This window comes from Thamnophis elegans, chromosome 2, assembly GCF_009769535.1.
Source record: "Thamnophis elegans isolate rThaEle1 chromosome 2, rThaEle1.pri, whole genome shotgun sequence".
Classification (NCBI taxonomy): domain Eukaryota; kingdom Metazoa; phylum Chordata; class Lepidosauria; order Squamata; family Colubridae; genus Thamnophis; species Thamnophis elegans.
This window is the reverse complement of record NC_045542.1, coordinates 55,169,471-55,313,649: the sequence shown is the minus strand read 5'-3', so window position 1 is coordinate 55,313,649 and position 144,179 is coordinate 55,169,471. Positions and strand designations below refer to the sequence as shown.

The following is a 144,179-nucleotide window of genomic DNA, read 5'->3' as shown; positions in this document are numbered from 1 at the left end:
GGACAGCTGAGTCAACCTTGAGCTGGTGAGAATCGAACTGCTGGCAGTCAGCAGAATTAGCCTGCAATACTCCATTCATCACTGCGCCACCACGACCACTTTCAGTCTTGCAAGATTCTGTTAATCTAACCTTAAACTAAAGTTAGTGCTAGTACTTTTGGGTGTGCTTTTTGTCTAGATTATTTTGTAGGCCTAAGGGAAGCAGTAGTAATGCAAATGAAATCAACCATATAACCAATGCTTGGGTTGAACAAACAATGAAGGAACACTCCTTCATTACTTTAAACAAAAGTTTAAAAATCAGTTTCCTCAGATCGTGTTTATTCAAAGCAACAATAAATTACCTTGGGATAAAACTGCCCAGAGCTATTGGATATGAGATGGGCAGCTGTCAGCCTCTGCTTTGCTGCTGCTTCGGCTGCCATGAAACGGGGAGGGAGGGTATGGTATTTGGGAGGGGTTACTAATTGTGCTGGAGGAAGATTCTGGAGCTCAGCTGCCTGTCGGACTACGCATGCGTAGGAGGTTCCCGCCAGGACTAACGGCACCAACATTCCATCTTAGTGATGCCTTTTGAAGTTATCTCACACCTGACACTTGGGAGAATTATGATTGGACTGTAACTGTGATGCCAAGGGGTGGGGAATGGGTTATTCTATATATCAATCGCTTTTGCGCCTAAATACTCAGTCTTCGCTTCGCTATGCCTTTAATCATTTATAATTAGTAAAAGTACACTTGATTTCTATCTATGGAGTCTCGTGGTCTTCTTTCCTAATTACCCAATGAAGAGGTATTGACAGTAAGTGAAGACTCACTCACACCCCACCAGGAGTTTTCAACCTACCGTGGAGGATGTACTTACAAGAAGGAACGAGAAAAATGTCTTTGCGAGCGAGCGATGAAGAGGAGACTGAAAGAGAAACTGCAGACCCCTCTTTACCTGGAAGGATGGCTGGCCTAGGAATAGAGGACCCCGCGGTTCGCCCTCGATGGACCCTAGGTGTGGGGCAAAAAGAGGATAGCGAGAGTTTGGATGCTGGAGTTACCAGGAGAAAACAAAGGAGAAAACCAGCCGACTGGGAAGAAACCTTGACTGAACGGAGGCCCCGGGAAAGAGAACAAACGGAAGAGTTTGAACAAAGGTACTCTATGCAAAAATTTAGGGAGGGTGAAGAGGCCAAGGGGGGATGGGAGCAAACAAACCCAGAAACAGCTCCCCCCCCCAGCCAGGGCTGCTGCCAGAGTAGGGGGTCCCCCCAGGAGACGCAAAATGGCAAAAGTCCCTCCCTTGCCAGTAAAATATGACGGGAATTCCAAGAAGCTGGGTCTCTTTGTCATACAAATTTGGAACTATATGGAAATTTATGGGCCCGATTTAGAAACAGATGAAATGAAGGTGCGAATGGTTTTACTTTCTTTGGAGGAAGAAGCGGCCGAATGGATGGTCAGCTTACACCAAAGCAATTCCCCCCTCCTGAGGAATTTTGATGCTTTTATGACTGCGTTCAAAAGGAGATTTGATGACCCACTAATTGAGAAACGGGGGAAAGTGAAATTTATGGCCCTCAAACAGGGAGATAGACCGGTGGCTGAATATAGCTTTCTTGTTATATGGGTACTTGAGAGACCGCCTGCTGCCAATTACCTCCAATAGACCGATCAGATCCCACAGATTAGGCCTCCTCCGAATTCCATCTGCTGGCCATTGCCGACTGGCGACTACCCGGAGGAGAGCCTTCTCTGTGGCTGCTCCGACCCTCTGGAACGAGCTCCCCATGGAGATTCGAACCCTCACCACCCTCCAGGCCTTTCGCAAAGCCCTTAAAACCTGGCTGTTTCGACAGGCCTGGGGCTAAAGAGTTTTTGCCCCCCTTCTCGAATGGTATGGTTGTGTGTTTTTAAATTTTGTATTGTTATGTCTCGTCTTTTTTATCCCCCTGTCTGTACCCCCTTCCCTGATTGAATTGTGAGCCGCCCTGAGTCCCCTTCGGGGAAAAGGGCGGCATATAAATGTAATAAATAAATAAATAAATAAATAAATAAATAAATAAATAAATAAATAAATAAATAAATAAATAAATAAATAAATATGAGAGGCTGGTCTGAAGATGCACTTCTTGATCAATTTGCGTTAGGATTAAATGAGGACATTTACCAACAATGCATTAACAGACACCTTCCCAAGCGAGTTACAGCTTGGTATGAAAATGCAGCAGACGTTGAGCTCAATTTGATTAGACTTCAATGTGCGAGAGAGGAGAAAACAGTGAGATCACCCCCCCCCAGCTCAAAAGGCCCCATTCCGCATCAGGGGTGAAGGAAAGGGAAGCTCCACCGGCAAGGCCAAGCCATTCACGTGCTTCCGTTGTGGAAGGGGGGGCCACTGCGCCACAGATTGCCGCGTTAAACTTCCTGCAACCGCCCCGCCCCCTGCCAAGAGGGAAGGGAAGACGAGCAAGGCCCCGGGGAGGAAGAAAGAGGCTGCTTTCGCTGCTGAAAACACCCCCCAGCGCTTCAGGCAGGAGGCGGAGGAAGAAGCAGACGTCACTCCCAGCTCCTCTGATGACTCCGATGACGACGCCTCGCCTCGTTGGGTGAGTTCAAATAAAGGCCCCATGTTGATTCCAATAGAATTAAGAGTACCACCCGATGGGGAGACAGAACAGCTTCCTGCCCTCCTTGATTCGGGCTGTTCGAGATGTATGATTAATCCTGCAATGGTTGAAAAACTGGGCCTGAAATTAAGGACTTTGAAAACCCCTATTGTGTTTTGCCAAATCGATGGATCCATTGCAGGGGGTGGCCCAGCCCATTTCTACACTGAACCTCTAGAGATGAAAATGGGCACCCATGTAGAATTGATTTCTTTTATTGTGGCTCCTGGAATGGACAGACCCCTTATTTTGGGACTCCCCTGGCTTCGTAAATGGAACCCTTGCATTAATTGGAGGGAGGGGTGGCTGCGCATTCGGACCAGCACAGCTCCAAACGGGGAGGGCGATGCCCCAGAGCCTGCTGGCTCCAGCCCCGCATGGCCGCCAGGGGCCAGGAGAGAATTGAGGGGGAAGAAAAGATTCCAAAAGAGTATTGGGACCTGAAAGGGGTTTTTAGTGAAAAATCTTCAGATAAGCTTCCGCCCCACAGACCTACTGATTGCTCCATTGATATTTTGCCGGGGAAAAAGCTTCCAAAGCCCCAAATATATTCAATGTCTCCTAGGGAAATGGAGGAAATGAGGAAATTCATTGATAAAAATTTGGAAAGGGGTTTCATTGAGCCAGCACGACCCAAGGTAGCTGCACCCGTGTTGTTCAGAGAGAAGAAAGATGGCTCCCTGAGATTATGTGTTAATTTCAAAAACCTGAACTGTATCTCGGCTCAAAATCTATACCCCTTACCACTAATGAAGGACATGCTGGCCCAACTGGGAAAGGGCCGCATTTTCACTAAATTGGACCTCAGAGAAGCATACTATAGGGTCCGCATAAAGGAGGGGGATGAGTGGAAGACGGCTTTCAACTGCCCCCTTGGTTGTTTCCAGTTCCGGGTGATGCCCTTTGGTCTGCAGGGGGCGCCTGCAGTCTTCATGCAATTAATTAATGAAATTTTGCATGACCACCTTTACAAAGGCGTTATCGTATATTTAGATGATATCCTTATTTACACTCAAACTTATGACGAACACGTCACATTAGTCCACACTGTCCTGAAGAAGCTCCGGGCCACTGAACTTTATGCCAAGTTGTCCAAGTGTGAATTTCACCAGGAGAAGATTGACTACCTTGGGTATCGTATCTCCCCCGCTGGTATTGAGATGGACCCCCCTAAGGTAAAGGCGGTCACTGAGTGGGAAGCGCCCCGCACACGTAAACAATTGCAGAAATTTTTGGGTTTTGCCAATTTCTATCGTCAGTTCATTCCTTCTTTTGCCAAAATTGCGCTTCCCATCACTAATTTGTTGAAGTCCAAAGGTGGGCTTAAACCCAAGCCTAGCAAGCCGCTGGATTGGACCATGGAGTGTCAGGCTGCTTTTGAGAAGTTGAAACGACTCTTTGCAGCGGAACCGGTTCTGAAGCATCCGGACATGGACAAGCCTTTTGTCGTTCAAGCTGATGCCAGCGACATGGCGGTTGGGGCCGTCTTGCTTCAGACTAACAACCAAGGTAATTTACAACCGTGTGCATAAACCTCCCGGAAGCTCACGGACACGGAAAGGCGTTGGGCAATCTGGGAGAAGGAAGCATTTGCTGTACGTTGGGCTTTGGCCACGTGGCGCCACTTTCTGGAGGGCGCTAAGCACCCCTTTGAGGTGTGGACTGACCATAAGAACCTAGAAGCTTTGCGAACTCCGAGGCGCCTCTCTCCTAACCAGATGTGCTGGGCTCAGCATTTCGATCGGTTCAATTTCACACTCAAGTACATCCCGGGAGGGAAGAATTTTATGGTTGATGCTTTGTCCAGACTTCCTCAATACAACTGCTCTAAACTCAGTGTTATCCAGCCTGTGGTTCCCACATCCAGCCTCGCTGCTCTGGTTGTTACTAGGCAGCAGGCGCAATCGAAAGTAGAAGCGTCTCAAGATTTCCTCTCTGACCTCAAAAAGGCCCTTCCCCAGGATGACTGGTTTCAACAGCATCAAGGTGAATGCACGATGAGGGACGAATTACCGTGGATTGGGGCGAAACTTTACGTCCCTGCCTCTCTTCGTCTCATTGTCCTCCAACGAGCTCATGATTCCAAGTTGGCGGGTCACTTTGGATTTGTGAAAACGCTGCATTTGGTGAAGAGGCAGTTTTGGTGGCCCTCTTTGAAAAAGGACATTGAACTTTATGTTGCCAGTTGTCCGGTCTGTGCAGCCGCTAAATGACCACCAGGGAAGCCGCAAGGTCTACTCCAATCTGTAGCCTGCCCGGTCGCCCCCTGGAAGGAGATTTCTATGGACTTTATTGTTGAACTTCCTGAGAGCCAGGGGCACACCGTCATATGGGTGGTTACTGACTTATTTTCCAAACAAGTGCATTTTATTCTGTGCCACAAGATTCCTTCTGCAAAGGCACTTGCTAAGCTCTTCATTACTCACATTTACCATTTGCATGGGGTGCCTGATCGCATCGTTTCCGATAGAGGTGTCCAATTCACTTCTGTTTTCTGGAAGGAGTTTCATAAGCCCATTGGCTCCGCCCAGGGCCTAAGCTCCGCCCACCACCCTCAGACTAATGGGGCTTGCGAGAGGACTAATTCTGTTCTGGAACAATATTTACGTTGTTTCATCAGTTACCAACAAGATGATTGGGTGGACTTGTTGCCGCACGCAGAGGTGGCTTATAATAATTCTGTGCATAGCAGCACTGGATTCACTCCTTTTCGTGTTGTGTCTGGCCAGGACTTTGTTCCTATTCCTGAAGTTCCCCTTGAGCAGCCACAAATTTCCTCCGTTTCCGAATGGAGTGAGCGATTGAGCCATATTTGGCCTTTGGCACTTAGTACTTTGGATGCTGCACATCGCGCTCATAAGAAACAGGCTGATAAGAAACATGCGCAACCTTATCAGTACAAAGTGGGTGACCAGGTTTATTTATCCACAAAGTTCCTTCAAACTACACAGAAGTCTAAGAAGTTGGGGCCTAAGTACGTGGGCCCGTTTCCCATAATCAAGGTCATCAATCCTGTTTCAGTTCGCTTGCAGCTACCCAAGCATCTCAGCTGTGTTTATCCAGTTTTCCACGTTAATCTCATTAAACCTGTTCATTTCTCGTCTTTACGTCCACCTGTGGACCCACCGCCTGCCCCCCTGTTGATTGATGGTGAACAACATTTTGAGGTCCGGGAAATATTGGACTCTAGGCGACGGAGGAATCGGATCCAGTACTTAGTGGCTTGGAAGCATTTTCCTCCATCTCATGCCGAGTGGGTGGACAAGTCCCATGTCTGTGCTTCCCAACTACTCCGACAGTTTTATTCTGCTTATCCTGACAAACCCTGACTTTCTCACCCCCCTTTTTTTTCTTTCCTGTTTTTTGTTGTTCGTCTGTTTGTTTGTGTTTTGTCGTTTTCCAGGCCTGAACGCCTTTTTCTGGAGGACGGCCGGATGTCAGCCTCTGCTTTGCTGCTGCTTCGGCTGCCATGAAACGGGGAGGGAGGGTATGGTATTTGGGAGGGGTTACTAATTGTGCTGGAGGAAGATTCTGGAGCTCAGCTGCCTGTCGGACTACGCATGTGTAGGAGGTTCCCGTCAGGACTAACGGCACCGACATTCCATCTTAGTGATGCCTTTTGAAGTTATCTCACACCTGACACTTGGGAGAATTATGATTGGACTGTAACTGTGATGCCAAGGGGTGGGGAATGGGTTATTCTATATATCAATCGCTTTCGCGCCTAAATACTCAGTCTTCGCTTCGCTATGCCTTTAATCATTTATAATTAGTAAAAGTACACTTGATTTCTATCTATGGAGTCTCGTGGTCTTCTTTCCTAATTACCCAATGAAGAGGTATTGACAGGCAGCAAATACATTTTCTAAATAAATAAATAAAGATATACCATTAAGGGACTGGGAATGCACAACATCTTGAAGAACAAGATGTAATACTGACCAGAATAGTTGTTGTTTTAATGTTGATACTTCATTATGATTGATGTGAACACAATTTTAAGACACTTCAAACAAAATAAATTTTAAAAATTGAATGATAAATAGTCTCAAAATCAGTGGACTAATTGACTCACTAAAAGTATTAACAAAATTACCAAGGATTAAAAACAAGAGTTGTAAAATTCAATAGTTTGACTAAAATTTTAGGCTTCTCAATTGATCGTTCTAGAAAGATAGACATGAACAAATAAACATGCAACAAGGTATTTTGGAACAGACACAGACATGCTGTAGTATCTCTTTACCTTAATAACATATTTTCTTGGGATCACACAGCTATTATTGCAAGTTTTGGAAAAAGATACTTTTCTTTATGGAGACATTTGTGACTGGCATGGGTATTCACATGCAAGACATTTCTAGTAAGATCCTTCCTTTAAAGGGTACTTTAGACCAAATGTGGCTATGGCTTTAAAATAGCAAGTAGAAATTTGAAAAAGTTTCACCATATTCATTCAATAAAATGCAAGATAAAAGGTCACTGTATTTTTGTACCAATCCACTGGGAATCCAAACTTGCCAAATAGTTCCCTTAGTTTGCTTATTATAAAGACTTCTATAATGCCACTCTATCCCAAGAACCTATATAATTTTCTCAGAATAGATAATGAAAACTATGAAAACCATCTTTGTTTATTAATAGCAATAGCACTTAGCAATAGCACTTAGACTTATATACTGCTTCACGGTGCTTTTACAGCCCTTTCTAAGCGGTTTACAGAATCAGCATATTGCCCCCAACAATCTGGGTCCTCATTTTGCCCACCTTGGAAGGAAGGTAAGTCAACCTTGAGCATGGTAAGAATCGAACTGCTGAATTGCTGGCAGCTGGGGATCAGCAGAAGTAGCCTGCAGTACTGCATTCTAACCATTGCGCCACGGTGGCTCTTTAATTAACATATAACGTAAAATAAAATATAAAACAAATATATTCCAAATAGTTTCATAATTTAAGCATAGTAATAATTTCTTGAAGTGAAAGACATAAGCGGTGGTAGGATTTGGTCCTATAATAAAAACTGTATAGCAATCTTATATTCTTAAAAATGCCCTCCATCTTAGCATTTTTAATTTTTTTTTAAAAAAACCTCTATAATTTAGAATAAAACTGAAATTTGTTGATGCATCCAGAATTCGCATATACCTGTCCTTTTTTGTACCCAAAAGAGATAATATTATGCTCTAGCACTGTAGTGTTTTTTAGCTTTGAAAGGAGAAATGTGAACTGGGTAAGCTTGGGGCCTCCAAAATAGATTTTTTATTACATTGTTGAAATAATGACACAAGGAAAGAAACAGAAGTTTTCTATGATGTTGACCTTTATAGTCAAAGACATTAAACATAATAGAGCTGTGCAACACTTCCTTGAAAGAGGAAAAGGTGCTTGGAACTTTTGGGACACACACAGTAAATTGAACATACTGCCAAGACATTGGAGATAACAAACTTGGCAATTTTTTTTAAAAAAAGGTGAGTTGAGTGGTTTTTTTGGGGGTGGGGCTCTCCAGACAAGGTGCAGACAGGAGATCACCCACATATACTTTGGATGGCTGCTCTTTGTGAAAAGACTGTAGGACAATAATCATGCAGGTAGTGCCAGGAGTGGAAGGGATTTGGCATTACGTACACAAACACAGCAGAATCTCCAAAGGCCACTAGGTTTGCTAACTTTGCTTTACAATCACTTTTTGCAATTGCTTAACTTAAAGCTATTGGAGATGTTTAAAACAATGTTTGAAAAGCCACCTGGTGAATCTTATCTTCATTCATGGAAAAAAAAGAAAAGAAAAAATAACGTTAAATTTAGGAAGTTAAAGAATTGAAAATAAATGGCAAAAAGTTAAATAAGATTTTGATCTACAAAGTTATAAATGAATTAAGGCTCCACACAAATTTGGAATATTGCCACATTTACTATATAATTTTGGAGACAATTGTGTAAAATGAACAAGATGATTCTTTATGGTTGGTCTATAGATAAGACATGGGATATAGGATGAAGAGATTATTGGTTGTAAATTAAGAGGGGATGAAGAATTAAAAATATACTTCCTGTAATGAAGGTTCAAAGTCACTACTTTATTTCCCCCCCTCTTTTCCCCCTACATTCTCACTTTTTTCTTTTTTCCTTCTATTTTTCCTTCTCTTTTGCACCTTTGTTTTTTCTATTTTTCTTTCTTTCATTGTATTAGATTGTTTTTATAGTTAAAAAAAGATTTCAAAATAAAACAGGCTGAGTATAGTGACTCAGCAGCCTAAGATAAAGGTGAAGTCTTCAAGTTTAGTTCTTGGTAAATTCAGACAGTACAGAAATGGTTCTGCCTGCCAAGGAATGGGCATGAGTGCATCCATTTGCCCCTTTTGGGATGTTTTGTATTTCCCAATTTAGCCTACAGTTCTGCATGCGCAAAAGCAAAAAACAAGATGGCAACACTGGGAGAACCAGTTTGGGGGTGTGGCAGGTCTGGGTTGCTGCCGGTTCCAGTGACCCAGGCTGCCAAATCACTACCGGTTCGGCTGAACAAGTCCGAACCGGTAGGAGCTCACCACTGCTACAGTTTTAGGATTCCCTGGTAGTTTCCTATCCTTATGTTTAGCAGGTTGAACTTGCTTAGTTTCTAAGTCCAGACAAACTCTATCAGGTGTTGCCTTTTACTGAGGCTATCAGTTTAAGCAGAAAGAAAAAAAAAACAGCAAACAATCCCAGATCCAAGCATGTTAGTTGAATGCCTCAGTTGACTCAGGAAATCGCCAGAAATCACAACTGAAAAATGTCTTCCTAACAATGCTTTAAGGATGTCTCCACATAACACAGTTTTCCTTATTCTCAAATTTCTGCAAAACAAACTGCTTGACAGACCTCTATAAAAACGGGGTGCCCTACAGAGTGAGCAGATAGCTATCACATTTTGATAGCTCAAGCATTGAGTTTAGCCCATTGGTCGGTTCTGGATCCACCACATGAACGTGCGTCCTTACCTCTTGCACTGCCTCCACGATGCTCCAGCTGCTCGGTGGAGTGTTGCACAGGCGCTGTGTGCTCCCTGCATAGAAGTGCCGAAGAGTTCAAATATAGGGGGGGGGGGCTCCAGAGCACCATACCAGAACGGTACCCGGTGCTCCAGGCAGGGACCGGTACACCTGTACCGGGGCATACCGCTTGCAACCCGCCACTGGTTTAGCCAATCAGTGGGAATCTTTTTGTCACCAGCAGGGAAATTCACCAAACCCTACACTCTACTTTGCCCTGAGGGAAGTGTCACTTGACCACCTCATTAACAAGGCTAACCCTAACCCTTAGCATTGGCATATTTTGTGCCTCCTTGTGGACTAGAGGGAAGCAAACTAAATGGGCAAGGGGTCAAAGGACTTAGTAACGTAAGCAAAAAGAAAGGGTAACCACAAATGAGAAAGAGAAGAAGTCCTTTACCAAGATTAGTTGAAAAATCATACCTTATTATGTAGCTGGGTTTGTATAAGGTGCTTATCCATGGTTGGTAGTTTTATTATAAAGATCTGTGTGCTCTCTGATTTAGCAAGCCCTAGGTTGGGCACAATATTAAAAACAATAAAACAATAATAACATTTCTAGCATAATCCCACATGTTCTATAGTACACAATTAAAAATCTTACTGCCCAGGAAAGGATAGTAAGATGTCAAGTTCAGATGGCCCTCCAGAAGGCTAAAAGGTTGGAGGCCTACCGTATTGCCTTAGGAAAGGATGCTCCATAGATCAGGGATCCTTACAAATAAGCCTCCATTTTGAAGGTAGAAGAGACTTAAGCTATATATAGCCATATTATTAATGAATGATTGGACTGTGAACTGCTTAGAGAGGGAGGTAAACAGGGGCAATATTCAGCCAGTTCTGACAGGTTCTGGAGAACCGGTAGTGGAAATTTTGAGTAGTTCAGAGAACCAGCAAATAGGCTGGCCCCGCCCCCTCTGCCTCCCAGCTGATCTTCTTTTGTTGCCCTGAACAGGAGAACGGATATGGAAAGCAGGTTAGTGGGGTGGGGAGGGAATGGGGATTTTGCAGCATCCTTCCCCTGCTACGCCCACAAAGTCATACCCACAAAGCCACACTACACCCACAAAGCCATGCCCACAGAACAAGTAGTAAAAAATTTTGAATCCCACTACTGGATGTAAAGCACTGTGATATGGTATATAAGTCTGAGGTATTGCTATATGGCAACCAGTGTACCTTCCACAAAATGGGAGTTCTGCTTTTCCTCAGCTGAGCCAGTTATTGTATAGTTTATTGTACTGAATGATCTAGATTTGTATATGCTATAAACTAACCAATCATAATAGAATCATAATCTTAAACCCAAATTAACTATGTGTCATGCCTGCAAGCCATCTTTTCTTTTTGGACTTCAGGCCTGCCACACTTTCTACTGGGGGAAAATGGGAGGGGGGATTATATGGAGTTGGGTGATATGTAGCCCTAATATCATTCTTTTTAGAAAGCCAAGGTCACCCTTTGTCTCTACACCTGGCGGGACCTGGATGGGCGAAATCTGTCTTCATGACAGTGGAATATTGGAGCATGTGATGAACTTGTGGGTGCTGGGGCAAGATCTTGAACTTTCAACTGGGTGGGAAAACCTGGAAGTTTTCAGATTCAGGTTTTCCCAGATGTGCCAACATGGCTCTTTTAATAAATTGGAACTTTGAGGAATCTCTTGCCTCAGACTCTGATTTTATATTGGATGCTATTTGGAACCCTGACATTATGAAGACTGGGGTTCCACAACACACTAAGCTAAAAAGTAATTAACCAGTTCATTTGCATGAGCAAGTCTTCTAAGAATTCTGCTTCTAAGAAAAAAAGCAGTGTGAAACTACACAGACAACTGAAAGCTTCCCTAAATAGTCTCTTTATTCTGATTACTTCCAGCTGTGGACTATACTATTATCAGACAATTTCAAATTTTATAGCAAGTGATAAGAATTATAGCATTTTATAAGGCTAACACATTTTATTATAAGGCATCAGCTTTTGTGAAGAATATTAAGATCAAATGCTTCCTAGAAGAAAAAAGAATATTGGGACAAAGCTATACTGAACATTGTAGTTAGATTAGTTAATGGTTAATTAAAAGTGCACAAATGAACAAATAGATATCATTTAGATACAAAATATACAGTTTTCCTCAATCTAATTTCCCAGACAGTAAAGCCGACGTTTATCTCATGCTATGCCATTAGGCAAATCTAATCCTGCCAAGGATTAGGCTGATGAATTTAGTTATCAGATGCATCTGTTTTTGTTTTTGTTTCTTGGGGGGGGGGGTCCTTATATTGATTCTTTGTGTGTGATATCTTGAATTGGAAAAATAGCAAAACAGTGTATTACATAATACATTTTGTTTGGGGTAAAGAGACAAATAATGTAATGGCACATATGCTTCCCTTAAAGGTCCCAGGCACCATCTCTGGCATCTTCAGACACTGCCTGAAATTCCAGAGAAGCAGTTGGTGTAGATACTAATGAGTGAGAGGGCCCTAGTAAAATCAGCAATCATCTAGATTTGAACATAAATATATAATCTCTTTCTAAAAACAGCATGGTATTGCAATTGCCATTTTCTGAGGGAAGAGGTGGACTAAAGCTTGTAAATCTCACTCACTGAGTTGGTCACGTGATAATAAAACACTCATTTCAGTGAGGGAGGCAGTTTTCATTGGTGACTCAGTGAAAGATGGAATTGTTTGAGCAAGCTGAACTGGAAATTATGGATAGGGGATTGGTACTTACTTGATACGCCTCTTCTAATAGAGTGAGATAGCATCCACTTATGGGTTAACCCTGTCTGTTCTTCTATTGAACTGAGTCTGATTATTAATTAATTAGCCACCTATATAACCTGTCTCTGTGAGTGACTCCACCCAGCTTTGCGACGAAGAACAAAGACACAGACTCCACGTGTTATCCAACTTTCAACTCTAGTAAATTGTTCTGTCCCCCCTTCTCCACTCGTTAAACAGTTGACAGGCAAGCAACTTAAAAGGAACTCTCTTTATCAGTTCTCGGCTCAAACTGGCTGTGAGCCCAAAAATAACATAATTACAGTCTCTGCCTGAAGATAACGGAATGAAAAACAAATCTTTCTTACGGCAACACAAGTTGAACAAAACAAAAGCAAAGCAGTTCTTCCAAAGTCTCTACGAATCAGGGTTACAGAAAAACAAAGCACTTATCCAAGTGTATCTTACATAAACCACGACCGATGATCAAACCATGTTGAACGAACCAAGGAATGTTGACTCCTGCAACCAGGGCGTGGCACCTTCCATCCTTTTATCCCCATAATATCCCCTAACAAGCCCCAGCTGCATAATTAATCTTGCATCCTGAAAAGACTCACAGAAGACGTCTGCTGAGTCACAACACTATCCCCCATCGCAGGGCACTTTCCCCGGGTTCTGATGGTCTGGATGCGGTGGGAATGAGGTGTCCCACAAGATGACCTGCACCGATTTCCCGTGAGGCCTTTTTCATGAGTCCCAAACCTCTGGAGGCATAGCCCCCTTGAATCGGAACTCCTTAGGTATCCGGTGGCCGCCATGTTTTCTTCTGCCCTTCACCGTCGACACCCCGTCCAGGGTCCTCCACCCTCTGCAAGGCCGACCCACCAACCCCCCTACCATCGGAGGTTGACGGCAGCTCTACCGACTCCTGCCAAGCCACCACGCAATCCCCTCCCGCAGAGCCCTTCCCCCGGTTTCGATGATCGGGGTGCAGCCCAGAAGGGTTGGTGACGGCCTCCCCGGAACATGGTCCAAGACACTGGCACCCCACTGGGAACCTAGAGACAAAGTCCAGTGCTGCGGGGACTGGAGTCGACCAAGGCTGGAATCTCGGCAGAGTTTTCCTTGTAGACCTGGCCCAATGACACTGGGCACATGACTTCACGCACCTCCGAACGTCATTTTTCAGATGGGGCCACCAAAATTGACGGGAGGCCAGGCGCAACATCCAAACAAACCCCCAATGTTTTGATGCAAACGCACAATGAATCTGCGCGAGCACCCGTCGACGGATGTGCCCTGCGGGAACATAGAGCCAGCCCCGACACTTCAAAAGATCCCCTTCCAAAGTCCATGGGGACGCCGGCCCCACTTCCGCCTTTTGTCGCTCCACCCAGTCGTCACCCCACTGTGCATCCTGTATCAGAGACTGCATGCTCACGGGATGACAAACAGCAGCGCAGGCTGCAATGGGTAGAACAGTCTGAGGTGGAAGCGAGTTCGCAGGGTCAGAGTTCTCTACTTTACTCAGCAGGGCATCCGCCCTGGGACTCCACACCCCCCGAACGCACGCTATCTTGTGCGAACGGGGTATCACGGCTGCACCAACATGCTGGTTGTCCGACATGATAGTGCGTTGCTGAGGGACGGCTGCAGTCCGCGCAACCCTTCTGTTCTTCTTGGGGCAGCTCCCTGCCAGGTGTCCAAGATCCCCACAGTAGAAGTACAATCCCTCAGCACGTCGTCTGTCCATCTCTGTCCGTGACACTCGAGGTCTGACAGCACCCAACTCCATGAGCTCCTCCCAGTCCACTGCAGTCCCTTGCTGAACCGGCATGCTGGTGGTTTCCTGGAATGCATGGCAAGGCCTTCGCCTCTGCAGCCGGGCGTCTATCCGGAGGCACAAGTGGACCAACGGGTCGAACGTCAGTGGCCTGTCCACCATCGCCAGTTCATCCTGCAAGGCCTCAGACAATCCATCCTGGAACGTGTCCATTACAGCTGGTTCATTCCACGTGAAATCCTGGCTACACAGCTTGAATTCAGTCACATAGTCCTGCAATGAACCACTTCCCTGCTGCAGTGACTTAAGACTTCTAGCAGATGTTTCCCCCTTGATCGGATCTTCAAACATCCGTTTGAAGTACTGGCAAAAGCCCTGGAAGTCATCCAATAAAGGGCTCTGCTGAACTAACAAGGGGGTAGCCCAACGGGTAGCTGTGCCTGAGAGCAAACTGATAATGAATCCCACCTTCATCCGGTCAGTGGGAAAGTCCTCTGCTCTCAAACTCAGGAACAGCTGGCATTGTCCCAGAAACGTGGCAAACATGGCCAGACTTCCATCATATTTATCTGGCATGGCTACTGGGCGCTTCCTCCTTGGCTGGGGGGGGGGGGTTGCAGCTCTCTGCAGCTGTTTAATTTGGTCGGACAACATTGCGATTTGTTGTGCCATTTGTCTATTTTCAGCCATCAACTGCTCCATAATTACAGAAATGAAGGCTTGTCAGGCAGGAGTTAATCTGTTCTGTCCCCCCTTCTCCGCTTGTTAAACAGACGACAGGCAAACAACTTAAAAGGAACTCTCTTTATCAGTTCTCGGCTCAAACTGGCTGTGAGCCCAAAAATAACATAATTACAGTCTCTGCCTGAAGATAATGGAATGGAAAACAAATCTTTCTTACGGCAACACAAGTTGAACAAAACAAAAGCAAAGCAGTTCTTCCAAAGTCTCTACGAATCAGGGTTACAGAAAAACAAAGCACTTATCCAAGTGTCTCTTACATAAACCATGACCGATGATCAAACCATGTTGAACGAACCAAGGAACGTTGACTTCTGCAACCTGGGCGTGGCACTTTCCATCCTTTTATCCCTAGAATATCCCCTAATGAGCCCCACTGCATAATTAATCTTGCATACTGAAAAGACTCACAGAAGACGTCTGCTGAGTCACAACAGTAAATTATGTAGTGCAAACCAACAAGAAAGTCCACAAGTGTAAACAATGCAACGAGTAACAACATCAGCCCCCTTTTCCCAGGTAAGCATGGAAAAACAGTCTCCATACAGAGTGGGGCTGGATGCTATCTCCACTCTATTAGAAGAGGCGTATCAGGTAAGTACCAACACCCTTTAAGATGGAGATAGCATCCACTTATGGGACATACCCAAGCCAGTCCCCGTAGGGAGGAAAGAGACTGTTGGACTACCTGTCCGTATGGACTGCTTGCAGAACCCTGCAGCCAAGTGCAGCATCTGCCAAATCGAATTTGTCCAGTTTATAATTCTGAACAAAGGGCGAGGGGGTCGCCCACGCCGCCACCCTGCAGATCTCCCCCAGGGAAGCCTGGGTATTCCATGCCGCTGAAGTGGCAGAGCTTTTGGTGGAATGGGCCATAATTTCATTAGAGAAATAGGCCGTGGCGATACATATTCTAACCCATCTGCCTATGGTAGTGACCAAAACCCTCTGCCCCAGGGAGGAAGGCTGGAAAGAAACAAAGAGACATTCCGTCTGCCTCAAATCCGATGTCCTCCGGATATAGGTTTGAAGGGCCCACCAGACATCTAGCATGTGCCACTGCTCCTCTAAGGGTCTCAAAGGCAAGGGACAAAAGTCCGGTAATATAATTTCCTGCGATCGATGGAACCATGAATTGACCTTAGGGTGGAAGGAGGGGTCCAGTCTGAGGACCACCCTATCCTCATAGAAGGTGCACAGACCCTCTCATGATATCCTCTGAGCAGATGTGATGGCAACTAAGAATGCAACCTTCAGGGAAAGAAATTGTAGAGGAATAGTATCTAGGGGTGCAAATGGGGATTTTGTGAGGGAGGTGAGGACCTTCGACAAGAGGCCAAAGGGCAAGGCCTTGTATTGATAATGACAGTTATCATAGCAAAAATGGAGGAAACAATGGTGGTCCTGATGGATAGGTATATGCAAATATGCCACTGTCAAGTCGATAGAGGTGAGGTAGTCCCCCTGCCGCACTCCTTCTAAAATTGACTGCAAGGAGTGCATTTTAAACCATCAGTATTTCAACTATTTATTAAGATGCTTCAAATCCAAAATAGCCCTCCAACCCACCGAGGACTTGGGGATAATGAATAACACAGAATAGAAACCCTGAAAAAGCTGGTCGACCGGCACCGGTTGGATGGCTTCAATGTCTAAAAGATGAAGTATGGCTGAGCTCATTAAGAGCTGCCATTGCCTATTCCCAGAGACTGGAGACCTAATGAAAAAATGTGGAGGGAACGAAAGGAACTCAAGGGCCAAACCCATCTTAACTGTAGTGATGACCCAACTGTCAGAAGTGGTGGCTTCCCATATTTCTGTGAAATGTATTAACTGGCCGCCAATGGGGAACCGATTGCCAGGCGGCTCAAGGCCTACGATAGAATTGGTTCCCCCGCCCCGAAAGGGCCGCTTGGATTGACTGCCTTGCTGCTGGCGGTACAGTTGCTGCCTCTGGCGTTGCCCAAAGCTACCCTGCTGCCTAAAGGTGGATGGGCCATAATCCTGATCAGGTCATTGTGTGTCCAAACCTGGGTAGCTGGTGGCGGTGGCGGCGCACGTTGCTGCAACCCAGCCGCAATCCTCTGTTTAATGGCCTCCGCAATGAAGGACTGGTAATCCAGAGGCATGGCTGGGGTCGGGTACTTATGGTGGAGGCCTGCAGCCGTGGGCATAAACATGGCTTCCCCATGCCTGCTAGGTGGGCGAGGTTCCATAGGGGGTGGTAGCACAGATTGCCCCCAGATCCCTGAGGTATTAATAGACAGCATTGGGCTAAACGGGCCAGGCCCAGAGTCCAACTGCGAGGGAGGACTGCGGCCTAAGTTAGTATTGGAGGAATGGTAATGAGGCCCGGTCTTGGCTTGGGGGTTAGCCTCTTTGTCCACCGATTTGGAAGTCTTCTTAGACTTGGAGCCCTTGCTGGAGGATTTAGAGTCTTTAGAGCTCTTATCATGTGACTTAGCTGCACTGCGGCTTTGGAATGAGGCAGGCAAGGCTGGGGGATTGGGGCCTCCGGCCACTGACAGCAAGCCTCCCTGATTGTTTCCTTCCACATGACGCTGTGCTGTCTGCCATCGAAAGGCCGTTAGATTTCAAAATGGCGATCGCACCAAATTCCTCCCTCTCCAAATGGCCGCCAGCGTGATTTCTGGGCTTCTGAGGGCCCCTGCAGGCCAATGTGGGCACTGACGCCCTGAATTACAGCCTGCAGGCCTTGCAGGGCGAGCCAGCAGTTTACGAGGGCCATTTACTCTCTGCAGCTGTTCCGTCCGTGATCTAGCCTGGAGAGGTTGGGCAAACTTCAACAAGGTGCCCCGTAGCCACGCTGCATTAGTCGGCCCCTCACAGCAGGGGGGACGCTGTCTCGGGGATTGCAGCGCGCAGTGCAGGTTTAGGGCTGGCTTGTCAGCCTGCAATTCCCCCCCACCCTTGGCACCTGTGGCTCGAGGTAGAATCACCCCAGTGAGCCTCTCTCTGATAGCCCCAAGGCTCCCTTGGCCATTGAGGACGGCTGTCTCCAGCCCACGCTTCGCACCGCTATTACTCACTTTTAAAACAATTTCAAGAAAGAGGGATTCTATTGAATACTGGATAACACGACTGTCCAGAGTGAACTGAGTTGAAAACTGGGTGGAGTCACTCACAGAGACGGTTATATAGGTGGCTAATTAATTAGTAATCAGACTCAGTCCAATAGGAGAATGGACAGGGTTAACCCATAAGTGGATGCTATCTCCATCTCTATTGAGAATACTCAGTTTACCCTATTTTTTAAAAAAATTCACATGGCATCCTGAATTATAAACCAACCAACCATAAAGGTTGGGATTGCATTCATGTTAGCCTAAAGTAAATTTGCTTAAGGGTCAGTATATGATGTGAACCCAACATCAAACATGACAAGTTTTTTTAAAAAAAAAACTAGATAAGAAGGAACCACTAGATAAATGGGATGTAGATGGACTCTTCTTTTCAATAGAAAAGAAGTCAGTAGCCGAGCTGGCAATTGAGTTCCCCAGGCTTATGGTTCTGGGGGACTTTAATTTGCCTTCGCTCGGTGAACACTCTGACGGAGCGCAGGAGTTCATGGCCTCCATGACAGCCATGGGCTTGACCCAGGTAATTCAGGGCCCAACCCACTCAGCGGGTCACATGCTTGACCTCGTATTCCTCTCGGAGCAGTGGATTTGTGATCTTGGTCTGAGGGGTAATGAGATCATACCCCTGTCGTGGTCAGACCACTGCCTACTGAGGCTTGACTTCCGGAGGCCAAACCCCCACCGTAGGGAGGAGGAACCGACCAGGTGGTTCCGCCCCAGGCGACTTATGGTCCCCTTGAGGTTCCAGACGGAGCTTGGGGTTATTCCTGATACTCTCGCCCACAGTTCGGTGGAGACTCTGGTTGCTGCCTGGTACTCGGCGGCATCGGAGTCTCTCGACCGGATTGCGCCACTACGGCCCCTCCGGGTCGGCGGATCCCGGAGGCCTCCTTGGTTCACCGAGGAGCTCCGGGAGAAGAAGCGCCGGAGGAGACGCCTAGAGCACTTGTGGAGGTCCGATAAGTCCGAATCGAACCGAGCACTTCTGACAACATGCACCAAGGAATACATCAGGGCATTGAGGGCAGCTAAAAGAACACATATTGCCACCTTGGTTGCGTCCGCTGAGTCCCGCCCAGCCGCCCTGTTTAGGATTACCCGCTCCCTCCTAAATAGGAGGGATGTGGGGAACCCCTTACAGGGTAAGGCTGAGGAGTATGCCCAGTTCTTAGCGGACAAAGTTGCTCGGTTTCGGTCGGACTTGGACTCCACCTCTGCAGATCCAGCCGAGTCACAAGGGAATTACTTGGCAAACCATCTCTGGGATGAGTTTCAGGATGTTGCCTCTGGGGATGTGGACAAGGCCATACGAGCTGTGAGTGCCTCCACCTGTATACTGGACCCGTGTCCCTCCTGGCTGGTTGCCAACAGCAGTGAGGTGACACGCGGCTGGATCCAGGCGGTCATGACCGCCTCCCTTCGGGAGGGGCACTTCCCCGCCGCGCTTAAAACGGCGGTGGTGAGACCCCTCCTGAAGAAACCATTCTTGGATCCAGCCGTTTTTAACAATTACCGTCCAGTCTCCAACCTCCCCTTTGTTGGGAAGGTTGTCGAGAAGGTGGTGGCCTTCCAGCTTCAACGGTCCTTGGAGGAAGCTAGTTACCTTGACCCCTTCCAGTCCGGCTTCAGACCTGGTTACAGCACAGAAACCGCTTTGGTCGCATTGACCGATGATCTCTGGAGAGCCAGAGATGGAGGCCATGCGTCCATCCTGGTTCTCCTTGACCTCTCGGCGGCTTTCGATACCATCGACCATGGTATCCTTCTGCGACGACTGCGGGAGGTGGGGGTGGGAGGCACTGTTTTGCAGTGGTTCTCCTCCTACCTCTCGGACAGGTCGCAGTCGGTGTTGGTCAGGGGGCAGAGATCGTCCCTGAGGCCCCTAACATATGGGGTGCCGCAGGGTTCGGTCTTATCCCCCCTACTATTTAACATATACATGAAACCGCTGGGCGAGATCATTCGGAGGCACGGGATAAAATACCATCAATACGCGGACGATACTCAATTGTATCTGTCCTCCCCGTGCCAACTCAATGAAGCGGTGGACGGGATGAACCGGGGCCTTGAGGCCGTTAAGAACTGGATGAGTGCTAACAAACTGGTACTCAACCCAGACAAGACCGAGTGGCTGTTGTGTTTCCCTCCCAACAATTTGGCCAGTGTTCCATCGCTCAGGCTGGGGGGTCAAATTTTACACCCCTCAGATAGGGTTCGCAACTTGGGAGTCCTCCTGGACCCACAGCTGACTTTCGACCATCATTTGTCGGCTGTGACCAGGGGGGCATTTGCCCAGGTTCGCCTGGTCCGCCAGTTGCGACCCTACCTGAACCGGGAGGCCCTCGCAACAGTCACTCGAGCCCTTGTGATCTCTAGGCTGGAATACTGCAATGTGCTCTACATGGGGCTGCCCTTGAAGTGCATTCGGCGACTGCAGTTAGTCCAGAATGCAGCCGCGCGAGTGATAGTGGGCGCACCGCGGTTCGCCCACATAACACCTATCCTCCGCGAGCTGCACTGGCTACCTGTTGATCTCCGGGTGCACTTCAGGGTATTACTTACCACCTATAAAGCCCTCCATGGTAGTGGATCTGAGTACTTGAGAGACCGCCTCCTGCCGATTACCTCCCTCCGACCAATTAGATCGCACAGATTGGGCCTCCTCCGAATCCCATCTGCCAGTCAATGCCGACTGGCGACTACGCGGAGGAGAGCCTTTTCAGTAGCAGCTCCGACCCTGTGGAACGACCTCCCCGTCGAGATTCGCACCCTCACCACCGTCCAGACCTTCCGCACAGCCCTTAAGACCTGGCTATCCCGTCAGGCCTGGGGATAAGTTTCTAATTCGCCCCACCCGAGTGTTGAGTGTTGAATGAAAGTTGTGTTTTTACTGTTTATTTTATTCACATATTGTTTATGTCTCTGTATTGCACCCCCCTTCTCCTATGAATGTAAGCTGCCCTGAGTCCCCTCAGGGAAAAGGGCGGCCTATAAATCCCAAATAAATGAAAAAATGAAATGAAATATACTAACCACCTCCAAAATGGGACGCCCCACCCAGGGCAATTGGCAGAGCCAGGTTTTCAGGCCCTTTTGGAAGGCCAAGAGGATGACAGCAGATCTCTCAAGCAGCATGATGTTCTAGGGGCCAGGAATCACAGGAGAAAATGCTTGTCTCCTGGATCCCGCTGGCTGAAATTCCTTGGCTGATGGGATCTGCAGCATGTCCCATTTTCCATAGTGAGTGGGGCAAGCCAATCCCATTGGGGTGAGATGGCTTCCTAGTTTGAACCTATTCCATAAAGGACTTTTAAAGGTAATAACCAGAACCTTGAATTGGACTGAGTAATAAAACTGGCAACCAGTGCAGCTTGTACAACAATGGTGTTACATAGGCCACTCTAAGGGACTTTAGAGATGTCTGCATTGCTGCCTTCTGTGCCAGCTGCATCGTCTGAATACTCTTAAAGGGCAGCCCAAGATAGTGTGATATTGCCACATTAGATGGCAATCCCAAGGTGGCTGTTTCACTGAACTAAATAGTACATATTTTCAAGAAAACATGTTCAGCTCAGATAGATTTTAAATCTACTGTAAAGGCTGGTTTTCAATACACTGCTCCATATAATTACATCTAAAAGATATGGGGGACCTAATGGGGCACTACCACACTGGAGGTAGCCACCTGACTGGTAGCAAACCTCACCTCCCCCCTGTGCTCTTTGCTTCCCCACTGTCCATTTTGAATCTAATATTACTACATTATTTATTCCATTGTTTATCATTTCATTACTTTGATACTGTGATATTTACTTTTCTTTTCATTTCTTCATGTTTACTGTTGTAAGCTGTCCAGAGTAGCCCCTTAGCAAGATGGACAGTAAATATATTTAACCAATAAATAAATATTGCCATTAATCATGGGTTCATGCTTTATTTCTTTTTCATATTTCCTTGAAGGTAGTGTCATATCTTCAGAGTTTTTAATCCACATTTCTTGTGCTTTCCCCCCTGCCCCTGCTTTTGTTTTCAGGGGGGTTGGCCTTTACACCAGCACAGCCCCCTTGGTTCACCTTCAGAATACCCAAGCCTCAAAGAGAACTGTAGGTAATTTACTTTTGCACCAGAATTCCAAAATATAACTTTACCAAAATGCTACTTTGAAACTACATCTCATCTTTGCCTAGTTTATACTTTACCAAGTTGGGGTGTATATCATGCATAGGAGGGAGTTCAGCAACTATGTATTCTGCATTTTAAAAAAAATCAGGGTTTTGGACAATGGAAAGAGAGATGGGAAAGATTTAGGGGATAATTTCTGAACTATTCCTTTTTTAAAAGACAGCTCCTTTATGCAATTTTAGATAAACTTATGAATCCCAGTAGGTTTAAGGACAAAAAACAAAATCCTTTATTGTTATAAAGGTAGATTACTGATATTACAATGGGATTATTCTAGTGTTACAAAATTCAGGAATAGAACATGATAGGAGGATTGAACAATGAATGCCAGTCACTCACTCACATTGTGACTCACAATGTCATGACCCACTTCAGAATATGTTCCCCTCAATTTACAGGGACTAAATAAACCTTGCATTATTTTTTTTAACGATTTCTATGATATTTTGGGAGAGTGTAAGATTTAGAGGGGAGAAAAATTGAGATATGGTGTGTGTGTGTGTGTGTGTGTGTGTAGGGGGGGGGGGAAATCAAGCGATGTAGATGTCAAATGATATCCCAACTATGATGATTGATCTGCCCACTTGGGCATACCGTTAGTATTCTGGATGTCCTCGCAAGAAAATACCTAGTAAAAAGGAGAGGTTAGTGCAGCAACTCTATAACTATTAAGAAACCGGGGGAGGGGGGGGGAACAACAGCATTCTGTTCAAAAAGGCTCCTTCCTGTCTTGGCACAGCCCGACTAGCTGGGCCTCTCTTCCCGTCTTGCGGCTGGCACATTTTTATTTTTTAATGAGGCGACCGAAGGTAATTCCAGGCAGGCGGCCGAGACGCGATGACGGGAAGCTTCCGGCGTTAAAACAGTCTCTCCCTCCAAACTTTTCCTGTGCTTTAAAATGATAAGCTGTCCCTCCAAACATTTCTCCATCGTCTTTCCAACAGGGCTTTTGCTTTTTTTTTTTAATCGTTCCAAGGTGAACTTGGGATGATCGCTGGAAGAAACGGAGGGGGCAAGGAACGGGGGGTGGGTGGGTGGGAGGGAGGGAGGGAAGGTGGAGGGGACGCGAAACCAGCGCCGCCGGGCTGGCTGCTGAGCAGGCAGCCTCCTTTCGTGGCTGCCCCCATTGGCTGGAGGACGGAGCCGCCACCGCCAACGTCAAGGCGGCGCCCAGCTCCTTTTGCAAAGCTACTGCAGTGAGCGGAGATGCTGCTGCTGCTGCTGCCGCCGCTGCTCCTGGGGTTGCCTCTTGCACTTGTAGCAGCGACGACCGCCGCTCGACCTGAGCTAGTTACTGCGCGGGTGAGCCCGCGCGCGCCTGTTCTCCCCCCGGCTCGGCGGCTGCAGTGCTCCGCGAAGGACTAGCGCGGCGGCTCCCCCCCCCCTTCAGTCTTGATGCTCCTGTGGAAAAGTGGTGGACGTGGGGAAGGAGTGGAGGGGGTGCCCGAAATGGCTGCATCCCTCCTCGGCTGGGGAGCAGCAATAGACACCGCCACCCCCCTGGGGACAGCAGCAGGAGGCAAGTCAATGCGGCAGCCTGCTCAGTGAGGGAGCAGCGCCACGGCGGGAGGAGCGAGCGAGCCACCGACCGACACCACGCGTCCCGTCGCCGACTCTAGCTCGGCGGGCGAACTGGGAAGCTGACGCACCCCCCCCCCTCCTCTCTACCCCCCCCCCGCAACCCCGGATGCCCGCTGCCGCCGCGCCTGAAGCATGGGAGCGCTCACCAGCCGGCAGAACGCCGGAGTGGAAGAGGTGGATGTCCCCTCCAATTCCCTCTACAGATACCCCCCGAAATCTGGTAAGGCGGAGCGAGCGGGGTGGTGGTGGGGGGAATATGCGAGAGATTTGCGGGGAGTCCCGCATGGCAGGGTTTTGCGCGCGCTGCGTACTCCGAGTTGAAGGAATGGCGAGCGGGGGCTGCAACCCCGGAGCTCGGCTAGGCGGGGGCTTTAAGGCGACCGGTGGGACGGACCCTTGCTGTCAATTCCCACCCCCCCTTGCGCCTTTTCGCAGCCGTCCCGTCGTTTTCCCGCCAGAGGGGCTGCTCCCGTGATGGGTCCCCCACCCCCCGTGGCTGCGAAGGAGTTTCCCGAGAGTTTTGGAGGGTTAGGAGAACGACCCCCCCCCTTCCAACGTCGCCCTTTGTAAGCTCCGGCTGCTTGGGAGGGTGGCTATTTATTTATTTTTTCTTCCCGCCTCCTCTTTCTCGCCCGCGTGCAAGGATTGCGGTGGCGGCTCGGATGGAAATAGTGACATTCGTGGCATCGCCCTTGGGGTTAAAAGCTACTTTTCGTACGCGGCAGCAACTGCTCTTTGAGAATTCTTGCTTGAAAGAACAGGACTCCCTCGTGCGGTCCTGAATTGAGATCCACCTCCCTCCACCCCTAATTAAAAAGCTCCTGGTAAATTCTTGCCTGTCCTGTGCCACTTGGCATGCCTGCCTGTTTAGTTGTATACTCTTGTTAGTGCGCTTATTGCATTCTAAAATACCCCATCAATCTTCCGATGTAACATATAACCATCCCCGCTTCTAATGAGATGAGCTCTGGTATTGATGGGAGGGGGAATTTAATTTCTAAAACAACAAATGCTATGTATTGGATGCAGACAAGACCGTCATATTGATGCTCTTGTCTGCATCCAATACTCAATTTTACAAGGGAAAAGAGCCTCATACAACAAGATCAGTGTATGTGTATTTGTATTTTGTATTTTATTAATATTTATAGGCCGCCCTTTTCCCTGCGGGGACTCAGGGCAGCTTACACACACACATACACATACATTCACACACACACACACATATATATATATATATATACATATATATATATATATATATATATATATATATATATATATATGTACATACATACATATACATACATACATACATACATACATACATACATACACACACACATACACACATAGGAGCCGAGGTGGCGCAGTAGTTACAGGGCTGTACTGCAGGCTACTTCAGCTGACTGCTAGTTCGACAGTTCGGCTGTTCAAACCTCACCGGCTCATGGTTGACTCAGCCTTCCATCCTTCCAAGGTGGGTAAAATGAGGACCCAGACTGTGGGGGCAATATGCTGACTCTGTAAACTGCTTAGAGAGGGCTGAAAGCTCTATGAAGCGGTATATAAGTCTAACTGCTATTGCTATTGCTATACTCATACATACATACATACTACATACATACATACATACATACATACATACATACATACATACATACATATATATATATATATATGTTTTATTTGTGCTGATAAATAAATAAAGGGAGACTAGTATAGATCTATTTCAAGCTATTTAGCTCTCATCAGCTAGCCATACCCTTACTGGGAATCGAACCTGTGCTGTATTGCCTCTTAGGCAGATGTGTTAACCACTGAGCTACAGAGCTCGACTCCTTATCAGCATATGTATATGTATTAAGTGTTACAACCCCTGGTATGCCCAAATATGCCCAAATTATTTATCAGCACAAATACAACATTATACACACACACACACACACACACACACACACACACACACACACGGATATGTTTTCCAAAGGTGGAGCTTGTCTTCTTTTACTATTAATAGTAGTAATAGTACTAATAGCAGTTTAAGGAAGCAAACCTTAATAAAGGCAGTTGACAAGGGAATAAAGATCTTGCATATCTATTGTGCAATATCTAACAGCATACTTTTGTGCTTGCAACAATTAGCTGGGTTAAGTAAGGCAGAAGGATCTTTTCTGATCACTTACTGGTTAAGCTTGGAAAAGCACTTTTTGTTAAATTATCAGGCTCCTGAAAAAAATACTGGGGAGCAGATGCAAAGAGATATTGAGATATGGATTAGCAGCTGATATTATGTATATATTCTGCAGTGATGTATGACATCCCTGTTTTCTTTAGCCTCTGGTCATCCTGGAAATGCATAGCAGAAGCGCCTGTGGAAGCAAACGGAAGAAAGAGTCCATAGTATGCTAGCCTTGTAACATTCACATGGCTGACAGGAATAGCTCTGTATGCCACAATATAGAATATGAATTCTGTACTCTGTATTCCAAATTCATGAGTTTTGTTAGTAGGACTAATCTTCTGCTCACTTAGTTAAAACAATTCCCATTGAGTCCATTGAGGTTTATTTTTCTTTATTAGAATATCATACATTTCTGCCTTGCTTGATTAGTTGGGGATCATTTCAATTTCAAAAAATATGAAATAAAGTTTTTAACAAACTTGTTATGAAACTACAGCTACCAGTACCTTAGTGTTGATAAACAGTTTATAAAGAGATTTTTAGGAGCAATATATTTTTCTATCTTTAGAACAGTATCTAAAATCCTATTTCAGTTCATTATATTTAATTACATGTTTTGAAGACTATTTCCCATCAGGATAGCATAATTCAAAACAAAAGGGAACTGGCAGAACATTCAAACCTTTTGCGACTAATCCCAAGAGGTTATCTTTTAGACTCAAGGTACTTTTCTCCTCTTGAAAATGCTTGTTTAATTGCTTTTTGCTCTTATCTATAGATAGCTATGATAAGTCAATGGATATTATTTATTTATTAATTAAATCTATATGCCACTCATCTTACTATCCAAAGTGATACTGAGAAGCATACAATACAATAAAACAGCAATATAAAATCATTAAAATTAACAGGAACTTAGATAAAATTAGGAACCCAGTATATGAATGACAGTAGGTGGGAATTTCATTTTTACAATGCTATATGTATATGATATACTGTGTATGTATGTATGTATACACATACACACACACACACACACACACGATTGTAAATCAATTTGAATTCAATATGTAATTGTATCCACCTAATTTCGTTATATTAACATGAAGTAGGGTTGTGGGGAGTCAGAATAGTCAAGATGCTGGTTCCAGCCTATAATTGAAAACTGTTTAGAACAGTACAGGTAGTCCTTGACTCACAACAGTTCATTTAATGACTAATCAATTTACAATAGCACTAAAAAAGTGACTTAGGACCAGTGGTGAATCCTACAAGTTCACAAATGTGAGCATGCACACACACTCACTTTGCTCATATGCGCTGTGTCTGTGAATGCGCAGTGCTCACGCATTATGTCGGGGTGGGTAGGTGGAGCCTACTGCAGCCTCCACTACCTGTTTGCCCGAAGCAGAGAGAACCGACTGAATACTACCTCTGTTTATGACTGTTTTTCACAGTTAAGACTTCTGCAGCATCCACATAATCATGTGATCAATATTTGGAAACTTGGCAACTGGCTCATATTTATGACCGCTGCTGTGTCCCAAGGACATGTGACCTTTGGACAAGCAAAATCAATTTGGAAGCCAGATCCACTTTATAACCGGGTAACTAACTTAATCAACTGCAGTGATTCACTTAACAACTGAGGCAAGAAAGGTCGTAAAATTGAGCAAAACTCACTTAACAAATGTCTCACTGAACCACAGAAATCTTGGGCTCAATTGTGGTCGTAAGTCAAGAACTAACTGTAGTAACTTTTAGTTCAGCCTAAACTATAGACTGACTCTATTTCAATGAATTTGAAAAATACCAAATAAGATGCTCTTATTACTAAAACATTCTGAAGCTTTTTTGGCTAATGTTCATCAGAAATGTATTTATCTCACAGAATAACTTGGAAGTCCCATGTACATGGAAGTAAAATCCTGTATTTCCCAACTATTTATATAACTTCTTTTATTTATAATTTTATTTATTTTATAATTTGAAATTGTATAGTCACCTACTCATGCATAGCTTTGGGTGACTAATGGGTTAAAAGCAAAACAACATTTAAAACAAGGCCCCCACAGCCATGGCAGGGTGAAAAACAACAACACTTGAATGTGATCACTCTTATTGGTGTCTACCCCTAACACAGGAATGTCCAACTTTGGCAACCCATGGTGCCTGGGGAATTCTGGGAGTTGAGAGATCAAGCAATCATAAAGTTGCCAAGGTTGGACACCACTATATTGACATGTTCAGCTGGTGCCTATGGAAATAGCCAGGTCTTGCAGGCAGCCAAGAATGGGCTGTGTGAATCTGAGGGGATCATGTTGTTTCAGGGCGAAGCAGAACAGTAGAGAACCTAGGCCCCATAAGATGTTGCTGCTTAATACATAGGACCTAAGTATATCAACTTAGTCTGATCTTACTGGATGGGCAAATACAATGGGAGATAGCAGTCCTGCAAATATCTAGGCCAGTGATAGCAAACCTTTATGGCACCGAATGCTCAAACCAGAATGCATGGGCGCGCTGGAGCGCCGGAAAACCAAAGACTAGCTGGCTGGTGCATGTATGCCAGGTTTTTTTTGCCATTTTCAGGCCTTTTTCCACCACTCTGGCAGAAGAGCAGCTGGCGATGGCATGTATGCGCACAGAGAGGACTCTGCGTGCCACCTCTGGCATGTGTGCCACAGGTTCACCATCATTGATCTACGCTCTGTATCATTTATAAACAATAACCAGGACCTCAAATTGCACTGATAACTAATATAACTCATGTAGTAGCACAAGGACAGACTTGGCATGTTTTAACTTTGCATACTGTTGTATTCTGGACCAGTTGTGCCTTTTGAGTGTCCTCAAGGGCAGCTCCATGTAGAGTGTGCATTGTGGTACTGTAGTTGATATAAGGAATGACTGATTGTGAATAGGGCCTCTCAATATAGGAAATTTAATTGGGTGAATCTCTGCAAAGACCTTTTGGCCACAGTTACCATCAAGCAGATGCTCTGAGTGCAAAACTCCCTCCACACCATAATTGCACACTGGAACTGTCTAGGGAAATGTGACCTCATTCAAAGCTTATAAGTAGGTCTCCAGAACAGGTTGGTCCATGTACCTATAGCCACTTTGTCTTCCATATACATACATACATACATACATACATACATACATACATACATACATACATACATACATACATACATATGATTTTACAACCCCTGGTATGCCCAAATATGGGAGGAAGATCACTACTTCCATTCTCTGTCCTTCGGCTCTTCACAAGAGTCCATCCAGGCAGAAACCCAATATTTTTACTGTTGCCTTTTTGTTACATTTGTTGTATTTGTGCTGATAAATAAATAAAGGGAGACTAGTATAGATCTATTTCAAGCTATTTAGCTCTCATCAGCTAGCCATACCTTTCAAATCCCAGTAATAAATATATGTATGTATGTATGTATGTATGTATGTATGTATATATACTGGTCACTGAAGATGGGGTGAGGCTCTTGTTAAATACTGTATATACTCGAGTATAAGCCTAGTTTTTCAGCCCACTTTTTGGGCTGAAAAAAGCCGCCTCGGCTTATACTCGAGTCAGTGAAAAATTTGCCCGAAATGGAGGAGAAAAAGGGGCGGGGCCATGCCGCTGGGTGACACTCATGAATGGCCCAGTGCCCCTGTGAGTTTCCCCTCCCTCTGTGTCAGTTTGCCGCGCAGCGCGCACCGCACCATCCCCCCTCCTCACGTTCTAATGTAATGCAGGGCTGTCTTACGATTCCCCTTCCTCCCCCTCCTGCCGCTCTGCAACGATGTCCCACCTCCTCCTTGTTATGGCAAGCAGCCACATAGCGATGTCCCACCTCCTCTGGTACAGTGATCCAATGATAGGAATCACTGTGCCGTGTGTCATAGGAGGCGGGACATCGCTCCCGCGGCTGCACGGGACATCATCATCACAGCGGGACATCAGCATCATGAGGTGAGTGAAGTATTTCATTGAATACACCGCTAGTTTACTGTTTTTCTTTGAAATAAATATTCAAAAACATTATTGGTATCTATTTTTATTTTTGAAATTTACCGGTAGCTGCTGCATTTCCCACCCTAGGCTTATACTCGAGTCAATAACTTTTCCAGTTTTTTTGTGGTAAAATTAGGTGCCTCGGCTTATATTCGGGTCGGCCTATACTCGAGTATATACGGTAAGTTGGAAACTAAAAGAAAAAGGGAAAAAAGCCTGTAATGATGCCTCTGTTCTCCCAAATTATTTACTAATTGCTCCCAAAGTATATTGCAAAGTCAATGCTAACATGAATTCAATCTCTGTACTGAAAATATGTGCCTGACTTTTCAGCAGGCAGAACAGCTGGAATCAGTTTGTAGTATCTGCCTGGCTGTTAGCATTTAGCAACTTCTCTTCCTCCAACTGGGATAGAAGGTGCTTTCTGAGGGATTATAATCTTAAACAGATGATGCCTCTATTTCTTAAAGAAAAAAAAATACTTCAGTAACCTACTCAAAAGAAAGCCTTTCCATGCTGAAGTAACATAGCAAACAAGTGCTCTTGGATGGGGTTAGTAGTAGGAGTAGCATTTTGAATTTCTCTACTGCTGCATTTTTTCCTATGATTTTTTATAATAAAAATATTAGTTATCAGGAGTCACAGCCTGAAAGTTGAAGGACAGTTTCATTCATGGATTGTGTATTTAATTAATTAAATAATTTAATTAACTTTGCTTTTAATTATCTCTCTCTTTATATGGATGTATAGCTTTTATTTGTAAGCTACCCAGTCACTCATGAATTGGTCTTATAATTTTTTAAAAAAATGTTTGTCTTTATATGTACTTTTTAATTTTTTAAAATGTTTTTTTAACTTTCTGTGTTTTATACTTTTTAGCTTTTTAACTAATTGTATTTCACCCTTCTTATGCTATGACCCATAATAGATATTTGATTTAATTAATAAACCCCTGTACACCTTTATAGTCACACAGGAGTGCCTTTATCACACAAGAATGTCCGTGTGTCTGTGTGAGAGAAAGGGGGGAGTGAAAGGGAGAAGGGAGGGTGAGTAGCAAGGAAATACTGCAGTGTATTTAATAAGTATTTAAGTATTTAATAAATTTATAGGCCGCCCAATCCTGAAGGTGGCTTACAGAAATACATTTGTTTAAAAAAAATAAAGAATTAAAAATAGAGAAAAAAACAGATTAAAACAGATTAAAAGATCACTTCATGCACTCAATCTAGGCGGGGCTGGACCTCATTCATGAGGTCAACAGCCCCAGGCCTGCCGGAATAGCCAGGTTTTGATAGCCTTTCGGAAGGCCGTGAGAGTGGGAAGGATCCAGATCTCTGGGGTAGATCATTCCATAGGGTCGGAGCGGCTACAGAGAAGGCCCTCCCCCGGAGAGCCGCCGGATGGCATTGTCTGGTCGACGGCACCTGGAGAAGGCCCACCCTGTGTGATCTTATCGGCCGTTGGGAAGTATGCGGCAGAAGATGATCTCGCAGATATCCGGGTCCTAGGCCATGTAGGGCTTTAAAGGTAATAACCAGCACCTTGAAAAGCATTCAGAGACCAATAGGAACCCAGTGCAGCTCGCGGAGGATAGGTGTAACATGGGTGTATCTTGGTACACCCAATATCGCTCGCGTGGCTGCATTCTGGACCAATTGTAGTCTCCGAACGCTTTTCAGGGGCAGCCCTGAAAAGCCCTGGGCAAAGGCCCCCCTGGTCACAGCTGACAAGTGATGTTCTAATGTCAGTTGCGGGCCCAGGAGGACACCCAAGTTGCGGACCCTCTCTGAGGGGTGTAAAGTTTCACACACCCCCAGGCTTAGGGATGGAATAGCTGGACTGTCCTTGGGGGGCAACATCCATAGCCACTCGGTCTTGTCAGGATTGAGTGCAAGTTTGTTCACTCCCATCCAGACCCTGACAGCTTCCAGGCACTGGCACATCACTTCCACCACTACACTGAGTTGGCACGGGGCGGAGAGATACAACTGAGTATCATCCGCATATTGATGGTATTTAATCCCGTGCCGGCGAATGATCTCACCCAGTGGCTTCATGTAGATATTGAATAGGAGGGGGGACAAGACCGAGCCCTGTGGCACACCATATTTAAGGGGCCTAGGGGTCGACCTTTGTCCTCCAACCAACACCGACTGCGACCTGCTGGAGAGGTAAGAGGAGAACCACCATAAAATGGTTCCTCACACTCCCACCTCTTCCAGCCGTCACAGAAGGATACCATGGTCGATGGTATCGAAGGCTGCTGAGAGGTCAAGGAGCACCAGGATAGAGGAATGTCCTCTATCCCTGGCCCGCCAGAGATCATCAGTCAGCACGACCAAGGCGGTTTCGGTGCAGTATCCAGGCCTGAAACCAGACTGAAAGGGGTCTAGATAATCTGCTTCATCCAAGGTCCATCGGAGTTGAAGGGCCACCACCTTCTCAACAAACTTCCCCAAAAAAGGGAGGTTGGAGACTGGACGATAGTTTTTAAGGATAGCTGGGTCCAGAGAAGGCTTCTTAAGGAGGGGTCTTACCACCGCTTCCTTCAAAGGTTGTGGGAAAGATGTCTCCTGCAGAGACTTGTTCGTGATTCTCTGGAGCCAGCCTTGTGTTACCTCCCTGCTGGTCGAGACCAACCAGGAGGGGCACGGGTCCAGTAAACAGGTGGAGGCACTCATCGCTCCCATGGCCTTGTCCACTTCCTCAGGGGTGACAAGCTGCAACTCATTCCAAGAAGTCTGATCAAGGCCCTCCCTCGGCATCTCCGCTGGTACTATCCAAGTGGAGTCAAGGTCCGTCCGAATCTGAGTGATTTTGTCCGACAGAAACTGAGCAAATTCCTCAGCCCTTCCCTGTAAGGACTCCCCCGCGTCCTCCCCTTTCAGGAGGGAGCGGGTTATCCTAAACAGGGCGGCCGGGCGAGATTCTGCGGACGCAATAAGAGCGGAAAAATGTGTACATTTTGCCGCCCGTATCACCACTAAATAAGTCCTAATAAAGGCTCTTAGTTGTGTTTGGTCAGATTCGGAGTTGTTAGCCCTCCAACGTCGCTCTAGGCGTCTCTTTTGGCGCTTCATCTCTGGAGTTCCTCGGTAAACCAAGGGGCCCTCCTGGATCCACTGCCGCGGAGAGGCCGCAAAGGCGCAATCCGATCTAGTGCCTCAGTTGCCGCTGTATTCCAGGCGGCGACCAAGGACTGTTGGATTGTGGGCAAGGGAGTCAGGTATCTCTCCAAGCTCCTTCTGAAATCCCAATGGGTCCATCAGGTGCCTCCGGCGGAACCATTTAATCGGTTCCACCTCCCTGCAGTGAGGGAGTAGCTTCCAGAAGTCAAGTGTCAGCAGGAAGTGATCTGACCATGACAAGGGCGAGATCTCTATTCCCCTTAGTTCAAGATCACGTCTCCACTGCCCCGAGAGAAATACGAGATCGAGCGTGGGTCCCGCTGTATGAGTCAGACCCTGAATTACCTGGGTCAAGTCCATGGTTGTCATGGAAGCCATGAACTCCTGAACCCCATCAGAGCGTTCGCCTAGAGATGGCAGGTTGAAGTCCCCCAGTACTGTCAGTCTGGGGAACTCAACCGCCAGTCCGGCTACTGACTCTAGGAGCGGAGGCAGGGCTGTTGTGACGCAGCTGGGAGGTAGGTACGTCAAAAACAAGCCCACTTGACCCCCTAGGTCCAACTTTACGAGAAGAGACTCACACCCGACAGTCTCTGAAGCAGGGATCCTGCGAGGAACTAATGACTCTCAGATAATAGCTGCCACTCCCCCACCCCTTCCCCTGGTGTCGTGGTTGGTGGAGCACCTGAAACCCTTCTGGGCACATTTCTGAGAGGGGGACTCCTCCCTCGTGGCCCAGCCAGGTTTCAGTAATACATGCCAGGTCTGCCCCCTCGTCTAATATTAAGTCCCTGACGAGGGGAGCTTGATGAATCACAGACCTGGCATTTAGCAGCAACAACCTGAGACCAGGGCCCTGACTTCTCTTGTCACCATGTCCTTTAGTTGAGCTTACAGGGCCGGAACAAGGGGTCGCTGTGATGTAGCGGACCCTCCTTCCCCGGTAATGGCTAGCCCTGTAGCTCCCATCATACCTGCCCCTCCCGGTCATAACCAAGATGCTCCGGCCCGCCCCCATCCCCGTAGACCCCTCCTTACCTCCCACGGCCCCCGTTCTTCTCGGCAGGCCATTTGTACCATTCACTCTAGGACGAGAGGCAGGTCTGGGCCCCCATCCACTTCTGCTTCTGCACTCAGTGGAGGGGGCTCCAGGCCGCACTCTCAGTCCTCTCATGTATACCGCACAGCCATTCTCCTCACACATACCCCACTGTAACCGTTAAGAACATATAATAGTACAATAATACAAAAATATAAAATTAAATTAATTTAAAACGTGGGATCATTCATCTTCATACATACAAACACACATTCCGCATACAAATAAAATTTGCACAGGTGTTAATTTCGTGCAAGCGGTTCATGCAGTGTGCGTAACATTTAAAACAAAGAAATGATAATATTCCTGCCCAGAGATTGCTGTTGGAGCTAATAGTGTATCAGGCAAAAACAGATAATTTAGCTCCAATGTTACCTCTTTAAATTAAAAACAATACAGTACTTCAAAGAGGAGGGAAGTGGTAACAAAAGAAAGAGTACTAAATGCAAAAATTTACATTACTTTCAGCCAGTTGTTTTCTATTGGTCCAAGGGAGGAGGCAAACCATTTCTGCTAAGAATATGTCAATACAGTCACCAGAGGTCAAGAATGGCTTGAAGACAAAACAAATAAACCCTCAAGTGCATCACAAAAATTAGGTTAATTAAACTATGGATGTGTGGTGTGAACATATTTTATGTCTTTACCTTCCCACTATTTCTGTGTTCGGGATTCTTCTCCTTATCCCACTCCAAGGCCAGGTGGTGTGAGTAATCAGGACCCTGGCCTTAGGCTGCTGTCGCTAAATGCCAGGTCTGTTGTTCATAAAGCTCCTCTCGTTCGGGACTTAATTTTAGACGAGAGGGCAGACCTGGCATGTATTACTGAGACCTGGCTGGGCCCGGAGGGAGGAGTCCCCCTCGTAGAGATGTGCCCAGAGGGTTTTCAGGTGCTCCATCAGCCGAGGGCTAAGAGAAGGGGTGGGGGTGTGGCTATTGTTATCCGAGAGTCTCTAGCACCTCGTTGGATCCCTGCTCCGGAGCTTGTTGGGTGTGAGTCCCTGCTGGTGAAGTTGGACCTCAAGGGTCAAGTGGGTCTGCTGCTAACGTACCTGCCTCCTAACTGCATTGCAACAGCCCTCCCCTCGCTCCTCGAGTCGATAGCCGAGCTGGCAGTTGAGTTCCCCAGACTTATGGTTCTGGGGGATTTCAATCCGCCTTCGCTCGGTGAACACTCTGATGGAGCACAGGAGTTCATGGCTTCCATGACAACCATGGGCTTGATCCAAGTAATCCGAGGACCAACCCACTCAGCGGGTCACACGCTTGACCTCGTATTCCTCTCAGAGCAGTGGAATTGTGATCTTGGTCTGAGGGGTAGCGAGACCTTGCCCCTGTCATGGTCAGACCACTACCTATTGAGGCTTGACTTTCGGAGACCAAACCCCCACTGTAGGAAGGAGGAACCGACCAGGTGGTTCTGCCCCAGGCGACTTATGGACCCTTTGGGGTTCCAGACGGAGCTTGGGGTTATTCCTGATACTCTCGCCCGCAGTCTGGCGGAGACCCTGGTTGCTGCCTGGGATTTGGCAGCGACGAAGTCTCTTAACTGGATTGCGCCTCTACGGCCGCTCCGAGGCAGTGGATCCTGGAAGGCTCCTTGGTTCACTGAGGAGCTCCGGGAGATGAAGCGCCAAAGGAGACGCCTAGAGCACCTATGGAGGTCCAGCAAATCCGAATCGAGCCGAGCATTTTTGACAACCTACACCAGAGATTACGTTCGGGCAATTAGGACGGCTAAGAGAACACACATTGCTTCTCTGGTTGCGTCTTCTGAGTCGCACCCAGCCGCCCTGTTTAGAATAACCCGTTCCCTCCTAAATAGGAGGGATATGGGCGATCCGCTGCAGGGCAGCGCTGAGGACTACGTCCAATTTCTCACAGACAAGGTTGCTCGGCTCCGGGCGGACCTGGACTCCAATTCTGCAGAACCAGCTGAGGCACTAAGGGATGATCTGGTAAGCCATCACTGGATTGAGTTTCAAGCTGTTACCCCTGAGGATGTGGACAAGGCCATGAGAGCTGTAGGTGCCTCCACATGTGTGCTGGACCCGTGCCCCTCCTGGCTGGTTGTAAACAGCAGGGAGGTGACACGAGGCTGGATCCAGGCGGTTGTTACCGCCTCTCTTCGGGAGGGGGTCTTTCCCCCCGCTTTAAAGGCGGCGGTGGTGAGACCCCTCCTGAAGAAACCATCCTTGGATCCAGCTGTTTTAAATAACTATCGTCCAGTCTCCAACCTCCCCTTTGTGGGGAAGGTTGTTGAGAAGGTGGTGGCCTTTCAGCTCCAGCGGTCCTTGGAGGAAGCCAGTTATCTCGATCCATTCCAGTCTGGCTTCAGACCTGGCTGCAGCACAGAAACCGCTTTGGTCGCGTTGACCGATGATCTCTGGAGAGCCAGGGATGGAGGACACGCCTCCATCCTGGTGCTCCTTGACCTCTCAGCGGCTTTCGATACCATCGACCATGGTATCCTTCTGCGACGACTGCGGGAGGTGGGGGTGGGAGGCGCTGTTTTACAGTGGTTCTCCTCTTACCTCTCGGACAGGTCGCAGTCGGTGTTAGTTGGGGAGCAGAGATCGACCCCTAGGCCCCTAACGTGTGGGGTGCCCCAGGGTTCGGTCCTGTCCCCCCTTCTTTTCAACATCTACATGAAACCGCTGGGTGAGATCATTCGACGGCATGGGATAAAGTACCATCAATATGCGGACGATACTCAGTTGTATCTGTCCGCCCCGTGCCAACTCAACGAAGCGATGGATGTGATGAGCCAGGGGCTGGATGCTGTTAAAGACTGGATGGGGGTCAACAAGCTTGTGCTCAATCCAGAAAAGACCGAGTGGCTGCTGTGTTTCCCTCCCACGAATTGGCCAGTACTCCATCTCTCAGGCTGGGGGGTCAAATTATACGCCCCTCAGACAGGGTTTGCAACTTGGGAGTCCTCCTGGACCCACAGCTGACCTTCGAACATCATTTGTCAGCTGTGACCAGGGGGGCATTTGCCCAGGTTCGCCTGGTACACCAGTTGCGTCCCTACCTGAACCGGGAGGCCCTCACAACAGTCACTCATGCCCTTGTGACCTCCAGGCTGGAATATTGCAATGTGCTCTACATGGGGCTGCCCTTGAAGAGCATTCGGCGACTCCAGCTAGTCCAGAATGCTGCCGCGCGAGCGATTGTGGGTGCACCTCGTTTCACCCACGTAACACCTATCCTCCGCGAGCTGCACTGGCTACCTGTTGATCTCCGGGTGTGCTTCAAGGTGCTACTTATCACCTATAAAGCCCTTCATGGTAGTGGGCCTGGGTACTTGAGAGACCGCCTACTGCCAATTACCTCCACTAGACCGATATGATCACATCAATTAGGCCTCCTCCGAATTCCATCTTCTAGCCAGTGCAAACTGGCAACTACCTGGAGGAGAGCCTTCTCGGTGGCTGCTCCGTCCCTTTGGAACGAACTCCCCGTGGAGATTCGGACCCTCACCACCCTCCAGTCCTTCCGCGCCGCTTTAAAGATCTGGCTGTCCCGGCTGGCCTGGGGTTATGATTGTAGCCCCACTCGAATTGTGCGACTGTTGTGTTTTCTTTTTAACATGCTGTATTGTCTATTGTTTGTCTTCTCCCCCCCCCCCCTTTGGATTGTGAGCCGCCCTGAGTCCCCCCAGGGAAAAGGGCGGCATACAAATAAAGGCAAAACATAAACATAAAACAAAACATTTTAAAAGTGCATCCTTGAGCTAAGAGATTGGCAAGAAGAAGGACAGATGGCTTGGGAATTGATTGTGTAGAAATGAGCATCATAGCTAATCAGAGAATAAGGGATCTTCTGCTGATCCCTAAATCTAAATGAAGCCTTTCCCCTTTTGTCCAGATATTTCTCCTCACAAATGCTAAGCAGAAGCATAGTATACAGTATTTCTTATTTCAAAAGGCAAAAACACTGGAAGCTAAATACAAGATGCAGCAAGGAGGGAGTAGATACACAACAAAAAAAATTATTCAGTCTGGAAAGAAATATTTGGGCTTTTTAAAAAAACCTTTAAACCTTTGTTTTAATTCTAACTTTGCTTTTAACTACTGTGTGTGTCTTTGTATGTGTGGCTTCTTTTTATTAATTTCCTAGAATCACACGGTAAGATGGGCAGCATATCAATTTGATGAATAAATAAAACAAATAAAAAACCTGTCTACTACATCTTTATAAGTGGTGCTGTGTGTGACATTCAAAACATAAACTTGATAATGTTCCTGCCCAAAGACCATTTTCTTGGATAAAAGTTGTATGCCTTTATTTAATTACCCTTTCAAATACTACAACAGCTGCTAGTTATGCAAAACATTTAACACAGTGGCAAAGTAAAAAGTCAAGCCTCAAATCATAGCTTGGGAAAAACCCGAAACAAAGATATCAATACACATGCAAGGAGAAATATCTTTGAAGTATGTGGGCTTGGAAAATAGAGCTGATCCTTCTTGCTTTGCAGAATCAGGCAACGTCAGCTGTATCCTATCATGTGAGCCATGTCACATATTATGCCTAAGCATGTATAGGGAAAATGAAAAGGAGCAGAGAAGGGGAGGTGGAGTTCCTTACCCTTTTCTTGCTAGCAATGTCCTTGTTCCAAATCAACTGGTGATGTTTCTTTGTCAAAAAATCTTTGTTTCAGACCAGCATCCTCTCTTCCTCTTGGAAATGGGGTTTAATCAGTTAAAGCGACAATGTTCTACTGTTACAGTCTTGTAGATTCTGAATGTGTTGATTCTGTTATGAACAGACAATATGAATGATCGTGCCCATATGAGATATTCTAAACAACCATTGACAGTTGTGCTGAAGTCACTGGTCTTATAAGGGGGGGGGATAAGAAATGGAGGAGGCACAATTAATTGAAAATACAGTACTTGGAAGTTAGGGAAATCTGCAGCTTCTTTCAGTCACTTTCGGAGCTGTGAGCATCTTGGGCCAATCAGTGGCCTGCTGTTGTATGTGGTCTTCACAGATGTCATGCTTTTCAATGTGGCGCCCTCAAGAGTATTTTCTTATGGATTGTTAGCAATGCTATTTCAGCTGTTCTGTTGATCTTGGAGTCCTATTAAAACCAGTGACGTGCGGTCAGCTTTACCCCCGGTGAGGCTGTTTTTAGACTTGTGGACTTCAACTCCCAGAATTCCACAGCCAGGCATGCTCAGTTCCGATTTAAAGCGACAGCATTTTTCCCCCTTGCAAAATAAGTTTTCCCGTTCTTTTTCTTCTCCCTCCCCCTCCTTCCTCCCTCTCTCCCTCCCTCCCCCTCTCTCAAACAGACACACGCACACAGAGAACTTCGATCCTTCTCTCATTCACTCACTCTCAAACACAAACACAGAAGTTGGATTGGATATATTTTCCAAAGGCTTGAAAGCAGCTCCTCTGCCATACCCCCCCTTTCCCTGTTGCCTTCCAATCAAACTTTTTGAATTCCTCCCCCCTCCCCACACACGCAGCTTTTCCAGCTGTTTCAGAGACAATTTCAACTCTACTTTTCCCTGCCCCACCCTTTCCTCTTGAAAAGCCAGAGCTCTGAAGTCAGACTGAGCTAGTCGCTCCCAGAAAATTCTAAAAAGCCTCTAAAAATGCTCTCTACATGAGGCGAGAGAATACGTGCCTCATTTGCATAAGTAATTCTTCGCTTGTTAATCCTTGCTTAACTTTTAAAAGGTGAAAAATTCCTTATGCAAAAGAGGCCCCTAGTTCTCTGGCCTCCTCCTAGTTAATACTGAGAGCAGACACCAAGCCACTGTGACTTGAAATCTGGTAGCAACTACTCTGGCTTTAATTATTTTAAGAAAATTTATTTAAAATCCTTTCCTTTCCCTGAGGAGACTGGTGAGGCCCCGCCTCCCTTGCCTCTAGTGACTGCACGTCCCTGATTAAAACCATCATCTTTGAGATGCAGGTTGTAGTCTTCCCAAAATAGGCACCTGTTCATTGTAAAGGTGTGTGGAATTGTGGACTTTAGGTAAGTCAGTTCATCAGGCAGGTTGCTGCCACACGGCCCACCAATATAGTGTCAATAGTCAAATGTAAAATAGAAGTCTCAATGGAGTTCCTAAAATACAGATAAATAGTTTATATAGGAAGATTATGCAAAGCACAATCTGGCTCTAAGCTGTTTAGATCTTCATAGATGGGAATCCACGTTTAGCTTTTACTCTACTGTATATGATGGGTCAACATTTTATTTAGATGGTTGTGTAGTTGATTGTTATGATCCAAAATGCTACCACCTCACAGGGATTGCTGCTTTTGGAGCATCTAAAATGTCTGTAAGTGGATTGGACATGGACGTCTAACAGTATTAGCTTAATCCTGACGTGTTAGAGACTTAACTGACAGGATGTGACAGATTTGCCATGTTAGAGGGCATAAGGGAGTCAGAGGAGGTAGGAGAGCTAAAATAGGATGGATGGCCACCCTAATAAGACAGTTGTGTTATTCTTGGCATTGCTATGGGGGCATTATGACTCATTCCTTTTTACTGCACTGATTTATAGGGCTCTGAGTTAAACTGGAGAAATCTAAATGACTTAGATAAATCTTACTGTTTTTGCTGACCCTTGCATTTGCTAACTGCTCTGAGCATCCCAAATGGAGCTAACTATAAATCCAAATCAGTATGATGCTGGAATTATTAAGGCATAAAAGGCATTACTTTGTTCGCTCGTTTGATCTTTAGTCCACTTTTTTTTAGTTCCTTGTTTCAAACTTCTGTTGTTGATGAAAGAATAAAAAAAACCTGCCTGTTATAACTTGTTTTCATGCATAGATGTAATGTCATTTATATTTGGTTCAGTGTTGGGTGCAAACATTCATTGTGTCAACTATAGCTAGATATTATGAATGAAGCTAGCTATTGTTGTTTTTTTCCAGAAAATTATGGTTTAGGGCTGTCAAACTCAAGGCTCATGGGCCTGATCTGGCCTGTGGGGCTGCCAAATATCCATTCCTTTTAAAAAATATTATCAGGCCAAAATCCACATATGGATTTTCCAAAATTATATATTCTAATTTTTAGTTCCATAATTCAGGCATATAACTGTATGCAGTATATATAACTATTATTTTTTTTAAAAAAAATCCTTATAGAATTGAATTGTTGGCTTCTGTTGAGTGCTGCATCTCTTAAGGAGCCTAAAATTGCAAATGCTTTGGTAGCTGTTGGTAGCTATATATTGTTAACATTGTGGCTAACTAATGTTCAACAGAGTCAAAATCTTTAAAACAACCATTGAGAATCAACTGATTTAAAATATTGATCCCTATATAGCAGAAGTATTCCAGTATGTTTTCCCTGCTGTTTTTAAACTTAATTTATTCCACAAAATCAATTTCTTATGTGATTCAAGATCAAAATGTATCTCCTTACTTAGTAATAACCAAATGTGTCCGGTGGTTTTAAAATGGGAAATGAAGATTCTTCTTTAATATATATGACCCCTAAAACCTCACAAGATTACAGAGATGTTTACACATGTACTTTCCAAATAGGCAATACTCAAAATTTGTCTCATTCCAAAAGAAAATGCTGTGTATATGAAATAACACCCAATTATATAATCGAAAATCTGGTAGGTTGAAACCACGTCATTGTAAAGTAACCTTATTTTGGCCAAGAATACTCAAAGGATTTTACCCTGCTGTATTTTTTTTTCTCATTTTCTATGTGTTAAATTATCTAACATTAGAATCCTTCTGTAAAAAAATATTTATTTATTTAAGAGATTTATATGGCTGCCCAACTCACACAAATGAAGCTTTTGGCAGGCTACATCAGTATAAAATAAACATTCAAGCAGAATGAAATTATGGTAGCAAAAATTAATAGACATTTTGGGACTTTCAACATCTACTACCTCTCGTAAAATAGGATCTCCCTTCATATGGGCCCCAATGCCTGCAGAAGAACCAAGTTCTTAATGGTTTCCAAAGGTCACTTTTGTTGGGGCCAACTGTATGTCAGGACATTCCAGAGGAATTAATGGGAGTTAGCTGCATTGAGCAGCTAGATTTTTCTCATGAAGGGGAATGGATAGAGTCTTGTTAATGAAGTACATAGAATACTCAGTAGTATAGTATTTTTATGAGAAGAATGCTAAAACTGTCTCCGGTAATGGGGCTGTTAAAAATCTACTGAAGTAGAATATGAAAGTCAGGGTCAACAAGTCAGTCAAGCACAACTCTGCAGCTCTAACGAATTTTGCTGATGCAGATTTGCAGATCTAATTAGATTTGCAGATTGTATCATTTTAAATAATACCATTAAACAAGATAGGATTGCATTTTATTAGAGGAGGAGAGCTGGCTAAAATACATTTTGGAAAGAAGATTGTTTAGTATCTATGCAAAAAGAAATAGGTTTGATGCTATAATTAAATACCAGTCTTAAGACAGATGATAAATTCCCAGTCTGCTCAATAACCATATTGAACTATTTGGCATCCTAAGATGGAGAAAAATATATCTTCTTTAGTCCATTTTAAAACACTGTCTCTGAGAAGTAGTGACTTCTTTTAAGCCTGTATGCTCATTGTATCAAAGCAGATATAGAAAGAATGAATTATGGTAAAGATTGGCCATTATGCAGCTACCTACTACTAAGAAAGAATGTTCATATTCAGCTGCCTTTAATTCCAATTTTAATGGAAATGCCCAGTGTCGGAAATAGTCTAGTTACTATTCCTACAACATGTTGGTTATTCCTTGACAAAATACAAAGATATTCTTTTTTCCAATTTGCAAGAAGATTACTAAAAGTGGAAGACAAGACTTGTCATGTTGCAACTCAAGAGGAACTCATACCAGAGGGCCTCATGTAAAAATGGTTTTGAAGAAATACTTTGGAATTTATGGTAGCATACCACCTTTGAATTATTATTGCTGGCAGATTATCAGCTAGAGGTGGCAAAGTTGATGCCAAAGAAAATCCTGCCTACTTCCTAAGAACTCCCAGGTTCAAATCTTTCCAAAACAGGTCTCTGTCACTTCATCATGATGTGGCTAACTGGCATTCAGCTGCAAATGACTCAACAGTTTTCTCCTCCAGATGACTAGAGAGTTTCTCCTATTATCCCTACAAAATATCCCTACAAATGTTCTTCTGACTCATCCCTTTGTCATAGGCTCTGGGCCATTTAAAAAGGCTGCAAGGTAGCATTCTGTGGATGCAGTAAGAAGAGCAGGTAAATATTGATGTTGTCCTGTCCTTATTACCACAATGTAGGCTTGAATGTGAGTCCTTGTTTGTGTTCTCTTGGATTCCTTCTTTGTCTTCCAGCAATGCTTTAGTCTAGGCATTTCCTCTTTCACTTCTCCCAGAGCTTCTAGGTTAAAATAAGGAACTCTCTGGATTGGTGGGTAGAGCCACCCAACAGAGCCTGAGGAAATTCCTCAAGTGCCTATTTAAATCAATTGTTGCATGAGATTCTTTGTGGGACTGATCAAATAGGTCTATTCTCCCTGTTGAGGATGGTGGTGTGGAGGTAGCACCAAACAACTCCATAGCAGTCGGAGAGTGCTCGTGATAGGGACCAGATTGTAATAGTCCCTCACCCTCAGATCACATTGCTTCTGCCTGAAAGAAAATTACACCTAAATAGCTGTGAAAGACTGTAGACCAGGCCTTGGGAAGGGAGAAGGCATGATTGAACAATTACATGAGAGATTAGTCAGTCTTGAGCAAGAAGATAGCTTGAACTCAGAATGACCCCAGTTTGATTTGTTTGCTTCACATTGCAGTCAGTTTCTTGCAATAGTTAAGGCATGATGTTAGAAACTGGAGATGTTAAGTTGTGGTCTCTTAGGCACAAAGCCAGTTGATGACTTTGGACTAACCCTCTTTCTCAGCTGCTTAGGAAGGAAGCAATGGCAACCCAAAATCTTGACATGAAAACTGCAGGATTAGCCCAGGCAGTCACCAGAAGCCGATAAACCTTGAAGGAACAACAACAGAAGGTTGGAGTAGGGAGACACTCAGAGAGACTTTCTAGATCATGTTATTTTGTCCTTGTTGTGGACTACAGTGAAGTTGTAGTTTCCAGGGAAGACGAGCACATTTCAAGGAGGGAGGGTGTGTGTGAGACAAGAGACAATACAGGTCAGAGCTGGATAGGAGTCAGAGGAAGAACTCAGATAGCTTCTCCTAGATTCTCCCAATGTATGTTTGCTGGGGTGAGAATAATAAAGGTTTAATCAAGCAAGATTCTGTCTATTGGTTGTAATCAAATAACAAATTGAAGTTTGGCTGGATTGTTTTATGTTGTTCTTGGGCTGGGCCTGGCAATCCTACAGCAATAAGGAACATTCCTAGAATCCCTGCTGTGCTTGTTACTTGACTTGTCCTACCTCAAAGAGCTAACAGTGGGCTTCATAGATGTCTTGACTGTATCCAAACGTTCCCACCAGAAAGCTAATTGAAATCTGCCAGCACCATTTTAATGCACAATATAATACCATACCATATTGTGTGTTGAGGTATAGCTCCTATTGTTTTGAGAAATCATAATGATTGCCAGGGTGATCTGGAAATTATGTGGGTTGTAACATAATAAAGGGTGCTATATGGTATTGAATATCTATCCCCAAATAGTGTATAATAGCTCTACAATTCAGTACAGTAAGATATAGCCACTACTATTTTAGATGTAGTGGCTATATCTTACTGTACTGAATTGGTCTTTAAAAGAGATTCACTTCTCCTGTGCGCTGCTCAGGGAATCCAATCATGGGTTAACTTAGCCCTCTAGCCTTGAGACTGAGTATGTAAATTTTCAAACCATGCCTCCTCTGGCTGGACTTCTCCAGTTTTCTTTACTCAGTCCAAGCCTACGAGACGTCTTTCAATTCTCTCTCTGACTAATTGACAAACTTCTCATGGATTATTGGTTTCTACAATAGGAATTCACTCCGTTGTGGATTTCTATCTATTTTAAGGTGAAGGCGGCAGTTTCTGCCAGCCCGATTCCTCATAGTCACTGTTTTTCCCTCGTTAGGGATTGTACTTCAACAGCTTGGGCATCGGACGATCTTGCCGGCTCTGGAAGCGGCTTTACTGTCTGCCCTCTATTTCTCTTCGGCGCGTTGGCTTTGTGAGCCTCCCAGCACCGTTTTCGTGCCGGATAGCACCCGCCTGCGGCCACGGTCGAATCCTAGGCTACTGCCTGAACGGGCTACCCCCCCTCCTTCCTTCGTTCTTTTGTTGGAGCGGCTGCCGGGCAGGCTGAGTGGATCGGCAGTTTGGTTTCTCCCTGCCGTTTGCGATTTAAATTTCGTGCCTTTGCTGCCGGTCGCCATTTGGGGGGGGCGATTTCACGCATGCGTGGGAATGCCCGAGAGTGACGAGGCGTTTTGTTTCGCGCGCTGGAGTCTGCGCAGTTCTGGTGACCCTCCCCTTTCCCTCACTCGAGGCTGCTGACTCAGAGAGGAGGTCACTTTGTCTCTGCCTCTGCTTCCACGTGGCGCCTTGGCGGTGGTGCGCAGTTTGGATTCCTTTGTTCAGTGATTGAGCTATTTCAAATATGATATCATGGCTGATCAATCAGTAGTTAAAGGTACTGTAGAGCCAGTTTCAGAGCCCCGTTCCCCTGGCGAGGGGGGGGGGGGGCTAGCCCTAGGCCCGGCAGGGCCGCTACCAGGGCCTCCAGTAGTAGGCCTCGAGCCTCATCCACTGCCCGGGACAAGTCGCATAAGTGCAAGGACAAGGCCAAAGTTCCACCAAAGGCTTCTGGAGCTCTCGTTTGTCCACCCCCAGTTCTAATTCCACAAAATGTCTCTCCGGTGCATGTGAATGAGCAGGGTTGGTCTCCTGATATTCAGCTTCCCCAGGCTCCACTCCCTGAGGTGGGGGGTTTTGGACCTCGTTCTCCCCCGATTATTTCTGAAGCTAGTGGGGCCTCTCTTCGCTCACCCCCACGGGCTGGGCCTTCTGCCACTTTCATGCCCACAGCTGCAGGCCTCAGGCCTCTGGAGGGCCAGGATCTGGGCCTTCCTGCTGATTTATACCTTATGATATCTGACCAGCCTACTGCCCCTGGGCTATTCCGGCATGCTCTTTTCAAATCTCTACTGTATAAAGCCAAGACCACCATCCACATGGGGGAGGCGGCTTCTAAAGAGAGCACAGCTGTGGGGCTGGATGCCACTGAGCGTCTCTTTGCTGAGCAGGTGGCCTTGCAGGATGTTATACTATCTCCCAAGCTCTTTCTTGATCTGATTCAGAAGCAGTGGGATCAGCCGACTGCGGTCAATCCTCCCGGAACAGGTGATAGGAAGCTATACACGTCTACTCCAGAGTTGGAGGGCCTCCTTCAGTTTCCCACTGTAGATGCCCCTATTGCTGCTCTAGCTTCACCGGCATTAATTCCTTCTGAAATTTCAGAAGGGTTGAAGGCTGAGGATCGCAAGGCCGAGACGGTCATTCTCAAAACTCATCAGGCTGCAGCTTGGGCCTTACGCTCTGCTACTGCAGCGTCCTTTTTTAATAGGACTTCTTTGGTTTGGCTTAAGCAATTACAAGGTAGACTTGCCCCGGAGGAAATGCGCCTCCATCAGGATATCACCAAGCTGATGGCTGCATTGGAGTTTTCTGCGGATGCCACCCTTAGTGCAGCAAAGTTTGTATCCTGGGCTGTAGTCTCTAATGTGGCATCTCGACGTTTGCTATGGCTTCGCCATTGGCAGGCTGATGTCAAATCCAAGTGGCGCCTAGCGTCCATACCCTTCAAGGGCGGCGCCTTGTTTGGTTCAGTCCTGGATCCCATCCTCATTGAGACATGGGATAAGCGCAAGGTCCTTCCTTCTACCAGTGGTCGTGCTAACAGAAGGCAGCAGCCTTACAATAGGCGGCAGCCCTTTCGGACTGGGGACTCGGGATTCGCCCCTGTTCCCTATGTTCCCAACTACACCAGGCGCAGGACCGCGGCCAGGACCGCGCCGGATGTAGGGATAGAGGTCGCCAGCAGAATCAGGCGCAGTCCCAGAATAGAAGGTCCTTCCGGGGAGCAGGTAACCAGTCCTTTCGAAGGTACCGGTGACTCGCAGGAGGTAGGACCCATAGGGGGGCGTCTCCTGGCCTTCGCCCATCAGTGGGCGGAGCTCACGTCAGACACCTGGGCCCTTCAGGTCGTGAGACTGGGCCTCACTCTAGAATTTCTATCCATCCCCCCGAGAAGGTTCATCAGGTGCCCCGTGCCCAGGTGCCCATCGAAGCGGCGCCTCATGGACACCGAGATACACCATCTTCTCACTATCAGGGCCATAGAACAAGTACCCAAGGGGCAGGAGTGTTTGATTGCTGAACGAAAGTTGTGTTTTTACTATTTTTTCTTTGTTCACATTCTGTTTTTTTTTTTTTTTTTTTTGACGCTGCACCCCCTTCCCTTGTGGTTGTAAGCCGCCCTGAGTCCCCTCAGGGAAAAGGGCGGCCTATAAATCCCAATAAAACTCTAAAAAAACTCTAAAAAACTCTATTCCATCTTGTTCCTAGTATCAAAGAACTCCGGGGGATGGAGGGCTATCCTAGATTTGAAACGGCTCAATCATTATATCAAATACCAAAAATTCAAAATGCAGTCTCTCAAGAGCATATTGGCCTCCATCCGCCAAGGCAACATGATGACTTCAATAGACATCAAAGAAGAGTACCTCCATGTGCCCATTCATCCGGCGCATCGGAAGTTCCTGCGGTTTCACTTCAACGGCCGCCATTTTCAATATCGGGCCTTGCCCTTTGGCCTGTCCTCGGCTCCGCGCACGTTCACCAAGCTCCTGGCCGTGGTGGCAGCCTCCCTTCGCTCGATTCCAATTCGTGTCAACTGTTATTTAGACGACATATTGGTGCTGTCGCCTTCTCGAAGCCAGGCCCTGCGAGATCTGCAGGTCACGATGGACTCACTGCGCAGTCATGGGTTTGTCCTCAACCTGCCCAAAAGCCACTTACACCCAACCACGTCCCTACTTCACCTAGGGACCATCATCAACTCCGTGATGTGCGAGGTTTCCCTGTCTCCAGAGAGGCGGCAGAGCTTACAACGCCTGGCTCATCAAGTGCTGTCCCAGAGGCTGCTACCGCTGGCGACATTGTCCAAACTACTGGGGAAGATGATCTCCTGTATCAACGTGGTTCCCTGGGCCAGGTTTCATGCGCGTCCGCTCCAGTGGTTTCTTCTACCCTTCCAGAGAGCGCATACCAATCATTCCCAGATCAAAGTGCGACTTCCGAGCAAACCCCAGCGGTCCCTGCGTTGGTGGATGTCCTCCAGACTTCTCCAGGGATGCCCATTCAAGGAACCGGAACGCATCCAGGTCACGACGGACGCCAGCCTGTTTGGATGGGGAGCCCACGCCTTGGACAGGGTGGCTCAGGGATGCTGGTCGGATCAGGAGTTGGCGAACAGCATAAATTGGTTAGAGCTACGGGCCATCCGCCTAGCCCTTCTGGAGTTTCGGGACATTGTATCACACAATCATGTGTTGGTCTTGACCGACAATGTGGCCTTCAAAGCCCACATCAACCGTCAAGGGAGCACCCATTCCAGGGCTCTGATGCTGGAGGCGGAAAGGTTACACCATTGGGCGGAGTCCAGACTTTTGTCGATCCAGGCGGAACACATCTCGGGCATGGCCAACACGCAGGCGGATTGGCTGAGCAGGGCCACTGTGGATCAAGGGGAGTGGCAACTCCACCCCGTTCTCTTCCAGGAGCTCTCTCGGCGGTTCGGCCAACCCGAGGTGGATCTATTTGCACACCCGCACAACGCTCAACTCCCTCGCTTTTACACGAGGTACCAGACCCCCGGAGCGGAGAGGGTAGATGCTCTGCGCAGCCCATGGCCGGCTGGCCTTCTCTATGCCTTTCCTCCTCTTCCGATCCTTCCGTCGGTCATTCAGAAGATTTTGACAGAGCAGGCAGAAGTGCTGCTGGTCGCTCTGATGTGGTCCAGACGGCCCTGGTACGCAGACCTCGTCCATCTGTCCGTTTCGCGTCCTTGGAGGATTCCGGACGATCAGATTCAGCTCAACCAGGGAGCTCTCATACACCCGAACCCCCAGTTGCTACAGTTAGCCGTGTGGCACGTGAGCGGGCTATTCTAGCGGCCCTTCACTATTCCGACGATGTCATTGACACTATTCAAGCGGCCCGTCGTCCATCGACTACCCGTATTTACGAGGCCACTTGGCAGGCCTTCTGTCGGTGGTGCCACCGCACCGGGGTCGATCCCATCAAGGCTTTGGTGCCTCAAGTTTTGGACTTCTTACAATCCGGTCTCAACAAAGGTCTGGCACCGAACACACTTCATCGGCAGGTCACAGCCTTGTCTACGGTGATTGGAGGAGGTCAAGGTCGCTCCTTGTCTCAGCGCTTGCGGGTCCGAACCTTCTTGAAAGGTGCTTCCAACTTATGCCCACCGACGGTGCACCGCTATCCCACATGGGACTTGACCTTGGTTCTCAGGGCTCTCACATCTGCTCCCTTTGAACCCATCCACTCCATCAGTCTCCGGTTGTTGACACTCAAGAGTGTGTTTCTAGTGGCCATTACATTGGCCAGGAGAGTGTCGGAGTTGGCAGCGCTCTCTGTTCGCGCGGATCTTTGCATCTTCCATCCAAACAGAGTGGTGCTTCGTTTGGACCCGACCTTCCTTCCTAAGATCAACTCCTTGTTTCACAGGACGCAGGAACTCGTCTTGCCGGACTTTTGTCCACATCCCTCCCATCCTCAGGAACGCCAGTGGCACCATCTGGATGTTCGTAGGATTCTCCGCCGCTATGTGAAGCGCACGGCTTCGTTCAGGAAGTCAGAGGCACTGTTCGTTTCTTTCCAGCCTTCGTCGATGGGACAGAAGGTGTCTTCCCACACCATCGGCCGATGGTTGAAGGCGTGTATTGCGTTGGCGTACGACAGTCATTCGCGACCGGTTCCCAGGCAAATCACCCCTCATTCTACCAGGAGTGTGGCCACCACAGCGGCCTGGGCTACGCAAGCGTCAGTGGAAGAAATATGTAGGGCGGCCACTTGGGCGTCACCCTCACCCTTTATTCGACACTACAAGATTGATGTCTATGCCTCGGTTGAGGCTTCCTTCGGGCGGAGAGTGTTGCAAAGGGTCCTTCCTTCTGCGGAGGAACCTGACCAGCCTAGCTCCCGCCCTGGGAATTAATTGCTTTGGCATATCCCATGATTGGATTCCCTGAGCAGCACACAGGAGAATGACCGTTGTCTTACCTGAACGGTCCTTCTATGGGTGCTGCGAAGGGAATCCAAACCCGCCCGCAGTTTCGGCTGGCCAGGGCTCCACCTTGATTGTGACTCTGTAACTGACTTACCTTCTGATTGGACTTCTGTCTGTGACTTATTACCGGATTGCCTACGGCTCAATTGACATTGACATACTTATTCTTCGACGGACTTCGTGCGAAAACTGGAGAAGTCCAGCCAGAGGAGGCATGGTTTGAAAATTTACATACTTAGTCTCAAGGCTAGAGGGCTAAGTTAACCCATGATTGGATTCCCTTCACAGCACCCATAGAAGGAGCGTTCAGATAAGACAACGGTCAATTCATGATAAATATTTAATAATCTCCAAAAAATAGTGTATCTTTGAATACCATATGACAGATGATGGCCTTGGGGCCCAGCCACTATTAAAAATAAAAAACTAAAACCAAACTAGGGTAATTTGATTCAGCAGGATTGCTCTTAGATTGAGCACACAACTTCATACAGTACATATCTAAAAAAACAATGAAAATACAAGCTATGCAATTAGACTTTGCCTCATCCTGGATTTCCTGGATTTGCTAAAGAGAGGCAGGTCTGTAGATCTCTTGGAAAAGATGATTCCTCATTTCAGTGGATTATCTGAAGTACTAGCAACACATGGACCATATTTTCCTTGTTGATCAGGAATGTCAAACTCAAGGCCCGGGGCCTGGATCCGGCCCACAGGGTGCTTAGATCTGTCGCACGGGCCACCCTGGAAACAGCGAAGGACCAGCCCACGGTGCTCTGCCTGCTTGGGAGTTTTCACTGGGGCTGAGGGTTGCAGGAGGCCATCCTAGCCAAAAACAGAGCTCACGAGGGCCACATGCAGGCTCCCTCAAGCACAGTTTTTGCTGGCAGAGGATTGCAGGAAGCCGTCCCAGCTGAAAACGGAGCTTGGGAGCCCAGTTTCACTAGCAGAGCACTTGGGCCACCACAGGTCCCCCCGACATAAGTGGTGTTGAGCTGGCCATGCCCACCCTGGCCATCCCCAAGGTCAAATACAACCCTGATGCGGCCCTCAATGAAATCAAGTTTGACACCCCTGCAATGAATAAACAGTGTTTGGATAGTGCTGCTTGTCAGTTTGTCAACCCTCCACTTCCTTTGTATTTTTGTCCTAATCCTATCTTTAAAGTCAGGTAAACACTGGTAGGTCACTAGGCTGCTTCCCTCTATGGGACTCAACCCAGATTCTTCTGCAAACTCTGCATCTTGTTAGAATTGGGCAGAATGCTAACATCCACAAAAATATCTCTGCAATTATATCCAGAAGGACTCTGCAAATTTCCCTATTTCCTACTTTCTGGCTTCTCACACTTATTCTCATTGTAGGCATACAAGATTTGTTCTTTTCATTCTATTTTTTAAATTGTTTCTAGTCATATTTTCCTGGTACCAATCTCTGAACTCAGAACTTATAAACGTCTTCAGGGATTACATTGAGTGCAATAATTTCACTGTCTTTAATTAGGCGTTGCTTCTCTTAAGGCAGCTCTTTGTCAGACTTTCCCAGTCCCCCAGCTTTTATGGGAGGCTCTTCTACAAGCCTCTCTTTCTAATAATATATGGACAATAATATTATCCAGGACAGAGACTTTTAGAAGTAAAAAAAAATATGCTGCTGCTTCTCTCTCATCAATGCCATTGGTGCACTAATAATACCACTAATTAGCAAGTAGAGTCTGTTTCTTTGGGAATCCAGAGCACTTTGCATCCCTTACCTTAGAGATAGTTGCAACTATCTATTACATTATCCAGGGTTGACCCATTTGCAAAGAAATATAGAGAGGAAGAGGCAATGGTGCTCCAAACCAATTAACTTCAGCTTCCAGAGTCCTCAGCAATGGCTATGTTGGTTCCATGCATCTGTCTGGAGCATGCTCGGCTTAGAAACACTGGCTTGAAGCAATTTACTATATGCTATTCACTTTTCTGAGACTTAAATCCATTTTTAACTACAGTCATATGCGATTCTGATTTTTTCAAACCATCCATATTTATCTTCCTGTTTTCTCCCTGAGCCTCAGAGAGGTTATATCCAATATTTCTAGGATATTTTGTTTTGTTTTGTTTTGGTCGCATTAAAGCAAATACATATACTGTATGTTTAGTACGGAAGTAACACTCATATTTTACTTTTTTACAGCCTGTAAGTATAGATTTATTCTAAAGGAACAAATAAGGATTTCCTTATATTTTATTAAACCCAGCCACTATGCAGTTATTAAAGACAACTTGTCCTCTAACTTCACCTTTGTTTTTAAACAAATTAAAAAAGGAAAGGAAGCCTCTATTCTAACATCAAGATATTTAGTCTAGTTCAGATGTTGTGACAATCTAGAATTTGGATCAAGCAAACATTTGATTGTTCCCATGTGTGTCTTGTTTGCAAAGGGAATGGGTGTACAAATTGGAAAAAAAATATGTTACTATCTTTATGTTATATACAAACAGGATTCGTGGTTTTTTCATTTCCTAATAAATTGCAATTTCAAGCTAAAGATTTTTTGTCTGGTTCCAATTCCTGGTTCCTGTTCTGGAGTGACAACCTAGGAATCCTTGGTCTGCAATGGACTGATGTTCTAACCAGGAATTGCTTACTTGGGTTCTCTATAACAGCAGTCCCATTTTCAGGTCTCATAGGCAGACTGGATGGTGAGATGAAACTTGGGTGGGAAGAATATTTAGAAAATAAAAACCAGGACAAAGGAACAGCTGGAAAAGGGACTGAAAAGAACCACGAGCAATAGGTATAATGTTAAGAGCAAGAATTATTTTTTAAAGAATCTGGGAGCCACTAGAAATATTCTTATAAAATTGCTTCTGGATTGGAAGCTGTGTATAGAGGTAATCCTTGCTTAGAAACTGCCTTGTTTAGCAACCATTTGCACTTATGAGAGTGATGAAAAAATAATTTCATGACCAATCCTTGCATTTTTGACTCCAAAGATCTGTAAAGCAAAGGAAAGGTGAAATGAGATTATAAGCAGTGTTGTGATTTCACATAGTTATCACTTTGTTTAATGACTGAGTTGTTGGTACTAACTATAGTCACTAAACAAGAATTACCTTACCTTGTAGCATCTGCATACAGACTTCTCTCTCTCTCTCTCTCTCTCTCTCTCTCCAAACAAACAAACAAACAAACAAACAAACAAACAAACAAACAAAATAGTCAAGATTTCTTCAGGAATGCAGCACGTTTGCAGAACTGTTACACCTGATACAAAAAGTCTGTGTGATTTCCTACCAGGAAATTATATTTTATGTATTTTTAAATTGTGTACAGTATTTCATTTTGGATGATGGAGGGAAAAGAGAGAAGGGTAGCCATATCAAACACACGGGTAAAGTTTTGGGATGAATTGAGGGTTTTGTTTATTAACTCTGATATGCCTACCGTAAGTGTAGCGCTTACTCTTTTTGGAGCGTGATCTTTGACTCCTCGTGACTGCCTAGATAAGTCCCCGAAGTTTTTTTGGCAAGGTTTTTTCAGAAGTGGTTTGCCTTTGTTTATTTCTTAGAGCTAAGTGACTATCCCAGGTCACCCAATTGTTTTTTTTTTTGTTTTTTTTTTTGCGTAAGGTGGGTCTAGGTCTCCCAGTTTTTACTTTAATGCCTGAACCTCTACACTATTTGGCTCTCTCTTATTCTATAGCCATCATCTGTTGTCACTCTTACCAGATAGACCAGACAAGAAACAAGTCCAAATAAGCTAATTCTACTTTATTGTAAAGGTACATTAACAAAACCTTGTAAGTCCAAATTTCCCACCATCTCCTTTGAAGGCCAAGAAACTAGGAAGGGCCACTTCTGAGCCTCTTGTTCTGCCCACTGTCCAGCTGTAGGCTACATCCTCTCTTATCTGATCATTCCTTAGGCAGGATCTCTTCACTCCATCTCTCAAGGTCTTTCCCTCATACCATTACTGTATATATCTATTCCTAATATATCTATTCCCTATTTTAAAGGACAATTTCCATCAGTTTTCAATTCTTACTGCTGGGGGGGGGGCTTTGGAGGTTACAAAATGGAGAATGTCCTGGGCCTTCATTGGTCTCCCGCACTGCTGCCCTCAGGAGAAAGTTTCTCTGTCCCATGCTGAAAGATGAAACCCTCCAGTGCGGTATTTCTGTGTTTAGATGGGGAACATTAGCTTGTCATTTGCCACAAACAAATGCTTCAAGCTGACTCTACCCATGTTGCCAATGCCATCGGAAAATGTGGATTGATTTTGTTGTTATTTGCTTGTTTTTAGTGAAGCAGCATTGGGTTCTGGTTGCTATAAAATTAAATAATGCAAAGCAAATACTGCAATATGCTATTATTGAGAATGTTTTGCAAATATTTGAGGATGACAGGATCAGCAGTAATGCATAAGAGTAATGCTTTGAGAAATTTATCTAAAATGCATGGCTTTAATCTAGAGTTTGACAGATACAGTTTTATGATATTTATGCTTCCAGCTGTGCCATCATGGCCTTTAAGCTGAGTCAATGGCATCTTGAGAGGTGGGGCAACAATTCCCTTAAGTCCTAATCCTTTTCATATTGTCTTTTTTCATCTGACACCTGCATGCATAAGATGCATTCTAATTGTGCCCATTCAGTTTGTATTAGATTCCAAGTGTCCAGCTGAATTCTACTCTGCTTCAATGCATTTAATCTCCTACAAAACATACTTTGGTAGCACCCACAGCCTGTTTAGGTTTCCTTTCTCCTGCCCATTTTTCTCTAAGGTTGTGATGATCAATAAAATCTGCTGTAGCAAAGCAACTTTTCTTAGAAAAACCATTTGATGTTTTTGCTTTTGCACCAGTTTGAAACTGGCAGATTGAAAAAGGTCCTGTATTGAGAGTTTTAAACAGTTATGATGTTTATTCCATTTTTATCGCATATGTTTACCCAGGTGTGATTAAATATGGCTAATAGTAAAAAATAAAGAATTAAGAATGAACCAACTATTGAAAACCTGGCTATAAACATTGTTTTCCTATAAGCAGAAAGAATGGGGGCTGAACACATCTCCCAAGGAAGCATAACCATTCCATAGCTTGGGAACAACGTAGGAAAAGACACTCTATTCCTGGCAAATGGGACCTTGGAAAGGGAGGGCAGTCTTAATGTCTAAATATTCAGGTCAAGATGGTGGCCTTTCAGGTAATCAGAAGATGCTTAAGGCTGTAAAGGTAGAAGTCTATATCTTAATCTGTGCTTGGGAAACAATTGGCAACCAGCACTGGTCTTCCCACAAGAAGTTCTCTCGATACTTTGCGCCAATTGGCAACTGGGCTGCCACGTTTTGATTGGATGAAGCTTCTGAATATTCTTAAGATGGTCTCTTTTTTAAACAAGTTCTGCTGTGATCAAGAGAATCCTCTTTAAAAAAGCCTTTCTTCCCAACCTCAGAACCTCCCAAACGTTTACACAGACCTAAGCTGGGAAAAACTAACAAAGAATTTATTTATTTCTTTTACAGCATGTGCTTGTCTTATCTCTTCCCCACAGCATTGTCTTGGAACAAAGAGTTTCAGGCTACACTTAATAGCAGTTAGACTTATATACCGCTTCATAGGGCTTTCAGCCCTCTCTAAGCGGTTTACAGAGTCAGCATATTGCCCCCACAGTCTGGGTCCTCATTTCACCCACCTCGGAAGGATGGAAGGCTGAGTCAACCCTGAGCCGGTGAGATTTGAACCGCCGAACTGCAGATAACAGTCAGCTGAAGTGGCCTGCAGTACTGCACCCTAACCACTGCGCCACCTCGGCTCTTAAGCCTGATCTAATTTTTTGGAGTAAGTAATATTTGATTTATTATACCTTCTAATAAAAGGGCTTGGTCTGGAACTAGTACACCGAAACAAAGTATGTTTGGGTGCAACTGTACTCGCCAACTGTCGGTGAGAGAACACACAACATTCCAGTGCACTTTGATTTCCATGATTCTAAGAAAGACACAGTATACAGCTGCGTGAAAAAGTCCTGCACGCTTTCAGTTTTAAACTGTATTTACATGTTTAATCAACTTTTCACTCACAGAAACCACGCAAAATTAGTACTTTGATGAAAATTTCTGTAGTTGGATTGAGATGCATAATTTTTATTAATATAACCAAAGTCTTTTAAAGGTTTTGAGTGAGTTTATGTGCTAAAACAAACACAATTTGAATTTTCAAGAATGTTAGGATCAAAAGTAGCCAATCAGCAGCGAGCTTTGGCTGACCAATCAAAATGCACAGAGGCTAAATCTATGAGCCAATCAATGTAGTCATACTCTGACTATAAATAGGCATGAAAAGCATAGAGAAATTTAATTTAGCTCTGGCTGCGGGCGAGGATGAAGGCCTTTGCTTTCATCAGTACTAAGCAGCGGCATCACATCATTGTGCTTCGTAAAGAGGGTTACTCCTGTACAGAAATAGCCAAGAGAGTGAAATGCCATCGCACCACAGTGAGCAGAGTGATTGAAAAATACCAAATAACTGGTTCAGTTGATGACAGGCTCCGCTCTGGAAGACCAAGAAAGTTGATAAAACGGCAAGATCGGGCTCTGCCATGCATTTCGATGGCTGACAGGAAGCTCACCTCACCTCAGATTACAAGAATTTGGGGTGAAACATGTTTCAAAGTTTCCAAAGTTTAATAGCATTTGTATGCCGCCCAATCCCGAAGGACTCCGGGAGGCTAACAATACAATAAATCATAAAGAATAGAAGAAAGAAAAGATAGCTTTAAAAACACACCATGCACTCCATTCCAAGTGGGACTGGACCATATTTTGGGGTCAACAGCCCCAGACCTGCTGGAACAGCCAGGTTTTAGTGGCCTTACGGAAGGCCGAGAGAGTGGGAAGGGTCCGGATCTCTGTGGGGACATCATTCCACAGGGCCAGAGCAGCTACAGAGAAAGACCCCCCTCGAGTAGTCGCCAACCGGCATTGCCCGGTCGATGGTACCCGGAGGAGGCCCAATCTGTGTGATCTTATAGGTTGTTGGGAGGTATGTGTCAGGAGGCGGTCTCGTAGGTATCCAGGTCCTAAGCCATGTAGGGCTTTAAAGGTAACGACCAGCACCTTGAAGCGCATTCGGAGACCGATGGGAAGCCAGTGCAGCTCGCGAAGGATAGGTGTAACATGGGTGTACCTAGGTACACCCGATATTGCTCACGCTGCTGCATTCTGGACCAATTGTAGTCTCTGAACACTCTTCAGGGGCAGCCCCAAGTAAAGCGCATTACAGTAATCAAGCCTAGAGGTGAAGAGAGCATGAGTGACCATTTGAAGTGCCTCCCGGTCCAGGTAGGGCCGCAACTAGTGCACCAGGCGAACCTGGGCAAAAGCCCCCCTGGTCACAGCTGACAGATGGTATTCTAATGTCAGCTGAGGATCCAGGAGGACACCCAAGTTGCGGACCCTCTCTGAGGGGCGAAGGGTTTCGTCCCCAGGCTAAGAGATGGAATATCTGGTCCGTTCTTGGGGGGCAACATCAACAGCCACTCAGTCTTGTCGGGATTGAGTGCCAGCTTGTTTACTCCCATCCAAACCCTAACAGCCTCCAGGCATTGGGACATCACTTCTACCGCTTCGCTGAGTTGGCACGGGGCAGATAGATACAACTAAGTATCGTCCGCATATTGATGATATTTGATCCCATGCCGACGAATGATCTCAACCAGTGTCTTCATGTAGATGTTAAATAGGATGGGGGACAGGACCGAGCCCTGAGGCACCCCATATTTTAGGGGCCTAGGGGTCGACCTCTGTCCTCCAACCAACACCGACTGCGACCTATCTGAGAGGTAAGAGGAGAACCACCGTAACACGGTGGCTCCCACTCCCACCTCTCCCAGTCGTCGCAGAAGGATACCATGGTCGATGGTATCGAAGGCCGCTGAGAGGTCAAGAAGCACCAGGATAGAGGAATGTCCTCTATCCCTGGCCCGCCAGAGATCATCGGTCAGCGTGACCAAAGCAGTTTCAGTGGCCTGAAGCCCAACTGAAAGGAAGCTAAATAATCAGCTTCATCCAAGGTCCGTCAGAGCTGAAAGGCCACCACCTTCTCAACAACCTTCCCTACAAAAGGGAGGTTGGTCACTGGACGGTAGTTGTTAAGAATAGCTGGATCCAGAGAAGGCTTCTTAAGGAGGGGTCTTACCACCGTGTCCTTTAGGGGCAGCGGGAAAGATCCCTCCTGTAGAGAGGTATTAACAATCCTCTGGAGCCAGCCTCGTGTGACCTCCCTGCTGGTCGAAACCAGCCTGGAGGGACACGGATCCAGTAAACAGGTGGAGGTACTTACAGCTCCCATGGCCTTGTCCACTTCCTCAGGAGTAGCGAGCTGGAACTCGCTCCAAGAAATCCGATCAAGGCCCACTCTCGGCATCTCAGCAGGTACTGTCCAGGTCCGTCCGAATCTGAGCGACTTTGTCCGACAGAAACTGAACAAATTCCTTGGCTCTTCCCTGCAAGGGTTCGCTCGCATCCCTCCCTTTCAGGAGGGAGTGGGTTGTCCTAAACAGGGCGGCCGGGCGTGATTCTGAGGATGCAATGAGAGTGGAGAAATGCGAACATTTAGCCGCCCGAATCGCCACTAGATAAGTCCTAATAAAGACTCTTAATTGTGTTCGGTCAGATTCAGATTTACTGGCCCTCCAGCATCGCTCTAGGCATCTCTTTTGGCGCTTCATCTCCCGGAGTTCCTCGGTAAACCAAGGGGCCCTCCTGGATCCACTGCCGCGGAGAGGCCACAAAGGCGCAATCCGATCAAGAGCCCCAGCCGCCGCTTTGTTCCAAGCAGCGACCAAGGACTTCGTCGGACTGTGGGCAAGGGAGTTAGGTATTTCCCTAAGCTCCATCTGAAATCTCAAAGGATCCATCAGGCACCTGGGGCAGGACCATTTAATCGGTTCCCCCTCCCTGCAGTGGGGGAGTAGTTTCAGAAAATCAAGCCTCAGTAGGAAGTGATCTGACCATGACAAGGGCAAGGTCTTTATGCCCTTCAATTCCACATCACCTCTCCACTGCCCCGAGAGAAACACAAGGTGAAGAGTGTGTCCCGCTGTATGAGTCGGACCCTGAATTACCTGGGTCAAGTCCATGGCTGTCATGGAAGCCGTGAACTCCTGCGCCCCATCAGAGCGTTCACCGAGAGATGGCAGGTTAAAGTCCCCCAGTACTATAAGTCTGGGGAACTCAACCGCCAAACCGGCTACTGACTCCAGGAGCGAAGGCAGGGCTGTTGCAACGCAGCTGGGAGGTAGGTACGTTAACAACAAGGCCACTTGACCCCCAAGGTCCAGCTTCACCAGCAGGGACTCATACCCAACAGTCTCTGGAGCAGGGATCCTACGAGGTGCTAATGATTTTCGGATGACAACAGCCACTCCCCCACCCCTTCCCCTGGTGTCGTGGTTGGTGCAGCATCTGAAACCCTTCTGGGCACATTTCAGAGAGGGGGACTCCTCCCTCATGGCCCAGCCAGGTCTCAGTAATATATGCCAGGTCTGTCCCCTCATCTAATATTAAGTGCCGGACGAGGGGAGCTTTCTGAATCACAGACCTGGCATTTAGCAGCAGCAACCTGAGGCCAGGGCCCTGACATCTCTTGCCACCTGGTCCTAGGGTTGAGTTTTCAGGTCCGGAACGAGGGATCGCTGTAACATAGCGAGCCCTCCTTCCCCGATAATGGCCCGCCCTGAAACTCCTGTCATACCTGCCTCTCCCAACCATGACCGGGATGCTCTGGCCCGTCCCCGCCACCGTAGACCCCCCTCCCACGGCCCCTGTTCTCCCCAGCAGGCCATTCGTATCATACACTCTGGGATGAGAGGCGGAACTGGGTCCCCATCCACTTCTGCTTCTGCACTTAGTGGAGGGGGCTCCGGGTCGCACTCTCGATCCCCTCATGCATACCGACCAGATATTCTCCGCACACATACCCCACTAATAATAAAATATTAAAATATACAGTGATACAGAATAGAAAATGTAAAAATTTAAGTTTAAAAACACGTGGGAACATTCTCTCAACCATCCATACCTACAATCACTCCTTTACTTAGCAAAAAGATGGGCGCCGCTCTGGGACCGCCAAGCAGTTGAGCTCAGTTTTTAAATAAATAAAGTTAGTAGTAATATAAGAGAGGAATGTCTTTGCGCTCAGAAGGTTCTCCTCTGCGGGATCCAGTAGGAAATACAAAGCTCTAAAGTTTAAAGTGGATAGGGGGTTGACGCCAGTCAGAGGGGAGGGGGACAAGCTCCCTACCCACATCCCCTTCGTCGTCCTCTTTCCCTTTCTGTGAAGATTGTAAACACAGGGTGGCATGTAGAACTCTCGGCAAAGACGCAGGTCTGAGGACTCCATGGCCGAACCGCAGCAGCCAAAATGGTGGGGGGGCCCCCATGTCCGCGTTGTTAAATTAGGATCGGTGAGAAAGCAGAGGGAAGGGGGCGAGGGGGGAGGGGTCGTGCCAGAACCCAATTTATGGCGATGGAAAGGCGACAAACGGTTGATCTCACGCGTCCAGTTCTTTCCAAAATGATGGTCTTAGGGGCGAAGGCGAGAGTGGGAACGGTCAAGATGGAAGACAGTCAGGGGGCAGCGCCGTCTGGAAAGGCACGTCTGAAAAAATAATCACGGATGGCAGCAGCAATAACAGCGGGAGTCGGGAGGGCTAGCTACAGAGGCCGGAATCCCAAAAGTCAGTCTGCAGCAATGGTGGTCAGAGTCCGAGTCAGAAAGGCCGTGATGGAAAGGGGGGTGCGCTTGGGTTAGCACTTGACTCACCAACCCCCCAAGGCGGCAGCAGGGCTCAACGGTGTCTCGCCAAGGAGAAAGCAGGCCGTAGCAATCCAAGTTCAATCCGAGTTCAAGCTGAGAATGCCGCCAGTTGGAAAATTGCCGTCTGCAGGGAAAAAAGAGGGGGGCGTCGCTCAAAGGCCGCACGCCACTGCCCGACACCGCCAGAAACAGTCTAAGCCTCCAGAACAATGCCCCTCCAGGCAAAACGCCAACCCTCGAGACAAAATGCCGCTCCGCGTTGAAAGACCGCCATTTGCGAGAAGGGGGGGCGCCGCCTAAAAAGCTGTCCGCCGCCGCCGAAGATCGCCCAAAGCCGCCTGGGAAGCGTCTCTCCAGATAACAAACAAACCTCCGAGAGCGTCTTAGATTTTCCTCACCCCGGTTCCGCTTATCCATAAAGCTGGCAGTCGGCAGAGGCTTAAAACTAAGCGAAATTATCTCTCTTCTAGCCTGAGCAGCAAGCTTAGGCAGCCATCTTCCCCTGCGCAGGCAATCTAGGCTCAAATGAGGTATAAAAGTATGCACAACCACAGTGCATCGCAGACTGCTTGCCAGAGGGCTCAAAGTAAACTTTTGATTACAGATGCTCACCGCTCTTGTCGATGTGCGTGGGCCAAGAAGTATGCTAAGTGGACCAACGAACAGTGGGCCAAGGTCATCTTCAGTGACGAGAGCAATTTCTACTTGACTGGGAATCAGTGCAATACGTATGCCAGAAGATTTCCAGCTGAAGAATTTAGGTCGTACTGCCTGAATCTAACTGTGAAGCATCCATTGCATGTGATGATCTGGGGCTGTATCACTGCTTCTGGTATTGGTCGATACAAATCGTGCAGGGAATCATGAATTCCAAGCAGTATGTTGAAGTCCTGGAAAAGACCATGCTTCCTTCAGCTCAGCAACTTGTAGGGAAGGATTTTTACTTCCAGGATGACAACGCTCCTTGTCATCGAGCCAAGTCTGTCCAGCAGTGGATGAAGAAGCATGGTGTTCGACTCCTGGATTGGCCAGCTCAGAGCCCGGATTTGAACCCAATTGAGAACTTGTGGGCCAAGATTGGTTATGAAATAAGCAAGAAGCATCTGAAGACCAAGCAGGAGCTGATTGAATCCATTATTGCAGCCTGGCACCACATTGTCACCAAAGATCACGTGCAAAGGCTTATACAGTCTATGCCGAAGCGATGCCGCCTGGTGATAAGCAATAAGGGCTGGCCAATTTCATATCAGTAACCATATTTGGTTTGGTTTGGTTACCTAAACGGTCATTTTCAGGGCCGCAAACAATAAAAATGTTAACAAACACTAGCATCTGCCTTAGTAATTGCAACACGTATGTCACTGGATATGCATCAGTAATCTGTTTTCATAGTCATTGTAAACATGCATTGTAAGCATGCAAGAAAATTCACAATCCCCAACCAAACAGCACCAAATTGCAAAAAGCTTATACTTTTCACTTAAAAACCACCAGTATTTATTTAAATATAACAATATTTGCATAGCAGTTAGCATAAAATATCATAAAATCAATGGCCTATCCAAAAAATGTCATAAACCGTAAACGTAAAGCATGCAGGACTTTTTCACACAGCTGTAGATAACAGTTACCAAGGATCTATGTATGATCGCAGTGGGGCATGAGAGAGAGAGGGGGGAGAGGGGGGGAGTATACTTTGCTTTCCAGTAGAATGGATATTATATTCTAATGGTATGAAAACACATACCTATTTTTGGTACATACTTTTTTATTTTAATCTTAAGAAAATCTTGTAACTTTCTCTTGTAGGAAGTTGAAACCCACCCCTCTCCTAGAAAAATGAACTATCCTGGGAAATATTGAAAAGGCAGAATATTATATTTCCCTGGATAAGAAATAGAGAAACATGTTTTTAGGCAGGAAACAGACTCACTCTTAATAGGCCCCACCTTTGTCAATGGGCCATTAAAGGCCTGGACCAGTCTTCTACATAACAAAGGAAGGATTAGCCTACTACAGAAACTCACCACAAGGCACCTGGGAAAATTACATCAGCCAACAAGGCAACCAAACTTAGACTTAAAGCACAGCCTACAGAGTGTCCCCTGCATGGCCCCATGGGAATCTGACAACCAATCAGAATACAAGATCAAAATCAAAGGCCAGAGAGGCCATTAAAACCAAAGACTTTCAACATCTTGGCCCTTTTTCTTCTTCACCCAACATCTTGAAGCATGTGATCACCTTTTTCCCCAGGACCTCAAACCATGTGGCCCTGTTCACCATCTTAAACCATCTTTCCAAGCAGCCTTCACGTTTCCAGTGTCTTTTCCCCCACTTGGAACTGAACCCAGATGGACATTTCTTCCAACACTCTAAAAGGGGAATGTTTTTTTTTCTGCAAACAAATGATACCCAGGTATCACATCATGCTGTCCTTCATGCTGCACCTTTATCCTTTTTTTTCTATGAACCCCTCTTATCATACTGTTTTGGATGCCAAGTGGTAATTCTCTGTCCCTGGATGATTTAATCTGCTAACAATTACATTTTAGGTTTTCTTCCTCTGTCCATAAGTTATGGCCCATCTGTTCCAAGGCTGGCATTTCAGAAGGAAGTCCAGCTTATAAATGGAAATGTTATGCTGTTGCAAATGCTAAATGTCTCTCACCAGGCAGATCAAAATCTTATTAAACGAAAAGTCCTGTTTTTAATCAGCAATTAAAATATTAACACTTCCAGCAGCCATTACCCCCCCCCCCCGGCCCCCACAGGTGGTGGGTGAGCAGTTTGAATATAACTTGTCTTTTTAGTTTTTATGTAACTCTGAAGGGAAATCTCTCTTACAAATCCAAGGAAGTAGAAATCTATCAAGTCCCTGATACTTAAATGATTCATGCTGTACTGGAAGATGCTTTCAGCAAATATCAATGTTATAGATCGTTGACTGGCTCCAGTGAAGAAAGAATCGGGCTTGTTCTTAACACTGAAGCTAGTTCAGGTTTCCCAGCAGTTTTTGCAATAGAAACCTGCTTATTGAAAGCATTTATGTGGTGGATCAAACCCAGTTGTTGCTTCATTTACTCATTCCCACTGTCTCTTCTTTTGCTCTTGGCTATTTTCCCATCAGGCAACAATACAGCAAATATTTTACACTGGAACAAAACTTTTTAGCTTTTTCCCCTCCCTTTCTGTTTTATGGTATGATATTCCCTTGAAATCAATACATATCCCTTTTCTATTTTAAAGCAACATCTAGTTATATAAATGAATTATAAAAATATAAAAAGATACAATTATTTTTATAAAGAAAATATATAAGACCAGTTTGTCTAATGGTTAAGGCTAGAAACAAGAAACTGTGAGTCATGAAAGTCATCTGGGTAATTTTGGACTAATCACACTCTCTCAGCACAACTCACAGAGTTCCTTTTGGGGAAAATAGGAAGAGGAAGATTGTTGGGTATGTTCACTACATTGAGTTATTTATAACAATAATGATAGCAGGCTATGAATAAAGAATTAAGTTGTTTGTGTCATGTATGAACTCATTTGATATTGCTTAAGGAATAATAAAAAATATTTCATAGTTGAATGTCTATGGAGATTCTCAGTCATCCAAGTCATGATTGTCCCAAAGGTGCTTTTTCAAGAGGGAACTGGAGTTTCCTGTTTTTTTTTGGAAGATGTTTCGTTTCTCATCCAAGAGGTTTCAAGAGGGAACTGATGTTGTGTTAATGTGCACATTACTAAGTAAGTATTTTCATGGAATTTCAGTTATTCAATTCCAGACTAGTTTAGCTTGTATTTATAGCATTATTCACCCCACTTTTCTTCTACAAGGACTGAATGCTGGAGGTCCAATCCAGTGGCACTGACTCTTGAGTACCAAATGACTGTTCACCACATGAGGGCAGTAAGATGTAGAGTGATTGCATCCTCTCTTTTGTCACTGACCTGTTCTTCGTTTTACAAGATTGTCAATTGGAGGTCACTTCCTTCTGCCTTTTTTCTCCAGGCGCAAACAGATAGAGCAGGCACGTAGAAAGATTTAACTAACTAGATCCGTGATGGTGAACCTATGGCATGCGTGCCACAGGTGGTATGTGGAGCCCTTTCTGCGGGCACGAGAGTCGTCATCCCAGCTCAGCTCCACCATGCATGCACGCATGCCTCCTGCCGGCCAGCTGATTTTTGGGTCTCTGCTGCGCATGTGCGAGGAGCAAGGCACATGCTTGAGACGTGCACATGCACGGGGGTGAGAGGCATGCATGCAGGGGAAGGGGAAAGCACAGGGGTGGAGTGCACTCCCCGGCCCATTTTTTTTGTCCCATGAGGCTTTAGGGAGGCCTGCTAGGCCCAAAGCGGGGTGGGGGTGGGGGGAGGGCGGGGGTGGGGTTGTATGCTTTCGGCACCTGAAGACAAAAAGGTTAGCTATCATTGAACTAGGTGCTAGGTTTTGCCTATACCTATAATGTATTTTCTAAATCTCATTTCTATTATGTTATAAAATCTGCTTTATTCATTGATCTCAGGAATGCGTCAACCACAAAATGTTCCAACTTCCAGTAGGAACATCATATGTTGAATTCCATAAAATTGATTGCATATTAAGAAAATTTACCAATATTTGTTGGTAATGTAAAACAACGTACTTATTGGTAGATTTGAGCCATGATGCTGCAGTGGTTAGAGTGCAGTACTGCAGGCTACTTCTGCTGACTTCTGGCTGTCTCAATTTGGCAGTTAAACCCTGTGACCATGGTTGGTAAAGGGTACTGTTGGAAAGAATTGCAGAAACCATGATCTGTAGGCTTTTTGTACCTTATGGTGGTGGCACAATGGTTAGAGTGCAGTGCTAAAGGCTACTTCTGCTGCCTGCAGGCTGCCTGCAATTTGGCAATTCAAATCTCATCAGGCTCAAAGTTGACTCAGCCTTCCAGTCTTCTGATGAGGACCCATATTGTTGGGGGCAATATGCTGACTCTGTAAACCACTTAGAGAGAGCTATAAAGCACTGTAAAGCGGTATACAAGTGTAAGTGCTATTGCTATTACTATTAAGGAGTTTTCAAATGTCTGAAACTTAATTTTTCTAAACTTGTTGGGTTTTGCAGAAAGAGGTCCTTGTGGGTTGAAATTAGTTTATTGACATAATTGTTTTATTAGCCTTCTTTTAGCAGTTCATTCTACATGCTGGCATTCTAGATGATGGTGTGCATTATTGTTTCAGGGACCGTATAACTTTTTTAGGCCAATATGCTCCCAAGGCAGCTTAATAGATATCAGTAGTGAGACAGTCTGTTAACGTAGACTTTAGTAAAACATGACATGCATGCAAGAAAGGATTATTGAGAAGAGGAAGAAAAAACCAAGCTCTAGTGTAGCGATTCTTGGAGTGCTTATCACAAATTGGAATGAAAAAAGTGCAGATTGCAGAATGACTGTAATCTAGGTGGCACTTGAACAACAATCAGCTCTAGGATAAAAGCAGTCCCTGAAGGCCTTTGTCTCAACCCAATCAGATTTTTTACTGCACAACGTTAATTTTGGACGGTGGCCAGAGGAGAAACAAGCTGCATGAGATCCAAAATATAAAAGCCAGTGCTGCGTTGTGAAACAGGTGGCTAGGTCCCCTAGTCTGGCATCATCTCATTTAACTGCCCAATAATGCTCCAAGCATTCAGGCAAATGCCTTTCCCCAAACCATGACTCTCTAAGTGGAATTTTGTTAGGGGCTAAAAGAGAGAGAGTTTTCACTTTGCTGGCCATGGCTGAGTGTAGCTCGTTTCTGAGAGGATAGCTGCCTCCCAAGATTGGCAAGTGGAGATAAATATTGTGAGCAGAAGAAGGTCATAGATCTTCCTTATATTTCCATTTAATGTTGCTTTATAATATCAGAAGTCTTATTTTCCTCTGCTTCCAACTGTACCTTCCACTCATCACTCCTGCTGTTGCTTGGAAGGTGTAAATTCTGAGGATTACACCTTGCTAATCACCACCTGCTGTACAGTGGTCCAAATGAGATCCAGACTCTTAAGAGGCAACAATTAAAGCATTATTTTCTTTTGAAAAGGCATAAATATAAAGTTCTGTCTCATTATACATATTTATAAAATATAAGCTTTGGATGTTGGCTCATTAGTTGCTTTTTTTTCAAAAATGTATTTTTACCTTCCCAAGTGTGTTTGATCTTGGGCTTTTAGGAATATAATTAGTAGCTTGTTAAAATGCTAGGTCACCAGTGAACATATTAATTTCTTCTATGCATTGTTAATATTATTCCACTTAGCAATTTTGTTTTGTTGCCACAAATCCTTATTCACGGTGCTCCAATCAAGGTAAAACCAAATGGGAGTTGAGAACGAACATTGGTCCTTACTTGAACATTGCTTTTCAGTGTGGTATGGGAGGGGCTATGCATGGGATATTCTCAAAGCCTGATTGGTCCAAAGACTCTCCCAGTTTCCTTGAGGTCACAAATGCTGAACACTGCAACGACATAAAGACAACCAGGCCACCCTAGCCCTCCGCCTGACTGACTACATCTAACTAGGGAGGGATGTAGCTCTTCCCACACCACACTGAAAAGCATCATTCAGGAACGGACCAATGTTTGTTTTCCAGTGTGTGGTGCGGGAGGGGCCACACATAACAAAGTTATAGTCCCTAGGGCAGGAAGGCTAAAATGTAGGAAGTGGGGTGGCCACCACCTGTTGAAGGTCTCTGTGTCCAAAGGACGCTTAGTGGCGAATGAAGGGTGTTGGGCTTGTCCACGTAGCTGCCCTGCAGATGTCTTCGAACGGGGCCCTGGTGACCCACGCCACCATGGTTGCTATGCTCCGTGTGGAGTGGGCTGTGATCCCAGGAGTCTGAACTGAAGCTCCATATGCTGTGACGATGGATTGTCTCAGTCACCTACCACTAGTCGAAGAGGAGACCCTAGCCCCTATGGTAGTAGGTTGGAAAGAAACAAATATTGCCTCAGATTTACGGAATGCCACTGTGTGTCGGAAATAGATGCGTAGGGCCCGGCAGACATCTAGTTGGTGCCAGAGGTGCTTCCTCTCGTGGGATGGCACCAGGCAAAAGTTTGGGAGTATGATTTCCTGCGCCCTATGGAAGGGACAGTTAATCTTTGGGAGGAACGTTGGATCCAACCGCAGGACCACCGTATCCTGGTAGAATACATATAGGTCTCCCTTTGATGACAGGGCCCCCAATTCTGAAATGCGCCTGGAAGAACAGTGACCAGGAACGCAACCTTCAGGGTTAGAAGCCTGAGATCAACTGTCCTTAAGGGCCCGAAGGGGGAGCCTGTCAGGGCTTTAAGAACCAGGGGAAGGTTCCACATGGGGAACCTATGGACCGTGGGCAGGTGCAGGTTCACTGCTTCCCGCAGGAATGTCCTGACATGTGGGAGTTGTACAGAGGAGTAGTACCTTTCCCGGCAAGCACCAAGGCCAGTGCCGCCACCTGTCATTGAAGGATATTATGGGACAGACCCTTGTCCAGGCCATCCTGTAGGAAGCTAAGGGCTTGGGAAACAGAGGCCATAGTTGGTGATATGTTGGAGGAGGAACACCATCTGACGAATGCCAACCATGTGGAATTATAAATCCTCATGGTCAACGGATGCCTAAACGCCTCGATTGTCGCAATGACCCTCGGGAAGAGATTTGCGTTCCCCAAGAGATTCCACTCAAGTTCCAGGTGGTCAAGTTGAGTCACCGACGATCCAGGTGGATTAGGACACCCTGGCACAAGGAGATGTCTTGAGGAATCCTTCATGGGTTGGAGATGGACATTTGGACTTAGTCTGCAAACCATGGTCGTCTGGGCCAGTGCAGTGCTAGCAAGATTATGTCTGCTCTCTCTGCCTCTACCTTTCTCAGGGTCCCCAGAATCAGAGGGAGGGGTGGAAAAGCGTAGAGTAGACCTTTTGGCCATCTGCTTCTCAGAGCATCTGTCCCCTCTGCGGTTTGTGTTGGAAACCTCGAGAAGAAACACGTTCGCCAGGGTTGTAAAAAGGTCCACCACTGGTGTGATGAACTGGAGACAAATTTTGTGAAAGAGTGCTGGGTGGAGTTGCCACACCTCATGGTCTATGGTTGCTCAGCTTAGCCAATCGGCCTGGTGATTGGCTATCCCCGAGATGTGCTCCACCACTACTGAAGACAAATGTCTCTTCGCCCAGTTTCTGAGGGGGATCATTCGGAGAGCCTCACAAGAAGAAGGAAGCGAGGAAGGCATCGCAGTGGCTGCGTTCACACAACTGGGAAAACCAGGACGCTTGAGCACTAACCTTGCCTGTTTCTGGACAATGTCTCCCTTGGACCCCTCCCTCCTTCCAGGGATCCCAGAGGACTCCAAGGAAGCAGCGCCATTTTCTCTCTTCTTCGTGGACCCAGACAGGGTGGAGAATTTTGGCAGAGTTGGATTTCTTTATAGATCCGGATGGGAGCTGAACTGGGGCAGTGCCTAAATGACTTCTCCTTAGGGAATGGCAGGCGTCTTCTGTTGGTAGCGCATGGTTGGAGGGCAATGCAGCTCTACCGGGCACCCCTCTTGCTCTGGGGAGTTGTGCTGGGGTCCTTCTTGCCACGCGGCCTTTGCAGTAAGTTTCTGGAAGGATTTGCGGGGGGAGGATGGGGAGGAAGAAATAGAAAGGGAAGGGTGCAGTGCATCATTCCTGTGCATACTAGAGACGTGTGTGTGTGTTTGTGTGTGTTTTTTAAACTTTTAACTTTTAAAATGTGTGGACTTCAATTCCCAGACAACAGTGGGTGACATCTGTGAAAAATATTCAGGTGCTCAGGCATGAAAATGTGCCGCTCAAACACTATACTTTTCCGCACACTACTGAAAAAAAATTAGAGGGGACATTGACCCCCAACCCCTGTTCTGCCGCTGGAACCAGTTCTATCACCTGGATCTCCAGCAAGTGACAAATGGCGAGATCCATTAGGCAGCGCCTTTCTGGGTTCTTTGATGGGGTTAATGTCCTGACGATATTCGGGGGAAGGGAGTGGAGCTAACCGGAGGCCACCCCTCACTGTTGTCCTGACCCAGGCATCCATCGTGATCCTGTCCCAAAGGTCTGCAAATTGTGCCAAGCGGCCACCTATGGAAAGACTCTGAGTCGTTTCCCTTTGCGGAAAGGGCAGCCCTCATTTGGCCTGACCTTGACCATGGAATCGATTCCTGTCCTGATAGTATGGGCGAGTATTTTGTCTGTCAGACCTTGGGAGAAAATACCTCTGGTGCTGGTAATCCGGCTCAGGAGCCCTGCTTACAGTAGTAAGGAGCCAGGTGTGTCAGTGCATTTAACATTGGAAGGCAAGACCTTCTTCTTATCTTTATTCTCTATAAGAATCGGGTCTAGGGATTCACCAAATAGAGAAGTGCCTGAATAAGGGACAGATGCCAAATGCCACTTGGACTTATTGTCCGCCTACCAGTTGCACAGCCAGAGGAGGAGCCTGGAGGCTATAGATGACGAAAGGGGCAGAACGCATACTTAATAGAGTCTAAGGTAGCGTCTGGAAAACTGCATGGCAGCAATCATTTTAGTGATGTCTTGCAAGGGATGGTCGTCAAGGGCCAGAATGCGATCTTGCAGCTTACGTAAGACCGTAGTATGGTTGAAATAAGATGCAGCTGCAGCCAATTTTATTGCCCATGCTGAGGCCTGGAAATTCTTATGCAGAGTAAGTTCCGCTCTCTTGTCCTCTGGTTTTAATTTATCAGTGACATCACCTGATGGTAAGGCTGAAGAAGTGGCCAGGGCAGCTACTGGAGCGGTCCACAGTGGGGACCTGCAGCACTTGGGAAAAGGATTGCTCCATATTGTAGAAGCAGCGGTCATTATTTCCTGGATTGGGAAAGGCCGAGGGGCATGTCCACTGCTTCTTCACGACCTCTAGGAACAATGGAGGAATGGGACTTTCTCCTTGTCCATCAAGGTATTGGAAAACATGGAGTTCGTGGCTTGGGGGCTGTAGGGTTCCCTCCCCCAATTTAGTAGTTCTATGAGCCTTGTGAAGCAGAGGTTTGAACATGGAGACCAGGGAAGGCTGGAGGATCAGGAGGAGAAGCTTCCTTGTCCTCAGATAATTCCATTTCTCATTGGGGATCCTCAGCCATCACAGACCCCTCGCTAACCATAGAGGGAGAAGCTGGTTTGGGAGTCTCTCGTGGTGGGCATGTGGTGCTAGACTGCTAGCCTGAGATCCCACCTGAGACCCTTGCTGTCTCAAGCCAGTGGTTATGCCCTTGATGATGGCTGAGACAATAAGCCTCCTAATGCTGTCAGGAAGAAGATCCAGATCATCTAGATCCTCCCCTGTGGGTCATTGATCCACTGGTCCTTGGGGTGCCAGATCAGTGGCAGGAGGGATCCCCCATCATATCCCTGATTGCACTCGGAGAGAGGGAAGGTGATGGAGAAATCTCCATTCTGGAGTGTCTGTGAAGTCTTGGAGGGGGTGAAGGAGAGGGAAAAGGACTAAATCTCCTTGCTGAGGACTTGGCTCCCTAGTGTCTGATAGGCCTAGCCAGGGACCTGGATCGATGTAGAGGATCAGGCCTGTTCTGGGCCTCCTGCAGCCCCTCTGCTCTAGCTAGATGTTTCTCCAGAGCTCGCTGTGTGCATTGTTCATCTTGAATAGCAGCTCTGGAGGTGCTGGGCTGCCAGTGGCTTGGAAGCAGCTGCCCTGGTACGGGGCCTATCACCATCCTCTGCCTCTGAGGCCTGATCTCTTGGAGAAGCCTGCTCTCTGGCATCCACCATTTCCCCCCACTCACATGTCCAGAAAGCACTGTTTGAACACCTTTGGGTGGCACAGCTGCGGGAGATCAGTGGCTGCTATTGGCGTCAATGGGTGGCTGCTGTTTTAAATGGCCCAAAAAGCACGATTGGAGGTAGAGGTTTCGACCTCCTCAAAATGGCTGACGGCTAGTGAAGAATGACCTCCTCAAAATGGCCACCGCCTCATGGTCTTCAGTGCCTTCAAAATGGCAGCTGAGCTGTCAAACAGCTGCTGATGCCATCAAATTCTTCAAACAGCTGCTGATGCCGTCAGAATCTTTGGAGTGGCATGCTTCTGCTGCCTCACCAGCTGAGGGTTGGAATGTGGTTTAGCAGCCACTCCCGCTGAGCTCAAACGGAGCCTGTTCACCCCTCCCTTCCCAGGGACTGGACAGTTCTCCAGGTGGTCTTTGGAGATAAGAGGGGATAGCCGAACCTGCCCTCTACCCCTACAGCGGTAAGCGGCCCTCACGTAATACCACCAGCTCAGATAATCAATTGAATTTTTTTGAAATTTTAGAGTTGTATAAAGCCAATTAAATTCATACAATTGAGCAAATTAACAAATTTCCTCAAGGAAGAGCCAATAATTAGTCTGTTTGGACCAAAGACTGAGAGGAAACTGGGAGAGCCAAGGGGAGAAAGAGGCATATTAAAGAATTCCCCTCAGTCTTTGGACCAATCAGGCTTTGAGAATATCCCACATGTACCCCCTCCCGCACCACACACTTTAAAATTAATCACTCTGTTGTATTTCAACTGATTTTCTCCAATCAAAATTTATTTCACTATAAAGCACTTCATAGCAGAAACAAATGCTTAACTTAATGGAACAGCCCCTTTGTACTTTGACCAGTAGATATTACATAGCAGTATCAGAAGATAAATACATCAAAAGTTAGATAAATACAACAGCTGTATTTATATTGTTCCAAAGTAAGGGAAAGATAGTGGATCATTTCCTGGATTGGCATTGATTCAAAATTGTAATCATGGTACTTTTGCCTAGGATTTAAGGACTTTAGAATTTCAGTTTATCTAGAAAAATAAAATTGCCAGATTTGGGGGATCATGTAAATGATGAGAAGTTTGTTAGTTTACTTTATTGTCATTGCATCTTGTACAACGAAATTAAATGCCATCTAAGGAGCATGTGACCCATAGTCTCCACCTCTCCTGAGCCACAGGAACAGAGTCTTTCAACCAATGGTATCCTTTTATACTTTGAGACGATCACATATCCTGAAAACAGTAATTTGATTGCAGAAGAAGAATTTGAATGGTGGAAGCTTAGTATATGACATCCTGTTTTGAATTTTCACAACTTCAAGCAAAAATTACACCTGGGCTGAAGCTAAAAAACTCGATTCTTTTCCTCACTTGTGGTATTAAGACAGTGAGGATCAGTGTGGGTTGCAAGTGGTACGCCCCAGTACGGGCGTACCGGAGCCAGCCCAGAGCACTGGATACCATTCCGGTACAGTGCTCCGGAGGGCCCACCCGCCCGCCCGAGCTTCTTACCTGTGTTTTAAAGGCTGCCACGCACATGCATGACACATACAGCGCCTGCACAACACTCCACAGAGTAGCTGGAGCATCATGGAGAATCGTGGAGGCGCTAAGATGCATGTACGCACTGCGTTTGTGTGCCTGCGTGATGTGTGTGTCCATGAGGACGCCGCCGGCCCCGTTTCCAACCATACAGATTCAAACGGGATTTTGAAACCCACCACTGGTGAGGATGTATGGTGAGTATGACTGACTTGAAACTGCTGTTCATAAGAAGAACTACTGTACTGAGTTTGAGTAAGATATAGTAATATTCTTACAAGGCTCCTGGACTGAATTTCCAATCTAGCCAAAGAACCTAATGGATGCCCTACAGCATAGTACATCCATAAAACACTACAGTATGAGCTAGCTGAAAAACAATTACAATTCTGGAACTGGCCGTATAGATAGATTAGGCACCAGTGTAGAAAAGTACCTTGTGCGCACTGTTAATCTCGAAAATTTCCATGCAAAATTCCATTGTTAAAATATGTACTCACAACACACACAAACACACACAAACAAATCAAAGAGATAAATGTCTGTAAGTGAGCAAAACAATTTGTAATTATTTTGGGAGAATATAGTAAATTTCATGGAGTTTGTGGTTATTTGACCAGATCAGAATTACTGACATTTTTATGATACTTTATGATACTATTCTCCCTAATATTAATAGATGATATGATGTTGCTATTTAAATACAGTATTGTTCCTTTCCCCCTCCACCTTCAGTACTTCAAGTAAAGACAGCATTCTGAATAATTCTGTTTTCTTTCTCATACACTGCCCAAAATGTTGAACCTTTTTTGTTTTTGTTGAGATCTGAAGGAATTCACTGTATATTTCTAGGCAGCAATTTCTCCATTTTTCCTGTGCATCTGTTTCCCTATAAATTATGCACATGGAAAAATAGGGGCAAAAAGCAGCAGACATCAATAATTGATTGCAGAATAGTAGAAAACACTAGCAACATTTCTGTGTTTAAGATACCTGGTGTTTTTCTTATTTGCAAAATGTTAAAATAACTCTTCTTTTGAATGTTTAGTTTGTTTATGTATCATATTAGTATAGTCACCTATTTGAAATAAAAGAAAATGTTATTTTTCTTTCCTTGCTTGCCTACAATTTAGGGTCAGAGGAGATGTTGTATTAATATCAATGTTTATACATAGTAAATCAGACCTATGAATTATTTTAAAAATGTATAATCCCCTTCTGCAGTGGACAGTATGTGAAACACATTTTTTATGGTGAGAGGAGGATAAAAAACTGATACAAAGGATCCATCTGGCAACATTCACTAGATTGGCTCAGTACACATGCAAATGTACATTAAAAAATGTGAAAGATAAAGAGTTATTTGGGATAGTTCAAGAAAGCATGCTTCTAAATTAAGGGCAATATACTAATGATACACTATAATAAAGATATTAGATGCTGCTTTTTGTCTACTTGTTACTTTATTCATTATGGTTATTGATATTTTTTCAGGTAATAGTGCAATCCTTACAAGGTGCAAACAGTTTTAGTAAAGTTACAATAAACCCCACGAGTTGGTTTAACTAGAAGTGGGAAAGATGGTAATAAATAGTAAAGAAACATTGATGATTCTTCCTGCAGGGAAATGGCTGATGGTTGGAGGAAAGGAAGAATCTGCTTGGAATGGATTTCTGGAATGATTCTGGCTTGTCTTCCTTCCTCTCCTTTCCCAAGCACATAAAAATTATGGAAGAAATTGAGCATTTTTTTTATTTATGTAGTCAATTTATCCCTACCACAGACACCAGAGTCTTTATACTGCCAATACAGAAATCCGATCCCTTTATACAATTTTATGAAATAATAGGGAGATATCACAATAAAAGCCTCATGGGGAAACATTCTTAAACCTTGTTTTAGAGGAAGTATTTCCATTCTATATGGTGATAGCAAATTGAAATTATTGCTTCTCAGAAACTAGCTCTCTCTCTCTACGTCTTGTACAAACATAATTGTGGGGTTGCAGACAAATGTAACAGGCTTTCCTTTAGCAGTTTTACAATGAAGAGCAGATGACAAATTTACTAAATGAAATAAAGCCGGGTGCCCTTGTTTCTTGTTTTTATTTTTACAGATTATACTGTGCTGTGCAAAGACAATACTAGAGTTATCATTGTGCACTTCTTTAACCTGTGAATCCTTGCCAGGTGAAGGACAGAAACAGAGCCAAGGGAGCGTGTTGAATTAATGGAGCAATTTTAATAATGACCTTCACTCCACTCAATCCACTCAGCCAGAAAATAGCTTGGGAAATAAAATGTGTGTGTGCTTCTGCATGTGATGTCCATATATTTATTCTATAACAAAGCATATAACTTCTGAATTGCTTAGTTAGTGAAAATGCTACTGTGGCAGAGGTGTAAGGTTGTGCCTTCTATTTTCCCAGCTGAAATAAGGGATAAAAAAATCCTGGTCACTTCCTATCCAAATAGTAATAAAACCCAACTTTGCTACTATATGCTTCTGAACAGAGACACAAGTAATCAGGGCGTACCTCCTACTGAGTTGACATATTACATCACCGCAGGCCTGCCTGTCATTAAAATTATATTACTAAAGGTGAGATGTTCTTACTATTAAATCCTTTGATTAGAATATAATTGTGATAGAACATGAAGGCATTTGTGGAACATACACTATCCACATACACATTTGTTTATTTTTCTTAAAGAATCCCATTCTTTCATACAACAGTAAATTGTATGCATTGCCTTTGTAATTGGAAGGAATTAATACTGTAACTTTTATTTGGCCTGCAAGAACATATACACATTAGTATATACTTAATATTATTTTAAAACAATATGTTAGCTTCAGTTAATATGGCAAGATATTTCTTATCATATTTAAGATATTGTTTCATTTTAAAGTAATATTATTTTGGCTTCTGGTGTGAATTATAGCTGACTGAACATGTCTCTGCAAGTGAGAAGAGACAACGACCGCTGTGAAGAATGACGAAGTGGTGATAGACTGGTCTTTTGAATTTCTCAGGAGAAGGAAAAATTGGGAGATCACCCACAAGTGCTCTGAATGGCAGCTCTTAGTGAGGAGACCGTAAAACAGCCATCTCCTGAGGGATTGGGAGTCGGCAACAAAGGGAAATGACATCTTTGCTCTCAGGAGCAGGAAAGCTTTAATACGGACTGTAAGCCAGCCAAACACACTTTCTAGTCATGTTCTGAGACATTCAGTTTAATTACTTTATGGATATACAGTGAAGAGACAGTTTGGTCTAGTGGTTAAGGCTAGAAACCAGGAGTCAGTGAGTTTTAATCCTCCCTTAAGCATGAAAACTGGCCGGGTGACTTTGGGCCAGGCAGTCCCTCAGCTAAATCCACCTCACAGATTTGTTGTTGTGGGGAAAATTAAATCATCTTGGGAAATGTCTAAAATGGAATTGAACCCATATTAGGAACTGATGCTTGCTGAAGGTTCAGATGGATACTGGAGGGAACAATAGACCAGGCAGAAAAGCTATAACATTTCTTATCTTAAGGAAGTTTTTGAAAACTGGACTGAGATATTAATAATATTTCAGAAGGATTCAGATTTCAGGGAAAACTTTTAGAAAATGATGAGGAAAAAAAATTAAAATGGTTTACTTGACATATAGTTTAAAGACATGGAAGACAGTGATGTTGAGATTACCAACAATGGGATTTCAAAAACAAATTAAGAAAGGTCTCGACATGGAATATCTGAGAAAAAATTTGGTCAAGGCCTCTTTAAAGGATTTACAGACTTAGGCTGGTAAAGCTTTGAAAAACTCCTCTTGAATGCCAAAGGCTACCATTGGAATAATTAAAGGTCAAGATTGTTAAGAGCAAAAAGAAGGAACATAAAGTTGGACTATTTGATCAAGACAAACTGTTTGATATTTCTGGTATATCCTAATGGACTTGTTGTTAAACCGGGATTGAAAAGATGGTGATTTTGAATTGCAATAGATAAACAATTTAGATATAGTGAGAGTTTTTTTTTTTTGCACCTTTTTAAAGCGGTATTAGCTTATGCCTCAGCATTATTCATCACGCAATATCTTACTTTGATAAATGAAATTTGCCAGTAAAGCTTGAAACTTGAAATATTTGTTTTTAAACCAGATATTTCAGCTCACTCATTTAATTATTTGGAAGGATTTTAAAACTATGTTACCAAAAGGAATAAAGCACATTCCTTTCATTGAGTTTATTAATTCAGGTATTTCCAATGATATCACCAGTTTAGAAAAGGCAATAAGTGGCTTAGAATGTACTTTATATGAAAAGCTTTAAAGAGCTCATAACAAATTCTATTTCTAGTAAATACTAGAATATGTGTAGTGAGTTGTAATGGCTTAGAACAGGAGTGTCAACTCAAGGCCAGGGGCTGGATCTGGTCCCCAGGGTATTTAGATATGGCCCTGTGGGGCCTGCCTGGAAACAGTGAAGGATCACCCGTGGTGCTTCCACACAAGCAAAAACTGAGCTCGGGAGGGCCGCATGCGACAAGAGGGTTGCAGGGTGCCCTGGCAGCTGAAAATGGAGCTTGGGAGCCCCTTTTCGCTGGCAGAATGCTCAAGCCACCACAGGCGCCACTGACACAAGTAATGTTGAAGTGGCCACACCCACCCCAGCCCTTCAGATCAAAACAACCCTGATGCGCCCCTCAATAAATTGAGTTTGACACCCCTTTCTTAGAATAATGGTCCTCAACCTTTCCAGCTCCATGGACCAGCAGCAGCGGCTGAGAAAGGGAGGAGGGATGGCTTCACAAGCATGCTTGCACAAATGGAGCGTCCATGCATTTGCCTGCTGCTTGTGCTGCCTGGTTCCCAATGGGCCCCAGCCTGGTACCAGGCTACAGCCTGGGGTTGGGGACCTCTGCTTTAGAACGTATGCCAGTGGTTCCTAAGGTACCTCCAGGTAATCCATTGTTGCTACAGGGTGAGAAGGTAAGTTTTAAAGACTTGCTTCAGTGTAATCTATAAAAGACATAGATAGCAATGTAATAGCTCAGATAAAAGAAAAATGGTAATGACTAACCTGTACAAAATAACTTTCCTGAATGTGACTGATATTTTTCTATTTTTAAATATGCAAATTACAAGACATTTTACCATGACATTTTACCGTGGCTTTTAAAAATTATTTTACCTTCGTAGTCCTAGGAAGTTGAAACTAAATTCCAAACAAATTGCAAATAAATTGCAAAAGCCGAACATGTGTTGTGTCCCTGGATGAACTTCAGTCCCCTTGTTTAAAGCCCCCTGGGGACTGCTGAGTTTATCAGGGCCTTAGAAGAGAAGCAGCTTGTGATTTCCAGTAGAACTGTTTTTTTATCAGTCTTCTTGAGACAATGCATGATTCAGAAATTTCAGTGGTACTTAGAGAGAGAGCAAGTCTAAGAGTTAAGCATCTCAGAGGGTAAATATTTGCATGAAATTTGCATATTTACCCAAGGCTGGCCTGTGTTGTGTATACACACAGAGGGAGACATACACATATACATAAACATGGCTAGTTTTTCAAGGATATCAGAAAATTTCATGAAAAAAGCCATTTTGTGTGAGAAGACTGATGTAATGGCAGTTTTTCTTTTTCAAGGCAAACAATTGTTGTCTTCAAATAAATTTAGCATAGTTTTGAAGTGAATCCCAGCCTGGGAGTGGGCTATACAATCATTTGCAGAGATGTCCCCTCTGACCATCAACTGTTAACCTAAACAACAAAGCTAAACCCTGGAGCTGAAAGAACAAACTCCTATGAATATTGTCTTAAGTCTCTAAGCTCACTCTCAATTTTTAAGCATACCTGAAACTGCAATAGGAGAGAGATACTTACCTGAGGAAGGCAGCACAGCACACGGGGTGGGGCGGGGGAGGAGAACAATGTTTATTATTTGGCACCTGTTTTTACAGGAAAGAGGAACTCTGTATGAAAAGCAAAGGATTTTTTATAGAAATTTGAGGTGAGAAAGCCTAAGGATCTGATTTGTTGGAAGCTTTTGAGGAAGTGAAGCAGGTCCTGTTCCTTCAACATGAGAAAACATTGCGTCCTGAAAAGGCACTTTTGGGACAACCATAACCTGGATCTCTACAGACTTTTAGCTATACAATTTGGGATGAACACCCTTGGAATGGTTGTGGGAGTAGGAATGGATTTCCAGAAAAAAAAATTGCAGACTACAGAAACCAGGAGCACTACTCAGGTGACCCTGAGGTTTAAAGTTTAAGGTTATTAAAATTTGTATGCCGCCCACTCCCATCGGGACTCTGGGCAGCTCACAGCAAGACAAAAACAGTTTAAATTTAAAAATAGAAAAGTACAATATTAAAAATTCACATCATCCATTACATCTAAGCGGGGGCTGGATATCCATCAACAGCCCCAGGCCTGCCGGAACAACCAGGTCTTAACGGCTTTACGGAAGGCCGGGAGAGTGGTAAGGGTCCGGATCTCTGCGGGTAGATTATTCCACAGGGCCGACGCAGCAAGAGAGAAGGCCCTCCCCCAGGGAGCCGCCAACCGGCATTGTCCAGTTGACGGCACCCGGAGAAGGCCCAGCCTGTGCGATCTTGTTGGTCGTTGGGAGGTGAGTGGCAGGAGGCAGTCTCTCAGGTAGCCAGGTCCTAAACTATGTAGGGCTTTAAAAGTAAAGCCCTAGGACACAGAGAAACCTCCAAGTGCTTCAATGACCCTCTAAAATGATGCAAATGACCAGCTGTCTTCAAGCAATATAATCCTCCCATTCCTCACTATCCTGTCAGAGCTGAAGAAGCTTTGGATGAGAAGCTAAACATCTTCAAAAGAAAAAACAAGGAAGTCCAGTTGCCTCCTGAAAAAGCACCTTTGGGACAACCATGACCTGGATGACTCAGAATCTCTACTGACCTTCAACATGAGAGCAGCAGAACTGGAGAAGTCTTGTGTTAAGTTGATGAGATCTTAAGATAGCCAGAGGAGAATCCTTGATTGAGGATGAACCATTGATTCCACTGTGTTGCAATTTGTTTTTAAGGCTGCACTTAGGTCATATTGTGAGGTAGTGGGGAGGCTTCTGTTTTGTTTAGATGGGATTACAGTAGACTTTGTGGGTCAGTTTGGGTCTGATAGGATTAGATAAAGAGGAGCTGGATTTAACCTGATCATGTCCAAAGACAGGGAGGAAAACAGACGCACCCTCATTTATATGTTACATTTATTTTCTCACCACACACATTTCTCTCTGATCTGCTGAAAGATCCAAGCACTACAGGAAAAAATGTGGCCCAGCTGGAAAGTAATAATTGTGTGCCAATAATTCACACCCAGCAGTCCAAGACAAATGTCCGTAACTGGAGGGGAGAAAGTGGCCTGTCTACTAGCCAGTTTGGAGTGTCTACTCTTGAAATGAAGTACTACTGCACAACAACACTCCTTCTGCTGGTTAAGAATGGGAAATACAACTTTTGATAGGAAGCAAGAGGAAGATGGATGCAAAGTGTCTTTTGCTGGGCTGGAAGTGGGTGAAGGATAATGTTATGCATCTGTGTCCCTGGGAAATGGCTGTAGGTTGTCTTCAAGCCAGGTCACCTGGGACATGCAGATAATCTCACAGGTTAAATGGAGGAAAGGAGAAAACGTACTACTTCATATACATACACATACATACATGCACACATACACACACACACAACATGGTACTTCTTTACACGGAAGAAAATACCACAGCCTCCTGTGACCATGGCTGGTAAAGGGCACTGTTGGAAAGAATTGCAGAAACATGATCTGTAGGCTTTTTCTACCTTATGGTGGTGGCCCAATGGTTAGAGTGCAGTGCTAAAGGCTACTTCTGCTGCCTGCAGCCTGCCTGCAATTTGGCAGTTCAAATCTCACCAGGCTCAAAGTTGACTCAGCCTTCCATCCTTCCGAGGTGGGTAAAATGAGGACCCAGATTGTTAAGGGCAAGATGCTGACTCTGTAAACGCTTAGAGAGGGCTTTAAAGCACTATGAAGTGGTATATAAGTGCTATGCTATTTTCATTCTAAAACATGAATTGTCAGGTTTGGAAACTTGCAGGAATGTTTATCAACAGGAATATATTTGTAGAGGCAGCAAGCCCTCCAAAAGGTGAAAGAAAATTGAAATTTTTGCTTTTTCCTCATTATCTTTTTGGCTTCCAAGTCTCGGAGCAGGACGTTTCTGAAATATTTGTCCACCAATTCTAAAGGCCAGCTGTGTAAATAAACCCTTTATTTTTATGAACTATTCTACACTCCACTGATTTGCTTTTGGCCATGCTTGATTCCCTGATTCTCTGAAGTGCTTTTTGGTTTGTCTATAAATCACTACCTTCCCTTTTCTACTTGATACTGACAGACTTGTGCTCTCTCTTTCAGGAAGCTACTTTGCCAGTCACTTCATCATGGGAGGTGAGAAGTTTGACTCTACACATCCTGAAGGCTATCTCTTTGGGGAGAACAGTGACCTCAACTTTCTTGGGAACAGACCTGTACCAGTAAGAAAAGCTCTGGAGTGTGTGTGTGTGTGTGTGTGCGCGTGCACCGGGGTGGGTTCCTGCCAGTTCTAACCTCTACTATAGAAGAGGTTCCACAAATCTACCGTGCCATTTAGAACTGGTTCCAGCTCCCTCCCCCGCCTGTCCGCACCACGCTTGCCCTGTCTGCTGCTCACTGATTGGTTGGCTCACCAATCATCCCGCCCGCCTCTAATAGTCCTATCTAAACCTAAAGACTTAAAGCTGTCAAGTTTGAACATCCCTGGGTTTTTTTTTCTAAAGGGTTAGGGATGCAAGGGTCTTGCAACCTGACAGCTTTAAGACTTGCACACTTCAATGCCAGAGTTCCTGAGCCAACATGACTGGAGGAGGAATTCTGTGAGTTGACGTCCACAAGTCTTAAAGCTGTCAAGTTTGAACACCCCTGGGGTTTTTTTTTCCTAAAGGGTTAGGGGTACAAGGTTCTTGTAACTTGACAGCTTTAAGACTTGCGTGCTTCAAATGCCAGTGTTTCTGAGGCAACATTTTAGTTGCTAAGCAAGATGTTGTTAAGTGAGTTTCACCACATTTTACAAGTTGGCCATGCCCACCCAGTCACATGACTGCCAAGCCACTCCCACTCGGTCACATGGCTGGCAAGCCAGTCCCACCTGGTCACATGGCTGGCAAGCCACTCCACAAAGCAGGCCACATCTACAGAAGAGGTTCTAAAAAATTTTGAAACCCACCACTGGTGTGCACACACACACACAGTTGGTTTGGAGCTGTGAAACAGACACTTAAAGTTTGAAACTGATTGTTCCAATCTTACTGGAAATGCTTTGATATTTTTCTGAAGACATCAAAAGGGTTCTGAATTTTTAGTTGAGTCACTTTCAGGTTTTAAAACAAGGCTGTTTCTGTCTGGAATGGCTTTAACATCCTGTGTTCAAGCTCTGTTTGTTTCAGATTGGGAAACTTTTGCACAGTCCTGGAATACGCTATTCCTTTTTGTTAACAGAAAATGGAAGGATTTTAAAGATGTGCAACTGCTGATAGAAAGTTAATGGGTACAAGTAGTCCTCAACTTACAACAGTTTATTTAGTGACCATTCAAACTTACAATGACACTGAAAAAGTGACTTATGACCATTTTACACAGTTATGACCACTGCAGCATCCCATGGTCATATGATCAAAATTCGGATGCTTGGCAATAGGTTCATATTTATAACAGTTGCAGTGCTTTGAGGCTTTGTGATCCTATTTTGCAACCTTTGAACAAGCAGAATCAATGAGAAAGCTAAATTCACTTAACTGGATTACTAACATAATAGCTGCAGTGATTCACTTAACAACCATGGCAAGAAAAGTCGTAAAATGGGGCAAAACCCACTTAAATGTCTCACTTAGCAACATACATTTTGGGCTCAATTGTGGTCAGAAGTCGAGGGCCTGATGGCCTGTTGTGCAGAATGAGTGAAATGGCTGCGTTATAGGAATGTGCTTCTGCTTATTGTTACATGTACTTGATAATTAAAGTATGATGGAACCTAAAAGAATGCTGAATGCAGTTAAAATGTCTACTTTGGATATGTATGTGATAAACAGATAGGTTTTAAAGATAGGCTCAAGAATGAATGGATGCTGAATGATTATAAGCTGAATACACAAGAGAACAACCAGTAGGAAAGACATATGATGAGATGGTTTGGTCATATAGAATGTGACTACAAAGAGAATTTGACTACAAAATATACATGGAAGAAGAATGAACGGTGATGGAAAAAAACAGGGGAGATTGAGAAAATTGTGATGGGAGGAATCAGAGGAGGGAACTTACACACAAAACCTTAGAGCCTCCGTGATTGTATAGAATCTGAGTGCCTTTACTTATCCAATTTAGGCTAGTTTGGTATAGTGGTTAAGGCATCAGGCTAGAAACTGGTAGATTGTGGGTTCTAGTCCCACATTAGGCATGAGGTTGCGTGGGTGACCTTGGACCAGTTCCTCTTTCTCAACCTTAGAAAGTAGGCAGTGGCAAACCACTTCCGAAAAGCTTTGCTAATAAGAATTCAAGATCCTGCCAAGGCAGTCGCCAGAAGTCAAAAACCATCTTGAACACATCCCTGCGCCCATCTTCACAAAAGAGGTGCCATGCAGTTTGGTGATGCCTTTATCACACAAATATAAACTCCTCTGTTTAAATATAGAGAGTTCTCGCTTAGCAATCACAATCGGGACAAACAGTTTGGTTGTTAAAGAAAGCAGTCACTAAGTGAAACCACAAGGGTGCTTATGATTTTACTTCAGTTTTTCTTTGTTTTATAGACCAGCAAATGTTGTAAACGTGAGGATTGGATACAAGTTTTTTTTAAAAAAATCATGATTGTAACTGAACAATTTCTAAACAAAGTAGACACTAAATGAGGACCGCCTATATATAGATGTATCTCTCCTACTTGCCTTTTAAGAGAAGCCAAGTATTTTAATACAGAGCATTCCAGAGAAGCAATTTTCTCCCTTATCCTCATCTTCCATCATTCCTTTGTAGCTTCTCTGTGCCTGGGTTTGTTGGTTCAAAGAGCATCAAGGAAAGTCCCTGACTCTCATCCTCAAGTGAAAGTTTGCTTGATTGCCTATTAGCTACAGCAAAGCATTAAATGCCAGGCCCTGCTACAGACCTCTGGGATGTGTGAGATGTTAATTATGGACGGAAGAGCTTTTTCTCCTCCTCCTCATCTTTCTCTACTGCATTCAGAACAGTGTCCTTGGAGTGGAATAAAGAACACAAGATGAGTTTCTGCAGACTCCTGAAGCGTTCTGCATGTGATGGATATGTAAGGAGCTTTTCCATTCAGTAATAAGAAAAAGGAAAAAAAAAAAATTCAATGCCCAAGGAAGCTGTGGGTATATAGAAGGGAGAAAATATAATGGCATCATGCAGTCAAGCATAAAGTATGCTGGGCCCGCTTTGATGTCTCTGATCATGGTCAACATCGATAACAGAGAAGGAACAATGACATATTTTCATGGTTGTCCATCACCTTCATCATTCATCTCCGATGATAAAGCATTTTATGAGGAGTTTATCCAAGCTCCCTGACATGCTCAAGGCTTTATATCTCCCTGTTTTCAAAGTCTGCTTTGCTTCCAATGTAAGGGATTGGGACACTCACTTTAAAAGCCTATTGTAGCAGTAATTCATAATACTTTTCTATAGCACTTTCATGTTCAAAGTGTTTTATCACACAACTCTCTCGAAACAACCTATCGATATGCCCTGCATTGCAGAAGGGAGACACTCCAGCTCAGAGGGAGTGATTTGCGAGGGTTACCTTGTGAGATCATAAAAGAGGCAGCCAGGATCCGTAGGGTGGCCAGCTCTCACTCCCCTGCAGGATTGGAGCTGACCGTTATAGGCACCTTGCTTGATTTTCCAGTTTTAGACTCTTGATGAACCTTGATGAAGGTTCAGTAGGATTTGCAGTGGATCAGGGACAGGACTAAGAAAAAATGAAGACAAGCTTAGTTGTCATTCCATAGAAAGCATATAGCAGTGATGGCTAACCTTTTTGTTGTCGTGTGCTGAAAGCGCCCCCCCCCCCCCCGGCACTCTGTTTTGAGCCTGCAAGGCCTCTTGCAAAAATAGGGCATGGGGGTGTTGTGCGAGGCCCCCAAATGCAATGCGAGCACCCCTCATGCATGCGCCCCAGCCCCCTGGGCATGTGCATACGCATCCCCCACATGCACCCCACCCCCCATGCATGAGCGACAGACCTGAAGACCAGCTGGCGGTGGGAGGTGTACGCGCATGTGTGGTGGAGCTGGGCTGGCATGACGGCTGGCATGCCCGCAGAGAGGGCTTGTGTGCCACCTGTAGCATGCGTACCATAGGTTTGCCATCACGGTGTTATAGTTTGAAAGATCCAAGAATCAGAGTTCATAAGAAGTTGAGATGATTGCCGCCTGATGTGAATTAGGTTCTTGGAAAGATCGATATGACCACATGTATATCTGATCACATGTATATCTGATCCTTATGATATTCAGGGATTGATTGATTGAGTAGTGTGTAGTAGTATCTTACGATATTCAGGGATTAACATTAGCCTGCCGTCACTGGCAGGCTGATGTTAAAGAGAAATGGAAGGTGGCTTCCGCCCCCTTCAAGGGAGGTAAGCTGTTTGGAGAGGCCCTAAATCCATTCCTCACCGAGAATAAGGATAAGCGCAAGGTGCTCCCTCCGGTCACAAAAAAGCACGAACGGAAAGGTCAGCCCTTTCGCAAAAATTCCTTTCGGAACAGCGAGCCCTCCACTTCCACTGCCGGTCCTAGTCGAGCCTATGGCGCCTCACAGGATCGCGCCCAGGATAGGCCCTCCTTTAGAGACAGAGGGAAGCAGCAGGGTTTCCGCAAACCCTTCCGGGGAGGCTATTCCAACAGGCCCTTTAGAAAGTCAAAGTGACCGTCACAGGGCTCCCCCATAGGCGGCCGGCTCCAGCTCTATGCCGCCCAGTGGGAGGAGACGACGACGGACAGTTGGGTCAGGAACACGGTCTGCCACGGGCTGACCCTGGAGTTCCTGTCCTTCCCCCCGAGAACCTTCCTCCGTTGCCCTATCCCCAGGTCCGCCCACAAGTTACAACTGATGAGGGCGGAGATACAACACCTTTAGAGATAGCGGCCATAGAGGAGGTCCCCAGAGGGCAAGAAGGCAGGGGGTTTTATTCCATCCTCTTCCTGGTCCCCAAGTCATCAGGGGGGGTGAGGGCGATCCTGGACCTCAAGAAGCTGAACAAGCATCTGGCGTACAAGTGCTTCAAGATGCAGTCCCTCCAGACCATCCTGGGCTGCGTCAGACCGGGCGATCTGCTGACATCGATCGACCTGAAGGAGGCGTATCTGCACGTTCCGATCCACCAGGCGCACCGCCAGTTCCTGAGGTTCCAGTTTGCTCATCACCATTACCAGTACAGGGCCCTTCCCTTCGGGCTCTCGTCGGCCCCGCAGACCTTCACCAAGCTGCTGGCAGCTGTAGCCGCATGACTCCAGTCTCTGCCCGTCAGATTGGAATGCTACCTGGATGACATAATTATCCACTCGTCATCCAGGGGGCAAGCCCAAGCAGACCTGGCCACCACCATCAAGGCCCTGCAGCTTCACGGGTTCTCAGTCAACCTCACCAAGAGCCATCTGAACCCGACCTGCAGGATCCAGCACCTCGGAACGATCATCGATTCCGAAACCTGCCAAGTCTTCCTCACTCAAGAGCGAGTCGACAGCATCTGGACCCTGGTGAGGAGCATCCGCTCGACTGGGTCAGCCTCGATCCTCTCTCTATCACAACTGATGGGGAAGCTGGTGTCTTGCATCGCAGTGGTCCCTTGGGTGCAGATGCACACGTGAGAACTGCAATGGTTTCTGCTCCCTCTCCAAAGGAAGAAGGCCAGCAACTCCAAACGGGTGGTATGGGTCCCACCGAAGGTCCTCCGCTCCCTCAGGTGGTGGCAGACGGAAGCCCTCCTCAAAGGCACACGCTTCAGGGAGCCAAAGAGGCTGATAATCACCACAGATGCCAGCCTCTTTGGCTGGGGTCCTCATCTGGGAACAGCGGTGGTACAGGGCAGGTGGTCGCAGGCGGAGCTCGCCCACAACATCAACTGGCTGGAGCTCCGGGCCACAAGACTCGCCCTGCGCCACTTCCTCGACCAGGTCAGAGGCCGCGATGTACTGATTCTGACGGACAACATCGCGCCAAAGCCTACATCAACCACCAGGGCGGCACGCGGTCTCTGGTGCTGATGTCGGAAGCAGAGACTCTGGGTCGCTGGGCGGAGAGTCATCTAGCGTCAATACGAGCAGACCACATCTCCGGCGTGGACAACGTGACAGCGGACTGGCTCAGCAGAACAACCATCCAGAACTCGGAATAGCGTCTGCACCTGAGACTGTTTTACCAGCTGTCTCAGAAGTTCAGCCACCCGGTTGTCGATCTGTTTGCCTCGCCGGCCAACGCCCAACTTCCAAGGTACTTCACCCGGTTCCATTGCCCAGGGGCGGAGGGCACGGACGCTTTAAGATCCTGCTGGCCCCCGGGTCGGCTGTATGCCTTCCCTCTGCTCCCTCTGATACCACATGTCATTCGGAAGTTTCTGGAGGAAGCTGCGGAGGTGCTCCTAGTCGCTCCTCACTGGCCGAGGAGGACTTGGTTTGCCGACCTGGTCAGTCTGTCGGTGTCCCGGCCATGGCGCATACCTCAGGAGCAAATCTCCCTCAGCCAGGGGATCGTCCAACATCCAGAGCCCCAGTGGCTGCAGTTGGCCGTCTGGCACTTGAGGGGGACCTCCTGAGGCTTCATTGCTTCTCCGACAGAGTCATTCAGACAATCCAGGCCTCCAGACGACCGTTCTACCGTCAGAATCTACGAGGCTACGTGGACGGCCTTCTCCAGTTGGTGCCTCAACCATCACCTTGTGGCATCCTCCGCGACCATTCCGCAAGTCCTGGAATTTCTTCAGGATGGTTTGGAGAAAGGGCTGGCACCAAACACTCTCCGTAGACAGGTGGCCGCCCTGAGCACCATCCTGTCTTCTGACTCTTAGCTACCGATTTCACGACATCCTCAGGTAAAGGGGTTCCTGAAGGGGGCGTCCAACCTTTGCCCGCCCACCATTCACAGGTACCCTACCTGGGACTTGATTGTTGTTCTGCAGGCATTGACCGCATCTCCCTTTGAACCATTGCGGACGGTGGGCCTACGCCACTTTACGCTAAAGACCGCCTTCCTCATCGCCATCACCTCCGCCCGCAGAATTTCGGAGTTGGCCGCCTTGTCTGTCAGAGGCGACCTTTGCATTTTCCACTCCGACAGAGTCATATTGAGACTGGACCCTGCCTTTGTCCCGAAGATTAATACCATCTTCCACAGAGCGCAGGAAGTGATACTCCCTGACTTTTGCCCTCATCCCAAGCACCAGAGGGAAGTCACTTGGCACAAATTGGACGTATGGAGGGCGATGCGTATTTACATCAAGCGAACGGCTCCTTTCCGTAAATCGGAGGCCTTATTTGTGTCATTCCAGCCGGCCTCCATGGGGAAGAAGGTCATGTCCTCTACCATCGGACGCTGGCTCAGAGCGTGCATCAAGTTGTCTTACGAGATTCAGGCCAGACCGGTTCCCTCGCTCATAACAGCACACTCTACGAGGAGTGCTGCAACTTCGGCCGCCTGGGCTACGCAAGAGCCAATTGAAGAAATCTGCCGTGCTGCGACGTGGTCTGGTCTGTCTCCATTTATACGCAACTATAGACTGGACACTTTCGCCTCCGCTGAGGCGTCCTTTGGGAGGAAAGTTCTACAGAGGGTCGTGGCAAGCACCGCGGCCCCGGACATTTCTTCTTCCCTCCCAACTTCGACATAGCTTTGGCATGTCCCGAGCTTGGACACTCCAAGCAGCGCCTAGGTGAAAGACCATTGGCTTACCTGAATGGTCGTTCTCAAGGCGCTGCGGAGTGTCCAAACCCACCCTTAAGGTGGGGCCGCGAGGTGTGTTCTTAGCACCTTCGTGTCTTGGACTTGGACTTGGACTAGTTCAGTCATGGACTATTGATCTCCTTCATTTTTTAAAACTGAGCCTCTGAAGCAACCAGGAGGCGGAGCTACAACAAAGTTTCAAACTCAGTTCCTTGGGCAGCAAGCTGAAGTTAACCCGAGCTTGGACACTCCGCAGTGCCTCGAGAATGACCATCAGATAAGCCAATGGTCTATCTGATCCTTATGATATTCAGGGATTGATTGATTGAGTAGTGGGAATATTTGAAACCTCTTTCAGAGGACTGGATGATGTCTGCAGCCCTGAAATGACCTTAAGGTTTATGGTAGCTGTGATCCTGCCACAATTACTCTATTTGAAGAGATGCTTCTGGTGATGACCGGGAAGCTACAGGAATACTTAGAGAAAATATCCCAAATAACCCAGTGCTTCTCAATTGATGCCATGCAGAAGCCGTCTAGCAAGGTGTAGGCATACTTGCCAACTAGAGCAGAATGAGAGGGAAGGTTTCAGCTCTGGTTGGAAGAGACTGCAATATTTCAGATTCCGAGAAAGAAAAAACCTGATTCTTAAAATGCTTGTCCTTGTGAGGGGAAAGATGAAAATGATTGATTAGTCAGCAAAAAGATCCAACATACATGAAGCTCCTTGTATCAGTGTTAAGCATTGACCATACAAGCATTAGCTAGCCATATTGGATAGCTCAGGTTTTTTTTTGATAACTTAGTGTGCCTGGATGCTTTTCCTGCCCTTCTTTAGCTAAAACTTCACTTCCACAGCACTTTAAAGGTTTCTTTTCATTTCTGCCCTAGGGGCTCTGTTGAAATTTTTTTAAAACAAAAGACAACTATGACTTTGACAGAGGACAACAGAGCAAGTCCTACAAGAAGTTTATCTGGGATCATCAGGGTGCCCATGAAAATAGTCTGTGGCTTTTCTTTTCCTTTTTGGTTTTTGTTTCGGCTTACACCTATTTCTCAAACGTTTCCGCAGTTGTTGACCACCAAATAAAATGCAATAACTACTAAGTCAAGCAAAACACTCCTCTCTCTACATTTGTTTTTATGAGCATGGGAATCATAGTTCAAGGTGCATGGCTTATCACTCTCTTCATTATTCTTTTTCAGCTGTTGTTTGTTGCAAATTTTAATCCAAAATTAACGATTTTTTTTACCCCTTACATTTGTTTTTCAAGAAGCTTCCCCTCACCCTTCACACTGAATTTCACATTGATAATAGCAATAGCACTTACACTTATATACAGCTCATAGTGCTTTATAGCCTTCTCTAAGTGGTTTACAGAGTCAGCCTATTGCCCCCAACAATCTGGGTCTTCATTTTACGCACCTCGGAAGGATGGAAGGCTGAGTCAACCTTGAGCCTGGTGAGATTTGAACTGCCAAATTGCAGGCAGTTGGCTGTCATAATACTTGGTTTTCATCAGCCAAAGACCAAGATAATCATGCCAGCTTACTTGGTGTAGCTAGACTTTACTTCAAGATACTTCTTGATGGCTATCACGTTTTGCTGCCGTCTGCATAATCTGCTTGCTTCATCTTTTCCTCTCTATTAATCAAGCTCCTTCCACTGGTCTTATTACATTAGTGTGGAAAAAATGGAGGGGAAAAAAAACAGCAGAGCTTGGGAGCTATAAAACATTCCCTTCTATTTGGCTGAGGCGGTGAAGTTGCCCAAATAAAGTAGGTGAATTAATAATGCCTGGAGCAGATGGTTAAGCTTGTAGTCTGGAAAGCTGATGGTCTTGGATCATTTTTCCCAGAAGTTCACTGGATCTCTTCAACCCATGTTCAGAAAATAACTGCTTTAAAAAAAAACACCCCAAGACACTCTCCATTCTGTAGAGGAAATGGAAATTATCCTTAATGCTGTTGCCTCTGTATTGGGATAAATGTTAATAAGCAAGTCTTAAAAAATAAAGCTGGCAAACATCAGAGCATTCCTTGTTCTTTTGCTCACTGGCCATGCTGTGTGCCTTTTATTCATATTTGCCTCTCCCTTTTTCCCTTTAAGATTCTGGCACATTGAATGTCCAGTATCCAGCAGAATACAGAAGATTCATTTTTCTATATCAGGACAAGGGCCACAAAAGCACCACACATGTTGGTTCTTAGTCAAGAGAGCAATCACTTCTTCTTTAGACATCAAAGAGACAGAGGGAAATTGGATGCTGGTTTCCTGCCTAAACACCATTGCCTGTTTATATTCTGAAGGCCCCCTATTTATTTTGTAATTGGGCATTTCCTTCAAGAAACGTGTTTGAAGTTCATTTCCTTGTGAAGAAGCAGCCCCGTCTATGTGTTCTCAATTCTTGAGCATGGAGTGATTCATTTAATTATAACTTAGGGAAATATTTGAAAAGTTTCTCTCTGGGCCTAACTAGCCAACACTAACTCTGTTAAAATTGTAAATGTGTTCGTTCTCGTTTCTTTTTTTTTTTTAAACTTCTGCAAATGTTTTATAAAGAAAAAAGATGGTTGATTTTTGTCAACTAGACAGAATGTTAGGGATAACTAATAGCTAATCTGGAAGACCTTTTCTCACAGTGAAAAGGCCAGCCTTAAAAGTAGGGTAGGCAGATAACAACTTCCTGTGATCTTTGCTGTACCCCTCTGGCATTTGAAGGAATCCTGCCTCTACATCATGGGTGCAGTGGTGGGTTGCCAATTTTTTGAGTAACGGTTCAGGTGCATTTCTGTGCGCGCTCGCGCATGCCCAGAACCATCCGGATAGGTGGGCGGAGCCTCCTGCCACCTCTACTACCGGTTCAGCCGATCAGGGCCAAACCGGGAGCAACCCACCTCTGCACAGGTGATAAATTCACAGCATCATGTTGTCGTCACATGACATTTCGTGACATTTTTCCCTCCACGGAGTTGTGATGGGTGTGGCCTGCGCATGACGCATCTGGCCCACGGGCCGCCAGTTTAACACCCCTGCTCTATATCTATAGGTGTTGTTTAGTTGTAGCTAGCATTCTGCTGGACTGTTTTCTTGTATCAGGCTAGAAACTGAGAGACTGAGTTCTAGCCCTGCTTTAAGTCAGTTGGGTGACCTTGGACCAGCCTCTGCCATCCCTAGGAAGGAGGCAAAGCAAACTATTTGGGAAATCTTGCCAAAAAAAAGTGCAGGCAGCTACTAGGAATCAACACTGACTTGAAGGAACACAGACACGCATGCGCATACCCCCCCCCAAGTATTTCCTAACCATAACTCTTTACTGCTAATTATTTAGTTATTCATTGAGCATAGCTAAACAAATGCCCAGAAAGTGAAGTGAGGGCTGAATGTGGGGGTATCATTTATTTCCTTTTGCATGGAGTGAGGGAATTGGGATATAGAGAAATGAGTTTTGCTTCTTGTCAACAAGTCAGGGTCATCAATTTTGATGCTGTGGGGAGCAGGAATGGTGGAACAATAATAGCAACTCTAAACAAAAAAAACGCAAACTAATGACAATTCAAGAGAGTCTTCTCATCTAGCTCTGTCCTTTAGAGAGGCATGAATCTACACTCCTTATGAGTTCCATGGTGTTTGAGCCAGGTACAGTGGTGGGTTCTGGGTCCCGGTGCAACCGGTACGGTGCAACGGGGCCGAGCATCCACCACATGCACGTGCATATGCGTACTTACTGCCTGCGACACTCTGTGACGGCTCCGCGATGCTCCAGCTGCTCAACGGAGCGTCACGCAGGCGCCGTATGCTCCGTGCACGTGTACGAAAGCCCTGATTGGCTCAAATACAGGTAAGGAGGGCAGGCAGGTGAGCACCGTACTGGAACGGTACTTGGTGCTCCCCGTACCGGGGCGTACCGTTCATATCCCACCTCTGGCCAGGTGAGAGCCATTCTCACTAGCAACCACCCCTGTTCATAGAAAAGTTTACTCCAGAGATATTGAAGGCTCTTACCTTACAGACATTTCAAAACAGGTCAAAGTAGCATTTTCTCCAGGGGTTGAGTAAATAATGCACTTGAACTTACCAGGTAGGGTTTTTTAATCTATTTTTGATATTATTATGTCCTGCCTAGAGTCCGTTAGGACCAGGGTGGGCTATAAATATAAAACAATGAAATGAATATAATTCCTGAATGTAGCCTGGTTTATTTCTTTGTTATTTCGTTTAACCCTGCACAGCTTAATTTACAGGAAACCAAATAGATGTACTCCATTCAAAGATATGTGGAAACGCATTTAGGCAAGGGGAGGAAAGGAACAGAATAGCTTCTCTGAAATACAGCTTAATTTTATCTTTCTGTGATACTTGGCTGGTCCTACAGTACGTGGCCTGTATGTATTTCTTCTCCATTAAGAGAGATCATATCTTTATCTGATTTCAGTTCCCATAGGGAGTTGGACTAATTCCTTTTATTTGCTGATCTAGACAAGATACCTGCTAATTTGTCTTTTTTTATGAGTACTAGAAAAAGTGCAGCAGTTTCTAAATGGGATAATGGAGCCTTTGGGACAATAAGGAATAACCAAGAACTGTCTCCCCTTCTCTCAAGCTGGGGCTGTAGATATCCCATTCTTATTCAGAGTGCCCCTCTTCTGTTTGTATCGGTACTTTTTAGAAGAATCCCAGAACTATGAAAACAACATAGCATTGCAACATATTAACAACCCTTTTCTATTTTTCAAAAGGATTCTGCAGTTTTTATGAGGCAAACCAGCATTGAATAGTGGTGAGTTCCGGATCCCGTCGCAATGTGACTCCCAGCAGGCATCGGTATGCCCGTACCAGGGCATATCCGCCGGAACCCACCACTGCATTTGAACAATGATTTGAATTTAAGCTGGAAAAAAATGGTTCAGAAGTAAATGTTTAATCAGTAGCGGAGTATTAATGGCCACTAATGTATTATGCTATATTATGCTAAGCCATGGTTGGCTTAACCATAATTTTTGGAATAAACTAGAGTTGGTTAATTTGGACAAACTCCAGGAGACAGTAGAGGACGGGAACCCAGTGTGTTATAATCCGTGGGGTCACGAAGGGTTGGAAATGACTTAGGAACTGAACAACAAAAACAATTGGTTAGAATCATACATGGCTTACAAGAGCTGAAATCAAACATTGCTCTGAGTCAAAATCAAGCATGTTACAGTTTAACGCAGAGCTGAGTAACTTTTTAAAAATATCAAGATAACAATTAAACATGAAATAATATAAAGCAGGGGTGTCAAACTCAAGGCCTGGGGGCTGGATCTGGCCCAGGGGGTGTTTAGATCTGGCCCGCAGGGCTGCCATGGAATCAGTGAAGGATTACCCCGCGGTGCCTCTCCCAGCAAAAATGGAAGCATTTAGTTGGCAGAGGGTTGCAGGAGGTCATCACAGCTGAAAATGGAGCTTTTGAGGGCCGTACATGGCACTCCCAAGCTCTGTTTTCACTGGAAGAGGGTTGCAGAGGCCGTTTGCAGCTGAAAATGGAGCTCAGTAGCCCGTTTTCACTGGCAGAGCGCTCAGGCCACCTAACACGAGTGACATTGAGCTGATCAAGCCCACCCTGGCCATGTCCATCCCAGCCTCCCAAGGTCAAACACATCCCTGTTGTGGCCCTCAATGAAGTCGAGTTTGGTACCCCTGATATAAAGTAAGATTAAAGAAAAAAGTCATGAGAAGTTAAAAAGGAAAGAAAAGTGTGAAAAGGGGATACAAAGAGAAGAAAGAAAAGAAAACTTATCTGTATTTTGGGATTGTTATAGATCAATTCTCCCACACCCATTCCTTCTGATATTTTGTTTTACAAGCTAAATGGTTTCTGACCATGTTTATGAGCTGATGGGATTGGTAGTCAAAACATCTAGAAAGGTCCAGTTTGGGAAAAGGCTGCTGAAATATTGGGGCTTTATGTATAATTTATCTCATGTGAATCAGAATTTAACTTATTAGCTTTGTTTCTTGAATATTTCTGATTTCTTGATTGCCTAAATTGAATCTCAATAACAATGATTTTGGGTGTATCTTAATGTAATCTTTGTAAGCTTTGATTTTCTTTTTTTACTTAGAGTAAGCAGCTTGAAGATACCTTTTCAAATTGTGTGCATCCAACCTGGTATTACAGACTACAGCATCAAAATCTGAGCTCTAGCGTTGAAATATTTTGGCCATAGTTATGTGCCTTTTGTAGAATTGTAATAAATCCACTTTTGCCCTTGCTGTCAATATGTTTTTGAGCAGTACAGTATTTGAAGATCAGTGTAATTCTGTAAGAGTTCCTGTGACACAGGAAAATGTAAAGTGGTATGTTGTGGTCTTCTTATGATCTGCCAAAGTAGAGACAGATACTAACAATACAGTTCCTAGGAAATTGGGATAGAGTTTTGGTCTGCTTTGATTTGGAACAAGATATAGAATTTTGTAGATACCAATTTTGTTTGATATTACTTGCACCATTGAATTCCTGGTCTCTGTGCAAAATAAAATTAAAGCACCTTCAAGTGATGACTATCTCTATTGGAGTACCTGCAAGGAAGAGGAACCCACCTTTCCAGCCAAAGTAAAGCTTAAGATCTCTTAATTCTTTCACTGTCAATTCAATTACATATGACTTGCCCTATCAAGTACAAACCAAATCAGTAAACTTTGTAAGTCTCTTAATGGGTTCTCTATTTCTGCTATCTCCACTGCTACTCATGCTGTATGTAGCTCATGCCCAGGAGTCTCTCTCTTTTTTTTTAATCACTTGGTACTATTAAACTGTTTTGCAATAATTAAATCAGACAGTTTGTGCATAATGCTATTACTGCATGAATGGGAATGGTTGGAAACAGAAGCTCTAAGGGAAAAGCTTCTAATTAAATGTACAAGGAATTTTTAACCAGGGCCTTATTTCTGAGAAAACATTAAAGAAGATAGTTTAGGCCTTGGGGATAGTCTCACCTGATAATGTGCTTCTATATTAAGTGCTGTACGTACACAGAAAAGAAGTACTTCAACTGTACTACAGAGCCTTAACACAGAAGCAACTTTAACATTCTTCTCAGCAGGCAAGTTTAAAGTGTGAAACAGTAATCTTTTCAGGTGGTAGGCACCCTAAAATAGTTTTAAAATAATTTAAGTGGCCAGCCTCCTCAGTATTTTATTTTCAGGTTTGAACATTGAAATCACCCGAGATTCCAGCATTACCCATTTTAAGATTGAGAGGTTTTTTTAATGGCATAGGATCTCTTCTTGAGCAGGAGAGTTCGACCGGAAGACTTCCAAGGCCCCTTCTAATTGTGTTATTCTTATTTGGGGATGTTGCAGAAGCCATTTATGTGGGTTGCAGGGATTGTGTCAGTGGTGGGAAACGACTGGTACGCCTCGGTACAGGCGTACCGGTGCCTGCTGGGAGCACCAGGTACCGGTACGGTGCTCCAGAGGGCCCGCCCGCCCATCCTCCTTACCGGTATTTGAGCTGATCGGGGCTTCTGCGCACGGAGCATATGGTGCCTGCGCAATGCTCCGCTGAGCAGCTGGAGTGTCGCTGGTGGTAAGTACACATGTGCACGTGCGGCGCGTGTGTATGTGGTGGATGCCTGGCCAACTGTACCGGTTGCAATGGGATCCGGAACCCACCATTAGATTGTGTTGTTGATACCTGCCATAAAGTGAGGAGGCAGACAAACAAAACACAAGTGACTAGTGAAAGGGACTAACCAAGAGTGAAGGTTCAGAGAAGAGCCCCACAGTGAGACTGTCCCAGTGGGCATTTTGTTCTCTATGCCAAAATTCTTGTGGGCTTCCAGAATTACTTTTGCATCACCCCAGTGTATATCATTCCATGGTACTGCCCATTTCCCTTCCTCATTGGAATGCAATATAAGTACAAGTGTTACCGAGCATGTGAAATTGGAAGAAATTGAAATGAGTGTGTCAAACTCCTGTAGGAAGTTACCACCCACCCCTCTCCTTAAAAAATGAAACATCCTGGGAAATATTGAAAGACAGAATATTATATTTCCCTGGATAAGAAATGGGGAAACATATTTTTAGGCAGGAAACAGATTCACTCTAAATAGCCCACAACTTTGATAATGGGCAATTAAAAAAGTCTGGGCCAGTCTATTCTATATGACAAAGATCCCTCCTCTTCAGCTCCAGGGTGATGGGATTAAGGTATGGTAGTATTAGCCAGTGGTGGGTTCTGGATCCTTGTGCAACCGGTACGGTGCAACAGGGCCCGGTGGTGCTCCGGAGGGCCCACCCGCACATCGTCCTTACCTGTATTTGAGCTCTTTGGCACTTCTGTGCATGGAGCATACGGCACATGCATCCTTACCTCCTGCGACGCTCTGCAACGCCTCCGCGATGTTCCAGCTGCTCGGTGGAGCGTCGTGCAGGTGCGTATGCTCCGTGCGTGAAAGCACCAAAGAGCTCAAATACAGGTAAGGATAGCCCTCTTGAGCACCGTACCGGAACGGTATCCGGTGCTCCCGGCAGACACCGGTACGCCTATACTGGGGCATACCACCTGCAACCCACCACTGGTATTAGCCCTTTACCCTACTTACCACATGGCATCTGGAAACTCAAACTTGGACTCAAAACACAGCCTAGAGAGTTGCCCCTGCATGGCCCCATGGGAATCTGACAACCAATCAGAATACATTTCTTACACAGGAACAGGAAACTGAGAGGTGGGGCCGAACAGAGAGTATAAAGCCAGGAACTTTCAGCCCTTCTTTCTCTTTTCTTCTTCACCCAACATCTTGAAGCATCTGATCACCTTTTCTGTTCAGGAACTCAAGCCATGTGATCTTGTCCACCATTAAACCATCTTTCCAAGCAGACACCATGTTTCCAGTGTCTTTTCCCCCACTTGGAGCTGAATCCAGAAGGACATTTCTTCCAATACTCTAATAAAAGAAGCTTGGAAGAAATCATGTGAACAATTGTTAAATTGTTAAATGCTATTATTTTTGGTATGAGGATTTATAGTATAGATCAGCCAAGAAAGGAAATTGGGAAGATTAAAGGTATTAAGATTAAAGGGTTTAAAGGCATATTCTTTCTGCAGGGTTTGGTACAAATTTGTCTCCATTAGCTTTGGTGAAGTGTAACTCTTGCTTGATTTAATTGGAGCCAGTTCTCCTTTATGCTTTTTCCTCAGTATTCTAAATCTGGCTCAGTGGTGGGATTCAATTTTTTTTTACTACCGGTTCAGTGGCCATGGCTTGGTGGGTGTGGCATGGCACAGGAACGATAGTGCAAACTCCCCATTCCCTCCCCACCCCCACTAATCTGCTTTTCAGCTCCGTTCTCCTGTTCTGGGCAACAAAGGGAGGCTGGGAGGCAGCGGGGATGGGGCCAGCCTATTTGCTGGTTCTCCAAACTACTCAAAATTTCCACTACCGGTTCTCCAGAACCTGTCAGAACTGGCTGAATACCACCTCTGGTCTGGCTCCAACTAATATTAGTTATCATGCACTGTTATTGTTGAATTCTTAGATGGGTTCTCTACTTTGACAGTGTCTGTTTGTCTCTTTGATTTGTATCATAACTCCTACTATGGGTCTGGCTTCAAAGTTATAACACGTACATTGTTTACACCCCTTCCTTTTGTTTTCTCCTTTGGTCTGGTTGAACAGAAGCAGGGAGTGAGATTTGCAGTGATCTTTTTGGCATATTGTAGCTACTTGGTTGTTAATCACATCACTTATTTTTAAAACTACAATTGTACAAAGCAGGTGTACATCTGTTTGTCAAACTTGTAGAGGGAAATCAGCAACTTGGGGGAAATGAACCTTGGAGCTTGGATGAAGTCCAAATGATCTCTGTGGAATGCAATATATATTTTGCAACAACTGCACTTAGTGAATTTAAGAAACCTGAACTCCACCACATGTGTGGGTCACTCGACTTTCTAAAACCCTTCTACATTTGCAGTTGGATCATATCCTGGTTAGATGTCTTTTAAAATACACCTGTCGGGGGGGTTATATTTTTCAGATGCAGAGGTTGGTGGCATATATTAATGAATCTATTGCAGTATCTGTGATATGATCCTACAGAAGTCATTTGACTGCAAAGGCAAATTGTAATCACTTTAGACTTCTTACTTTTCCTGCTGCTTTATACCATAAGCCCTGATATCAAAAATAATACAGCAGATACAGCAATAGATTTGTTAAAATGTACCATCAGACCCACTATAGTAATCATTGTATTTGAATTATAATAATTAGAAATAAAAGCAGCTGTTAGATAATCATGTTCCAGTTTAGTAATTATACCTATTGCCTTCTGTGTGTTAGGTTAAAGCCTTTTAGTGTGTACCACTTGGAGGCACTAAAACACTTGACATGACATGAGGGGTAGCACTATTTGCCCTGGCCTCTTTTTTGAAACAATTGTTATTGAAAGTTTTAACAGCAATAAGAACCAATGCACACTAAAATAGAATGGAGAAAGTGAAGAGAAAAACAATAAAAAGCTAAAAGTGGCATAAGCAAAAGAAAAGAAACTTTCAAAAGGATATAAAGATTAAAAGGCCTCTATTCTTCACAGCAATTCTAAAATCTTATTATAAATTATAATAATTATATATAAATTATAAAAATAAAAATATTTTAATCTTTCTCCAAAGTTGCATTATATCTTCTTTCTAAAATAATATAGTCTCCCTGTCTAATCATCAAAACCATAAATCACAAATCATTTTTATTTTTACAAGAAAAGTCTATAAGAGGTTTCCAATCATCAGTAAATGTGGATATTGTTCTTTCTCTTTGTTCATACCCTAGCCACCTTATGAATTGGTAAATGCCAGATTGGTTTGTTGGCAAGCTGACAGCTTCTTGCTGGTGTAAGATATGTGATGGTCACATAACATAATATAGCTATGGATGGGAATGCCAGTTAGAGTTTAATAAGACCTTATGATTCAAGGAGAAATCCAGTTCTGAATTAGAAGTCCCATTTTAAAATGTTCTTTCTCTGCCTGTTGAATAACTGCAATGCTTGGAAAATACAGTTTTCACCATGTTTAAAATATCTCACTGTATTCTACATTTAAAATGTGATTGCAGAAAACATGTTCCTGTATTTCTGGAGAGACTTTCTTAAGGCTACCATATCTGAACTGCAGAAATACAGAGTAACCACTAGAGGTGGCTGTGGAGTACAAAAACACTAACTTATTGCTGCCATCTAGTGACTCTTGTGGATTTGTGTGGCCTTTTTCTTCCCAATCCTGTAGAACCCGGCTTGTTAGATCTTCTGTGACTTTGATTTTCTAGAAGAATAAATGCATTTACAAATTAAAGGCACTTATAAACCACTTCAAACCCTTTGGGAGGGTCTAAACAATTTATAATAAATGCAGTAATAATATAATATGTAGAAATTAAATGTAACTTATAAAAAGAACAATCCTAGTAATAAAGTAATAGAAAATAGAACCCCATATAAGAGTAATAAAAACTAAAAATAACTTACACTCCAGAAGTTGGAGCAATAAAATATATATAGGCTTGCATAAATTCACTTGAACGATAGCGTGTGATGGTACTGTGGGGCAGGATGCTGGTGGTCAGGAGGGGAAAAAAAACACCTTGCAACCCACATTAAAGTTTCATGAGTAAGCATTCCTTTCTGATGTGCTGTGGAAAAGAGAGAACAGAGCAAGCCACAAACATAAGAAAGGGCAATAGATAAAAGGCAGGTATTCTTAATTTTGACTTCGTGTGGGTTTTAGTAAATACAATTGAAAAATCAAAAGGTTTTGGCCACTCAAATGACTAAAGTCACCACATCCCTCTGTCTCCACAGTCTTGATTCTGTATAGTTTGCTTGCTTCCTTTCCTTCCAAGCAAACCATATACCTGAAAAAGTATCTCTCTGCTTTGTTTCTTGTTACAAGATACTGCAGGTGACTAGCACGAAGCAGAAATCTTTTTCTTTTTTTGGAGTACAACTCTGGAGTACAGCTGGTTAAATAGGGAGACCTGAGACAGCCAGCAAAGAATCATCACAGGATGCGCTGCCAGATACTGATCAAAATTAACATTTGCTGGATCAGCAAGCTAAAAATACTCCCTCTCACTCCGCTGGGCACTTTAGACTATATAAGAGCAATTGTCAAGGGGTTGGTGTGGGGGGAATATAAGAACATAAAGGGATTGCTGGCAACTTGCCCTTTCTCTTTACTATGTGCTGAATCTAGGCACAGATGTGGTTTGCATTACTCTCAGTTACAGGCTGTAGTGGAAGCATCCTGGACAGACATGCATGTGCCCACAAGTGGGGATGGAGATTATCAAGGCTGCTCTAATGTGCCCCAAAAGGCATGTTTGCAAAGTCACAGAGAATGGAAAGAAAATAAGAGTCTCATCTAAAAATAAGTCTTCTACCTGTTTTACCACTCCATCTTGAAAGGCACATTTTAGAGTTTTGGTCTAGGGCTTTCAAAGAAACAAATGGTTACTTTCTCTTGCAAATATTTTTATTTTTTAATTACATAAAATAAGAAGAATAGAAGAAAAATATAGGAAATTAAGGGAAAGGAAGGGGATGTGAGATACAAGGGGAAAGAGAATGGTTCCTTACTTTCATAGCTCATCTGCTGCTGATAATTACAAGTTGTCCTCAACTCATTTAGTGACTGTTCAAAGTTACAACAGCACTGAACAAAGTGACATAACCATTTTTCACAGTTATGCCTTTGCAGCATCCCCATGGTCATGTGATCAAAATCCAGACGCTTGACAACTGATTCATATTTATGATGGTTGCAGTGTCCCCAGGTCATGTGATCACCTTTTGCAACCTTCTGACAAACAAAGTCAATGGGGGAATCCTGATTCATTTAACGAGTTACTAACTTAATAACTTCAGTGATTCACTTAACAACTGTGGCAAGAAATGTTGTAAAATGGGGCAAAACTCACTTAACAAATGTCTCACTTGACCACAGAAATTTAAGACTCAATTGTGGTCGTAAGTATTCTGATATTAAAGCTAGGTTTGAACCTTTGCCCTTAATTTGTCTCCTGCCTTCTTTTTATCTTGACACATCCTAAATCTCTACAGAGTGACCACCATCTTGATTTTCTTGACTCTGTAGCTCTGTTAGTGAAAGTAAATCTCTCCTGTCCCTCTTCCCTTCCCTTCCATGCTTCCTTCCCTATGAGGGGCCTGATGTATCCAGCAGTCCCAACTGGAACTACAGTGCAAGTCATTGTGCATGCTCTCAGCCCTGCTCCCGGATCCTTAGCAACAACCAGAGGGGGAAAAAATACTGTACTGAGAAGTGCTTCCAAGAATTGGAAGAGCACAATTTTGTAAGCTTGCGGATCACTCTTGGCCTTTGGATGCTGAGGTGAACCATAAAAAGTGATGGTGCCAGTACAGGAATTCCATTCAATTTACATTTACTTTTGATTAAATTTAATAATGATTTCAATCCAGGCTTAATTTTATAATTATCCTGTTCCAAGTATTTTAAAAAATCCAATAGCAACTTCTGGAAATCTCTGAGAGTCACAGCAAAAGGTTTGGGGGATGTGCATGATCCAGGGAGAACCTAGTGGTAAATCTGTGCTTTAAGATCTTGGGCTGGGTTATGACATGTGTATTCATGGATGTAAATGCATACTGACAGATATGTACATACACACCCAAGCAACTTTGGCCTTCGTTGAGACTAAGTCAAAGGACAGGTGGGAGAAAAGCGTCCCAGAAAGATTACTTCAAAGAACAGTTCATTTGGAAGGTCTCTTCCAGCTCTGTTATACTGTTATTCTGAGTGCAGAGGACTGGAAACATTTATTTGGCAACATCACCTTGCAAAGTCCTAGAAAAGTGGAGTTGACCTTGAGCAATAGCTTATTGCTGGGGAAGGTGTGTGCTGCAATAAAGTATTGTTTACAGATTTGCTATGCTGTACTGTGTCAACCAGAATAGAAGTGGAAAGGACTTTGGAGGTCTTCTAGTCCAGCTCCCTGCTCAAGCAGGAGACTCTATTATTTAAGACAACTGGCTGTCCAGTCTCTTTTAAAAGCCTCCAGTGATGAAGCACTTACAACTTCCGAAGGAAAACTGTTCCACTGGTTAATTGTTCTCACTGTTAGGAAGTTTCTCCTTAATTCCAGGCTGCTTCTTTCCTTGATTAGTTTCCATCCATTGTTTCTTTTTTTATATAAATTTTTATTTTCAGACACACACAGCACATATAACATAAAAGCCTCTTCAATTACACACAGTGTGTCGATTGGTTACAAAGTCTTTCTGTGTCCTTTCCGTAAACCTCACTTGAATTTTATCAAAATTCACATATTAACAATCAAGATATCTTTGTATACATTGTTATTATGCTTCCTCCTATTCTAAGTCATTCAATCATTTTAGCATTGATAACATTCTCTAATAGTTTCCAATTCCATGTCCCCCCCCATTAGTATCATCAATCTAATATACATGTATACAAATTGATATAATTATTAAACATCCATAAGCTCAGCTATTATTAGATCCTTTCAACATAAGGCATATCAAATTTGAAGTAAATTTATATTATAACATTTTATTACATTATCCTGAAATCATCCAATGATATTACATCTTTATAATCTATTCTATATAAAATTGTTTAACTTTTATAAAAAGGCTTTTCAACATCATCTCCATATCCTCAATATCCTTACAGTATTGTATAAAATTTCATATTATCAATCTAGTACATATAAATGCTTTGTTATCATTATTAATCATTTATTTGACTATACATAGAACTCAAAATTTAATTACATTTAACTAAAATTTATTGTGACATTTCATTTCATCCTGTATTCCAGAGATAGTGTAGTCCAATATCTCTTGCCGTTTGTAAAGTCTGTATTCTAGATGTTTTCTGATAAGTCTTATGTGGACTTCTCTTAAGAACTTGTTCATTATAAGAATTCGAAACCCTTATCTGCTCTTTTTATCAGCTTCACTTTTGTTATCATTAGTGCTTTTGCTGAGATTACTATCATTATTTCTGCCAAATTTCCCCTCCTTTCTTCATCTATTTTCTGACATCCAAAATGAAGATCCGGTTCATCAATTTCTCCTTTCTGTATTTCACAGCTGTCATTTCCCTCCACTCTCAGTTTGCTGTCAGTGTCAACAATATTCTTATCACTTTCATATGTCTCTGTATTTTTTCAGCTCTGTCCTCAAACTTCATCGCTGTCCCCGTACTTTTTGAATTTTGATCTATAATTTCAAGTCTCTTTTCAATTCTCTCTGTAATTATTAAAACTTTTGAATTTCTAAGAAAATTCTTTGCAAAGTTAGTGCCTTTTCTTCTTCACGTTGTGCCATTTTCCAGGTTATAAACACTGCCAAAACATCCGAGACTTTTTAGATCAACAAATTCAGTGGAGTTTTTCAAATCAAAGCTTTCTCTTTCCTTCAAAGCAACACCTGTATCAACAAAACATTTTCACTGAGCCTTTCAGTAAACAAAGTTTATAGCTTTATATTGCCAAGCCTCTAGCCACTAGATGGCAGTGTTACCTCTAGCCACTAGATGGCAGTGTTACCTCTAGCCACTAGATGGCAGTGTTACCTCTTTTCCATCTGTTTCTGCCTCTCTGTCCGAGAGAGGGGGAAAATGTGTAAAAATTACGCTACGTCTCTGCCTTACGAGAGAAGAGCTTTTAAACCACGAATACAAAAATGGAGAAAGTATAGAGGAAGAAGGAAAAAAAGAAGACCAGTCCAGTTTAAAAGTAAGAGGCATATGTAAAGAGTCCATCCATAGAAAACAAACAAAGTTAAGGTAGAAAAGATAACACGATCATCTTAAACCAGAGTTGACTCACCACTTGTTTTCTTCTGTCTTTTATTTTAAATTCCAATTCTTTTGGGTTTTCCCTTCTCTAATAATAATTTTTTTTCTCATCAATTCGACACACTCCTGTACTGCTTCTGTTTCAGAGGCTTGTCCCCACCTTTAGCAGCCATTTTGGTTGCTTCTCTTGTAGCTGGCAAAAAGAGCTTTCTCCTGGATCAACCAAGGGCTTTGCAATGCCCCTGAGATCAGCAGGACATGCTCTTCTCTATCACTGTTCCTTCAGAACAGTTTAGGTCCAAAAGGACCGTCCAGAAACAGAGATATCGACAGCAATCCTGGAGACCCAAGATTGCATGTCGTGTCATTGTGATGTCAAGCACCGCCCATCTCCCATCCATTGTTTCTTGTTCTGCCCTCTGGTTTGTTGGAAAATAAATTGACCCCTTCCTCTTTGTGACAGCCCCTCAAATACTGAAATACTGCTATCATGTCCCCCCTAGTCCTTCTTTTCTCTACACTGGCCAAACCCAAATCCTGTAATTGTTCTTCATATGTTTTAGTCTCCAGGTCTTTAATTATCTTGGTTGCTCTTCTCTGCACTTTTTCCAAAGTCTCAACATCTTTTTTGTAATATGGTAACGAAACTGGATGCGGTATTTCAGGTGTGGCCTTACTAAGTCTCTATAAAGCGGTACTCATATTTCACATGATTTTGATTCTATGCTTGTGTTTATACACCCAAGGATTGTGTTTGTGTCTAGTCCTTGGAAACAACTCTCATGGATAAAGTTATGTTGTGGATGATACAGTGCTGTTTTTGTCATTTTACCTGATCCTACCTGCATGCTGAATTGCAAAATTCAGAAAAAAACCTAAGGCTAATTGAGCTGTGGGGCATAATGCAGTACATACTGTGTTTCCCCAAAAATAAGACAGGGTCTTTATTTTTTGACCCCTGAAATAAGCGCTTGGCCTTATTTTCGGGGAGGTCTTATTATTTTTGAGGTGCAGGAGGCGGTGAGCATGGTCACCTCATTGCTGCTGCTGTGTTGCAATATTTTCAGGGGAGGGCTTATTTTAGCCCATGCGCTCAAAAGCACGATTGGGCTTATTATCTGGGGAGGTCTTATTTTCAGGGAAACAGGTTATTGAGATCTTTTGGGAGGTCTCATCTGTCATTCGCTCCCAAAAGTCAGGAACAGATGTCTAGGCTACACAAGTAGTCCTCAATCTATGGCCACAATTGAGCCAAAATTTTTCTGTTGCTAAGTGAGACATTTGTTAAGTGAATTTTACCCCATTTTGTGACCTTTCTTGCCATAATTGTTAAGTTAGTAACACGGTTGTTAAGTGAACTTAACACTTACTCCTTTGATTTTGCTTGTCAGAAGGTTACAAAAAGTGATCACATGACATGGGGATACTGCAACCATCATAAATATGAATCAGTTGTCAAGCGGCTGAATTTTGATCACATGACCATAAAGATGATGCAATGGTCATAAGAGTCAAAAATGGTCATCCGTCACTTTTTTCAGTACTGTTGTAACTTCAAACAATCACTAAGTTGAGCACTACATGTTTTGCTTAGGCATGAAGATTCATTTATTCACTGCAGCTCAAGTCTCATAGTCTGACTTATATTCCAACATCTAACCTTGCATTTCCTTTTGTGTTCTGTTTAGTTTCCATATGCAGCACCTCCTCCCCAGGAGCCAGTGAAAACTTTGAGGAGCCTGATCAACATCCGCAAAGGACACACTGCGTTTAGTCAAGTAAGTCAGTGATTTCAGAACAGGGATTTGTTCTGCACTTTGAACCTTTAACTCAATCAAAGCAGGAAAAATACCCCAACAAAGAGAACTGCCTCGCATTAAGATGACTTAGTGAATGCGACTTCCTGTGGCTTAAGGCTTTCTGAAGGGAACTTGTTTGCTGAATGGGCTTGCCTAGGAGCCGCGGAAGAGAATACAAAGTTAGACCAGACAGAGATGTGATGGGGTAACTATAGATTTGCTACTTTCCAGTCCAGCCTTTCTCAGCCTCCCCCCCCCCCCCCAGTTGTAAATCCCATCATTCCAAGCCACCTTGGTTGTGCTAGCTGGGAATTCAAAGAATTATCACCTCAGCACTTCTCAAAGGCCCAAGCTGGAAAAGCTACTCCAGGTCAAAATGGGCTTTCCAAAGATTTTATCTCCCCAACTCAGCTTTCTAAAGCCCCTGTGGGTAGAATCACAAGGAAATGACCTTCTACAGGAAAAACAGAACATAAATAGGCCAAAGATGTCTTGGCCTAATTGACTGTAAACTTTGATATGTGTATAAATTAAAATACATTGCTGTAACAAATTGTCTTGTCTAGTACAGTAGCATGGCTGGTGTATGGCATGCCCTTTTAGATATTTCTCTGGAACAATGCTGCTCCTCCTCTATTTAGATGACTTGGAGCTGTTTTGTTTTGTTTTTACTTTCCAAATTTGGGTTAAGAAAAAAAAACCATAGAATTATAGGGGCAGAAGGGACCTTGGAGGTCTTCTAGTCCAATTCCTGCCCATTTCAGACTAATAGTTGTCCAATCTTTTTTGAAAACCTCCTGTGATGGAGTATCCATAATTCTGTGAGACAAGCTGCAGAGTTTGTTTCCCAGTTGATATCAGGATAGTGAAATTCCCCATTACTTCATTGGTGTGTTTCTTGCACATCTCAGCCATACTTAGCCAAATATAAGTATAGCAATGTCATTGCTTTTTCTTCCAATATTCCCTCAAATACTTTCAAGAAGGCTTTCATCTGTGATATTGTGTATTTCTGTAAAATATAGTAATTCCTTACATACAGTACGACAACAACAAATTTGCAGCTTTTGGATGCAATTACATCAATAGCGCAAAACACAAATATGTCAGCAGAGGCAAGCTTCCCTCTGACACATCTTTATGTCAACCAGTTCTTGTCTTCTTCCGATTGTATTTGTGATTTAAATGCTGAAGCTTCCTAGCTCTCATCCGACATGAAATCAATCAGCAGAAATCCCCATCTTTGTGGATTTCTTTAATTGGGAGGCCTAGCTACTCAATCTCATAGGCCAGCTGCTTATTGACAGTGTCCTGTACTTTAGGACTCATGAAAGCTGGGTGGTATTTTTGAACTTGACTTCAAAAAGTAAAGTGAGAATTAGCTCTGAACAGCTACAGTATTATGTACAGATGTTGCCTGTTGGAAGCAGTCCATCCGCTCTTGTGCAGCAGGGCGTATCCGTGTGCAGCTCCTCAAGATTAACACGGGGATTAAGTGTGAACAATTCTGGGGAAGAATTTCTCCAAGTGTTGTGTAAAATGATTTGATCAGCTTCTTGTCTCTTTTTGGTCTTTATCTTCCCTGTCTGGCTTTCAGGATAACTACAGGTGACAATAGGATTTAAATAAAGTTGAATTCATTTTTGTTGCTAGGCTGGGATTAGAGGGGAATAATTGCTTACAGTGTAGATCTACATGGAGGAAGAGAGAACTTCCTTAGTGGTCAATTCTCCTCATTTCAGTCCTGAGAACTAAATAGTTGGATTCTGGACAGCATAAGAGCAATTAGGAACAGGTCTCAGTATAAGATATTTTTCTACCAAGTTAATATGCCTTAATTTTGATTCCTAACTGCTCTCTATAACCTTCCCCACCCCCACCTCCGATCTAAAACTTGCATAGGTTCTACATGCAAGTGCATTCAGAAATTAAGTGTGTTTGAAGTATGGCTTAAAACAGGCATCATTGCAGTGGAAGTCATTTATAATTTTTCCCTGTAAATGCACTGCCGTGTATTCCTTTGGGTTTACTCTGTTTTTGCAAAGGTAACAAGTCTGTGTTTGTCTCCAGAGAATGCAAACAATAGGCAAAGATGTAAACATGCGAGCAAGGCCTTAGTTGGTACTTGTTTTCGTCCTGCAATTCAGCAGTGTCAGTTTTCATTAAATCAGGTGAATAATCTTCAACTGTCACTTTCTCAGCAACGACCTGGAAGAATTGTATTATGCTAATGGACTAGCTTTCTGGTTTCATATTCTTGTCCTTTATCTCTTCTGTTCTCATGAATCACTGACTCATACTTGGGAGTCAGTGATTCTGGGCAAAAGCTGTCTGTGCAATAACCTGGGACTTCAATGTTTTTGCAGAAATGGTTTAGCACATGGGTGTCAAACTCGATAATGTCACATGATGTATCATGACAATTTTTTTGCCTTTGCGGAGCTGGGGTGGGTGTGGTCTGTGCGTGACACATCCGGCTGCAGGCCACCAGTTTGACAGGCCTGTTTTAGCTCTTATGGTATGATTCCGTTCCCTTATAATCATTGGTGGCAATATGAAAAATCTGGTTGCAGGTAGTTCAGTCTTCATAGGAAATGACTAATGTATTGATGTTCCTCACTCCCATCCACCCCATCATAGTAGAGCCCAGCAAAGGAGGAAAACACATAATCTTGTCCTTAACAAAAGAGAATTTGGAAAGCTCCTGCCAGATAATCGGTAATCATAGGTAAATCTGGTGTTCTCTCATACTGACAAATAGCAGATTAATGTGTAGATAAAAAGGATACAATAAAACATTTGGATTATTTATTGAGAAAGAACTATTGAAAAAGTGGAAGAGGGATGCATTCAGTACTTTGCTAGAAGGCAGAGGGGCATGAAAACTGGCTGGGTGACTTTGGGCCAATGGTTCTATCTCAGCCCAATCCATCTGACAAGATTGTAGTTGTGGGAAAAGAAGAGGAGGGAGGAGTGTTAGGTATGTTTGCCGCCTTGAATTATTTATAAAAATAATAAAGGTGGGATAATAAATAAATGTAGCCAATAGGTATAAATATTAGCTGAAGTAAGCAATATAGGGACCTATTCTCGTACCAAATCTCAGTATTGTGATTTCAACACATGCTTCCAGAAGTATGGAAACAGCACATAGCCATATTAAAGGCCTCCTTATATTTGCATCAGGCCTAATAAGCTATTTTCAGTTTTTATTGGGAAGCTTCTTAGGTCTACTAGGAGATTCTGAACCTTGAACTCCTCGTACTTTCGGCATACAAAATAATATGCTCTGTTGCTGACCTATGAGCTCACTGTCAGAGAGCAGCCTCTTAAACTACCACTAGATATTTCTTCTGTAATAAAAACAATGGACAAACTTTCTGGAATGTATAAGGGGAAAAATGTCTACAAAAGCTTTGGGTACAGAAACTCTTGGTGTAATCACCCAAAACCTGTGCCAATCCTGGATTCAAGAACCCTTTACTCTAAGTATGTCCCAGTGAAGATAGCGAGATAGTAGTTCAAGAAAGGTAATACTATTCTTATGGTTAAGGTCTAGAACAGTGGCCCCCAACCTTTTGAGCTCCAGGGGCAAGTTCCATGGAGAGAGATTTTTCCATGAACCAGAAGGGGTGTGGTTTCATGTGTTGCCTACATCCCACAGATTGGACTTTGCTTGTTTGGGTGGCCCGATTTCTGGCATGCTGCGGATTGATGCTGGTCCATGGACCAGAGTTGGGGACCGCTGTTCTAGAACAAGGGTTAAGACCAGTGGTGGGATTCAGCCAGTTCGCACCACTTCGGGAGAACCGGTTGTTAATTTTCTGAGCAGTTTGGTGATTGTTGGAAGAAATCAGGGCAGAGAACGGTTGTTAAATTATTTGAATCCCACCACTGGTTAAGACATTTTCATGACATGGAACCTGTGGTTCCACCACAAAACCGTGTTCGACTAAAGCGCGCTCGGCGAAACCGCGTAGCTGACGTCATCACAGGGCGACAACAGCGCAGAGACAGAAGCACGCTGTAAACGCTAAACCTAAAATTAACCCCTAAACCTAACCCCCCTAAACCTAATCCTAAACCTAACCCTTAACCTAACCCTAAACCTAACCCTAAACCTAACCCTTAACCTAACCCTAAACCTAATCCTAACCCTTAACCTAACCCTAACCCTAACCCTTAACCTAACCCTAAACCTACCCCTAACCCTTAACCTAACCCTAAACCTAACCCTAAACCTAACCCTAAACCTAACCCTAAACCTAACCCTAAACCTAACCCTTACCTTAAGTTGAATCGGCTTGCTTTCAAAGCGCTATTTAAAACGCCCTTCTTTCTCCGCGCTCGCTGTTGTCGCCCTGTTGATGACGTCAGCGACGCGGTTTAATCGGGCGCACTTTAGTCGAGCACGGTTTTGACGTGCCACGGGAACCTGTAGCTGTAGTTAGGGAAAATTGGCTAGGTTTTAATGAACTTCAGTCTCTTATGAAACTTCATCAAGTTCTTATGCAACCCTAGGGTTCCAAGGAACATAACTGAAAAAATGCTGGTCTCGTATTTCTAAGAACCAGAGACAATTGTTTACAATAGTAATAGCACAAGATTTGCATACCGCTTCCCAGTGTTTTACAGCCTTCTTTAAGCGGTTACATAGTCAGCCTATTTCCCCCAACAATTTGGCTCCTCATTTTACCCAACTCAGAAGGATGGAAGGCTGAATCAGCTTTGAGCCAGTCAGTCGAACTCCTGGCAGTGAGCTGAATTGGCCTGCAATACTGCATTCTAACATGTACAATCATACCGTAGCAACTTTCAACTTGGTGCCTTCCAGATTTATTGGGATGATTACTCCTTGAAGTCCCCAAATCACTTCTTAAAAAGTTGGATCTTCAGCATTTGTACCAAATGTATGGTTACTTTGTTCTGCTCTGTTAGATGCACAGAGGAAGTGAAGTCTCCAGGCGAAGAAGTCAGCAAAGCGAAAGTCCAGTACAACGTAGAGTTCACGTTCGATACAGATGCACGGGTGGCCATAACCATTTATTATCAAGCCACTGAAGAATTTCAGAATGGAGTGGTGAGGTAAATCAAAGGAGAGCTGGGGAAAGGTATCACCTCATAGCTATCGTTGTTCATTGTTAGAGGAAAAGTGGACAGGGCTGTCTGTTCAGGGAACTGCAAATTTGTAACCAAGATATATCCACGCAAAATACTCTGATAACCTCTGCTGTTTTATATCAAGTATCTACTGTAGGAAGCTGGTAAGTCCACAGCTAATTCCCTCCTAGCTTCAAATTGTAGGAAAGGTGGGGATAGAGGCAGGGGTGGGATTCAACTGGTTCGGATCGGTTTGGGCGAACCAGATGCTAATTTTATTGGTTTGCCAAACCAGTACTTGCAAGGACTGGCTGGCTCCACCCGCCACCCTATCCCGCTCCTCACAGGATTCTCCATATGGCCCATTTTGGATGCCAGGTAAGTGCAGGGCCCACATGGAGTCTCTGGGAAGGCAAAAAACGGGCCTCCTAGAAGTTCCAGGAGTTTGGAAATGGGCCTGATTCTGGCATTTGGAGCCCGAGAGAGGCCATTTTCACCGTCCTGGAGGTTCGAGAAAAGCCTCCAGAGCCTGGGGAGGGCTAAAACACCCCCCAGTGGTCCAGGAGCCTGAGAAAGGCCATGGCCACGCCCACCCAGCAACCGGGCAGAGAACCGGTTGCTACAATTTTTCAATCCCACCCCCGGGATTGTGCCAGATTTAAATTTCAGCTAAGCAGAGGTTAATGGCCCCATTTGAAAAGGTGCTCTCCAAGGTTCTTGCAACAAATATGTGCCTGAATCATAGCTTCATGCTTTCCTGCCTTGTGGTGTGGCAGAATTTAGCCTAAAATGGCTTTTGAGGACCCTATGCCCCGTGAATTGGTTTGTGATGCATCACTGCAGATTCTGAAAACAGTGCTATTGTGGAAGTGTTCATGGAAGCCAGCTTAAATATGCTGATGTTACAAAGATGCAAATAAGGGCCTCCTAATCAATCAGCAGAGCTGAAAAATGAACGAAGGCTGCAGGTTGGATGGCCTTGAAAATAGGACCTCTTTATGACTATTTTCCATTTGAGAAATTATATTCTAATAAGCATGATAATAGCAAATTAAAGGGGGAGTAACACAAAATGAAAACGTGATATTGATATCATGTCTGAAAGAAGAGCTGTTTTCTGGGTGATATCTGCATTAGTTATATTAGTTTATGATAGCCACATGGTTAAAAGTGCTGGTTATATGTTGCGAGACTAAGTTCTAGTCTCGTCTTAGGCCCAGAAGATGGCTGAGTGACTTTGGGCCAGACGTTCTCTCCCAGCCCTAGGAAGAAAGAATTGGCAAGCTATTTCTGAAAAATGTTGCTAAGAAAATTCCAGAGACTTGTTTTTGTAACCACCAAGAATCAAATTAACTGATAGCCCAATAACAACATTAATTGTTTAGGGGTGACTTTTTTTTACACATCTTTCAGTGGCTTAGTGATTCTTCAGAGCAGCATTGCAATTAAAATGATAAAACAACTGTATCAATAAAATATATTACAGACAAGCAGAAATAACTTTATTGCTAGAATAGGAAAAAAAATTGGGTCAGTCAGGAGGTGGCTTTAAATGCTGTCTGAAGATGATGCTTCATATCTTGGAAGACCCCCTCCTAGTTTGGGAAGATAAGAGCATGTGTGGGATTGTTCACTCTGGGTTATCCACTTTTTTCTTATAGTTATATCCCCAAGGAGAGCAGTTTACACTCCGAGACTGTCCATTATAAGCGAGGTGTATGCCAGCAGTTCTGTTTGCCTTCCCATAGCATTGATCCCTCAGAATGGACTGAAGAAGAGGTAAGGAAGACGCATGCTTCAAAGAAATTAATAGTGAGGAATTACTTTTTTGAGCAAGTATCCTATTTGATTCATATTTCATCAGGGCCCGTGCATGCTGTATAAAATAGAGATCTTTATCGGGGAACAAAGTATACTGTTTTACATTAATGGAGTAACACATGTGTACTGTATGATTGTCTTTTTAAAAATCAGAGTGTTTCCAGACATTTTGTGCTAAATGAGGACTCCCCAGGGTGCCTGCATTTCTAGTATTGCACACCTGTGGTAATGCTTGCTGGGCACATGAGTGGATTACTATAATTCTGCTGGTGCTACCAGTATTTTACTCTCTAAGATCACTTGCCTTTTTACTTCAGGCCTCTCATTCTTTGCAGCTGAGCTTTGATCTGGACCGCGAAATATATCCCATGGTGGTTCTTGCAGTGGTAGATGAGGGAGATGGTAAGGATGCTCTTAAGGTTCATGTTCATGCTTTATTTATTTGTTTATTCTATTTGGTATACAGTTTACTTTCTGTTCAAAGAAATTGTGACAAGCAAGGTTTAAAAAAATTAGAGAATTAAAATTGAAAATTTAATCCCTGAGCAATAGCTTGGTAAAGAAGCTACATCTACACACTGTCTTAATTTTGTGAGAAGTTGGACAAGGGATGTATTTCCTATGGATGTGTTTCATTGCCTGAGAACATGGAAAAGAAGACCAAGGAATGCAGAGTTTTTTATCCCAGAACTTTCTGCCTAGTCCTCATGTTCTGGGGTAGCTCAATCCACTAATCTGCCTGTTGCAACATATGAGATCTCTTCTGCAACCCCTGAAATGGATTAGAATATTCTGGGATAGACAATTTTGTACCACTAGAGTGTATGCACACTCATTCTCATTCTCTCTCTCTCTCTCTTTCTCTCCCCCTCCCTCCCCCTTTCTCTCTGGGGTAGACAATTTTGCACCACTAGAGTGTGTGTGCACACATTCTCATTCTCTCTCTCTCTCTCTCTCTCCCCCCCCGCCCCCAAACTGGTAGTGAAGATGATAGCATTTCATGCCCGCTAAGCATTCTACAACCCATTTATTAAGCTGCAGATGACTTCCTCCAGTGGTTTCATGTAGCTGTTGAATAGGATGTGTTCCAGATTGGATCCTGTAAGATGCTGCCATCCTATCAGTCAAAGTACAATAAACCCTCAGCATCACTTTCTAGACATGGAGAGGCTGGAACCACTATAGAGCCCAATCTTCTCTGAAAGTTCAGAAAGAATACCATGGTCAATGTATCAAAAATTGGTTACAGATCCAGGAGAATTAATGGGCTCAGTCTTCTCAGCCAGTTTCAAGTATAGACCTTTCGTTAAGATGAATAAAGCAATTTCAGTATCATATCTCTATTGAAAGCTAAACTGGAATGCGTGCAAATAATCAGCATCCTCCAGATGTTGATTGGATCGCGATAGGAAGCTGAATTGACATGTCTTGCAAGTTGCCACTGTACATTCTAAAAATTACTGCCGATTAAATTGATTTTGTGTCCTGTTGAATATCATTAGTAACTGAAACCCTTAGAAAGGAATCTGTAATGAACCATATATGTATATTTAATTACCCTGGTTATAATTATGGTCAATTAAGACTACTACTATTAAGGACAACCGCAGGGGAAAAATGTAGCAGTCCACGTCAATTTCTGGAAAGTTATGTATCATCCTGAACCTCAATTTTGGATCTTGTCTTGCAGAGCATATGGGTCACTGCCATGTATTGCTGGCAACTTTTGAGAAGGTAAACATTGCGCTCTTGCTGATCCAATGTGCAAAATGCATGAATCTAAATTTCCATGTTGAATGTATGCAGGTTGAATCAATGTAATAAATAAAGTAAAATATATAGTTACAAGGTTAAAGATATATAATGAAGAACAGGAAGATAACACAACTACAGGGGTCTTTTTTGAGCAGTGCCAATTTCGTAGAATAATGCTGGGTGAGTAAAATGGTCTGAGTTAAAAGGAGAGTGATTGTTAAAAAGAAAAAGGCAGGGATGATATGAATAGGAGACATTTTCTTTGTGGAGTACAATTGTGTTTTAGGGAGTGAGTTTCATCACACCTGTCCTCTAGAATTTCTTTTGATGGACTGTGTCGTTGAAGTCCACCTGAACATTTGTATTTCTTCCTCTCAGCATGCGGATGGCGGCTTTTGTGTGAAACCCCTCAAACAAAAGCAAGTGGTGAGTGTGTGGCTGGTGGGATCAGGTTCTCTGTTTTCCCGCACGTACTGGTTCCTGTTACTTTTTAGGGAAAGCTCCTTGTGCAGCGGCAAGGAATTTGATGGCCATCCAGCCCATTTCCAACACATTGGTTGCAATGAGCTTTTAACCAACCAGTGGATAAAAACCAAAGGTTTTCACTCTAAGCATTTTTCTCCTATTATGGAAAGGTGCCTGTTCAAGTTAGATAATGCAGTTTTTCACTGGGGAAAAAAACAGAAAGAAGAAAATTGTTTCACAGTCTTTCTTTCTGGAGTTTCATATCCCCTTTCGACCCTTACTTTCCCATATAATTTCAGTGCTGTGCTTTTTCTAGGTGGATGGAGTGAGCTATCTCCTTCAGGAAATTTATGGGATAGAAAACAAATATAACACACAGGATTCAAAGGTGAGAACTAGAGCTAAATGTGCAGAATAATGTACATGTTGTACAAAGTCTCAACCAGATTGTCTGGAAGTTTCCATGTTAAAACCCTTCCCTCCCTCCCTCCCTTCTTTTCTTCCTCCCTCCCTTCCCTTTCTCCCTTCCTTTCTTCCTCCCTTCCTTCTCTCCCTCCCTTCCTCTCCTTCCCTCCCTCCCTTTCTTCCTCCCCTCCCTCCCTCCCTTCCTTAATTCACTATGGACACATGTTTGTAAGGACATGCATACCAGCAAGCTTTTCTAATCCAGGTGGCAGAGGATGAGGTGAGTGACAATAGTGCAGAGTGTGTAGTCTGCCTCTCCGATGTCCGAGACACCTTGATCTTACCTTGCCGCCATCTCTGTCTCTGCAACACTTGTGCTGACACCTTGCGCTATCAAGCTAACAATTGTCCCATCTGCAGATTACGTAAGTCCTGATCTTTTTTTTTTTTTAATGTTAAGATTGGGTCCTCTCTGGAAGATCCGATGTATGTTTGATCCTCTCACTTTGAGAAATGAGCAATTGCCTACACCCGAGATAGGCTGAAACAGAGCCAAGGTGGCGCAGTGGTTAAATGCAGCACTGCAGGCTACTTCAGCTGACTGCAGTTCTGCAGTTCGGCTGTTCAAACCTCACCGGCTCAGGGTTGACTCAGCCTTCCATCCTTCCGAGGTGGGTAAAATGAGGACCCGGATTGTTGTTGGGGGCAATATGCTGACTCTGTAAACCGCTTAGAGAGGGCTGAAAGCCCTATGAAGCGGTATATAAGTCTAACTGCTATTGCTATTGCTAAATTATTTAATTTTTAACAACCCACTACCGTGTTTCCCCGAAAATAAGATAGGGTCTTATTTTCTTTTGATCCCCAAAATATTCACTGGCTGCTGCTGTGTTGCAATATTTTCATGGAGGTCTTATTATTTTTGAGGTGGTCATCTCATGGCTGCTGTTGTGTTGCAATATTTTTGGGAAGGGCTTATTTTAGGGCATGCACTCAAAAGCCCCACTGGACTTATTATCCGGGGAGGTCTTTTTTTCAGGGAAACAGGGTATCAGAAGTGCAGCCAACTGTGATCATATTTGACTTGTATTTTAGTGGTCACAGTCACCTTATTACCTTGGGTGGTTTTTCAGAGAGATTTCTAGCAGAATTTAAAATGTCCTTCTCCATCCCTCTCCCGTTTCTTCCTCACAGCATTTCGGGCCTTGTTACAGATCAGAGCCATGAGGAAAAAAATGGGACCCCTCTCCCCCACCAACTTCAACCCCATCATTGCATCCCAGACATCCGATTCAGAGGAACATTCAGTGAGTATGGGTTTGTTTGATTGTTCAGATGCTGATCTTATTCCGTCTTGGCTGAGATGGTCTTCTGGGCTGCTCATTCTTTTGGGAGAAGAGTTGAGCACCGTGAAGCTTTTCCCCCCCAATTCCACCTTTTCTGTAGAGGAGTAATCCAGAAAGAAATGCCACTGACAATGAAGTTGTAATGACATTAGAACTGGAAATGGCAAGCCCAGATCTTATCTAAATCCACTGAAAAACTCTGAAGACAAATAAGAACCAATTCAAGTAGTATTTATTGTGACCTGCTTGCGTTTGAGAAGAAGGGCGATATTTAAATGGATTTTTCTGTCTTTCCTTTCCAGTCATGTTCATTGCATGTGTAAAACTGTGAAAAAGAATAGACTTAAGATACGTTCATTGTGCAGAACGAGAACCAATTGCACAACTATACTATCTTCCCAAATTAATTATACCAAAGTGTGAGAGACAATAGAGTAGTAGTAAATTTCAGAGGCATAGTATTTTTCACAACTATGGAAGAAAAAATGTGTTTGTTTAAACATTTTAACTTGTACAAGTGCTAAAGAAGAAAGAAGCAAAAAAAAAAAATCCTCCTTGGGATTTTTAAAAACAGTGAAAAGGCAAATATATTTTCTAAAAATAAATATGAAAAAATTGCCATCTTTTCCTCCAGGTTGCTCAGGGAGCATAACAGTCATTCCCCAAGCAGAATCAAGCTAGTAAACATGATGCGCCAGAAGCGGGAACCCAGGAGCTAGAGAACTTGCCGGCATCTCGGCAGATGAGATGATTAAGGCAGTTGCTAGCACCATATTTTTATGTGCATGGCACACTTAAGCACAGATCCAGTATGAAGTTTAGGGAAGAACTAGAATATCTCAATAACTAAGTTGCAATATTCAAAGCTGTAAGGCATTTTAAATTATAGTGATTCAGCTGCAGAAGTATAGAAGAGTGTGACCACAAAGGTCTTTTTTATTTTATTTATGTTCAGAAAGACTGTGCTTAGTGTGCATGTGTTTTTCTTCCTGACTGTTTATCCTTTTTTTAGGTCATAAACCACCATAATCTTCTCTACCAGCTAAATATTTCAAGCTACGAAATCCAAATTACTTGGCTTAGAATAAAGAGCTTAAAACTAGGCAACTATTAATTAATATTACATGACATGACCAAGGCACAGCCTTAAAAAAACAGCAAAAAAAGATAATAATTGCAAATCAATTCAGTAAAGGTAGCTCAAGCCCCAGTAACCAGTTATGAGAGAGGGGGGGGAGGGGGAGAGGGAGGGGGGGTGAGAATGAATGAGAATGTGAATGTATTGACACAGTACTCTCAGCTAAAAAAGAATAGGGTTGAAAAACTAAAAACCTTTACTACCCAGTAATCTCTATATAAAATGCTATGTGTGTGTTTGTGTGTACATTAGAAATTATGTTTGGTCCGGACAATTTCCCCCTATAAATACAATATCCGGGCAACAATGGGTTATCAGCTAATGCAGATTAAAGATTTTTAACCTCCCTTTAAAAGCAATCCCAATTTCCACAAGTTGTTGAAGTAGAACCTCTGTTCCAGAGTGGCAGAGCCACTCCTCTTCCATCAGGGATCCTGGTCTCTTTTCTATTTTGTGTACTCTTTGAGAGTTTTCTGAGCTTCCTGTTCTGTCTTGAGCTTCCTGGTAACAGTTCCTGCTGCTTAAGAATAACCTCTCTTTCGTCATACCCTTGTCTGTTCCTCCCAGTCTTCAGAAAACATCCCCTCCTGGCTCTGAGGTTGTCTCCTTGCTGGAAGCCCTTAATGGGCTCTCACTCCATCCCCAAGCAGCCCTTCCAGTCCGTGTGCTTGGGGACAACCATGTGTCAGGCATGCTACCCCACTATGGCAGTGACAGCCACTTGCCTCCCATCCAGACACTGCTTCCCTTGAACGTTATCAGATTGTGGCAGTCAAGGACATAAATTAAAGAAGACGCCTGTCCAAGTAAGTGACCTCTTGTCATTTCCCTCTTGCACAACAATAAATGAGCTGCCGGCAGTAGAACCTTATGGCCAATATCCTATTCCTTAAGTCTGTTTGGTCGATCCTTGGTCAGCAATCTTTTCAGATTCAGATTTCAATGGTTTTGCTTGGTCTCCCTCAGACAATTATTTGATTATTATTGCAATTTTTAAAAGGCTAGGTTCTCATTGGAGAACATAGATCCTCATGAATGCAGGGGGTGGGCTTCAAAATTTTAGCCAGGGGTTTCTCTGCAATAGTTGCTGGGTGGGCGTGCGCTATGGTGGGCGAGGGCCTAGTTGGCCTCCTGCACCACAGTGCAGGGGGGGGGGGTGTTTGCCCTCCCCGGGTTTCAGAGGCTTTCCTAAGCCTCCATGAGGGCGAAAACAGCCCTCCCCAGGAGGCCTGTTTTTTGCTCTCCCTGAGCCTCCGCATGTGCTCTTGCACTTACTGCATCCAAAAAAGGCTGCGGAGGACATCTTGGGAGGGGTGAGGTGGGTAGGGTCAGCCAGGAGTGGATTGCGGGTTCTCCGAACTGCACAGCATCTTAGCTCCCAAACCCCTGCAAACCCCCAAAAGCCCATCCTGCATCTAGGCATTTCAGTTTTCTTAAAGAAGTAATACCGTATTTATCGGCGTATAACACGCACGGCGTATAACACGCACCCCCCATTTTAACACAAAATTTGAGTAAAAATTTTTTTTCATTAAAAAAATGATCTTGGGAAGCTCGGAACTAATGTTGGATTAAAATTTATAACCTTTAGAACATGAATTATAAACATTACACTCCTCTTAAAAGGCAAATATGAAATGAAAAAACACCTCTTTGAGCAAAAAACTTAATCAGAATCACTGCTTTTTGGAAAACCAAAAACCCTCTTCCTCATCTTCACTCTCTCCCTCTTTTTTTCCCTTCCTTCCCCTTCCCTCTTGCCTATCAACTTCATCCTCTTTGTCTTTCTGCTCTTTCACTCTTTCCCCTTTTCTTCCTACCTCCCTTCCTTCTCCCTCCCTTCTTCTTTTTTCTTCCTTCTTCTTCCATCTTCCTCCTTCTCCTTCCATTCTTTCTCCTTCCATCCATCTTTTCTCCTTCCATCTTCTCCCCCCCTCCCTTCTCTTTTCCTCCCCCCTCCCTCCTTCCTTCCTCTCCTTCCCTTTCTCACACACAGGAAGGGGAGGGGGCTATCTAGTCGCTTTTCACAGCATATTCTTTATCTAACTTTTAAAAAACAGTGTGCAAATCAAACGAGATTTTCGTAACCTGCGAAGCACCAAGTTATATTATGTTGTTACAAATTCGCAGCTACTCCATTCTTTCTGATAGGGAACTACATTTCCCAAGATGCCTCAGGTCCTCAAAGCGCTGAACGCAGCTTTGCAATTGACTCCAGCGAGGCCTGGCAGCCGCCGGCTGGGGTGGTTGTCAGGGCGATGCGGAGCGGACGCGCCGTTTGTACTGCTTCCAGCAAATCAAGACGGACAAGGGAAGCGACTGAAAACGACGCTGGCCGCAGGAGAGCGAGGATGCTGCCAGCGTTTCACCTTGCGCAGCGAATTTGACTGGGTCCCGGGCTTCTGCGAGTGGCAGAAGCCCGGGACCCAGTCAAATCGCTGCGCAAAGTGAAACGGGCCGGCAGCAGCCTCGCTCTCCTGCTGCGGCTTCTGTTTCAGTAGGGAAGAAAACTTCCTTTCGCTTCCCGAATTTGACTGGGTCCCGGGGCTTCTGCCGGGCGGCAGAAGCCCGGGAAGCGAAAGGAAGTTTTCTTCCCTATTGAAACAGAAGCCGCAGCAGGAGAGCAGGGCTGCTGCCGGCCGTTTCACCTTGCGCAGCGAATTTGACTGGGTCCCGGGCTTCTGCCACCCGGAGTATCGGCGTATAACACGCAGGCAGGGTTTAAGCTTGCAATTTTAGTTTTAAAACTGCGTGTTATACGCCGATAAATACGGTAATTTAAAAAATGGTGAGGAGCCATGAATGTCATTGAGTATTGTCATAGATTCAAGTATTATTCACAGGTGCCTGTGAGGCCTATGCCGACCACTAGATTTATTAATGTATCTAACTAGCTCTTAATGGAGTCTTCTGTAGCATTTTTGAAGACCCCCATTCCGTCATTCTAATTTGTGTGTTTTCTACAAAGGTGTTACATTTAGTTTGTGTGTTTTCACCAGGTCAATCTCACAACATTCCTCGGTATTACATGAAGAAGAAGATAAGGCTTGTAGTGAATCTGAAGTCAGGATTTCCCAAAGGAAGTCTCCCTGTCCTCGTGGAGAGGTGATTATTTTAAAATTCCTGTTTTTTAAAAAAAAAAATTACTTGAGCCTAACTGCTGCTCACTTTTTTCCTCCTGCAGACCTACAGTATAGAAGATACATTAGGGAAAGGAAGATTTTTCCCTTTGCATATAAAGGAGTTAAATCTGCAAGCATGTTAGTGAATTTAGACTTGGAAAGAATCAGAGGTGCTTGCAAATATCTACCTTGAAAGAGAACTGAACTTTACAAGCTCTGGAAGTACTCTCACCTCAGTTAAAAATTGCTTTGCCAGATACAAAAATGCTGAGTAAAATCTTTGTTGGTTAGGGGTAATGAGGATTTGCTATCTGAAAGTGATAGGGCTTTGGTTACTCTCTGTACCCACAGGCGGTAGCACATAACACCCCTCTTAAAATTGGTCTACTCTAATGAAATAGATTTGGGTTAGAGTGTAACATTTGATAAGACTGATCTTGAAAAGGTAACTTTTTCCAGTGTTTCAGTTGTTTGGGGAAATGAGTCAAGATCTTCCAAATTTTCTTCTTGTTCTCACATCTTTCTTAATTTAAAGCTATCTTGGGAAATCTACCAATTTCCCTTTATGTCCTTCAGAATTCTCAGTAATGCTCATGTTGGTTGGTAAGTAATGAAGGTGTCCTAGTTAGCGTAAGCTAATATAGTGGTCAGACTGAGTGACTGAGTTGGATCCAGTTTGTAATACTTACTTCATAATAGTTTTCATTATAGATTATGGTTTCCCTGTTTTTCAGAATTGTGGTGTGACACCTGAAAGCGAAAATATCACCCTATCCTCCTCAGGAGCAATAGATCCATCTTCATGCACAGGAACACCTCTTTCTTCTACCATTTCTTCTCCAGAAGGTACAGTAGAAAAGGTGTTCTAATCTTTTTTCTTTCCTCCTGTTTAATGCAAGTTGAATTTTTCTGCCTTTGACTCAGTGTTGATTTTTGGAGACTGTCTTACTAGTCCTTGCAGTTTTCTTGACAAGATTTTCAGATACAGCTAAAGGACCTGCCTCACATCCACTCTATAACTTACTTCCAAATAAATGATTTTGCATATGTGTTGCCTATATGTCCTGTAATCCAGGATATTATGTTCATTAACTGATGAAAAGCTATGCTATTGCAATTGTGAAGAAGTTTGTGGGTCACTTAATCTGTAAGGTTTTGAGGTGGACAAACTTTTTTATGAACTGTCCAGAGACAATTCAGCAGAAGCTAGATATAATATTTGATCTTATTGACTATATTCTGAGCCCAGCAGCACAAGAAATGCAATTGTTTAGAGCAAAACCACCACTGAAACTTGGGCACTCATAAATACTTCTGGCTGAATGGTTTTTTGTTAAAGTTCACCCCACCATTCCAGCAAATGATGCTCAAGATTGCACATAGTGAAATGCAAATATTACTGTAGCAAGGGTGGCTCCTCTAACATCTCTCTCTCACTCTGCCTTATCTGCCACCTCCCTTCTTCCCTTAGATCCTGTTAGTAGCAGTCTGGCTCAGTCAGTCATGTCTATGGCCTCCTCCCAAAGTCAGCACTCCGAAATCAGCACAGATACCATGTCTTCCATGTCAGGTTCCTACGTAGCCCCGGGCACAGAAGAAGATGGAGACATGGCTGCATCCCCTGCTGTTGTCAGTGAGGTACCTTCAGAAGGAGATGTAAGTAGATCAAACTCCAGACTGATCAAGGGACGAGCAGCAGCAGAAGCTGCAATACAGGGGGATGAAAAAAGTAGCTCCTGATTTGATGCAAGCAAACTTATTCAGGCAAATTACTTCATAATGCTTGTCACTTTTAAAAGAAATCCCCACATAGTGGGGTTTTTTTTTAATAGTCCGGTACATGTTTTGAATGGAGCTTGAGTGGACACATCTAACATTCAAGACAGTTGCCCAAAAGGTGTCTGTAGCCACCATGTCATTGTCCTGGGAACAGCACAAACTTGATTCCTGGAAAATCATCTCCGTATCTTTTCAAATGCCTCCTTTTCATTCAGGGAGGAAGTAAAGAAGTAAATTAGCATTTCATAAAGACAAACAATGTTTGGTTATGTTTCTGTTGATCCTACTGATGTGATTTGGTAGATTATGTTTTGTCCTTATAGGATACTATTTGCCCATAAACATTTTTCAGTTTTCTCTTCTTTTTTCTTAGTCAACTCCTGTTGAGTCTTCTCCCGATGAAAATTTTGTCAGTATCTCAGCAGAGGACGAGATTGTGGAGGTAAAGTTCTATATGTGAAAGCTTGGAAGTGAAGTCTGTCTCTGAGCCATAGTTTTTATTTGTATGCAAAATCTTTTTCAACAACATATTCCAAGGCAAAACACAAAGCAAGTGGAAACCATGGGGCCAAGTAAAACAGTAAAGCCCAAACATGTAGATTAAATAGCTAGGAATCATTCTTAGGACTAGGAGCCAGATGGTATTCCAGGTTAAAGCAATGAGGAGTTGATGTAAAAATGTGAGTCATTCACAGAACAACAAGATGCAGGAAATACTCTGATCAATAAAAGAGCAGTTGGCCGACTTGGCCACAGTGTCTCAGTGACTAAGACGCTGAGCTTGTCGATCATAAAAGTCGGCGGTTCAGCAGTTCAAATTTCTAGATCCACGTAATGGAGTGAATTCCCATTACTTGTGCCAGCTTCTGCCAACCTAGAAGTTCAAAAGCATGTAAAAAATGCAAGTAGAAAAATAGCGGCGACCTTTAGTGGGAAGGTAACAGCGTTCCGTGTGCCTTCAGCATTTAGTCATGTCGGCCACCGTGGCACGACAAAACCGTGCTACGCAAAATAGCGGAGATTAAATCGCGTCGCTAAAGTCGCGACGTCATCACTGCGCGTCATCACCGCGGGGACAACAGCGCGGCGACAGAAGGGCATTCTACATACTTCGTTCTTTCCCTCCAAAGGTAGCCCTCCTCCTCCAGCTGACAGCGGCAGTGGGCACGGGGCAAAGTGGGCTGCCCAGCAGCAGCAGCCTGCGGAAAGGGTCCAGCACAGCCACGGGGGGCAGCAGGAAGCCCGCGAGGGGCCCGAGGAGGGCCGCCGACACTGGCAGCGGAGGAGGACGCAGCAGCGTGCGGCGGCTGAGGCTCTCCCGGGGCCGGCGAAGCGGGCTTGCCCGGCAGAGGCAGGCCGCCCTCTTCTTCCTCAACAACATCTCCTTGGATGGGCGGCCGCCGCCACCGGGCAAGCCCGCTTCGCCGGCCCCGGGAGAGCCTCAGCTGCCGCCGCCGCCCACCCTGCCTCTTCCTCCGGGGGAGGCGCCGTGGCGGAGGCCGCCCATCCAAGGAGATGTTGTTGAGGAAGAAGAGGGCAGCCTGCCTCCGCCGGGCAAGCCCGCTTCGCCGGCCCGGGAGAGCCTCAGCCGCCGCCGCTGCCGCGTCCTCCTCCGCTTCCTGTTGCCCCCCGCGGCTGAGCTGGACCCTTCCCACGGGCTGCTGCTGCTGGGCAGCCCGCTTTGCCCCGTGCCTGCTGCCGCTGTCAGCTGGAGGAGGAGGGCTACCTTTGGAGGCAAAGAACGAAGCATGTAGAACGCCCTTCTGTCACCGCGCTGTTGTCGCGGCGGTAGGGTCGTTTTTTTCTTAGCGCTTCGGACGCCGCGGATTTGCCTCCGCACTTATGTCGGCGCGGATAAGGGCATCGCGGTTTTGTGGTGGAACCGCCGGCCACATGACCATGGAGACGTCTTCGGATAGTGCTGGCTCTTCGGCTTTGAAACGGAGATGAGCACCGCCCCCTAGAGTTGGGAACAACTAGCACATATGTGTGAAGGGAACCTTTACCTTTACCTTTACCTTGGCCTGACTCAGGCATTCTCAATTTCATTTCTCCAAATATGTTATGACTATGATTCTGAGAATTCCCAGGTAGCAAGTCTGTTATTCATACTGATTTTAAATTCTGGAAGTTGTAATCTCAGTTTGTTTGGAAGAAGTACATAGCATACCAACAGAGATCCAGATGGCTCCTGCTAGCTTTTTGTTAGGCACTAAAGATTTGGCTGTTCCCCAAAGCATTTGGGCTGGAAAGTTGTGAACTCTGCTGGCAGGTTAGTTGTAATTGTTCTGGGAAATGATTTTTACCATCTTGGACATTTGGATTGTTGAAATAAGTTTTTTTCTTAAAAAAATTTATATGCTGCTCAGAGTTATAGAATGGGCAGCCATATAAATTGTGTAGATAAATTAGGAAGCAAGCAAACAAACAAAGAAACTAGTATGGAGAAACTCGATATACTTAGACTGGATTACTGTGGCTAGAATGGTTAGCTGAGCCTATTATAGAAACATATAAAACTGATGGCAAAAAAGACCTAGTGGTCCATTGAGTCTGCCCTTTGTTTTTTTCTTTTCTTTTTATTAACTATTATTTTTATATTGTATTCATTCAAACAAGCAAGATAATTTCTTGCACGTGGGTGTTTTATCGAACTGTTCCTTTTGGCCTAGTCTAAATTACTGCATCACACTACTAAAAGTTGCATTGTGCTTTGTGCAAAAAAAAAAAAAAAAGAAGAACTGTCTACAGACCAGCATTTGATCTGTTATTTCGAACTTTATCATTTGGAATTGTACATCCGACTCGGAAAATGTTCTGTATGCTTTTTAAAGCAAGTACTTGCAAAATGATTAACCACATTATAGCTTCCCCAATCACCTTCGGAGGACAGAATGCTGTGGAAATATTAATATCATCCTTTGTTGTTAGTTGCGAAGCCAAGGTGGCGCAGTGGTTAATGCAGCACTGCAGGCTACTGCTAGATCAGCAGTTCAGCGGTTCAAATCTCACCGGCTCAGGGTTGACTCAGCCTTCCATCCTTCCGAGGTGGGTAAAATGAGGACCCAGATTGTTGGGGGCAATATGCTGACTCTCTGTAAACCGCTTAGAGAGGCCTGAAAGGCCTATGAAGCGGTATATAAGTCTACTGCTATTGCTATTGCGAAGTCGTGTCCGACCCATCGCAACCCTATGGACAACATTTCTCCAGGCCTTCCTGCCCTCTACCATCCTCTGGAGTCCATTTAAGCTCACACCTACTGCTTCAGTGACACCATCCTCATTCTCTGTCGTCCCCTTCTTCTTTTGCCCTCTAGGTGGCCAAAATACTTGAGTCTCATCTTCAGGATCTGGCCTTCTAAAGAGCAGTCAGGGTTGATCTCCTCTAGGACAGACTGGTTTGATCGCCTTGCAGTCCAAGGGACTCGCAGGAGTCTTCTCCAGCACCATAGTTCAAAGGCCTCAATTCTTTGGCGCTCAGCCTTTCCTATGGTCCAGCTTTTGCAGCCATACGTTGCAACTGGGAAAACCATAGCCTTGACTATACGTACTTTTGTTAGGAGGGTAATGTCTCTGCTTTTTAGTATGCTGTCTAGATTTGCCACAGCTTTCCTCTCCAGAAAATATCATCTTTACTACATGGTGAATCATTGATTTGTGTATTCATACCTTATATATATATATATTATTTTTTTTGGCAGGGGAATGATGTCAGGGAAGAAGAGGATGCCTCTCCCACACAGGAAGATGGTAACACAGAATACAGCATTGCTTCATGCCCCATGTTGGTTCTCTTTCACATCTAGCACAGCCAGGGAAAGAGGACAGAGCTGAGGCACATTTTCATGAGGAAAGAACAGAGCTGAGGCAACATTACTTTGGGGCAATTTCAGTTTGCTACCTGCATTGCTATAGTTTGAAGCGAAAGGCCTTTCTTAAAATGAGCAGGTAGAAGAAATTTGAATACATGGAGAATTTAAAGAGTTCTGCCAGTTCTCCTTGTTAAATTTCAGGAAAAATGGGCAAATGAAGTTGTTTCTACTGGCAATAGGTCAGCACATTATTTTTGACTCCAAGTTACAAGGGTTGGAATAATATCCCCATTTGACATTTCATTGCTGAAATTAAATGACTAAATTCTTAGATTTTCTTGAGACTGTTTAAAAGTTAGGAAAGTTATTGTTGCTGTTAATATTACTAAAAATAATTTTTTGTTCCCTTTTGAGGCAATCCCCCCTACGTGTTTCAGCTTTGGTTTCATTCTGTAGTCTAAATTAGATCTGAATATTAGCAAGAAACTTTTTTAGGTTATCTAAATTCTTATGAAGGTAAATCATATTAAAATGAACTCTAAGGTTGATTAGATCACTGCTCATTGTCAGCAAAGTCAGAATGCTTCACATTGATGAATGTTATCGGGCAGTATACAAATGGGAAATTCCCCTTTTATTTTTTTAAGCATAGATTTTGCTTTATTTTAAAATTTGTCCAAACCTTTAACAACAGTGGTGTACACAAATAGATCCTTACCATGACTTTTATTTTTCTCTTGGTGTCTTGCCCAGAATAATGAAACCCATAGCCTTGGGGAAGATGCTGTGATTTCTCAGAGCCGTTTGAATAAACCTTCCTGGAGAAGGGATTGTATCCTATCTGGCTCTACCATCTTGTTACAACAAAATCAAGTTTCTACTGTGTTTTGATTGTTCAGAATATTCCATAGATGCCAGCCAGAGACAACTTAAACCACAAAATAGATGCTTTGCTTGAACTTTCTCTGGTGCTATGACTGGTTTATTTGATACCTTTACATACAAGATCAAATATCTCCCTCTGTGCCATTTATATTTCCATATTGGCAAGAATAGCCTTGAAACAGGAAGTGAAAATGGAGGTGGTGGAGGAAACCAGCCACAATAGCTTTTGGCCGCTGCATCCCCATCTCTTATTGTCCACTCTCTACCTTAGTCCCCCTTGACCTGAGGTCTTCCAGATATGTAGAGACTTCAGTCCTCAGAATTCCCAACTAGTGGAGACTGTAATTGGGGATTTGAAATTTCAACAGACCTGGAGGTAGCAGGTTGGAGAAGGCTGCTCTACCTTTTTGGCCACTGTTGAGGTTTTCTTCATTTCTGAAGTGTGTGATGTTTTCTGCTGCCTTAAAGAGGAGCAGAATTAAACCAAAGCCTCACCCCCCTCTCTAACTGCATTAACTCCTTTGCAGGCCAAAGGACAGGCGCATACCTAGGTATGGAGTGTGACAATAACAATGACATTGGCAACGCAAGCGTGAAAGTTCTGGACAATAAGGTGTGCTCTGAGGCCCGCTTACCTGGTGAGTGGCTGTCTGCTGAACATGAACTTTGAAGGGAGGTGGGAGGACAGTTTCTTATATATCCCTCCTCTGCTTTAAATCCCGCCACCACTTGAGAGCTGTCAGCCTTTAATCACAGTATATACCTATTAGAGTCATACAGTGTAGGGAAATGGACAGGAAGGAAAATGCTATTTTGTGTGGCATCTTCCTGATACTTAAAACCACTCTCTCTTGTCTCCCTCCCCTGCCCACCTCTGCCTACGTCACACCTAGATCATAAAGATAAAGGTCAGATTTCCTAAATATAAAGCAAATTTCTAAGTTGGCTTTCTTCAATGAATGCTGATAATTGCAGTTTCAGTACCTTCTGGGAAACTGCTTAGAATACTTTAACCCTTCAGCCTCTAGTTTTTGCAGACTGTGGGAGCCGTGTTTAATAAATTGCATCATTGGTGATATCCTTTTTTACTTCCTGCTGTTTGCCCCTTGTCCTGCTTTTCCCTTCTCTCATTCTTTTCACAATCATTTCTCTCTCTTAAACTTCTTTAAATCCAAGAAAATAAAAAGGATGATACTAGCTGCACAGCTGGCTATAAACTACCCAATCTCAGTTTGCCTGGCACTTTCACACGGTTACAGTTTTCAGAATACTTTGGAGGGAAGACACAAATTTGGAAGCAATTTAAGTGTGTCGTTTGAAGATGATTACACCCATTTGCTATAAGAAATAGGTTGGGTAGTTAGATCTGAGCCCAAGCCTGATCAAAGTCAAGGTTCTTCCCAGCAAGAGTTAAAGGCTAAAGGTTAAAGGTTAAGAAGCAATCTAGCGAGATCTATAGAAATATAAGACAAAGTCTTCTACAGGCAGATAGTTCCAGTAGCTAGAAAAGGAACTTCTTGGGTTCTTATTCTAGAAAATCTAGTTCAGCTTTCCCATCCTGGAATCTTTTGGAAGAAATGTCAGCTCCAGTAATCCCCAGACCATAATCATACCAGCTACAGAATTATAGCTGAAAATTTGAAGGGGAGGGAAGTCCATTTGATAGTGTCTATTTCATTCAGTCAATGAAATGACCAATTTTTAATTTCCTAGCATAAGAACTGATTACTGCCACCTCCCAGCTTATTTTATGTCTGTCTAGAAGTCCTTAGATTTCTTTTTATCCTTACGCATAGGAAGCTCATAATAATGAGCAGGCATGAGCAAAATTTCCTCAGAGACCTGTTTGGTATCCTTTGGTGAAGCCCCAACATCATAACCCCAACTTTAGTTGGTTACTAATTCTTGGTATGTTTTGTTTCTTCTCTTTCCTCTTTCATTAATCTTTTCCCCCACTGGATTTCCTCAGTGTGAAAGTTCATGTTCACTCTGTGCCAACACAGTACCAGTTTTTCTTTTTCTTTAGTCCATGCTCCCATCCCTTCATTTTCTCTATGTTGTTGAATGGTTATAAACTTTACTGACTGTCCTTTTATGGGTCTAGAAGAAACTGAAATGTGGATTGAATTGATATGTTAACAATGCCACTGTCAAGGACTGGTTAGTTTTTTTCCCCTCTCTTCTTTTAAAAAAAAGCATTTTTGGTTTTTAACACTGCCCAATTTTGCATTCGTAACTTCCTTAGATTTCAATTAGATAAATATATCTCACTTTCTTTGGTGCATACCTCACATTTTTAAAACAGAGGTGCATCAGACCCTTTCCATCAGGTCAGTAAAATTGCCATCATTTCAAAAACCATGGCAACCTATTCCTTGTTATTTCACCTTCCACAAAGTTTCAAGGCTGCCTCTTTCTTGGTTGGTACAATAATTCAATGCGGTTGAAAGGAGTACTTTCTTCATCCTTGATTTTCTTACATAGCTACGAGCAAGCTAAATCTCTCTTCCTATTGTCATCTTGTCTCTCTTCCTAATTTATTCCATTTGGGAAACTTTGTGGGAAATCCAGGCTTTGCTGTGCCAACTACATATGTGCCCGTTGATAAGAGACCTGCAACAATAGTTACAATATCATCTATCTACTAGAGCAGGAATCACTTAAACACAGGCATATGCAAGGTCATTTCAAGATGGAAAAAAAAGATGTTATTTGGAATATTACTTGTAAAGATATATTAATTACATAGCTGCATACAGAACCACATACATTCTCTCTCTGTGTCTCTGTCTCTCTTCCTCCCTCTCCCCCCTCTTTTTCCCACTCCTCCCGCCTCTCTCCCCCTCTTTCTCTCCTTTCCTCCACACCTCTCCTTCCCTCCCTCCCTCCATATCTCCCCCCTCTTTCTCCCTCTCTCCCCCTCTCTCTCACACACACAAACATGTTTAGAACCGAGCAAATCCTAACCAAATGTCAAGGTAAATACAATTTAATATGAACTCATGACCCTTCCAGTTGTAATTTTTTAAAATGGTTGTAATCCTGCTTGAGTTGCACAGATAGTTGAGCAGCTTAATATCAGCTATTAATTATCAGTAGTAAAGTACTTGACTTTTCAAAGACTGTCTCTGAATCAAATTTGCTGGAAAACAGATGGGGAAAAATGCTTATTACAGTTTTCTAAAGGTCTTGAAGAGGCCAAAAGAAATCTGGAAGCTAGAGGGAAAAGTGCATCATATTTTGTGCTCCTTTTCCTTTTTTATTCAATAAGTTCACCAGATTAGATACTCTCAATTTTAACTTCCCAAGATGAGAACTATATACTAGACATACTAGATAATTCTTCTGAAATGAAATTTGAAATACTTAACCATGGTCTACAAAAGGAGGGGTGAAAAACAGTGATCAGTAAGCTGATGAGTCTGTTTCACAAAATACGGCACTGGGTCCATGCCAAGCTTGTCAACCAGCACATTGAACAAATAAGCAACAGCTTGTCCCTTTGTTTTGAGCTAAGCAAACTGATTTAAAAAAGCAATTGGGCTTTCAACTGGGGGAAAAGAGAATTCTTGAATATGAGCAGACCTTCAATACAGCATTTTAGAAAATCCTCTCTTGGTCAAAATGTAAAGAAAAATCCTTGTCGACTTGCAGGTAATCCTAGATTTATGACCACAACAGAGCCCAGAATTTATGTTGTTAAATGAGAAATTGATTGAGTTTTGTCCCACTTTACCACTTTTCTTGCCACATTTGTTAAGTGAATCACTTTATTAAATTAGTAACACGGTTGTTAAATGAATCCAGTTTCGCCACTGACTTTGCTTGTCAAAAGTTCGCAAAACATGGTCACATGATCCTAGGACACTGCAACCGTCATAAATATGAACCCATTGTCAAGCATTTGAATGTAAAGCATGTAACCACAGAGATACTACAATGGTCACAAGTGTGAAAAATTGTCACAAAGCCACTTTTTCAGTGCCGTTGTAACTTCGAATGGTCACTAAGTTGAGGACTACCTGTATTACTTCAATCTAAAAATTTGGATAAATATTCTTATCACTGAATGTCAGGGCTCCCCCCCCCCCCCTATTCACACACAAAAACAAGATGGCTGACAATAATCAGAAATGCTAAACAAGAGCCTCTGGGTGATCTCTGAGACAATGGGAATATGAGGATAAATCACCTGGTGGGCATCAACTTTTTATTCATTTTCCCCACGCTCTCTGCCTTGTGTGTGACCAATCGAATATACTGGGTACATGTTTCCATCAAATACTATGGACCCCTTCTTTCTTCAAAGATCCCTAGAAATGAGAAAGGGGAGGGATTTTCTGAAGAACATGCACTAGAATTTCCTTAGAGCGTTGCCCAGTTGACCTTAGTCAGAGCTTGAAATGGGACCTTAAATTGGGAACTGTAGCAAATAAGGATCATTTCCATCTCTCCTAGTGTCCAGACTGTATCTGTAGGCACTTGAGGTATTTCTTCTGCAGTATTACCTGAAGTATTTATGGTGATTCAAAAAGGGAGGCTAGGACCTTGGGACCTTGTGGAATAAATTTAATTAAGACTCTGCTGCCACAAGATGCGGCTTCAGTTTTTCTGGCTTGCATACCTTTGGGGGGCTTTGCTGCTTGCAAGATTCTTCTGCTGATCCCTTCCCCTCACTGTTTGTGTATGGAGCCAAACGTTCTGCTCCCACCCCACCCTGCCCGCCTGCTGACTAACTCTGAGTCTTTGAGCAAAGCCATGCTGCTGCTTCTCAGCTGCTCGAGAAACAACATGGACTTGCCTCAGTGTCATAGAAGTTGCATTCAAGCAGAACTTAGAATGGCTTCCTGAGCTGCTGTGCAGAGATGCATGTGGCTTTAAGCCTTTTAGCATGTAGAGTTTGAAGATGATTGGGCTGATCTGTTGGCAAAGGAGAGGTTTTGAAGTTGTCCTTGAGTTTCCCTCACACTCCATTTTCTTCCCTCCGAAGTTTGAACTCTTATTCCAGTTAACATCTTCTGGGTAAACTTCACACCTTGGCTTATGGGTCTTTTAGTCTCTGCATCCTCTTCTCTTTTTAAAAAAAAGCAGATACAGGTAAGTGCTGCTAATCCACATTCCGAGTAGAATGGTGGAGAGAGGAAGGCCCACTTAGAAAGAAGATGGATGGGAAGAAAAGAACCACTTTGATCTCGGGTGTACATGTTATAGAACAAAATACATAAGCATATGCGATAGTGGGTGGAACTACCGTATATATGTAGTGGGTGGAGATACCGTATATATGTGTGAAGTCTACAAGACCTATTTAATTCTCAGGTTCCCCATCTTTGAATAGCTAATGAAAAAAGAGGATCCTTAATGGCAATTTGCAAAGTGGTTTTTATTGAAAGTGAAATGTTTTAGTGCCACAAGTAGTTACCAATCCAGCAGTTTTAATTAAACAAGGATGAATGAATGCTGTATTCACGTTCTAATTAACTATGTGGTCATTTCAAGCATTAACTTTGCTTTCCTGAGTCATTATCTCCCAACCACAAGTATAAAAACCTTGTGGAATTTTGCACTGATCTCTGAGATGTAACTTGTTCAGAAGCCTTTTCATGATACCTTATGAAGGTATATTACTTTCTTTCGTATTTCTGAAATAAGTCTGTGTTTTACAATAATGACAGAGAGAGACATTCTAGTCATTACTTCATAGCATAAATTTAAACATGTGTAAAAAAAGCAAAAATGTCATTTAAAAAAAAAAACCTTGGTAATGTTTACAGTTTTGTGCTTTTATTGTGGGATAGTGTGCACATTTCTGTTGAATATGGGATAATTTAATTAAAAAGGCTGAGAAGCTTAGGCAGAGATTTAGGACCCCGGGCTTCTGCGTTTCAATTTTTCAGTTTAGCCCTTAATTTAGAGAGAAAGTAGCCTGGCACATTCTATAGGACTATCTCCATTTCTTCCTGATGCATCCCATACATTCTAGTGAATTCTTGCTACAGAATGGATCATAACATTTTCTAGTAATATAAAGAACTGGCAAAGGCCAGGCTACAGTATTAAACTAGGAATCTTTCATGTGGAGTTACCACCTTCAAGTTTAGGAAGGCAAAATAATCCAGGTATGAATTCTGCTGAAACAAATTTGCATTTCATCCCTGTTTTGAAAATAGGTTTTTTGAAATACATGAAGAGGCTCTTACAATAATGTGGATGCTGCTTATCTTTTGTAGCACATCCTGGATTGACCCAAGTGTCTGTGTGGCTACAGGGTCACCTAGCCATTCAAGGAAGCACTGAGAATCAGCCTCTCTAGACACGGAGGAGGCATTTTTGTTGGTAGAAAAAAAAAGAAACCAAAAATTCATCTGAATTTTATACATTTTCAAAAAATAGGACTAAAAATGGACAGTAAAGCAGCTTGGATTTGCATTGATTGGCACATTCCCAAGCTGGAATGTTATCGCCCAGAGACATTGTGCAAAAATTCTTTAAAAGTTATTCGAGGGAGGAAGGGGGGGGGCAATAAATGTCATGCAGGAAGCTGATGTTGTTTCATTCTTTTTCCCTCTCTATTCTGGAACACACACGCCCCTCTGCCCCATTCATGTCTGTGCATTTGTGTGGTCTCTCTTTTCTCTGGTTTACCATTTGCTTTTGGTCTTTCTTTTTTACTGAACAGCTGCAGCTCCGGAATCCTGTCCCATAAACATTGAGGAATAGGTATGAGATACATAAAGTCCTTTGTTGTTCACACCTGGAAAACATACAACTCACATTCTGCAATATAGGATTCTTTTTCTTTTTAAGACTTCTTTTCATAGGCACAGTCTTTTTGTTGTTGTTGTTGTTGTTGTTGTTGTTGTTGTTATTATTATTATTATTATTATTATTATTATTATTATTATTATGTGGTTAATCTTTGGTGAGATTCACAGCCTTTGGGGCTGGTTGGTAGCTCAACAGCTCGAGTCCTAACCAAGGACCTAGGAACTGTTAAGGTAACGTGGGAAGATATAAGCTGTTCCAAGTAGGGTGGTTTTTTGTAGAATCAGAATGTTCAAGTCTGATAGATTAAAATTTCCAAATAGCAAGGTAACCCTTTAGGTATTGCTCCAAGGGCTCCAATTACAATTGGGACAACACATGATTTATTATTATTATTATTATTATTATTATTATTATTATTATTATTATTGTTGTTGTTGTTGTTGTTGTTGTTGTTGTTATTGTACAATTTTCTTGGGTTGTATATAAAATTTCTATATTCACAATAACAGTATGCTGTCTGGGTACAATCTCTTTTAAGTACTGATAGTAAATATTATACACACAATAATTATGGCTATTGTTCTCAGATCCCATTTGCCATTACCTTCACTTATCTTTTTTTTTTTGCATTATTTAACTAAACCCTCTGTTTTCTCTAAAATCAATTGATAATATCAAAGGCACAGTCTTAAGGGGGGGTCGTTTCTCTCCAGGATCAAGCAGTTCCTTTTATCACTTGGATAGAAATATGTCTAGAGAACTTGCATTGTATTTAGTGATGTAAAAAATGTAGGAAAAGGAATATAGGAATCACTGCTATTTGGGCTCATAGCCATGATCCGAAAGCCAGTAGAGTAAGGTTAGTTAAGGTCTCAGTGCACGCGCGCACAATGTGCGCGAAGCAAACAGGTAGCAACGTCAGTAGGAACCCATCCTTGGGACAATCCTGACTTTATTTTACTGAGAAGTTATTGCTGTCTACCCAAAACAGCTGGCTCAGGAAACTGCACATTTTGCAAATAAAAAGAAGTGTGCAGACTGAAGATAGAGACATATCCATTTAAGTAAGGTGGCAGATGAAAATATAAACTTATTATCAAAGAGTTCACTGTTACAGCTTGTCCCAAAGATAAAAGGGACATTTAGAAGATCTGCCTGGTGGATTTGTTCAGCCACATGGAATGAGAAGGAGAAATATGGAATCAAAATTGAGCAAAGGGAAGGTGATTATGTCATTATGTTTTTATTCATCTAAAACAGTGGTTTTCAACCTTCCCAATGCCACGACCCTTTAATACAGTTCCTCATGTTGTGGTGACCCCCAACCATAAAATTGGTGTCTCGGTTCCTAAGACCATCGAAAATATGTGTGGTGCATAAAAAACATAAAGTAATATTGAAAGTACCATCAGACAATAATCTTTTTGCACCAATAATTTACTGGATGAAACAAAATACCCAACAAAACAGCATTACAAGAGCCAAGGTGGCGCAGTGGTTAAATGCAGCACTGCAGGCTACTGCTAGATCAGCAGTTCAGCGGTTCAAATCTCCCCGGCTCAGGGTTGACTCAGCCTTCCATCCTTCCGAGGTGGGTAAAATGAGGACCCAGATTGTTGGGGGCAATATGCTGACTCTCTGTAAACCGCTTAGAGAGGGCTGAAAGCCCTATGAAGCGGTATATAAGTCTACTGCTATTACAGAAAATGGAATTTGAAAAAATAAGACATGGATGAGATTGATCACAAATCCAGTCTATTTACATTCTAGATTAGGAATGGGCAAAGAAGAAGTAGCAGTATGGCTATACATTACTTTTAGGATTAGGTACTGTTTACCTCTGGATAAAGCAGCTGAGAAAAAGCAGTGGACTTCTACAAGAATTATAGAAGACATCAGATTGACTAAATATGGTTTGGCCAGGTTACTTTTTACATTTTTTATGTGTTCATAGCTGGCTCTCCTCGGTGTAATGTGATTTAATTTTTATTTTTCAAAATTTGATAGTTGCATATTACTTGACTGTAATACGGCTTCTACTTGGTTGACTACTTCTTGACAACTCCTTTTAACCATTTTTTTCCTAGAAGGCTTTGTTGGTATTCATCCCCTTATCCTCAGTCTTCCTTGTTATTAAGCATTGCATCAATTGCCAAGAATCCATATAACTTAAAGTTCTTATAAGTAGTGTTGCTGGAGTATAGGTATAATTTCCAAATATATTCTTCAATTGAAAGGATGTTTATGGTCTGTACATCAGAGATCAAAATTTAAAAAAAGAAAATTTAAATTCATGGTTGAATGTAATGGCCATACGTTTATGCTGCAATAAACATATTTCGAAAAGTGTGTGAGACCGAAAACATTTTTGCAGAAGTGTCTTATCATTATAATATATAACATGTAGAAATGCAGGATTTTTTTTCTAGCTTTGGAGGATTAAAAATTGAACATCTCAAATAAACTAATACACACAGAAGACAATCTTAGTTGCTTCTTGTATTTAGTGCAGAGCCAAATTTATATCGTGCAGTGTGTAACCCTGGGTTTTAGTCAAACGAAATAGTGTAAACATTTTTAATATACTATGTCAGTAGCAAAATAGTTGTCACAAGGTTAACAGCAGTCATTTTTGTGCTTAAAGTATCTCAAGTTCATGTTTTTGCAGAAAATGTTGGCTGTTTTATTATCAAATTCTCAAGTATTGTCTATCTGCTATTGTATAAATTGGTATAAAGCTATACAGTTGCTGTTGTGCTCTTTTTATTGTTGGGCTATTCAGCAAACTCACCTTTCCCCAACTGGTGTCATCTCAATATGATAGAGATACAGTTCCCCACATTCCAAATCAGCGTCCTGGTTAATCCTTAGTGGAAATGCTAGAAGTTGTGATTCCATCTAGAGAAGTCTAAGTTGGAAAAGGCTAAGTTAGTGAGTCCTATCAAGGATCTGCAACAGTATTCCTCTCCTCCAAAGCAGAAGCAAAGTTCTACCTCTTAGGAATGACTGCAGCAAATGAGATTTAACCAGAATAGGGCTGAATACTTTAACACCTATTTTGTTTAGAAACACTGCATAGAAGATATTTGGGCATGAATATTTGAAAGCACTTTGTCTTCTTTGGAATAATAGCAGCTTCCACTTTCAAATCTATTGACCCTTCAGTATTAATTAAGTAACCTGTATAAGCCATAACAAAGTTCCTACAACCAGCTGTTTTATTTTGGCATACCTGTCAATATATCTTGGTAAACATGACTGAGTCGAAGGCTCGAAAGCATGTTAGTCTGTTTAGACTTCTTTTTTAAAATAGAAGATTAGCAGTTGATCTGACAATACTTCCAGGGGTAGCAAAATATAAATGTGCCTTTTAAAAAACATTTGATTTAATAGAATGTTTTGTAATAAATGCCAACATAAGAAGGGGAATGTAGAATCCTAGGAAAGCCTAAATAAATTTATATGAGCAATTTAATATTTTATAGAGTGATACGAATCTTACTAGTAATACTACAGGTGAAACTCGAAAAATTAGAATATCGTGCAAAAGTTCATTTATTTCAGCAACGCAACTTAAAAGGCAAAACTAATATATGAGATAGACTCATTACATGCAAAGCAAGATCGTTCAAGCCATGATTTGTCATAATTGTGATGATAATGGCTTACAGCTCATGAAAACACCAAATCCACCGTCTCAGAAAATTAGAACATTACATGCAATCAATAAAACAAGGATTGTACATAGAACAGTATCGGACCTCTGAAAAGTATAAGTATGCATGTGTAATCAGTACTTGGTTTGGGACCCTTTTGCAGCAATTACTGCCTCAAGTGCGGCATGGCATGGAAGCTATCAGCCTGTGGAACTGCTGAGGTGTTATGGAAGAGCAGGATGCTTCAATAGTGGCCTTCAGCTCTTCTGCATTGTTCGGTCTCATGTCTCTCATCTTTCTCTTGGCAATGCCCCATAGATTCTCTATGGGGTTCAGGTCAGGCGAGTTTGCTGGCCAATCAAGCACACTAATCCCACAGTCATTGAACCAGGTTTTGGTGCTTTTGGCAGTGTGGGCAGATGCCAAGTCCTGTTGGAAAATGAAGTCAGCATCCCCATAAAGCTCGTCTGCAGAAGGAAGCATGAAGTGCTCCAAAATCTCCTAGTAGGCGGCTGCATTGAATCTGGACTTAATGAAGTACAGTGGACCAACACCAGCAGATGACATGGCTCCCCAAATCAACACAGATTGTGGACACTTCACACTGGACTTCAAGCATCTTGCAGTGTGTGCCTCTCCATTCTTCCTCCATACTCTGGGTCCTTGGTTTCCAAATGAGATGCAAAAGTTGCTCTCATCAGAAAAGAGGACTTTGGACCACTGAGCAACAGACCAGGTGTGTTTTTCTTTAGCCCAGGTAAGATGCTTCTGATGTTGTTTGTTGCTAAGGAGCGGCTTGACAAGAGGAATATGACATTTGAAGCCCGTGTCCAGGATCCGTCTGTGTGGTGGCTCTTGATGCACTGACTCCAGCCTCAGTCCACTCCTTGTGAAAGTCCCCAACACTTTTAAATGGCCTTTTCCGGACAATCCTCTCTAGGCTGCGGTCATCCCTGCTGCTTGTGCACATTTTTCTTCCATACTTTTCCCTTCCACATAACTTTCTATTAATGTGCTTTGATACAGCACTTTGGGAACATCCAACTTCGTTTGCAATTACCTTTTGAGGCTTTCTCTCCTTATGGAGGGTGTCAATGATGGTTTTCTGCACAACTGTCAGGTCAGCAGTCTTTCCCATGATTGTGATTCCTACTGAACCAGACTGAGAGACCATTTAAAAGCTCAGGAACCCTTTGCAGTATTATAGCTTAATTAGCTGATTAGAGTGGGACACTTTGAGCCCAGAATATTGCACCATTTCACAGTATTCTAATTTTCTGACATTGTGGATTTGGGGTTTTCATGAGCTATAAGCCATAATCATCACAATTATGACAGATCACAGATTGAACTATCTTGCTTTGCATGTAATGAGTTTATCTCATATATTAGTTTCACCATTTAAGTTGCATTACTGAAATAAATGAACTTTTGCACGATATTCTAATTTTTCGAGTTTCACCTGTAAATAATGTAATTGACCTGACACCTGTTGAGGTGCAAATATGGATATTGCCTTCTCTGGAATGCTGATATGCTATTTCTGAACTTGGCTGAGTTCACATCCACAATATTGTCCACTCTTTTCTTTGTCATAGATCTTCCAACATCAGCTGACAACTCGCCAAACCACAGCCAAATGCTGAGACACCCCTTCTCTGATAATGCTGATCTGGAGTTTGCTGAAGATATGCAGCATATGTTGGGACCTCTGTGTCATCAATACCAGAAAGAAAAAATAATGATACTAAACACTCTTCACAATAACAAGAGCAGCAAAGTCGTGGGTACAAACTTCATCAAGTACTGCAGATCATATGATACCTATTTTAAATAGATACATAATACTAAGCATTCAAAAAAATCGCTAACTCAATGGTTTGTGGTGGTGGTTTGTATTAAAATGAACTTGTGGAGAGGGTGGATGAATGAGCTTGAGATGAATGAGCTTGAGATGGATTTGATGGTTGGTACCTCCATAAATTTTCTCTCCTTTCCCTCCTATTATCTTGCCAACTCAACCCGCTTTGTAATCATCCTTTCCTTTTATGCTCTTAATCTACCACTTGTTTAGGGATTGTCATAACACTGGGTTCCTTCTGCTACGTAGCTATGAATTAATGCCAGGTTATCTGTTAAGTTCTTAGCATGTACATACTGAATGTGTGATTGTGAAAATGTAATGTATGCGGAAACAAATTCACACCTCCAAATCTATGCATTGGAAGAGCACCATGTCTTCATCCGGAGTGATAAATGCATTTTATATCACCTAATGCCTGCTGACTTGAGAAGAAACATAAGGATCTGCCTTTTTATCTATTCCAGTTTCATCCTGTAGCCTTTTAGTTACCCTTCAAACATGCTCAGTTAGCTGTTCTGAGCCACATCTAAGGGGTCAATGCCAAAGATCTAATATCAGTTATAGATTATTCAAGATCTGGGCTGAATTGTGGGATGTAACATACAGAGACAATGCTGTTTCAGGGGAATTAACACACCTAGTACCATCAGTACTTTGGTAAAGAAATAAGTTCTCTCCAAGTGGATAGATAAGTAGTGTAGCTAGCTCTAATTGAAACTTTTCAACGGGGAGATTTCTCTGTGAAAATTCACACAGATGTCCCTCCCCCCTTCGGCAAAAGGAAATGAACTAACTGTAGGTGTGGCTGGGGAAAACAAAAAGAACTGGCATAAAATAGCAATTTGTTGAGAGATATATTAAATACATTATTTGTATGGTGATGTCACTTGAACTACATGCATGTTGTTAAAGTCTGTTTATATGGGTAAAGCCTCTTTGAAGATGTCTTTCATTACACATTTGTTAATTATCATGTTAACATATTTCCCTTGGTGACGAGTATATGAAAATCATACCAAGGCAGCAATGTGATTTCTTTTACACTGAAAAACAATTACTTGCTTGTTCATGTAATGATCGTGCTGCAATTCTCTTTCCTCCCTTCCCAACATATTACTAGCAATCTGGTGAATCTCCAGTATCTTGGGGCCAACTGTTTTTGAATATATGCATTAAAACTAATGAAAGTTTTGGAGATACGATCTCTACTGGACTACTGAAGCTATGGACATAAATGGCATTCAAGCAGTTTTTTGGAGACACGGCGGAAGCAAAACTACTAACTGTAGATGCGTATGGTTTTTTTTTTCTGTTTAAAGCTGCTTTACCTGTCTTTGGGTGCCATCCTATTGGAGATTAACCATAAAGTTTTACAGCTGGACAATCTAGTTCCATTAATCATTCAATGAGAAGGGTTCATTTATAATTTCCATCAGAGTAATGGTGGTGGACTGCTTGGTTTTACCTTGAATCCTTGCTTCTAGGTCTTCATTAATAAGCTATAGTAACTGACAATTCTTCACAGAGATGTAGAGTTATTTTCCAGGAGATACTTTCTGGATGATGATCTTGTGTAGCCTCCAAAGGAAGAAGACAAAGTGCACCTCATCACGTTCTGCATCATTCCTCATCCCCTTTTCAAGGTTTAAAATGCAAATCTGCTCAGGTACTATCATACCTTACTTTGTGTAGTCACATAAGAACAAATGTGTGCATTGCTACATTGGCAGCATTTCCACTGCATCCTTGGATGGCTTAATGAAAAATACCAAGTTTAAATACACATTAACTAAACAGTAAAAAAATGGTAAAAGTGGTAAAAGTAAACAAAAGCAAAACTACTCAGCTCTTATTTTGACTTAATCTTCTCCAACAAGGAGATGTTAAAAAAGCAACTGGGAAGAACAGAATAAAGTGACAGGATTGAGGTTTGAGGGCAAAAGAAATATGGTCAGGAAATACCTGTTTATTTTTGAATAAGAAAATTAATTCAATATCAATTGGATTTTATCCTTGGATATCAAAGGAACTGATTGACAGTGCTGCATGATCTTTGGAAAATCTTGGAGATCAGGGAATGTGCAATGCAGAAGAGAATAAATGTTTCCCTCTTCAAAAAGGGAGGAAGGATCCAGAGGAACTAGAGGTCAATCTAATATCAGTATCTGAGAAGTTGATCTAGTAATTACCTTGTTTTCAAAATGTTGACAGAAGCCAGCTTGGATTTGTCAAGAAGTCTAACCTAGCAACCTAGCTACAGGATGAAATGCTACAGATATAATTCAGTATTTTTTATTTCAGCAAAGAATTTGGAAAAAAAAACACCCCATGCTATTCTGATTAGCCAACTGGTTACTTGTGGATTTAATTTTATAATAATTAAACAGTTGGTTTTTAAAATTATATTTAAGAGTATCCATCGATAATTCCACATCAAATCAAATGAACTTTTGTAAATGACTGGAATGAGAAATGGAAATTTGATTAGAATTCTTTATTAACCAAGTGTGATTGGACACACGATGCTTCTCAGATTTACTGACAACACCTTCAAAGCTAGAAATAAGGCTTAGAACAATCCTGACAGGTTACAGAAATGGATCAAAAATAATAATAATAATAATAAAAATAATAATGGATCAAAAATAATAGAATGAATTTAATATATAAATGTGAAATTGTATAGGAAATAAATCAATTGTACAGGTATAGAATGAATATCTAACTGGATATTGGTTAGAAAGATTTTGACATACTGGTAGTTGCCACAAATTTTAATCAGCATTGCTGCAAAAAAAAAGGCAAAATAAAATTTGGATTCTATGTAAGTATACGTATCAAATTGCAAGAAGTATTTGTTCCATTTTATTATAGTGAGATCTTATCTTGACCATCAATCCCAGTTCTTGATACCAAACAGTAAAAATGTTTAAAATAAAATGCAATAAGT

At 43.8% G+C, this 144,179-nt stretch overlaps 1 protein-coding gene across 1 annotated transcript; it reads left to right on the top strand.

Annotated features, from left to right (window-relative positions):
* Window positions 1-82,090: 82,090 nt before the first annotated feature.
* RNF157 (ring finger protein 157) lies at window positions 82,091-143,856 on the top strand. The gene is given in 21 exon segments (XM_032208819.1): window positions 82,091-82,201; window positions 107,203-107,268; window positions 107,270-107,292; window positions 112,252-112,398; window positions 114,075-114,192; window positions 114,570-114,636; window positions 115,925-115,968; window positions 116,368-116,415; window positions 116,771-116,842; window positions 117,125-117,284; window positions 118,054-118,166; window positions 119,911-119,925; window positions 119,927-120,096; window positions 120,098-120,139; window positions 122,325-122,448; window positions 123,200-123,311; window positions 123,937-124,121; window positions 124,618-124,686; window positions 127,946-127,994; window positions 129,469-129,579; window positions 140,964-143,856. Coding segments are annotated over 21 exon segments (2,067 nt in total). The 5' UTR covers window positions 82,091-82,108; the 3' UTR covers window positions 141,203-143,856.
* Window positions 143,857-144,179: the final 323 nt, after the last annotated feature.